The 144179-nt window shown below is 42.3% G+C and overlaps 2 protein-coding genes across 4 annotated transcripts; both read right to left on the reverse strand.

Annotated features, from left to right (window-relative positions):
- Positions 1-257: 257 nt before the first annotated feature.
- Positions 258-15570, reverse strand: ADIPOR1 (adiponectin receptor 1). Of its 3 annotated transcripts, none has more exons than XM_072137148.1 (8): positions 15468-15570; positions 11880-12098; positions 10553-10675; positions 8459-8630; positions 7974-8160; positions 6889-7076; positions 5236-5429; positions 258-5114 (listed from the first exon to the last, which is right to left on the reverse strand). In XM_072137148.1, the coding sequence occupies exons 2-8, from the start codon at positions 12015-12017 to the stop codon at positions 4986-4988; spliced, it is 1131 nt and encodes a 376-aa protein (XP_071993249.1). In that variant the 5' UTR covers positions 12018-12098; positions 15468-15570; the 3' UTR covers positions 258-4985. The 3 variants fall into 3 exon arrangements, with proteins under 3 accessions (XP_071993249.1, XP_071993250.1, XP_071993247.1); XM_072137149.1 differs by having other exon boundaries at positions 15472-15565; XM_072137146.1 differs by lacking the exon at positions 15468-15570 and adding an exon at positions 15168-15325.
- Positions 15571-38357: 22787 nt separating this feature from the next.
- On the reverse strand, positions 38358-111224 carry CYB5R1 (cytochrome b5 reductase 1). Its single transcript, XM_072133497.1, has 6 exons — positions 111096-111224; positions 76344-76473; positions 69945-70028; positions 55091-55176; positions 39171-39270; positions 38358-38530 (listed from the first exon to the last, which is right to left on the reverse strand). Exons 1-6 carry the CDS (start codon positions 111222-111224, stop codon positions 38358-38360), a joined length of 702 nt encoding a protein of 233 aa, XP_071989598.1.
- Positions 111225-144179: the final 32955 nt, after the last annotated feature.

A 144179-nucleotide genomic window follows, 5' to 3' on the forward strand; every position in this document is an offset into this window, starting at 1 on the left:
AAAAATCATTGCTAAAAATACAATTTACTGTAAATCAACTGCAAATGAGCGTTTCAAAGTTTTTAGGGTAGGAGATGAGGCTGGAGAGGGACTTACAACATAATTTCCAATTGCTGCGACTCTAGTTCCATAGAGCAGAAGCAGTTATGGTAGACAACACCATGATAAATAGATGGAATGTAGAATATAGGGGAAAATTGGTGATGTGTATAGCATGCATTTTTTTGGCTTGGTTAAGGGTATTTTTGCAAATCTGGCTTTACGAGAAGATAAACTTCTTTAAAAGCAATTCTGCCATTCTTGAAAATGCAGCAAAAGTTTAGAACTAATGTCCAACGTTTGAGCTTTCATCAGATCCCCTATGAAGCAAAATAATAAAGAATTCATATGAGGAATGAGAGAAATAGTAGATATGCAGAGGCATATATTTACAAAATATATCAAGTTAATAACAAAATCCTGAGCGTATATCTATATACATACAGCAATTGCTAGGAAAGAAAGCTACCAAACAATATATTTTGACACAATCAAGTAGCACAAATGTATCCTTTTAATACAATGAGCAGAGCATCATAAAAGAAAGGTTGTGTATGGCTCATGCACATGGTCATGTTACAGTTCCAGGCCATACTATACGGCTGAGTGCTGGGATTCATCCATGTGTTTTGAGCACCAACAATCAACCAGCCACATACTTCAGTAAAGGTCCTTCAATGAACATTGAACATTAAATAAACATAGAAACATTAATATATACTGGCTGTTCCTTTTAATTACCTCTTTTCCATACAAATTATATTGAAACTAATTGTGTCTCTTTTGGTTGTATGGTTTAAAGTCTGTTGAATAACAAAGACAGCGAGAAAGAGTAACAACTTCTAAAGACCTATCAAAATACAATATAATAAAAAGCATTGCATTTGTGAAAAAATCCACTACTGTATTCCCATTTAACTTTGAATTTCTGTATCTGGCAGGAGGTCTTTTTGACCTCCTAATGATGGACTATACACTTTCCAGAGAGGGGGAGCACATTACATTTTATAGGAAACTATATAAAGCAGAATTTTTACAATGTCCCACAGCAGAGGTGGTCCAGTCTGCATCTGCTCACATTATTCTCTCTTGTTGTATAATGGGTAATATAGAAGCCATAGAAGTCATGATGGTGCCAGATGAGACGAGACATGAGGCTAAACTGTTGGTATGCCATTTATAATTTCCCACGGTAAGTGGGCAATTTTGAGCTGGATCTGGTAGCTACAGTCCAACTGACGGTAGAGAATCAAATCAGAATACCTAGCGCTAAAACTAATAGCACCAATTGCTTCGGATTAGTGGGGGCTAAAATTTCCTATTGAGCAGGAATCAGTGGAGGGACATCTATTTAATGATGAAAATTGGTGGAATTGCTGGTGCAAGTTCTACTTTAAAGGAGAAGGATGACCATAATAAAACATACTGATAAAAAGCAGAAGTGTATGAATTACCAAACACAAAGATTCCATAGAAACCCTGTTTTACAATGAAGGGGTTTGTTAGGGTTCTCACACTTTTCTATTACTATGCTATCATGAGACCCATACATTTTTTTTTATCTCGGATCAAAGTGTGCCAAATTGATATATTGTTAAAGAAAAAACAAAGGACCGCTTACCACAACAGACTTAGAAATATATACAGCAGTACCTCATTGTCAGTGCTCATCTTTTACTCTTAGGAGCAGTGGCGTAACTAGGAGAGCTTGGGCCCCATAGCAGATTTCTGCATGGGCCCCCCCTTCCCCTTAAAAAAAAAAAATATATATACATATTGGTACAGACACGTTTATACAATCGCACACATTTACGCACTCATGTACACACATTTATATTATCTACACACAGGTAAACTTCTAAAATCATTCACTCACTTTTATATACACTTATACGCACACATTTCTGCACTTAGATATACATTTATACACTAATACATACAGATTACACAAACTCATACAGTATATACACACATACCATGCATACACATGCAATTTGCACACATACTGTATAGTGCATACACGTTATATACATACATATATTATATATACACATCATATACATACAGTATACACTCACAGTGATTTATCATACGCTGGCCGCTGCTCCAGCTCAGCAGGCATGCATCAAGAGCCTTCGGCCTCTTGATGTATCCAGCGGGATGCTGGGCAGTGTCTATCTGTATGCCAGGCAGGGCCTGGCATACAAATAAACGCAGCCAGCAAAGTTTCACATATGATAGTTCACCAGTAGCAGTAAGTGCACAGGCGCGGGGACAGGAACGCCCCACGCCGGCCCACTCCCCGCCGTGCCCCTCCACGCCCCACTTGCATGAAGGTGGCAAATTGGCGCATTAGGGTGCAATGGTCCTGATAAATACCCCCCATACTGTGTATACATATAGCATATAAACACACATACAGCATATATACACACATACAGTATATACAGCATCTACGCATATACATACAGCATATATACACACATACAGTATATACAGCATCTACGCATACACATACAGCATATATACACATACAGCATATATACACATACAGCATCTACGCATACACATACAATATATATACACATACAGCATATATACACATACAGCATATATACACATACAGCATATATACACATACAGTATATACAGCATCTACGCATACACATACAGCATATATACACATACAGCATATATACACATACAGCATATATACACATACAGTATGTACAGCATCTACGCATACACATACAGCATCTACGCATACACATACAGCATCTACGCATACAGCATCTACGCATACAGCATATATACACATACAGTATGTACAGCATCTACGCATACAGCATATATACACATACAGTATGTACAGCATCTACGCATACACATACAGCATATATACACATACAGCATATATACACATACAGCATATATACACATACAGCATCTACGCATACACATACAGCATATATAACCATACAGCATCTACGCATACACATACAGCATATATTCACATACAGCATCTACGCATACACATACAGCATATATACACATACAGCATCTACGCATACAGCATATATACACATACAGCATCTACGCATACACATACAGCATATATACACATACAGCATCTACGCATACACATACAGCATCTACGCATACACATACAGCATATATACACATACAGCATATATACACATACAGCATATATACACATACAGCATATATACACATACAGCATATATACACATACAGCATCTACGCATACACATACAGCATATATACACATACAGCATCTACGCATACACATACAGCATATATACACATACAGCATCTACGCATACACATACATACAGCATATATTCACATACAGCATCTACGCATACACATACAGCATATATACACATACAGCATCTACGCATACACATACAGCATATATACACATACAGCATATATACACATACAGCATATATACACATACAGCATATATACACATACAGCATATATATATACACACACACCATATACACTCACACAGAATATACATAAATACTCATGCAGCAGACACACATATGCATACATATACACACACACATATATACATACATATACATACATACATATACATACACACACATATATACACACATATACATGCACAGATCAAATTTCTAACTTACCTTATGGTCCTGGTGGGCGGTAGTTTCGGGAGGGGAGGGCTCCCCTCCTGTTCGGGCAGTAGTGATGTCCTGCCCTGGGGGTGAGGTGGGGCTGTAAATTGGGCGGCGGGTGTCTGATGGAGGCGGGCGTGAGGCTGTGGCGGCAGGCACGTGGGCGGAAGTGCTGCCGCGCGGGAGGACATACCCGATGGTGGGCAAGTGGAGGGGGCGGGGCTGCAGGGTAGAGATGCCGGTGGGCGGGCAGGGGATCGTGGAGGCTTGCGCGCGATTGGGTAGGATGGCATGGAGGTGGGCAGGGGATTGTGGAGGCGGCCGGGTGGTTGGGTAGGAGGACGTGGAGGCGGGCAGACGGGAGGGGGAATATGCCGGCAGGGGTACATTATGTTGCCGACTGTCAGGGGGTGCGGGAGAGTGGGCGGCTCTATGTTTGGCACAGCAGGCGTTACTGCTGTGCTGTTCAGAGGCGGGGGAGGGGCCCGGAAGAACAGCACCAGTACATTTTTGTTTCTCATCCATCGCGGGCCCCCTAGCAGCACGGGCCCCGTAGCAACCGCTACGGCTGCTACGGCTATTGTTACGCCACTGCTTAGGAGCATGTCATTGAAAATGAGAGGTTTGGGGATAACTGCAGTCAAATCGGAATTCTAAGTTACAAGTAAGCCTTTAAGAGTTGTGTACAGAAGAATATTTTTGTAACAATTTTTTATAATAATTTTATAACTCAATAAGGACACCATTCCCACACAAACCTGCATGTTTCCCTTGGTAGCTTTGTACAGAACAATAATTATGAGTGCTCAGTATTTAATCATATATATATATTTTTCTTCACTATTGCATTGCTCATAAGATATAATGCTCCGATGTATACATGAAGTTTCATATAAGAAGATGCGGCATCATAGAAAGTTTTCTTTATACCAGATTCTAGATCAATTGTTAACAAACGGCAGAAGAATGGAGTGATGAAATAGAGACCTGGATATAAAATAAAGTAATAGAACTAGTGCCCATTCCTCTTATCACACAAGGCAATGTAAAAGTTAATGTTCAATATACAGTTTAGCTTCCGTTTATCCTCCTATGTCCTGTGCATGAAGTGCTCTTGCATTTCGTAATCAGGAGGTGATCATAACCATTGCCTTATAAATGAAGGTCTTCTGGGCATATTGTGAAAATACAATTGGGTTCTAAAATGGTTTAGTTCTCTAACTCTCTCCTATTAATTCTCCAGAGGAAAGATATAAATCTATTTATGTCCACACATTACAGAAGAGAATCATCTGTGCAGCCACCCTCCAGCCCGTAACGGAACTCCTGTAGGTTGGAAACACCGTAAAAGTGGATAAAAGCAGCGGCTACAACCAGGACATGAAAAATCTGATGAGACTGAAACTGGAAGACAAAAAAGAAATAAGAAAACAACTTTAATGTGAAATACGTTGCCAAACCAGTTTACACAAAATTTAAATGGTATACCTTATCTACATTCTTTTATATAGACAAACATATTTACCCAGATATCAAACTTCCCAGGGAAGAAACGTTCAGGGATCCGTGCTGCATAAAGACCCGCTCCCGTTATATACATAACGGCCATTAGGAAGAACCAGCCCATCTGACCCACTGTAGTAGCTTTAACAAAGCCCTCAGCAATAGTGAAATGGAGAGTAGGAACAATGCCACTCAGACCGAGACCTAGAAATACACCTAGAAAAGACAACAACAACTAATTACCCTTTCGCTGAATTTTAGAGTTGTATAGAATTATGTTATTTTCTCAAGGCAAATGCCACAATGGCTGAATACTAAATATATCTGAATGTAGGTCATTCTGACAATATGGATAATTGCTGCATGAGCTCATAGGACAATAAAATATTATTTACACAGACAAATATTTAAATCATATGCAGTTACCCCACTAAAAAAAGACTTTGGCATAATATGTCCCCAGAATAGAACACTCAAGCACACATACTTACCTCCATACTACTGTATAGCGTTATAAAAATCAAAGTGGCAAATCCACTTTTTCAAGAAAAACAGTTGTACATTCATATTGAGGACATGAATACTATGATGGAACATGTATGGCATAACCAAGTAAACAAACAAAAGTAGTAAACAAGCTAGAGTATTTGTTACATCTTATGACCCTGTTTCACACAGTTTTGGACAAATTGTCTGAAGAGATAACTTGAGGAATTTCTTGTCTTAATAATGTCCACCAGTTGTTTATTACAATTAGTCAAGGTCAAAAATTCTTTGTTTCCACAAGTGTAGTCATAAAATCCAGTAAACATTAAAATGAAACTTGCTCTCATTAGGACAGCCCCAGGAAAGAAAGATCAGGAAGCAAAGATTAGTTGTAGACTAGCCTGCTTCTTCCCACTCAAATTAGCCATATCCATCTTAAAGTTAACCTGTCCCCAGCAATGTGATTTTTAGCTTGTGACAGGTTCCAATAGCCTATGTTATGCAGATTTTAAAAACACCTTTGTCAGCATTCTGAATCATTTCAGTACCTTATTCAACTTTATTTCACATTACCTGGCTCCCTACTAGCAGCCTGTGGCGAGTCCTGAGAATTAGGGGGATCAATTCACATGACAGGAAATAGGGTGGGAACTCAATGAGTGTAGAGTAGAGGGAGAATACACAAGGAGACTGAAACATAGGCACACTACACACTGCTGGCGGGGTAATGTGAAGTAAAGTCTTATAAAATACTGAAATCCTTGAGAATGTTGACGAAGACATTTTTTAAAATCAGAACCAGTCACTAGCTAAAAGTCACATTCCTGGTCACAGGTTCACTTTAAGCCCAATTGAAATAATTTGGGATAAAATACATCCCCTAAAACTCCATCAATTCTGTTGATAAAAAGAGTGAGCAAAACTATGATTATAGCAACATTTTTCTTTTTTGTAAATAGGTGTATCTCCATGGTTTCCACGCCTTCAGTATGATAATACAATGAATAGAAAACGAACAATATAAAGTTTTTGACTGACACATGACCATACAGATTATAACTCTTATCCACTGTGGCATCCATTTAATGCACAAACCCATCCATTTCAATCAGCGTGTGGAAAAGTGTGTCAGAAAACGGTGAATGAACATATAATCACTGCTGCATATGAGGTTTATTATTGAAATTACCTGCACGAGTTGGTCTATGCTTTGGCGTGGCAAAACGATCCCACTGTGCTACAACAATTGCACTGATGCCCAGCACGCACACTATGGACAAGTATATGAGACGTGGCTGAGGAGAGCAGTAGAAGGAGTAGTAGAGCCAGGGCACAAAGCTTCCCATTATCAATAGGGCGATACCAGAGTAGTCCAGCCTGGAAAATAGTAAGATGTGTTGGTGGAAAATCAAATGCTTCAAACCAATCGTAATTTCAACTCAGATATGTTCAGTGCTGGTTAATCCTTCTCTTCTGCAAATGGGCTTTGTCCAGAGAGGTTAAAAAATGGCTGTGTCCTTCCAAAACAGCTCCTCTCCTGACCATGGGTAATGTGTAGTATTGCAAATAAGCTTTATTCATCTTATACAGCTGAGCTTCAATACCGGCACAAACCATGGTCAGGTATCGAGCAGTTTTAGGAAATAAGCAGCCTTATTTTTCAGTCTCATTGGAATCGATAGAACTACAAAGTTGCATCGTTCACTGGTGTAAGAAAGAAGCGGCCTGCTGTCTATTCTGAGGAGGTGTAGCTCAGAATATATTAAATAAAACGTAAAATACTACCATGTATACTGACAGCAGTGTCCTATTTGTATCTGGTAACCGATGTATGCATTCAGTAATATGTCTTTTGCGCAGAGCACCAGTGTCCTGTGATTGGTTGCAGCAGTTGTCTGACACCAATGAGTTTTAACCAGACTTTGACAACCCTGTCAATTTTCATGAAACTGGTGTACCAAAATTGAAAAATGAATTAGGTTCTATCTGATTTTGAGAGGTATCATGTGTCCCACTTCATTGAAGCAACAGTAGCCATGGGACTGCCAAAGAGAGCCAAGCACTGTAATGGTCCATCTCCTTCAGTCTCATAAAGCAGTGGCTCATGCACTTGTGCCACTATTGCTCACCTTTCCCCTGAGTAGGGGAGTGGTAAGTTATCATGGTTGGAGCAACCATTACTACTACCTTCAAAGATATTGTTGTAATCATTGTGATAACCCACCTCATTCATTTTACAGCACTGTGTTTATTTCAGTATCTAAACATACGTACTTGGAGAATGTGCGGGATACTTTTTCTGAGTGACAGTAGACAGTGTGAAAGAGCCAGGAGAAGCTGAGACACAACACAGCCCCCAAAAAGAACATTCCAAAAACCACCTTCTCTTGTAGTGGAGCCATGAAGTACATGTTTGGTCTTAGCATCGTCAAAACCCCCAGGAAGAGAAACAGAAGAAAACCTATACAGCAAACAGCAAAGTCATGAAAATCAAACAAAATTAAGACAAAACTAAAAAAAAACATAATACACATATATTTTGTTACAGTTGGGTGGCGGGTTGAACGTGAATTTTATCAAGTATTTTAGTGTCTGTTCTTTGCTCAAAAAAGAGAAGAGGGAACAAAAGGCAAGTATAATTCTTACTCCACATACAACACTGGAATAATAGAAGACTTCTCTCAGTCTACATCAAGTCCTATACAGTAGCAGAAGACATCCTTACAGCTTCCATGAAATGCTATTTATCAGGAATGTACCTAGTAAATGAGTCCATATATTTCCGGTCTCTGTATGTATTCTGAAAATGCTTCGGAAGCAGGCTCGGAATGAAGGCATTGGTGGACGGTGCCCGTGTAACAGATAATCATTGTCCTTAAGCCAATCAGGAAGCACATCATAGGGGATAACTCTCCACCGGCCTTCCCATACCTTTCCAAAAAGTAGAGAAACCTTGAGTTTAATACCTGTATTTAGCAGTTTTTTTTTTTTACAAGAAAACATTCACTTTGCAAAGCAGTTACAAAGAGGCTACACCTTGGGGCAGATGTATGAAGCTGTCTGTTCCAGAATTCTGGATAAAAAATTTTTTCTGAAATGCTTTGCAGCACATATATTAATGGAATTTTTAGAGTCTGCTTAGAAGCGGGCATGACCTCCCTGGGAAACTAGTATGAGTGACAAATTCAATACTGTGTCGCAGCAAATGGCACCAAATAATAGGAGGTGCAAAGTACGAATTGCCCGTCTTACACTGCACCAGATCAATCATCCAGCATCTGACACAAGGGATAATCTGGCGCAGCAGAGAAGTGTGTAGTTCTACTCTGCACTGATCCAATGACTGACATATTAATACATCTCCCCTCACTGCACACTGCTAGCATTGTTCAAATCGTGGGTATGAGATTTCTCGTGATCCTGGGGTGAATCCTGCACAAACTTTTCGCGTCTTAAAGGGGTTGTCCAACTATTAGAAAAAATAGCAAGTATGCTAGGGAGGGCTTTTAAAAAACTTAAATCTTTAGTCAGCTGCTCCTCCGCAGTCTGCCAGCGCTGTTACACTGTGGGGGTCATTTACTAAGGGCCGATTCACGTTTTCCCGACGTGTTACCCGAATATTTCTGATTTGCGCCGATTTCCCCTGAATTGCCCTGGGATTTTGGCGCACGCATCGGTGCTGGCATGCACGCGACAGAAATCAGGGGGCGTGGCCAAGCAAAAACCCGATGGATTCGGAAAAAACACCGCATTTAAAAAAAAAATAATCTGTCGCGGAGCTTGCACTTACCTTCACTCAGCCCGGCTCGGTGAACTCCAGCGCGTTCCGATGCTTTTCAGCGCAGCAGCGCCACCTGGTGGACGGCGGAGGAACTACCTTAATGAATCCCGGCCGGTTCCGAATCCAGCGCAGAGAACGCGCCGCTGTATCGTGAATGGACCGAGTAAGTAAATCTGCCCCTGTATGTTTAAAGGGGCACGTCATCTACGCTCCGTCAGCTTCTGGCTGCTTGGCATGTCCACCCATCTCCTGACCCAGTGCATCATACAGCCCTGGGACAGGAGAGGGGTGGGCATGCTAGGTCGCTAGACGTTGCCAGAGTTAACAAACAGGGGCACCGCTCCGATGGACCATGGTGTGGACACAGTGGGGGTCATTTACTAAGGGCCCGATTCGCGTTTTCCTGACGTGTTACCCGAATATTTCCGATTTGCGCCGATTTTCCCTGTATTGCCCCGGGATTTTGGCGCACGCGATCGGATTGTGGCGCATCGGCATGCACGCGACGGAAATCGGGGGTGTGGCCGAGCAAAAACCCGACCGATTCTGAAAAACCGCCGCATTTAAAACAATAAAAGTGTCGCTTGGGACGCGCTTACCTTCACTTGTTCCGGCTTGGTGAAGTTGAGTGCGTTCAGATGCTTTTCAGCGCAGCAGCGCCACCTGGTGGACGGTGGAGGAACTACCATGATGAATCCCGGCCGGACCCGAATCCACCGCAGAGAATGCGCCGCTAGATCGCGAATGGACCAGGTAAGTAAATCTGCCCCAGTGAGTGCTAGAAAAGGCGAGTAAAGGCTTATTTCCAGTCCCCGAATAGAACAAGACAACCTTGACTGAGACATGCTTGTCATAAAGTTGCAAACCTTACCCATGAGCAAAAATGAAATCATGTTTATCAAGCTCTCTAAACTAATATGATAAATCTGTTCTACATAAAAGAGCTTTGAAGACTATCCACAAAACTTGAATAAAATCTTCTAATGATAAATTTCACCCATTAAAGGATATATATCATTTACAGTCGGTCATCTTGATAAATGAACAACTAGCCAAATGTTAATCTCCTCACCTTATAAACAAACTCTTCCATTTTCTCCATGGCATGATGAGCTTGAAGAGGAAGAGTCAGTACCCTAACCTCCTCCTCCTCTTCTTCTTCTTGAGACCCCTTTGCTCCTTGGTTCTCATTTCCCTATGGCAAGGACAGATATTATTTTATTACTTAGCTTCTACACAGTTTAGTACATGTATACTCCAGGTCAGGTCATGTTATAAGTTTAGTGCAATTATTCTGCCAGCTTCTTAAAAATAACAAATCTTTCTTTACATAGTATCAACTTTGTACAATGCTAAAATCAAACATACAGAGTATTAATACAACAACAATAATAATAATAGTCTAACCAATAGCAGTGATGGTCCTGTGCAAAAGAGCTTACAATAAATGATGAAAAAGAGGGGTCACAAAAACAAAGTGCTTGTATACTGTTGCAGTCATTATTTAGGAGATGCCATATATATAAATCTGCACAAGCAAGTTACCACCCAGTCCATGTGAGTGGGCATACGGGCTCATTTTTAGATGATGGTATCTGGACCTAAATGTTAATAAAGTCATCATATGGGTCCCTAAGATTTATAAGATTTTGATTGTACACAAACACAAAACCCAAAAGAGTTTATTTACTTTTACACCAATTTCATGAAAAGGGATTGTCACCAATCCCTTTTACACATCCTATAAGTCAAAATGGTAGAACATATTATTGAAAGCAAAATCTCCGGATGCTGGTGTGGCATGTGTACAGATGTACTATCAAGCTCTGGAATACTTGTGTGGTGATTGCAAAAAGTACAGTCCCACTACTCAAGTAATTTACTGTAAGGAGAATACTGCAGCAGCCCCACTCCTGGGAGGGATGGCTCCCTTTTTGACCTAAGAATTATTCACCCTGCCAAATAAGGTTCAGAGTTCTGTTATGCTGTGGTTTATCTCCCTATAAAGCCACTGAGCGCCCTCCAATATTCCAATGTTTTTCCTTGTACATACAATTGTCTACACATCCTGTTAGTGAACCTCAACTTATCTGCTCAACCCCCCTCCCGCTCCACATCTTAACAGACCCCATAGGACTAATGGCTTTGTTTCGGGGGCCTGTTAAGCTAGTGCCACAGGGATTGGGGCATCGTCAAGCCAGGTTCATCTACTGCTATCACCTAAGGCTCCTGATACAGTACAGGACAGGATTAGTGGTTTAGGCAGCAAACCATTTGTACATAAAGCTATTTTATTTGGAATCATTATTGAATTATGAAAACAAAATCAGCACTGAATAGAAGCATTACTGTATATGTAAAAATAGTGCTCTCTTAGATATCTAAAACTATATACTTACACTGGCTGATGCCTGGCCCTTCCTGTCTCTACCCGTTTCCAATAGTGGTCCCAGTTCTGTTAGCTCCAAGTCTTCATTGTCTCCCCGGGTACTGCAGGGTAAGCCACCTTCCTGCCCCGTTACTTTACAAGTGGCCATTGGGCCTGTATAGGAAGGGGTGGGGGAGGGGAAGTATTTAGCTGTTCAATAACGGATAGCTTACTTTTCTCCGTCTTGACCCTAAAACAACAACAAAAAAAACATGTAATTTTGTATTCTAACCATTGACATGACTAAATCACTTAACCACCCTCCCTTCCCAATGTTTGCCGAATCCCACAATTCCTGATCCTAACCTGACCCATATGAAATTCTGTCCCAGCCAGCAGATCCAGTGGCACAATGAGGACAAGGAGAAACCACCACAAACCTGATGAGCAACAATATGGCTTAGGTGGTGGATAAGTTGTTTGACATACTTATGTTAAGTTTATCCTGCCAAAAAACTACTTGAATAGCATCCATCATTTCTATACAGAAATATGATGCAAAGATTCCCTGTCCTCAAGCTGAATTGGAGCACTAACCCTAACCCACGGCAGACAGGTAGTCCTTGCATAATATTTCTGTGCGATGCAAGTACTCCATCTTTTGCAAGGCGTGCACAATCCAGCCCAAGCCTGTGGTCTCTAGGCAACATCTTTAATCGCTTACAAATTATACAAACACTGCAAAACACTGTATTTTTATATCCAGCTCAACAAATAAAATTCTTGCACAAAAACAAAAAAAAATTGAATGACCCTTGACAGACGCTGATTAATTGGTAGAAATAATGGCCAATTCTTTATCATTTCACAGCATTTAGTCTCAATCAGCTTTCCCTCTGGTTCTCCACTGAAAGCTCACAGATAAGGAGAAGCTGATAATGTCCCTAGTGACTTAACCCTTTACAGTCACTGGATGATCTTCCGTCCTCACCGAGGTGAATTATCAAGTAAAATGATAAAATTAGAAGAGTTGATATTTCACCTCATGTCCTTATCTAGTTTCAGTGCAAGGATTGGAGATGACTTTCAGAAACATGGCTCACTGCAGAAAAAAACTAGCAAATTTAGCAAAATTATTGCTGCTCCCTTCTTAAAATGCAGTTATTAGACAAAATAAATAAATCGCTGCAGCCATAGGTACAAATAAGGTCACAGGAATGGAACATCGCATGCGCTGCTTACAGATAATGCAATGTAAACCTGGCCAGTAATCAGCCAAGATCTCGTTATTGTAGATAGTGAATAATTAGAGATTGGAGCTTAAAAATTTGACCAATAAAGATCAATTCATGCTTACATCAAAGATTCAACAACTCACTCTTTATCATTACATAAGAATTGCAAATTTATACATAGATCCACTGCAGTCCCCCAGTGGAGTAGAAAATACTTGGTACCTACTTCTAAAGAATTTGTGACTTTTCTGCAATGTTTCACCAAAAAAGTTGCAAATCTACTGCAGACAATATTAGCCATGATATGGTAAATCTGACTTGCAAAAAACATCTAAAGAGCTTCTAAGACACTAAACATTGGGACAAGATGCCAGTCTAAAGATAAATAAATTCATTGTTTTTTTTTTTTTTTTAGAACAAACTTGATCTTGTACAACTGGCTTTAGAAACAAGGGTGCAATCCCAAGAAGGGTCAGTTACATATGAACTCCTCAGGGCCGTTTTAACCACTGCGCACAGGGTGAGAGAAGCGCTGAGGAGCACATCATAGCCACCACGTTTCTCATAGTGTGCCTTAGCAGGAGAGACTTATCTGCACACTTGGCTACTTGTGTTTTCCATTATCGGGGTTGGGATATGGGATCCCAGTAGAACTCATTCCGTGAAAGCCCTTCTGTTACGGGCTGCACTAGGTGACCAGAAACTTGTTAGAAACTGAAGGAGGTAAGTATCATAGTATATAAGGTTGGAAAATGACGCAAGTCCATTAAGTCCAACTTTTAAAAACAAATTTTTTTATCCCCATAACCTGTGATATTTTTTCTCTCCAGAAAGGCATCCAGGCCTCTCTCAAACACATACAAAACAATCTGCCATTATAACCCCCTGCGACAAAAAGTTCCACAGTCTCACTCCTCTTACAGTAAAGAACCCTTGTCTATGGCGATGGTGGAACCACCTCTCCTCTAGGCGTAGAGGATGCTCCCTTGTCCTGGTCACAGGTCAAGGTATACAAAGATCTTTGTATTGTGCCTTGTACTCTCCGTTCAGGTATTTGTAAATTGTAATGAGGTTTCCCCTTTGCTGGCTTTTATACTAAATTGAATAAAACCCCAACTTGGTTACTCTGCACCTGTTCTTTTTATACACTGGTGGCCAAAAATGTACACAATATTCCATGTGTGGTCAGATCAGGGATTTTTATAAAGGCAAAACTATGTCCTTGTCATGCGAATCTATTCCTCTCTTGATACATCCCATAATTTTATTTGCTTTCGCAGCGGCCGTCTGGCTGTGGTCACTAAAATTAAGTTTACCATCCATACTAAGTATTTTTCAGCTGCAGTTTTACAAAGTATTTGACTGTTTAGAGCATAATTGTACTTTTTGTTTCCATGGCCCAAGTGCATAACCTTATATTTATCTACATTAAATCTCATCACTCAAGTAACCATGATTAAAGCAGGGAAAAAAATGGCTCCTGGCGTCATATTTTCCTATAATGACCAGAGTACTGTCCTCTATACTGCGATCACTCTGTGAGATCTAGCCAAGAATTATGTATGAAAGAGCCCTTTAAGGTTTGTTCACATATTGTGGTTGTCCTCAGTTTTTTTTATCGTCAACATAGCTTTACATGTAAACACAATGTTTACTGGATTTTTACATTTATTACAAATCATATGCATATTTTGCCACTAGGACTGAACGATAATCCAAAGATAGATTCATGCAATAATCATACATGTGATGTTAATCATTTCCTGTAAAAGGTTCCAGTGCTAATGTTCTGCATATAGATGTTGCATGTTTCCCTATACATCCCACGGCCCAGATCCGTGAGTTGTCCTATCTGATTGTGTATATCTGGCAGCAGGTTACATAACACCCCATACAGGACAAGACGCTCCATAAGAGGAGCTGACAGCCGGCTGATAGGGGAACCTGCTATGTATCCGGGCTGACAGGCCACGTCCGCGTCCATGGAGGACTCCTTAGTAGCCGTCTGCAGGTAAAAGCCGCAACGCTCTATTCCAGCCCAATGTCGTCCTCACAAGTAGCTGAAATCTGCAGGACATGTTTACCTCTGGCTTCCAGCGAATGTCTCCGGAACAAGCACAGCCTAGGAAATGACAACATACCAACAGCCACTTCCGGAGCAGAGAAGGGGGAGGCCGCCGTACACCTCCCAGCACTCACTCACTCGCTCAGCCCGCAGCACAAATGCTAACACAATTTACCTTGGTTTGGCAGCCATTTTTCCTTGGGGCATTAGTCACAGGGTGGTTTACTTTAGCATTCATGAGAAATACAAGCGTCGTTTATACATAATAATTTTTTGGGACTTCCATGGCAAAAATTCCCAACATGTATTATGCACATACCTACCAACTTCTGGGACAGAGGGACAAAAAAAATCCTTCCCCGATTGTGGTCCTACCCCTCCTCCCCTTCCAGTGTGGATCCTCTCCTTCCATCACATCTTGGACCCTCTCCTCCATTCCCACAATGTAACCCATCTCCTCACATTTTGTCCCCTATCTTCATTACTTCAGGTCGTGACCCCTCCTCTCCTCCTCGTTTCTCTCACCTGGTTTCCCTTCACCTCCACCTCTCACATTGTAATCCCTGTCTTCCTTCACCAAACATTGTGACCCCCTCTTCTCCCCCTAATCTTGTTGCACCTCTCCTCACATTGTGGCTCCTCTCCCCTTCTCCTCTTTCTGTACATTAAAAAGAACATTACTGTATATGTGGCTCTGACGCTGTCGGGCACAATGACAGTAATAATTTACGGAGAGGACGCCTCTTTGCATCATCAAAGCATTCAACTCCGGAAGATGCAGATAGAGTTGCAACCTGGGACATACATCCTGACTCTCAGGACAGCAAAGCAAAGCACAAAACGGTGTGATTTGGTTGAGCTAAGCATAGTTCCTCAAATGTAGTGAGGGTAGAGGTGAGGGGGCTAAGGAAGAAATAAAGTATCTCAGTTGGATGCATCGAAGCCAGGAACTTAGAGTCCCCCCCGGTGCCAATGTCCACCAATGAGTCCCCCTTCATCCATCAAGTCTGGTGCCCAAGAGTGGTGTTAACGGGCACGAAGCAGAAATAAAGTGGAGCGTAAATGCAAATTTCCTCCATGCCCTGCAAGATTCCTCTCATAAGGGTAAGAGACTGCAGCAGATTGAGGCAACCAGCCAATATATGCAAGGAGCAAAAGCTCAAATTCAGAAGCTACCCAAAGTTTATCTGTTTTGTGGTGGAAGAGATCCAGTACTCAAGTGCCTATGGAGGCTCTGTCATAGGAGGCAAAATCTGGCAACTCCACTCCGCTAGCACTTCTGGGTCGCAGGTAAAGGCTTCTCCGAATACAAAGGGGAAAACCCTGCCAGACAAAGTGACACACAGGCTTATTAAGGAACCCAAAGTTTGAAATACATATATAAGATGTCCGTTTTTAAACATGAATTATCCCAAACCAGGAATGTGCTAATGGTTGCCACTTAAAGTGTAACCGTCATTCTGAGCAAAAAAAAGCCTAAAATACATAATTTTGCTATAGGTGTCCCTGGGAATCATTCCTCAAAATATTTTGCCTCTCAGTCCTCATTTAGTATCTTTTTTGGCCCATAGCAACAAGGGTTTCCAGCTCTCAAAAAACTACAATCATCAAGATTCTCCTGTCACCTCATCACAAGCGCCTGCTGCTGACCAATGAGACCAGAGCTATCTTACATCTATCTATCTATCTCATATCTATCTCATATCTATGTAAATGTCCAATAGCTATCATCTCTTTCTCTATTTCTCACTTAGCACATGAGGGCAGAGCTTGCAGACTTGGAGATTGTCTCCTGCCACTTCCTTGTGTGAAGTGATGGGGGAGGGGGGCTGCAGTTTCTGTCTGTGAGGATTATTTGTCTATACAGTATACAGGTGTAGGGAAAGCTGAGGAGAGATAAGTTCAGGTGTTTGGTTATTACATTAGTGAGAGCTTCTCCCTGCACATGACTGCTGCAGCACTGAGCTATGAGGTGATCAGCTGTGAGCAGAGAAGGGGATGGGGGCATGTCTCCTGCCAGTAGTCTTCTTTATGAAGACGGAATGTCCATAGTAACAGACATATGAGAGATCACTGCCATTTAGGGGAAGTCTGCAGAATACAAGAGAAAGGAGCAAGATTCGGGTAACTTATCCAATTGCAAAAGGGCTTAAAATTACCTGCCCTACAACATATCAAAAGTTTTTTGAAATGACGGTTACACTTTAACTAGTTTAAAGGGGTATTCCAGGAATCAGCATAATTCATATACAAGTGGGCACTCAAAATATAAGCTAATGTGTAATTAGTTGTTATTTAAAATTTTGCTCCCCTTAGCAGAAAATGCTGATGACATAGACTGTAATGAAGAATTAATATGCTACTGGCCCTTTAATCAGTCCGTTAATTTCCTCCGCGCGGTCCGTTGCAGAGCATACACAGGACAGAAGATGGCCGCTGGTCACATGTCCACATCACATGTCCTGCACCTGCCTGGGCAGGTCATGTGATCACCACCATGTTTGGCTGTAGTCGGTTGGTTGCAGTGCATCCAGTATGGCCAGTGTTGTGGTGATGGCAGTTACACATCATTACTATGGTAACAGAGCAGCACAGTCTGTTACATCATCACTGGGAGCAGAGCATAAGAGGGAAGAGGAGTTACTGAGAACTAAAGGATCATGGAACTTGTAGTTTCCAGTGGCGGCCATCTTAGTGATAACTCCACCTACTTTAGAGAGGCCATAAATTTTGTAAATCATAAAATCAAACTATTTAAGCTCCGTTTTGTGACTGACATTGAGTTTTGTTGTATTCATTTATTTATTTCATCATGGGTTTTTGTGTCAGATGTTCATATTCCCGGAATACCCCTTTAACTATAGATTTTAGCAATTTAGCCTGTGATAGGAACATTAAAATTAAATCTTTATTAGTTATCAATATAAAAACTCGGCCTATAGCCAAAAAATCCTTGCATTTATTACATGCATCAACAGGCTTGGGTACCTCACCAAGGGCCAGGACATCTAACAATGTTATGTATAGAGGATCGGAGGGTATACAATTGATAAACTGTCCCCTCTTTATCGAATCACCCTCATTGTAAGACAAGAAGCTAGGATGTCACTCGGTCTAATTTGTTGTGGGGTGTGAACCCCATAGAGGACCCACTAGCGTGCTTGGGTAAAAGGTCACGGATAGGGTGGTTACTCCCCAAGTGTAGACCTATAGCTTTCACCCAATAATCAATCAAGGTGCCATGTAGCAGTAGTGAACAGCTGCACGGTCACTTAGAAACACCTATGCACCTAACGCGTTTCCCTGCCACTATTTCATGTAGCAGTTCATCAGAGGTGTAAAGAATACCAAATGATAGTGTAGCACGTACAGAGCAGGTGATGGCATGTCATCTCACATTTGTTCACACCATAACCCGTCTTGAACTAATTGACGTGCTCTATCGTTGTCAGGGTCAGTGATTCTCACTGTGTCATGCAACCCATTAGCGCCAGTTTATCTTTAAAGACACTTAGATCGCTATCTTTCTGGCTAATATTTCATTGCACACAGCACTGACTGACTACCTGAGTAAAACGCCGGGCACTAGTTTGGCCGTGCGTCGCATGTGCACGCGCGGCTATATATAGCCTGTGCTCCGACCATCGCCGGCGGGAGTTGGCCAATGAGATTGAGCTCGTCACAGTTGAAACCCCGCCTCTTCATGACGGGACAGAGACGTCACCAAGGAGGTGCGCCCCGATCCGCCAATCAGCAGAGTTGTGGTGGAGTTTAACAATCCCTCACGGTCACGGCCACTCTCACACTAGTAAAGCAATGGCGAAAATAAATAATTTAAATCTTAAACAGGACGTTCAGTCGTGGATATGCCTGGTAAGTGTCTAAAAACAAAAAATCATGCCGATATAGGCTTGTAGTGGATACGGGACAGCGAATTCAGAGAGGCGTCGGTCATTCCCAAAGTCTATCACACAATAGCACATAAGCATTGGAAATGGGACATTAAATTCAGGGAAGGTGACAATCGTTCCCGGGATCCGGGATCCAAACGCACATAGGTACAATATGGAGAAAGTTGATCCATGATCATTATTAGTGGGGCTACAGTGCTTAATGGTCAGTCAGAAATGTATTGTTTACATGACCCAAGCAATGAGTCCCAATACGGGATCAGCGTCGTACATAAAATTTCTAAGTCGGGGTCCGGACCATTAGACCAGTGACAGATGATGCAGAAAAAACATCCATAGAGAAACCATTATCAGAGGATCTATCCACGTATTGGTTATATAAAGCAAGTATAAGCCAATTGTTCATTCAGCCCATCAGGCTGTACCGTTCTTAACCTGAAGATCCATCTGGCTTCATGCTGCAGTAATTTTTGTCTGAAGTCCCCCCCTCTTGGAGAGGGTGTCACAACCTCTATGGCTTGGAACTGAAGCACCTTATGGTCACCACCATGATATTGCCATATGTGGCGTGCTACAGCTGTATTCTCACCATTCTTGCTGTCATTAATATGGTCCCTGATCCTTCTCCTGAACTCACGACATGTCTGTCCTACATATTGTACCCCACAGGTACAGGTCAATAGGTAGATAACCCCGGTGGTCTTGCAATTTGCGAAGTCCCTAATCCAAAACGTCTTTCCAGTAGATGTACTAGGGAAGGATTTCCCCAGACGAATGTACTTGCAGGCTTTACAGCCACTGCACCTAAAAGTCCCCTTGGGTTTCTCAGGTAGCCATGTCCCTCTTCCCGTTTGTGGTTTTAAGTGACTGTGAACCAGTACGTCCTTAATATTGCAACCCCTTCTGTATGTAATTGAAGGGTAGTCATCGACTGCATCCTGGATGTCTTTATCCATCTTTAAAATGCCCCAATTATCCAATAGAATTTTCCGTACCTTATGATGGCAACCATCAAACGTGCCAATCATACGTACTTTCTGATCATCGGTCCCCCGTTGCCTCGGGTTTAGGAGATCATTTTTCTGTCTTGTCAAGGCGTGGTGGTGTGCATCCCTCAGAATCTGTGAGGGATAGTCCTTATCAATGAATCTCCTTTGTAGGTCTTTAGCTGCTGCCAGGTAATCACCCGTTGCCGAGCAATTCCTGCGCATCCTTAGGTACTGGCCCTTGGTGAGGTACCCAAGCCTGTTGATGCATGTAATAAATGCAAGGATTTTTTGGCTATAGGCCGAGTTTTTATATTGATAACTAATAAAGATTTAATGTTCCTATCACAGGCAGTTATTGCTTCATTTGAAGTATGAATGGGAAGGGTCTGGAGAAATATGCACACCCAATAATAATTCTTTATTTATATAGCGCACACAGATTATGCAGCGCTGCACAAAGCATGTCAAATTGGTCCCTGTCCCCATGGGGCTCCCAATCTAAACAACCTAACAGTATGTTTTTCAGTGTGGGAGGAAACGGAGTACCCGGAGGAAACCCACGCAAACACAGAGAGAACATACAAACTCTTTGCAAATGTTGACCAGGGTGGGATTCGAACCCAGGACCCCAGTGCTGCAAGGCTGAATGCTACCCACTCAGCCACCGTACCACCAAGATATTTTAATAATAATAATTCTTTATTTTATATAGCGCACACAGATTACACAGCGCTGCACAAAAGCATGTCAAATTTATGAAAGTACCAGCCCATCGTAAGGGGAAGACCAAGGACAGATGGGAAACTTCCTCCAAGGGGAGTGTCACATTTAACAACTTGAAGTTGTTAATGTTTACCAAAGAAATCAAAATCGTTCAAGATAGCATGGAGGGAGAACCTAGGATTAGTTACATATAGGATAAAGTCATCTGCAAATCTTGTGACACATACTCCCAACCATGAGATGCATATAACAGACAATGACACTCCAGCTCTTCTATATCTCGGCTTTAACACACACAGTCAGCTCTGCTGTAACTTCTTACCTTTTCTGTAGCTTGTAGAGTGTCTCCTTACACTGCTGCTTGCCGGCAGGAAGTGTCTGTGTGTGAGCTCCTCTTGGAATGCAGGAGGGATTGGTTAGAGGCATAGAGCACTGCCGAGTGAACACAGGAGAAGCTATTCACAAGAAGAATCTGCCATGCCCGACCCTAGTCAGAAGATTTATGGTTGCATCCTATGGCAACAAAATTGTATACACAAGGACGTTGCTGGACACCCGTTTTCAAGTCTCTCCAGTGATGCGTAGTTGGGTTTAGGTCAGAGCTCTTGTTGGGCCAGTTAAAAATGCTCACGGAGTTGTATACTTTGTATTTTAACTGTGTGCTAAGGGTCATTGTCTTGTTGGAAGGTGAACCTTTGGCCCAGTCTGAGGTCCAGGGTAATCTGGTTTTCATCCAGAATATCTCTGTACTTCTCATCTTTCCTTCAATTGCAACCAATTATCATATCCCTGCAGCTGAAAAACACCCCCATAGCATAATACAGCCTCCACCATGTTTCACTGTTGGAATTGTATTTGGCAGTTGACGAGCAATGCCTGGCTTTTTCCACACATACAGCTTACAATTAACAAAAAGTTCAATCTTTGTTTTATCATATCAGAGAATCTTATTTCTCATAGTCTGGGGGTCCATTTTGCAAACTGTATACAGGCTTTCATACTGTATATCTTGCACTGGTGGAGAGCTGCAATGATAGTTGACTTTGTGGAGCACTCTCCCATCTCGCTGCATATCTGTATCCAGCCACAGTGTTCTTCTTTACCTCTCTCGCCAAGGCTCTTCTTCCACAATTGCTTAGTTTGGCTGGACGGCCAATCCAACTTCTTCCATTTAAGATGCACACTACTGTGCTCTTAGGAACCCTGAGTGCTGCAGAAATTCTTTTTGTGAGTTAAATATGAGCTAAATATGAGTGTCACAGCAAAGGGTCTGAATACTTATCACCATATGATATTTCAGATTTTCTTGTTTAATAAAATAGCAAAAATATCTACATTTCTTGTTTATTGCCTGCCAAGATGGGGTGCAGCGTGTACATTAATGAGAAAAAAACCCTTTGATTGCCAACCAATTGGCTACAATGAAACAAAGAGTGAAACAATTTAAAGGGATCTGAATACTTTATGTACCCACTGTAGGTCTAACATTTAAAAAAAAACGTGAAACAGTAAGTCAGAGTCCCATCAGAGTATCATACAAAGTAAGCACAAATAATTACCTAGTCAGGAGGCATTCTTTGTGGACGCGGAAGGCTCTAGGTTGCCCCATCTGCGCCATCCACAACATATCATGGGTCTGGCTGGTAGAGGAAGTGCCAAACCAAGGCCCAAAGGGACAGGAAGGCTCTCTAACTCAGTGATGACAAGGGCCGGGAAACCCAGGGCCGCTGATTTTCCGGGATGTCAGCCGGATGTCGCAAGGTGTATCTCCTGCCAGCGTGTCACACATGAAGACAAAATGGAAAACCCCAAGAAAAAGGAATCTTTTTTTGCCTCAATTCTCCAAGAGATGACTTGAAGGTTTTGCACTCAAAGGGGTATTCCCACAAAGACAAAATTCTTAAATACGCTCAAGATAAATAACACATTCTCTAATTCAATGTTGTTAACAGAAATACAGCATTTCAAAGATATAATTCCAACCTGTCTTTATCAGTCCCATCCTGACTATGGTTGGGCAGATTCCTCTCACATGAATTGGGACTGGAGGCAGATAGCACCACAACCAGAGGTACTTCCTGTTCAGCAGCATGAGGAGAGCAGCTCTACAAACTCTACAGATAAGGTAAGGCCTTGATCTGAGGGGAAGGGGGCATAGAAGTGCTGAGTGTGTGTTTTATTGATTAGGCAAGGCAGAAGAGCTGAGTGTGTCATTGTGTCATACATCTATCTCATAACTCTGATAGCATCACAGCACAGAGATATTAGGAAGTGTCTGCTCAGCTAGTGCCCGCCATCATTGCTTATTCTTAGTAACCCGCTTAGGCAGCGATATAAGCAAGACAGCAAAGAACTGACCAAAATTGCAAATAAGGGGTTAAGAATTATTTTATTCATTGTGTAAACATCACTAGGAGATTGAAATTTGAGACCTTTCTTTCATGGGCAAACCCATTTAAGCAGGATGAGACAAGACAAGTCCGGAAGCAGTTGTACTCTTTGGTGTACAATGCTTTCATCATCCCTGGACATGATGGCCTCTTTTATTTGTTATTTGTGAACTCAGTATATTATGTCCCTAGGAGGGTCATGGTCAGAAGGGTGTGTTTCAAGCAAACAATGAGTTCTATCCAGTGCCCATTGTCAATAGGCACTTCCAGAGAGTTGAATATATGTCGTAATGTGCCATGCAGAGAGGGGGTCGCACTGATTCAGAATGGTCTCTGAACATCTTCTCTCAGTAGTACTGCACTTTATGACTGTTCTAGGCTAGCCTTATCACTTTCCATTGCCTCTGTTGTTGGAATAGAAGGAACATGAAAGTGCAGAGCTCACAGCTCAGCCAGTGCGCCAAATTCTTGTGACAATAAAACAGAAGAGATCTTGTGTGATGACTTTGGCACTTGATTAGATGGCAACTCTAGAGCTCTCAGAACAGGATGACATCTTCGTATGAGTGCCATTGGCATAAAAGGGAGCTGAGGGTGGGAAAGCGGGAGAAGGTGTAGTGCATGTTATTTGAGCAACAGAGAGGCTGGGGAATCTCGAGCGGAGCAGGCCTGATGCTGGAAGTGGTAATGTGGCCTCTGGTGCGCTGGGAGAAGCTTCTGGAAGCTTCTGAAGAGAAGCCTCAGCTATAGGTGCCAGAGGAATTGTGGTCCGTCCAGTGTGGGGGGGTCTAGGGGCAACCTGAGCGGCATCATATGCAACCTCTGAATATGCTGGTGCCTCTTCCATGATCACCAGGGACAGGTCGCATGCTCTGCCTTGGGACTCTGAAAGTGGAGAAGGGTGGCTCATTGAGGCACAAAGCTGGAGGTTTGACGGCATCTGTGCCAGTAAGCTCTGCCATGTTGCCAGCGTGGTCAGCCTCGGAAACTGACACAAACGTTTGACCAGGAGGTGGAGGGCAGCTGACCGGCATGGTACACCCCGGAGGCAGCGGTAAAGTTGGGCTGTGATACCCATTTGCTGGTGGGCCCGTTTGTGGCATTTTCCCCTTTATGACGGTACCCTTTGGCACTTTGTCAATCCTGCAAATCATGAGGAGTTTAGCCTTCGACATTATGTTAACTTCCGTACCAAGAATGTCATTTATGCCTTGATCTGCCCCTGTGACAAAGTCTATTTGGACAAACAAGCCAGAAACTTTGTCGGCGTATCCAACAGCATATTTCTACGATCGTAAATGCCGGATCACATTTCTGGACAGGATAAACCTTTGTCAACGGTGGCAGCACATTTCAGACTGCACCACAATAGTAAGTCACGGGGCCTTCGAGTAGTGGGCTTGGCTGTGGTTAGGGGTGACTCTAGGGGTGGCGATATCACCCCTCATTTGCTACGATGTGAGTCCCGATGGATCTACATGTTAGGCAGCAAGTCTCCAGGGGGCATCAATGAAGATCTCTTGTTCACTGGTTTCTATATAAGAAATAATTATCTTAATTCTGTGATTTTTTGAGGTGTTGTCTTTGAGGGTGTTCCTTGACATTGAAAATCTACATGATTGATAGAGTCCAATCGGATGGTGGTATGTATCTAACCTTGTATCAGGTATTTCTCTTTTTAGCACCTCACTAAGAACACTTTACTCCATTTATATATCTTAACACATTTATTTTTCACTCACTCACTTCTCCTTTCTTTTTTCTTTCCTTGTTGGAATCCACTCTCTTCCCCTTAGCATTATTTTAGTTAACCGCACTTACGTTTTCTTTGTTTTTCCACTTTTGGGACCCTTAGTGGTGATTTTTTTGGTCCCCTAACTGGTTTGTTCTCATCATGCACTGGTCTGGCTTTACGCACCCTTATCATGACATGGGACATTTCTGATTTGTCTTTTATATTCTATGTGAGATTTCTTATTTTTTCAATTCTTTATCCTTGATACAGTTATGGATACCCTACTATACCACCTCTACCAAAGTGAACCCTGTATCCCATATACAGCCAAAGACTTGGGAGAAGAAACTCTGCCAGCACATCCATCCATTGGATAGATCTCGGGACCAGTCAGCTATTTCGGATTGTGCTCTCTTTCCATATACTGTTCTTGATTTATAAACATCTTCTCTTAGAATGGTCAAAATGTCCTCTTATATGTCTGCATTGTCTACATTGCCCATCCGCATTGCCTCTCCTTCTCTTCCTTGTATATTACCATTGATTGAGTGTCGCCCCCTTATTGGGAATTTGATCTGCCCTTTCACACTTTGCTCGATATGGCCTGTTTTCCTGCTGACCTACCCCCAGCCGCTTTTATACTTATTTTCTTACCTTTTGTGGGGTCCCGTGTCCCCTTGGGGTCCCCCCCCTCTCCCCTGGACCATGTAGCCGTCTCTCAATTTTTCACATACAATTTTCATATATATCTGTATATATTTTTATTATTTTTTTATTCACCAAATTGTAGGCAATGTTTTAGGCAGTTTGCATTGTCACTTAGCACACTCCGTTACAAGTGTGCCTGCTCATATTTAAGTTCTCCTTTTCTCTCTTGCCACTCTTCATCATTGACTTATTCTTTATAGTACGGATATATATATGTATATTTTTCATGTATTTGAACTTTTCTATTACGTTTGCGTTTTATTTTGTGGTGATCTCTTGTATGTGATATATACAATTTCATGTGGATCATTTCGGCGATGATAATATATACTTTGCGTCTTCATATACTTACCTTGATTTGATAGAGATTCTATAGTTAAACAAGCTGTGATCTACATTGTTTCATCCTGGCGATCATCTTTATGATTATTATGGTGATCTTTTTGGCGATCAGAATATATATTCCACATCTATATATACTTACCCTTTTTTGATTGACACTTCACAGTTAAGTAAACTCACATCTTTCGTGGATAGCGCAAGAGCATACCTCGCCACCTTTCTGACATCTTAGCTATGAAGATCGTAATCTCACGATATTTTGATGTATCCTCCATCCGCCGATAACTGGTATACTTATGCATCATCTCGCGATACTTCGCCGTTTCCCAGCATGCACGGGAACTTACATGGTCTCTTGCTAGTGCTGGCGATATGGTACGTCACGTTAATGAGCTTTCATTATTAGTGTCTCGCGATCTTTCTACCAGCACTTCATTTTGAATCCTGGCTACACCCACCACTACCTTTGCCACAGGTGAGCGGCTCAGTGTTCGGGGAGGGGAGTGGGTGGGACCCCTAATTGGGACATGGTGCCATACCATATATAACCACAACATGCATTCATTACCTTGTCTACCACTGAGGAAGTCACATCAGTGACGAAACGCGTGGGGTCCTGCCTCCCCCCATTCGGCCTTTCACCAATTGTGAGATCTTGCTACTCCTTACCTCCTTTATTTATCACGGTCTACCCTATTCATGTGGAAAACCTTTCCACATGTCTTGACTCATTGTTGCTACACTTTGCACTTTATTTTTTCTATCATTTGCCGTTGGGTATTGCTGCTATTTATACATTTGTGCATTTTGTTAGGATTACTATAGCAACTGTTTTGGGATTCGTGTATACCCTCATTACCTTCTTAGCTAGCTTGTTCTCTTGTTTGTATCTTTCACTATTGCACTTAAATATTTACAGGCGGTCTGGAGGAGAACATCACTGTAGCCCTGCTCAGTACTCTCAGGAGCACAGTGTTTAATGTAACATATGGGTTACATTTTTTAGATGCTTTTATTCTATGTATGTTGTTTCAATTCAATAAAGATGTTTTGATTTGTTTATCTGGGTCACTATTGCATCCCTTTGTCTGAATTTTTTGGTATGATTTTTTGATGCATGATCATTTCAAATTATTGATTGCATTTACAAGTGCCTGCCTTCCTTTGGTTGTTTGGATTAGAACGGATGAGGCGGTTGCCACCGGTATTAGGAATCGTCCAGTACCCTGAGTAGTTATCCTCATGAGGGGCACACAGGTTGTTTTAGGGCCCCTCACTTCTTAGCTCCTATCTGTTTGTTATGACTATGTGTCACAAAAGTAGAAAATGTTCAATATCACAAATCAAGAATTTTTCAACATTTTTGCCAAATATAAATTTTTCATAAATAAAATCAATAAATATCACCCAATTTAACATTTAATGCAATGTTTCATTAGAACACAATCTCTAAATCACCTGGATATGTTAAAGAATTCTAAAGTTATAACCACTTATAGTAACATGTCAGATTTGAAAAAATTGCTTATGTCTGATAAACCCATGCTAGTATAGTATAGAAAAGGGGTTGTGTACCTTTGAATAATATACCAGTTTTGTATCCATTTGTATATAGTTTATATACAATATACACAAATGTTTGTGCATTACGTGCTGCAAACAGACACTGTTTGTGACCTGTTACAGTCAGCTGGACTTTGTCAATGGGGGCCCCACTCCCCCCCATAGGAACTGAGCAGCTGCACCAGAAGTCGGGGCAGGAATACGACATGCTCTATAATTTGCATTGCGGCACAGTTGGCACAGTCATGGTGCAGTGACATGCAGTATATGCACTGTGCCTCACCACAACGTGACCAATCATAATAGACCTCGAAGAGAGATTATTATTTCCCAAAAAGTTATTTTCAATAACTGCAAAACCAGGGGCGTAACTAGGAGAGGCAGGCATCTGAATGGGGCCCCCCTTCCCACTTATATATAAAAAATAGACATATTTGTATATGAGTTACAATCACACATTTATACATGCGCACACATATATAGAACATATTACAGTTCCATATACAAACATATAGCATATATGCACACATACAGTATAATACAGTATATACACACCGTACACCATACACACAGAGTATATATAGATCACATACACTCACCGGCCACTTTATTAGATACACCTGTCCAACTGCTCGTTAACACTTAATTTCTAATCAGCCAATCACATGGCGGCAACATGGCGGCATTGCGGCACAGTTGGCACAGTCATGGTGCAGTGACATGCAGTATATGCACTGTGCCTCACCACAACGTGACCAATCATAATAGACCTCGAAGAGAGATTATTATTTCCCAAAAAGTTATTTTCAATAACTGCAAAACCAGGGGCGTAACTAGGAGAGGCAGGCATCTGAATGGGGCCCCCCTTCCCACTTATATATAAAAAATAGACATATTTGTATATGAGTTACAATCACACATTTATACATGCGCACACATATATAGAACATATTACAGTTCCATATACAAACATATAGCATATATGCACACATACAGTATAATACAGTATATACACACCGTACACCATACACACAGAGTATATATAGATCACATACACTCACCGGCCACTTTATTAGATACACCTGTCCAACTGCTCGTTAACACTTAATTTCTAATCAGCCAATCACATGGCGGCAACTAAGTGCATTTAGGCATGTAGACATGGTCAAGACAATCTCCTGCATCGGTATGGGGAAGAAAGGTGATTTGAGTGCCTTTAAACGTGGCATGGTTGTTGGTGCCAGAAGGGCTGGTCTGAGTATTTCAGAAACTGCTGATCTACTGGGATTTTCACGCACAACCATCTCTAGGGTTTACAGAGAATGGTCCGAAAAAGAAAAAACATCCAGTGAGCGGCAGTTCTGTGGGCGGAAATGCTTTGTTGATGCCAGAGGTCAGAGGAGAATGGGCAGACTGGTTCGAGCTGATAGAAAGGCAACAGTGACTCAAATCGCCACCTGTTACAACCAAGGTAGGCAGAAGAGCATTTCTGAACGCACAGTATATCGAACTTTGAGGCAGATGGGCTACAGCAGCAGAAGACCACACCGGGTGCCACTCCTTTCAGCTAAGAACAGGAAACTGAGGCTACAATTTGCACAAGCTCATCGAAATTGGACAGTAGAAGATTGGAAAAACGTTGCCTGGTCTGATGAGTCTTGATTTCTGCTGCGACATTCAGATGGTAGGGTCAGAATTTGGCGTCAACAACATGAAAGCATGGATCCATCCTGCCTTGTATCAACGGTTCTGGCTGGTGCTGGTGGTGTCATGGTGTGGGGAATATTTTTTTGGCACTCTTTGGGCCCCTTGGTACCAATTGAGCATCGTTGCAACACCACAGCCTACCTGAGTATTGTTGCTGACCATGTCCATCCCTTTATGACCACAATGTACCCAACATCTGATGGCTACTTTCAGCAGGATAATGCGCCATGTCATAAAGCTGGAATCATCTCAGACTGGTTTCTTGAACATGACAATGAGTTCACTGTACTCAAATGGCCTCCACAGTCACCAGATCTCAATCCAATAGAGCATCTTTGGGATGTGGTGGAACGGGAGATTCGCATCATGGATGTGCAGCCGACAAATCTGTGGCAAGTATGTGATGCCATCATGTCAATATGGACCAAAATCTCTGAGGAATGCTTCCAGCACCTTGTTGAATCTATGCCACGAAGAATTGAGGCAGTTCTGAAGGCAAAAGGGGGTCCAAACCGTTACTAGCATGGTGTACCTAATAAAGTGGCCGGTGAGTGTATATTATCTGTTACTTTAGAAAAATTCTGTTTTAATATTTATTTATTCATATAAAGATTTTGAGGCATAAAGGTGTAATAAACACAAGATCGTAAAAAGGCATTAACATACACCTCGCCTCAAGTCATCAAAGGTAGGAGAACTATGGTGATGACAGAACCCATCCTGAACTTCCATGATCATGACTGAATTCATTCTTTCACAGACCTAGCTTCAGAAGGGGAGCCTAGCAGATCACACTGGTCCGTAATCTGTGAGCAATTCACCCTCTAAAACCTAAGTGATTTTAGCCACCACACATCATATGAGTCTGACGAAACATTGGGCATTAAACTATGCCCAAATACTTTATAACACTCACTAGTTAAACAATCAATGTCTTTTCTGAATTCATGGAACCGTTATAACACAAGAATTCCGCTTTTAACTTTATTCATAAGGGTACCATAAAATAAACATACATATACGTACAATTAAAAAATAACAGTTTCATAAATAAAAGGTATAAAAATCTTAATACATTATGTGACATAGTAAGTATGGTGCCTGGGGAAACAAAAATAAGCAATCAATCTATTCTATAAGGATCCCCAAAAATGATATTTTGTCAAGGTTATACTTTCTCATATGAAGGGTTCCAACATCTCCCATAACCCCCTCTGCATGTGATGACATGAGGCAGGCCTAATATATGTCAAATCTCAACCCCCTAGTGATGTTTACACAATAAAGATCATATTAACTCCTTACTTTTTAATTTTACTCAGTTTTATAGCTGTTTTAGCTCCTATCACTCCTTAGGCTAGTCAGTATAAAATTCCAGGCAGGCGGGGCCTTTCTAAGCAGACACATTATTCATCCATCTAGTTCTGTGGGGTGACAATGAGGTTAGATTATAATTGTACTAACACACTGACACATAGAAAGAGAGATGAGACTGATGAGAGATGATGAGATTACACAGAGGCATGACAGACACAGGCTGTTAGACTTTTACACTGTCAGCACTGCTACATCTCTGTTCTCACAGATATGTGCCTGCCTCCCCTTCCCCCGATCACTTATCATCTTGTAGTTTGCATCTTCTCTCTGCTCACATGTGCTGGCAGGAAGTGAGTCAGTGAGTGTGTGTGAACTCCATGCTACATTTTCCCTCATAATGTCCCGCACACATACTAAACATGATGATAACTGTAGTAATAATATGGGAATTATTTAAAGGGAACCTGTCACCAGGAGACCCATTTTTAGCACTCCCCCAGTCCCCACAGAGCATAGTACATACACTGCCAAAGTGTTTTTGTATAAAGGTACAATATAACATATCTTTTTTTCTGTAAAACCTATTTTTACTACAAAAACACTTTGGCAGTGTATGTACTATACTCTGTGGGGACTGGGGGAGTGCTAAAATGGGTCTCCTGGTGACAGGTTCCCTTTAATTGCTCCCTTTTCATGAGGAGCCATACAGTTGCCTTTGATAAAGTAACAGCAGAGACCTGGATGGAGTTATTAGTGTGAAGGAGGTGGCTGAAACATGAATTATGCCACATATTTCTTTGATGGTAGGAAGGAATTTCTAACTGTGACCTCAACTACATCGAACACAACCTTCTACTAACCTGTAATGGTTGTGGGTAGAATCCAGTCAGCGAATCAATAGCATTTTATGATATGTGTTTCTGTGGATCCGTGTTTTTGACACCAGCCTCCGGACCTATTTTAGGGAGAAGTACAGTGATTTCTAGGAAGGAGTGCCTACTTCTAATTTATGAGTAGGTCACATGCACTCAGACCACACAACGATAAGCAGTTCCCACACCCAACCTGTATACTGACAGAGCAGGTAGCAGAAGTGGACAGTATAAAGGCAGAGCTGAGGAACTGCAGGTCAGCGCCTATTCTCTTCCTAACAACACATGCCATAACAGCAGGACATTTTGTTAAAAGGGTTGTCCATGAATGAAACATAAAATATGGCTGGTGGATGTTAACATATTACATGTTAACACGTTTCTTAAATTGTATGTGTTTCCTTCGACGCTCCAGTTCAGACACTGCGCAGACTGTCTATGATGGCCTCTGATTTTTAGGCTGCAGCAGGTACACATCTTAGTTCCTGGAGAACCCCTTTAAGGATAGAGTGGGCGTACAGGCTGAATCATAATTCAGCTTTTTATAATGAACTCATTACCAAGAAAATAAAATCTGTGGAATTCATATTAATATGCAGGATTAGCTGAGCAGATTGACATGTATTGTCACTGCACACCAAACACAAAAACTAAATCATGGTGCCAATGGCAAGTAAGAAATTTGTAGACTCCAGTCACACTGATGGTGTTGCAAAATTAGGTTTTTATTACACAAACTTCAAAATGTGACGTTTCGGTCAAGCAATTGACCTTCATCAGACTTTGTGAACATATAATATAGGTCCAATAGGTACATATGTACAAAAATTGCTTGGATATAGTATAGCGAAGCTGATAACTCAAGTAAAAAGTGGATTATCAAGATCATAGTCTTGGTATAGGTAGTACATTCTAGTAGCATATATAATCAAATTCTCAGGTGTTGTCTCCATTTCTCATTGCATATGTTAAAACAGAAAAAACAACAAATCACAGGGAATGATGCTGTCCCAATATTTCTCGCAACATCACGCCCCTCTGTATGACATAAGGGATGTCTGGCAGATGTTCACATGGTATATCCACTTTATAGCGCAGGTTGAATTTACATACAGTGTTATCTATCAGTATAACCTGTAAAAACGTACAGAGAAAGCTTACCAGTTTGCATAGAAATGGAGTAGTAGAGTTTGCATGTAGCAAAGTGGCGCGGTGCTATAGGAATGGCGGTCGCAGCCGCTAATGCAGAAAGGCGCTAGTCTCTCTGTATGTTTGGTGGGTTATAAACACTCCGCCGTATTGGTAGGTGGAGACTTCCGGTTCCGAACCGGAAGTTGTCGTGTTTGCATTCTACTGCTGGAACGCATGCCCGTGCGTGCGCATCAAGCGAGGGGACGGCTTGATGGTACGGCAACAGTGATGCCTGTGGTTGCCGGGTTTGCGTTCCATTGCTGATACACAAGCCTGCGCAGGAGCTGGCAAGCAAGAGAACAGATCATCCACAGGTAATATCACTATTGTGGATGTGAATGAATACTGCGTTGCGAGAGCGAGGGGTAGACATTAGTGTAAATGGTACAACATATCGCCAGGGGAGTGATATAAAAGTAATAGCTGTCCAAAATGTGTTGATGAAAAATACGTTGATAAAAAATTAGGAGGGAAACTGCAGAAATGTGGGGGGGGGGGGATTGCGGAAATTAGAGTGGTTGGAAGTAAATGAAAACAAAAAGATGCAAAAAAAGTGGAAAAAACGATGGAAAAAATAAATAGGGGAAAAAAGGAAAAACTTAAACTGCTTAAATAAAGAAAATAATAAAATTTGAAAAATAAAAATAAAAGAATGTACGGTATATACTTGGAAAAAGGTTAGGAGAGGGAGACGGAAAAAGGTTAAAGACACATGAGGAACGGGTTTTTTTTTTTACCCATACTGAGTTATGGTGTCCAGGTTTTCACATCTCGGCTATATTAATGTCTCTGTAAAAAATAGATATTTTAGACCATGGGTATTTGGAAACGGATATGAAATCAACAGAAACTTTGTATATTGTAATCCCGGTTTAGTCCATCTGTGTCACGCCCGCACCCGCAATCCTCTGTACGGATCGCGGGTACACCCGTGCCCTTCCATGTGGCGCGGCAACCCCCAAACCCGGACTCACCTCTCCAGCGCTCCTGCTTCCCGACTAGGCCGCATCCTCGCTCACTAGGCCGCACGCGTTCCCGCTCTCTAGGGTGTTTGCGCCAGCTCTCCTAACCTTAAAGGGCCAACGTCCTCCTGCTGGCTAATCCGGCCTTGCCTTTATAATCTGGCACCTCCCTTCCTGCCTTGCCGGATCTTCAGCATTCTACAAAGAACTTCCAAGGTTTCCACACCTCGCTTCCCACATCAGTTCCTGTTGAAGAGAAAGCCCTCCCAGCGTTTCCAGACGCTCCTGTTCTTCCAGGGCTTCCAGACGCCTCCATGTTCCTGTGTGTCTTACAGCGTTTCCAGGCGCTCCTGTCCTGCAGCGTTTCCAGACGCCTCAGTGTTTCCTGTTCCCAGCGTTCCCAGATGCCTCCAAACCACCAGCTCTCCTCTAAGGTCCTCTACGTTCCGTACTTGGGCTGTCATCCCAGGCTCGGACTGTGTCCTACATCTCCCTGTTTCCTTGGCTGCCACAGTGGGCCTAGTCGCACTCGTGGAATGACCTGGTGGCACCCAGCCGCAGCAAGACCATCCCACTTTGCGGCGGGCTTTGGTGAAGACCAGGTGCCACTTAGACTCTGGTCCCGGGTTGCGGCTGGCTCAATCACCTCCCGTGGGGGTCCAGAGGGCCCACAGACTCTTTCCTCAGACTCTCAGACAGTTCGCCCCCTCCCAACTGTGACAGTAAGATCGGCCATGGACTCCGCCAAGGATTCTCATCAGTCGCTGGATGTTTTTTCCTGAGTAGTCTCCCAGCAGTCCCACCTGCTCACATTTCGGGAAGAACAACTTGGCAGAGTCAGCTCTGTGCTTCAACGTCTGCTTGAACCGCAGTGACTTCGAGGTCGGCTTCCATGTTTGCCTCGCTTGGCTCCGGCTTTCCAGAAGCCGCTCCAGTCTCCAGCTTTCCTAGAAGCCATTCCAGTCTCAGGCATCCCAGAGCTGCTCCAGCCTACGGCATTTCCAGAAGCCACTCCAGCCTCCTGCTTTCCAAAGCCCCTTCAGCCCCTGCCTTTTCCAGAAGCCACTCCAGAGTCTCCGGATTTCCCAGAAGCCATTCCAGCATCCGGCTTCCCAGAGCCGCTCCAGCCTCCGAATTCCAGAAGTCACTCCAGCCTCCAGCTTTCTAGAGCCGCTTCAGCCTCCGGCTTTTCCATAAGCCACTTCAGCCTCTGGCTTTCCAGAGCCGCTCCAGCCCCTGGCTTTTCCAGAAGCCGCTCCAGCATCCAGCTTTTCCAGAAGCCACTCCTGCTTCCGGCTTTCCAGAGCTGCTCCAGCCTCCATCTTTCCCAGAAGCCACTCCAGCCTCCGGTTTTCCAGAGCCACTGCAGTCTCCTGCCTTCCAAGTGCCATTCCAGGTTCCACGTTTGACGGTCCCTGTCCTCCTCCAGAGGTGTCCCATCACCTTGAAGAATTGGAGGAGACGGAAGAAGATTGGAAGAGGGGCCCTAAAGGGGTGGGGTACTGTCACGGCCACACAGTGGCCAGTACACCAGTGCCGATCCATGAGGCGCAGCAACCCCCCGGCCTGTACTCACCTCTCCAGCGCTCCTGCTTCCCGACTAGGCCGCATCCTCGCTCACTAGGCCGGCGCCCTAGAGAGCAGGGATGCGCCCGCCGGCTCTCCTAGCCTTAAAGGGCCAGCTTCCTCCTAATTGGTGCTGGCTAATCCGACCTCACCCTTATAATCTGGCACCTCCCTTCCTGCATCGCCGGATCTTCAGCATTCTACAAGGAACTTCCAAGGTTTCCATACCTTGCTTCCCACAGCGGTTCTTGTTGAAGAGAAAGCCCCCTCAGCGTTTCCAGACGCTCCTGTTCTTCCAGCGTTTCCAGATGCTCCTGTCCTGCAGTGTTTCCTGTTCCCAGCGTTCCCAGACGCCTCCAAGCCTCCAGCTCTCCTCTAAGGACCTCTCCTTTCCTTTCTGCCTGGGTTGTGTGCCAGCTGTCTGCTTGCCTGCCGCGAGTTCCAGCTCATCCTTCCAAGTCATACTCCTGCTGTCATCCGAGGCTCGGACTGGTGCTACACCCCCGTTTCCCTGGCTGCCAACAAAGCCCTAGTCGCACCCGTGGAACGACCTGGTGGCACCCCGATGCAGCAAGACCATCCCATTTTGCGGCGGGCTTTGGTGACGACCAGGTGCCACTTAGACTCTGGTCCCGGGTGTCGGCAAGTACCATCTACACCTCCCGCGGTGGTCCAGAGGGTCCACTGGTCCACAGACTCCTTCTCCCGGGCTCTTTCCACAGAGACTTCTTTCCACTAGGATTCACGTTTCTTCAATAGCGCAACTTGATCCCCTGCTCTCCTTGGTTTCTCTATGTGTTCAATTACGTTGAAATTTTAGTTGGTTAATGGAGAGTCTGGCCTCTTTAAAGTGAGCAGGTATGGGAAATAATGTGTTAGTGAGGCGGATGGTGGATTTATGCTTGGATATACGGTCATAGATTTGCTGCGTAGTTTCCCCTATGTAGCCCAGGCCACATGGGCATTTTATGAGATAGATGCAAAAGTCTGACTCACATGTATAGTAGCCCTTAATGGGGTAATGTTTGCCTGATAGAGGGTGAGTAAATGAATCTCCTCGTTGTACATTGGTACACTGGGCGCAATGTAGAAAAGGGAAGGTACCCTTTTTGGGTGTGCGAAAAAATGTTTGTTGAGATACTCTGGAAGTAGTCCCTATGTCTGCTTTCACAAGTTTGTCTTTAAGGTTAGGAGCCCTTTTGAAGCATGGTAGAAATGGTTGCTGAAATTCGGTTACTGATGGATGTCCTTTGTGTAGAATGAGACAGTGTTTTCTGATGGATTTTGTATGCAAATGGATGATAGGATTGTACAAATGGAATGCGTGACTGTTTTCTCCATCTCTAACGTGGTTGTCGTGATTTGTATTGAATTAGGGTGTTGTTCAGATAGCCCCTATTGATAAATTTGGTTTCCATTTCCTCTAGTTTGGTATCGAGTAGTTTTGGTTTGCTAACAGTGCGCTCAACTCTGTGGAATTGAGAAAGGGATAGTGAAAGTCTGTTGACTCAGGATGATAGCTCGAGAAGTGTAGCAGGTTGTTTCGGTCTGGGGGTTTTGTAAACATTTCGGACCACAGGGTGCCATCTTAATTCTTATTGATGAATGTGTCTATAAATTGTATTTTGTGGGATTTTGGTGAATAGTGAATTGGAGTTCTGGTCTAATCGAATTGAGTTACTGTAGAAAAGACTGAAGTGAACTTTTCGTGCCCCCTGGTATGCAGAATACATCGTCAATGTATCTCTTCCAGACTTGGCAGTGTTCAAGGAACAGTGGAATAGGATAGATAAATGACTCCTCGAAGTCAGACATGTATGTATTCGCGTATGGGGGCCATGTTCAAGCCCATAGCAGTACCCTGCTTTTGTACGTAAAATGTGTCCTTAAACAAATACATTTTCGTCAGTACGAGTTGTAATAAATCCATGACAAAATTTATTTCGGGTTGGGGGTATTTGTGTAATATCAATAATTTTTGGATGGCTGTCATACCCAGATTGTGTCTAATGGATGTGTATAAACTCTTGACATCTAGAGTGGCAAGAATAGTGTTTGGATGAACCCTATTATTGTTTTTGATCAGTTTGAGGAAGTCAGATGTGTCCAGGAGAAAGGATTTTGTAGTCTTAACTAGTGGAGTGAGAATCTTTTCTAGTAAAATGGAGAGTGGTGAAAGGATGGAGTCAGATAAGGCTACAATAGGGCTACAAGGGGGATCCGTCAGGTTTTTATGTATTTTGGGTAGTGTATAGATGACTGGAATTATGGGATCTTTTTTTGTCAAAAAGGTGCGGACATTCCAGTCAATGATGACTAGGGGCGGACTAGGAATTTAAAATGGCCCTGGAAAAAAATGTAAAAGTGGCCCCATTCTGTGGGTGGTGTTAAAAGAAGTAGGCATGGCCATATGATGTGGGTGGATTTGCTAAACTCCACAGGAACTGTTTATAGATGGTCTAAATCAACAGCGCAGCGAAAGAGACACACACTGCTGGGGCTTATAGGCGAAACTACTGGTGCAGGTTCCTACTGAGCGTGCATTTTTATACAAGGCCTTTTTAATTACCTGTTTTGTGAGTATACAGGCGGTCCCCTACAGACGTCCCATAGTTAAAGACGGACCCCACTGTGACCTCTGGTGAAGCCCTCTGAATGCTTTACTATAGTCCCAGACTGCAATGATCAGCTGTAAGGTGTCTGTAATGAAGGTTTATTGATAATCCTTGGTCCTATTACAGCAAAAAATTTTGAAACTCCGATTGTCACTGGGGCAAAAATTTTTTGTCTGGAACTACAATTATAAAATATACAGTTTCGACTTACATAGAAATTCAACTTAAGAACAAACCTATGAATCCTATCTTGTATGTAACTGCCTGTATTGATTGAGAATTAAAGAATTTTAATACCTTTGAAACTTGCTGCACCATCGCGATCTCTCTTCTTTTTCCTGAGAGTTTAGCCGACGGAAATAGGAAGAAAGTGGAACAAGCTGTGGAGGAGCTTGGACACAGGAACGAACGCCGCCCGAATGAACGCCGCCCCAGGATAAGGAGTTTGCGATGTTATACTATCTCTACTCGTGAGTCGCAACCCATGGCTGGAAAGGTACTGTGCCTCTGCTGTATTTAATTACTTTGCTTTTGAGAAAAAAAAGAGGAAGACGTAGAAGCATGAGAACATCTATATTGTTTTATTTATACGGCAATAAAAGTAATTTATTGGGAAATTTAGAAAACATAATACATATTTTCATGATATCCTAATATGTTTAAACTTGGTCTGCAAGCCAGTTTTACCATGGCAGGAGGACCACATAGTAAAATGATGATATCATCAGCAGGTGGTGGTAGATGTTCTTGGATCATCTTTGCATCAATAAAACCCTTGCCATATTCCCATTCTTTTCACAGAAGCACAAAAACAACAACAAAAAAGAGATTATTTGTAAGTAAGCAGAAACAAGTTTTATCAGGTAATGATTAGTGGATATGGATATATGTAACTAGTTCTCGACTGTCTATAGATTCGTAAGCATCCTAATGATTTTCACCCAGAGTAACTCTTCAAGGAGGTTCTTGTTCCCCCCATTTTATAAGAGTTCTATAATCCTAGACAGTTTTAGGATAATACCCCATTTTGCAGTCAACTATTCTGTTTTTATTTATATATAATTCCATTGTACACTATACATATAAACATTTATAACAACTTTAGTATTTCTGAGCTGCCACTATCACTGTGTTGTATATGATAACTTCTATCTTTTTTGTTTTCATTATAGGTTGATAAAAGGTTGAGGAGTTGAGCCACATACAAGCACAGTTAAGGCAAGGGAAAATGTAACTGAGTTTTCTGCCTTCACTTTTCAAACAGGCATAGAAAATTTTAAGCTGAATTATTTGGTAAATTTCTCCCATAATTGGATTTTGTAGTGGGTTTTGATATTAGCGCTGAGTATTGTAGTGCATGCATACTGTCTGGCAAATGCCTATTTATGTATATGTCATTTTGTGAATATTTGTTCAAAACTATGACCTTACCTTCCGTTGCAATATCCACTGTGAACCAAAGCTTAAAATGTTCTGAATATGCATCCCTCAGCTTCTCAAGGTCATTACGGAGAAGTATATCATCTTTTGACTGAATGAAGATATAATCATTTTAAACACTTTAGATTTTCTATATGTTGTTGAAAAAAATTATCCACAATAATGTCAAGATGTTAAGCCCTTAAACACTGGCCTAATGCCATCATATTCTGCAGGATTTTCTAAATATTTGTATCACTCACTGTCCCTAGGAGGGCTCCCAATTTAAATTTCCTAGTATGGGTGGAAACTAAAGTGGGGAGTTCATAAAATAATTTTGTATCATAAACTGTGTACAGGGCCCATTATATTGTCAAAAGTGACTGAGGTGTCTAAGTGGTGTTTTAATATGATGTTTGTCACTGTATGATTAATAGTCATAATAACTTAAAATACGGGAGTATTGAAAGGATCACAGGTTTTACTTCTCTAGTTGGACTTAAAACTATTTAAAACATTCAATAAAGTAAACAAACCTTTTCTCCTTACAAAGTATTAAACAGTATTAAATATACTATAATCTCTGGTATAGGTAGGTCTATACATGGTCTCAAAATTTAATTACAAATTTAAGAGACAGCTCCCTTACCCCTAATTCCCTATATATTATGTTCAAATATCAAAAAGATCTCAAGCTAAGAACATTACAAACACCCTCTTCCTACAATGGCACTGCTAGCTTGGGTACTGAAGACTGATTTGGTTCCCTTTAACTCTGTGAAGGATTCTACACATGCTGACAGTCCTCTTCCTCCCTAGAAGGTTAGTCACTACAGCACTGGTTAGACATAGGCAGAAGTGCCATCTAGCAACTCAGCCACTAGGCAAGACCATTTCTCCACTAGTCAAGACCATTTCTCCACTAGGCAAGACCATTTCTCCAAGCCTGACTTTCACAATTTGTCACCCACATTACTACATGCTCAGAACACAAAAGAAAAATTTACTGTGTCAGTATCAACCCAACACCAGGAGTGGAGATGACTAAGGGACACTAAAGCAGAACCCCCTCCAAAGGAGAGAGGCCCTCCACGTGCCCAGCCTCTCATACTCCAGAGAGCGCGCCTTCACCAGGTCACCCAGAATGTTCCTAACCATCTCATCCACCGGGAGGATTTTACGCTGCTTCGATACTAAGCACCGTGCGTTCCACATGTGGTACCTGACCACTAGACCAGGGTTCCCCAAACTACGGCCCGCGGGCCACATGCGGCCCACGGACCACTTCGATCCGGCCCTCGAAGCTTACCGCGCCAGCGCCGGGCCCCCGCGGCCTTCGACAGGCAGGAGCCTCCGTCCGTCTGGATAGGAAGCTCCTGCCCGTCACTGTGTAGTGCTCGATGCAGCCGGAAACGGCCGCTCAAGGAATATTACTGGAGCTATGTGACCGGAATACAACCCCGGCGCACATTGCTCTCTGAACTTGGATGCGTGGCCGCGCAATGACGTCATCACGCGGGAGACTTAGATGACTACAGGGTTTTTATTTTTTATTAAAAAGGGCAGTAAAAATATATGGTGGCCGGGGACCAATAGTTAGTTATTAGGGGCAGCGTAGGAAATAATTAATGGTGAGGGGCAGTATAGGAAATAATTAATTATGAGGGGCAGCATAGGAAATAATCATTATGAGGAGCAGTATAGGAAATAATTAATGGTGGGGGGCAGCATAGGAAATAATGGTGGAGGGGTAGCATAGGAAATAATTAATGGTGGGGGGGCAGCATAGTAAATAGTTAATGGTGGAGGGGCAGCATAGGAAATAATTAATGGTGGGGGGCAGCATAGGAAATAATTAATTATGAGGGGCAGTATAGGAATTAATTAATTATGAGGGGCAGTATAGGAATTACTTAATTATGAGGGGCAGTATAGGAAATAATTAATGGTGAGTGGCTGCATAGAAAATAATTAATGGTGGAGGGCAGTATAGGAAATATTTAATTATTAGGGGCAGCATAGGAAATAACTAATTATGAGGAGCAGTATAGTAAATAATTAATGGTGGAGGGGCAGCATAGGAAATAACTAATGGTGCGGGCAGCATAGAAAATAATTAATTATGAGGGGTAGTATTGGACATAATTAATGGTGAGGGGCAGCATAGAAAATAATTAATGGTGAGGGGCAGCATAGAAAATAATTAATGGTGGAGGGCAGTATAGGAAATAATTAATGGTGGGGGGGGCAGCATAGGAAATAGTTAATGGTGGAGGGGCAGCATAGGAAATAATTAATGGTGTGGGGAAGCATAGGAAATAATTATGAGGGGCAGTAAAGGAAATAATTCATGGTGGGGGGCAGCATAGGAAATAATTAATTATGAGGGGCAGTATAGGACATAATTAATGGAGAGGGGCAGCATAGAAAATAATTAATGGTGGAGGGCAGTATAGGAAATAATTAATTATGAGGGGCAGCATAGGAAATAATTCATGGTGGGGGGGCAGCATAGAAAATAATCAATGGTGGGGGGCAGCATAGAAAATAATCAATGGTGGGGGGCAGTATAGGAAATAATTATGAGGGGCAGCATAGGAAATAATTAATGGTGGGGGGCAGCATAGAAAGTAATCAATGGTGGGGGGGAAGTATAGGAAATAATTATGAGGGGCAGCATAGGAAATAAGTAATTGTGGGGGGCAGTATAGGAAATAATTAATGGTGGGGGGCAGCATAGGAAATAATTAATGGTGGGGGGCAGCATAGGAAATAATTAATTATGAGGGGGCAGTATAGGAAATAATTAATTATGAGGGGGCAGTATAGGAAATAATTAATGGTGAGGGGCAGCATAGAAAATAATTAATGGTGGAGAGCAGTATAGGAAATAATTAATTATGAGGGGCAGCATAGGAAATAATTAATTATGAGGAGCAGTATAGGAAATAATTAATGGTGGGGGGGGCAGCATAGGAAATAGTTAATGGGGAAGGGGCAGCATAGGAAATAATTAATGGTGGGGGCAGCATAGGAAATAATTCATTATGAGGGGCAGTATAGGACATAATTAATGGTGAGGGGCAGCATAGAAAATAATTAATTGTGGAGGGCAGTATAGGAAATAATTAATTATGAGGGGCAGCATAGGAAATAATTAATGGTGGGGGGGGCATAGAAAATAATCAATGGTGGGGGCAGTATAGGAAATAATTAATTATGAGGGGCAGCATAGAAAATAATCAATGGTGGGGGGGAAGTATAGGAAATAATTATGAGGGGCAGCATAGAAAATAATTAATGGTGGGGGGCAGTATAGGAAATAATTAATGGTGGGGGCAGCATAGGAAATAATTAATGGTGGGGGCAGCATAGGAAATAATTAGTGGGGGGGGGTATAGGAAATAATTAATTATGAGGGTCAGTCTAGTAATTAATGGGGGAGAGGCATATTCAATAATTAATGGAGAGGGGTCCCAGTATATTAAACAATTAATTGTCCCAATTAATTAATTAATTGAGCAATATTTAAAATAGTTCACAATGGGGTGCAGTATATTAAATAGGGGGGGGGGCCCTGTGTATTATGGATGTGGTCACACATAGTGATATTTATTTTTAAACTTTAGTCCGGCCCTCCAACGGTCTGAGGGGGACAGTGAACAGCCCCCTATGTAAAAAGTTTGGGGACCCCTGCACTAGACCAACTAGGAATAATGTGCAGCGGGTCCAGCCACCCAGGCCTCTGAATGCTCCATAGGCCCACTCTGCATAGGAGAGACCAGCCAACCTAGAGAAATGGATGGAAGCGCCCACCCGGTTGTACACCCCTGTGTTAAAGGGGCACTGAAGCAGAAAGTGGTCCATGCTCTCCAGCAGGCCACCACACTCCTCCCAGGGACAACCCCTTTCCTCAGAGCTCCTATACTTCAGATTGTCCCTCACACACAGCTTTCCATGGAAGCAGCATGTCACCTCCCAAAACTTCAAGGGGATCCTGATGGAATTCAACAGGGCAATCCCTGAGGGCCAGAGGCTTCTGGAGATGGTCCAACAGAACCCTCTTGTCAGGGACTTTCCTCGACATGGTCCTGATCTCCCACATTCCCAGACCCTACCGGCGAATCGCCTTCAGAACCGGGGTAGCGTAAGCTGGAAGATGCCCATGCGGTGTGCGAAGGTCCTTCACTTGCCCTCCTGTCTATCATTCCTGGAAGAAAGGCATAAACCATCCCCTACAGGAATATACCCACGGAGGAACCATCTTTTTCCAGAGGTTTGCAACATTGATCTTAATAAAGATTTTCACTAGGAATACCACAGGGTTGACCATACACAACCCTCCTTATCTCCTTGTGCGGTAAGTAACCTCCCTCTTGATTAGGTTCAGCCTATTCCCCCAAAAGAGCTGGAAGAACAGACTGTAGATGCATACACTGCCCAGATATATCAGCAGCGAGAGCTGGTAGGTTTTGATCAGATTAACCCTTTCTCTGAGGGTCAAAGACCAACCCTTCCACTCATCCACCCTCTGAGCGGCGATCTTAAGCCTGCTGTCCCAGTTTTGCATGGGGTAATCCCCCTGGCCAAATTCGATGCCGAGAACTTGGGGCCCTGAAAGAGTGTCCGGGAGATCAAAGCCTGGACCTCCCTCTCCCAGCCAGAGACTCTCACACTTATCCCAGTTATCTTGGACCCAGAAGCCTCTGAGTAGCGGTCAACCTCTGACATCATCCATTGCACCTCCCCTCCCGAGGACATGAAAACGGTAACATCATCGGCATACACTACCACCCTTAGAGTGGCTTCTGGTGCTGCCCAGGCCATCCCGAGTCCCACCAACAGGCCACAATCAAACCTCCTAAGGAATGGGTCGATCGCGAACAGATGTACTTTGCCACAGCAATTTGTAAGCATTATGCTATATTGTTTTTTGAAATTCTATTGGCTTTGTTGACCCTAATACAGGAATCTGTTTTATATTAGGAAAACAAATAAATAGAGTTTAAAACAAAAACAAATCGTTATGCTATACTTAACCCTATATATTTTTTTTGCCTTTCAGACCATTTCCTTGTGTATGTGATCTGACAGAGGGATACGAAATAGGGACTATATCTATGCTTGACCACTAGATGGCCATATTGTACATATGTCTTGTATACAACATGAAGTTTTCTCATTTATATTGTCCTTTCCTCAGACTGCTGTCTCTATTGCTGCTCATATGTTTTTCTAATGAAGTTCATTTTAATAATACCTTTTTAAATATTTTAATTGTTTGTCTTATTTTTGTTTCAGTGTTTGTTTGATATAGGTTAACCCCTTAACTACCTGGCCCTTTTTTGTTTTTACATTTCCATTTTTCACTCCACACCTCCAAAAATCTATAACTTTTTTATTTTTACAGTAAAATAATTCCAAATGCAGTAAAAATGGTGAAAAAACACATTTGTGCCATTTTCTAGTGGGCTTGGATTTTACGGCTTTCACTGTGTGCCCCAAATGCAATGTCTACTGTTTTCTTTGGGTCGGTGCGATCATAGGGATACCAAATTTGTAGTTTTTATAATGTTTTCAAACATTTACAAAAATTAAAACCTCCTGGCGCTAATAATTTTTGTATAATTTGGTGTACTGAGTAATTTTTTATGTCGATTTCAATGCTACCACCTTTTGATCACTTTTTATAGAATTATTTATGTTTTTCAAAATGGCAAAAATGTGCCATTTTCAACTTCGGGCGCTATTTTCCGTTACGGGGTTAAACGTAGTGAAAAACTGTTATTATATTTTGATAGATCGGGCATTTTTGGACGCGGCTATACCTGATGTGTTTAGGATTTTTACTGTTTATTTATATTTATATCATTTTATCATTAAGGGGGGTGATTTGAATTTTTAGGGTTTTTTTATTATAATTTTTTTTCACTTTTTTTATTTTTACTTTTACTATTTTTGAGAAACCCTAGGGTACTTTAACCCTAGATTGTCTGATTCATCTTACCATACTACAGTATGGCAGTATATGGGGATTTTCCTCCTCATTCATTACAATGTGCAAATTGCACATTATAATGAAATGGTTAAAACGAGACAGCCTTGGGTCTTTGGAAGACCCGAGGCTGTCATGGCAACAAATCGCAGCTCCCCCGATGACGTCACGAGTGGGCGAAGATCGTAACCAAGATGGCAGCGCCCATGCGCCGCCATCTTTTGAAGCCGGTGGCAAAGCTGCTAGCACTGATTGCAGATGTTACCGCTCAGTCTTTGCTGCATTATGCAGCAAAGACTTACCGGCTATAGAGAGGGGTCAGCCCGTGAGCCCACGACTACGCCATATTATGGTGCGCGTCGTTAAGGGGTTAATAAGGCTGAAACTTTACGCAACAGTGGGACTCTTTTGCTGTGATTCATTAAACTCACATTTTATATGCTAAAAAGAGTGCTTTGGCTTTATTTTATATAAATGTATAAACTGTTAGACACATATAAAACAGTACCAGAACCAAGATACGTACATAGAATACCAGAACTAGATTCATTGCATTAATATAGCAACAAAACTTAGTTCTGTACATAAATACAACAGCAGAATATATTTCTTTATATATAGAACATACAGCACTAGAACCATAATGTATACTTAAATGCAGTTCCAGAACCAAGTTTAATACTTAAATGCAGCACATGACCATGCTCCATACATAAATACAGCACTGGACCCAGCTCAGTGCAGACTTGTTAGGAGGATGCAGTCCTGATCAGAGGTAGTCACTGTACAGATTGAGCTTAACTATTGACATGCCTTATTTAGGAAATAATACATCTTAATAACTTTTTTTTTCAAAATTCTGGCTTATACATTTTTATGCTAGCTTTCACATGTCTCCTGTAACATAGCTGTGCTTTATACACACTGTGCCCTATTGATGCTGGAGACACATCCAATTGATAAAAAGAATGGTTGACAATGAGCGTGTGTTCACACATGGCTTTTAGGATGGGTCAAAACGCATGTACTACAGATGTTACAATGAGTTTGGCTGTTTTGAAAGTGTTTTTCTTCATTGCTGTGAGTGAAGCAGCTGTGAAAATTAAATTAAAAAACTCAAAGCTGCCAAACGCATAGTAAAATTTGAAAACACATGTCCTGACGCATGCATATTGACTCAACGTTTTGACGCAACCAAAACGCTATGTCTGAATACATCCTGAGATTTGAGCTAATCAGAGATTTTTCTCTTCTTCCCAACAAAACTGAATAGAAGCACCAAGAATTAAGCTCCCAATTATGATTGCAATTAAAATTTCAAATTCTACTGCAAAAGCATAATTTGTCATACAGTGTAGTTGATTAAAAAACTGAAAACTTCTGGCTCTCAAAGTGACACAAATAATTTTTCTATTTGTTTTTGTAGCAAACATAAATCAGTGGGTCATAGTCACTCATACTGTATAGAAGTTACACAGTGCAAAGTTACCGTATATAGATAATCTACAGCTCCAGATTTATCAAAATATCTTATTTGCATGACAAATCCTGCTACAACTTTACACAATTTCATTGTTGGCTTAGTTTATGGCAGAATAATGCACATAAACTTTTGATGAAGCCAAAGTACAGACTCTAAGGCCCCTTCCACACTAGCGAGTGTGATGCGATGAACTCGCATCACACTCGCAACGCAAGCTGCCGGGAACGCACGGCCCGAACGCTGCACCGCGGGAGTGAACTCAGCATGTCAGTTCACTCCCGCGGTGCAGCGTTCGGGCCGTGCGTTCCCGGCAGCTTGCGTTGCGAGTGTGATGCGAGTTCATCGCATCACACTCGCTAGTGTGGAAGGGGCCTCACTGTAGACAGTACTGTTTCAGTGTAAAAAAAAAGCTGTATAGAGTTGTTGGAGTCACTGTTTGCAATAGATGGATAAAGTTGTTCCTAGAATCTGTTGGATTTTAGAATCTTTTGGAATGGATATAATGGTTTGGCTGTACACCTGTTGCAACATCCCCCATCTAGGCTTGACATTTTTTGGTGTCTGGAAGATGTCTGGGTCCTGATTACCTTAGTGGCTGGCTAGTGCGGCCTTGCGCGCGGCAATGACCACGCTTTTCCCTCACTTTTTTGGTTAAATGGCTGCGAGCGCAAGTGTTACATGGGGCAGAGAACTCTGGGAAGGAGAAAGGAACACCCTCGATGACATCTGCAGACCTGTAAGCCAATTAGCGACTGGCAAGCTTATGTGATGTCACACAGCCCTATAAAAACTGTCAGCCATTTGCAATTTTGGCTCCAATCCCAGAGTGTGCATCTGTATACCCCAAATAGCAGTTCTTTTTTGTTACTGAAGCCACTAGGAAGAAATCTGTTTAGTATTCATACAGCTGCTGTAGTGATTTCTGCTCCTCTCCTAGGGTGTCTGTTGTAGGGTATCTGGATAACGCAAATTCCCATACTTTTGTGTTGCTAAAGTTGAGAGCAAGAAATATGTGTCAAATCCACGTAGTTTATAAAGTGATTTTCTCTCCAATTACAGAGGGTCTGTTGTGGGGTATCCATGTAACGCAAATTCCCATACTTTTGTGTTGCTGAAGTTGAGAGCAAGAAATACGTGTCAAATCCACGTAGCTTATACAATGATTTTTCGCTCCAATTACAGGGTGTCTGTTGTGGGGTATCTGTATAACGCAAATTCCCATACTTTTGTGTTGCTAAAGTTAAGAGCAAGAAATACGTGTCAAATCCACGTAGTTTATAGAGTGATTTTCTCTCCAATTACAGAGGGTCTGTTGTGGGGTATCCATGTAACGCAAATTCCCATACTTTTGTGTTTCTAAAGTTGAGAGCAAGAAATATGTGTGAAATCCACGTAGTTGATTAACCACTATGTCAGAAAGAAAGATGGCAGGTGGAGCAGGCAGAGGTCACAGCACAGTAAGGGGACATCGCAGCAGGGGTGACTCTGTGAGGCCAGAACTGCCATTGTCATTTAGCGGCAGTGTGTTAATCAACAACCCAAAGATGGTTGATTTGTTGACTAGGTCACCTAATTCCTCAAATATAACTTCTGACTACCCCAGCCAAGAGTCTGTGGGTTCGTCAGATACAACAATTAGTTGGCATGGCCCAGGAGCAGGTCATCTGTCCTCAACCAGCCTCTGTCCTGTTCTTTTCCCTGCGCCAGAGAGCTACTAAATGGTCTGGGCTCAGCGCCACTATACAGCGAGGACAAAGTGTTTGAGGACAGTCAGCAGCTGCTTGGCAGTGAAGAGTTGGGGCAGACATCCACTGCTTCGTGCAGTAGGCAGGCTGTGCATACTGTTGAGAAGAATTGCAGTGACCGGGAAATGCAAATTGACGAATGAAGAGAGTGTCAGCTTGCGCGTCAGGTAGCGGAGCAGGCAGCAAGTCGCTACTGTGGCAGCAGTGTGGCAGCAGTGCGAGGATGGGAGCCAAATGGTACAAACCCCGCTTCGGAGGTCCAAGTAAGCAGTGGTGCAGGGGGTCAGCGAGGCAGCGTTTAGTAGTCACTCAGTGCAGAGTGGTTGGCAGTAAAACCACCACCTTGGCGGTGTGGCAGCTTTTTGTTAGGACACCAGAGGAGCCAAGCGTGTGTATATGTAGAATCTGCGGGCAGAAAGTGAAGCGTGGCCTTGGAGCTAACGTTTGCACCTCAGCCCTGCTTCAACACATGCAGTGTCACCATCCAATGGCCTGGGAGAAACGTGGAACAGATGTGGAGGTCCATACTGCTGCCACAGCAACAGCAGCAGCACCTAGTGGCACACATGCCATTTCAGCCAGTAAAGGCTGCAGCACCTCTCCGAAGGGAGCTGTTTGTCTTTGACATCATCTCCTGGTCCAGATGCTCCTGCTCCTCGCTATGCATGGCGTTGAGAGAGGCGATTACAAAAAGACAACTGTATGCGTCCAGCCACCTTAAGGTGCAGAAGCTGACCATGCTCTTGTCCAAGTTGTTGGTACTGCAGTCTCTCCCTCTCCAAATCATGGACTCTGCACCCTTCAGAGAACTTATGGCTTGTGCCAAACTGAGGTGGAGAGTTCCAAGCCAAAATTTTTTTTTCAAAAAGGCACTGCCAGCTCTTCACAAATATGTAGAACAGAAGGTGGGCCAGTCCTTGAGCTTAATTCTTTCTTCCAAGGTGCATGGCAGGGTGGACGTGTGGAGCTGTAACTACGGTCAGGGCCAGTACATGTCCTTTACTGCCCGCTGGGTAAGTGTACTTCCTGCCCAGCCACACCAACAACATGAACAAGAGACATTGCTTTCTCCTCCACGTTGTCAAATTGCTGCTCCTGTACCAGTGTCCTCCTACTCTTTCTCCACCACCACCTCAGCCTCCACAAGTCTAAGTGCTGCTCCATCATACCACATGTGCAGGGCACAGCGGTGTCACGCAGTTCTACACCTGGTTTGCCTGGGCGAACGAAGTCACACGAGAGGAACTGCTCCGCATCATGTAACAAGAAATAAATCTGTGGGTTTCTCTGCGACAACTGAAAATCGGAACCATGGTGACAGACAATGGGAGGAACATGGCGTCCGCGCTGCACTGAGGAGGGATGGCCCATGTTTCATCTGGTTGTTAACAGTTTCCTCAAGTCTTCCACCCATCTGCAAGACATTCTAACAATGGCCAGAAAACTGTGCATGCACTTCAGCCATTTTTATAAAGCCAAGCACACCCTCCTCGATTTGCAGCGTCAGAAGGCCCTCCCCCAACATAGTCTGATATGGGATGTTTCCACCCATTGGAATTCCAGCCCCCATATGTTAGACCGCCTGTATGAACAGAGAAAAGCCATTAGTGATTTTTTGATGATGCAAGCGGACCAGATTACTCCCCTGCGTAACTTTGATGTCAGCCACTGGCAGCTCATGCGTGACACCTGCCGTTTGCTCAGGCCCTTTGAAGAGGCCACGTTATTTGTCAGTCGCCAGGACTGTGGGATGAATAACGTTATTCCACTGCTTCATGTCCTGGAACTCATGCTGCAAAATCTGTCTGGTCATGGCACTGAAGAAGTGGAGACTACATCTCATGGTCACATCAGTCCGGTGGGGGCTGAAGTGGAGGAGAAGGAGGACATTGGAGCACCCAGAAGCACCATGGCAGTATACAGTGGAGATGGAGGCCAGCAGTCCCTCAGAGTCACTTGCGCAGAAGGCCTGCAGCAGGCTGCTTTGCCTAACTAGTGACAGCCGACACAGTGATAGTCAACATCTGGCATGGAGATGACTTTTGGCTCTCCACCCTCTTGGACCCTCGCTACCGGTCAAAAATGGGTGACTTTTTTCCAGCTGCCGAGAGGGAGAAAAAACTGGCGTTCTATAGAAAAATACTGAAGTACAGTTGGCTGCTGCCTTTGTGCGCCATTGTTTAATCCTCTGTCAGGCTTGACTGTGGAATTCCTGACGGTGATCGCTCACGTACTACTGCCACGGCTGCTGTGGAGAGGTTGGGGGGGGGGATAGGAGCAGTTTACCATCCCAGGTAGAGGATCCCCTGGACTACTGAGAATCCAAACTTGATGCATGGCCACAACTTGCAGAGTTTGTAGTAGAGAAGCTGTCTTGCCAGACCAGTAGTGTGGCATCAGAGCGGGTGTTCAGTGGGGTCATCGTTACCTCAAGGAGAACCCTCTTGTCCACCCATAATGTGGAGAGACTGACCTTTGTCAAGATGAATCACGCTTGGATCGGCCCGGATTTCAACTCACCAATGCCTTATGCATCAGATTAGATCAGTCTGCCTCTGGCACTATTCTGATGGTACCAGCTGCATGATGCCACACATCTGCTGCCAGTTGCTCCTTCTGCCTCCTACCATGTTTACCAGGCACTGGAATTGTCGGCCAACTCCACACTGTATCATTGTGCCACTTTGTAGCTTACCAGATTGCCGCAACCTCCACACTGTATCATTGTACCACTCTGTGGGCTCCTGCTGCTGCCGCCACCTCCACGCTGTATCATTGTGCCACTCTGTGGGCTCCTGCTGCTGCTGCCACCTCCACGCTGTATCATTGTGCCACTCTTCGGGCTCCTGCTGCTGCTGCTGCACCACCTCCACGCTGTATCATTGTGCCACTCTGTGGGCTCCTGCTGCTGACGCCACCTCCACACTGTATCATTGTACCACTCTGTGGGCTCCTGCTGCTGCCACCTCCACGCTGTATCATTGTGCCACTCTGTGGGCTCCTGCTGCTGCTGACGCCACCTCCACACTGTTTCATTGTGCCACTTTGTGGGCTCCTGCTGCTGACGCCACCTCCACACTGTATCATTGTGCCAGTCTGTGGGCTCCTGCTGCTGCTGCCGCCACCTCCACACTGTTTCATTTTGCCACTCTACGGGCTCCTGCTGCTGACGCCACCTCCACACTGTATCATTGTGCCACTCTGTTGCCTCCTGCTGCTGCTGCCACCACCTCCACACTGTATCATTGTACTACTCTGCGGGCTCCTGCTGCTGACGATACCTCCACAGTGTAACACTGTGCCACTCTGTGGGCTCCTGCTGCTGACGCCACCTCCACACTGTATGATAGTGGCTCTCTGTGGGCTCCTGCTGCTGGTGTCGCCTCCTCCACCCTGTATCATTGTGCCACTCTGTGCCTTACCATGTTGCTGCCAGCTCCATACTGTATCATTGTGCCACTCTGTGGCCAACCATGTTGCTGCCACCTAAATAATTTGTCATCGTGCCACTCTCTGACCTCATGCTACTGCTGCCACCTCGACACTTTGTCATTGTGCCACCCTGTGCCTTACCATGTTGCTGCCACCTCCATACTGTATCATTGTGCCACTCTCTGACCTCATGCTACTGCTGCCACCTCGACACTTTGTCATTGTGCCACTATGTGGCCTCCTGATGCTGACCCACCTCCACACAGTATCATTGTGCTACTCTGTGGCTTGCCAGGTTGCCGCCACCTCCACACTGTATCATTGTGCCACTCTGCGGTGTACTCAAGCTACGGCCAACTGACCGCTGTCTTCCTGAAACACCCTGTGATTTCCATATTGCTGTTTTCACCCTCCACCGCTCTATGACGTTGCCACTATGTTTAGTTTTCCCCTTCATTTCATCTGTCAGAAGGAATGAAAAGCCCCAGGATTGATAGCCAAAAGCAGTAGTGGATACAGAACACAGAGGACATGCAAATATCCCATTTACTGGTCATCTCTGTTTTGGATCCACTCCTGTTTGTTTTTGGCTTTAGCAATACTGATGATGGATTATTGACCGATTGAAAGCGGACACTGACGGATGAAATGAAGGGCAAAATGATCAGTGACGTCAATGCAGAATTACTGCCGACACCCTCTCCACTCTTTTGGGGGGTTTCTACATGTATCAGGGATTAACAGAACAGGTTCTGTCATAATCTATGGAATCATCTGATGTCAGTGTAAAAAGAGTGCACTCTTTGATGTTATTGTGGGATCTTGGCCCTCAGCTCAGTCCTTTCGAGCTGGCACAGACGTTATTTTGTCAGGCTGCATTCCCGCTTCGCTTATTTGGTGAAGTTGGCCTCTGTTAGTGCATATGGAATTGAAGTGTGAAGCAATTCTAAGAGCGGTGCGTGTCATGCGTGTCATGCGTGTCACAGCATTGTTTGAAAACCAAACCACTCCCTATGCATATTTAAGCATGGCACAACATTCTCCTACACCCTACAGGCTGCAGCCAGGAAATACATGTTTTTTTTTAAAGTGATTCGTCACGATTCGATTCGGGTTGAATCAGATTTTTTAAAAAAATTCTGTGAATCGGGTCGAACCGAATTTCAACAAATTCGCCCATCTCTAATCACGGGGCTTGTTATCTGTCTCATGTCATTAGGCAAGTTATTTGCTAAGACATTGCAACAGCACTGTCTGGAGTTGGGAATCTGTTCCTTTTAGAATTTATATATTATTTTGGCTTTAATTATTTTTCCATTTAAGTAGCTGTGTGAGGGCTTGTTTTCTGTATAACAAATTCCAATAACAATATTCCATGCCGTGTAATGGGAAGAGGCAAAAAAATTCCGAATACAGTGAAATTGGGCTTGTTTTTTTTACTTTCACTGTACTCCCCAAATGACATGTCACCTTTATTCTCTGTGCGTTATGATCACAGTGATACCAAATTTATATAGGTTGATTGTGTAATTGAAAAAATTTTAACTTTATGTATAAAAGGAAATTCTTCATTTTGCCATCTTCTGGCACTAACAACTTTTTAATACTTCGCTATACAGAGCTGTTTGACATGTCCTTTTTTTGTGAAAGGAGATGACGTTATCATTGCTATAATTTTGGGGGGTGTACCGCCTTATCATCCCTTTTTATTCAATTTTTATTTGTTGCAAAATGGCGAAAGGGGTGCTTTGGCGCTTTGGAGCCCAAAAATAACCGTTATTATATTTTGATAGATGTGACATTTTGGGACGCAGCAATACCTAACATGTTAATGGGTTTTACTGTTTATTTTATATCAGTTATAGGGAAAGGGCGGTGATTTGAATTTTTATGTTTTTTTAAAAATTTTTTTTACTATTTTTCAGATCCTATCATATACTGCCATCTGCCATACTACAGTATGACAGTATGTGGAGATTTTACTGATCATCTATTACAGTGGGCTACTGGCACATTGTAAAAAATGATCAGAAGCTATACATTCTCGTGTCTTACAAAGATCCGGGGCTGTCATATAAACAGATGGTCGCTCCCCGATGATGTCATGGGATCACCGATCTAAGCAAAGATGGTGACGTCCTCATGCCGCCGGCAGCTTTGGCACATGCATTCGGTGCTAGCACTGATCACTTGTATTACTTGTGGTTGTTGGTTGTGAGCCCTCTTCTTACACCCACAGCTGACGTGTGATGTACAGGTATGTCACATGTCGGTAAGGGGTTAAAGGAAATCTACCATTTGATTTCATGCATTATGAACCAAACATACCTTAAGAATGCTGTAGCTACACACATGCAGAAATATATATAATGCCTGAGCTCAGTGGTTCTGACTGGGTTGGAAAAAACAATCATTAATTCAGGATAGTGAGTCTCTGTCACTCCTTTTCCTGGCTCAGCGCTTCTCCTCTTACACTGCTCAGAAGAATGATATCATCACTGACAGGCAAAAGTAATCAATTGCTGAACCATGCCCTTGCTGCTGTGTATGAGTGATCAAACTCAGGTTGAGTAGTTAGGAACAGTGCAGACAGCTCCTGTAATGTGTTTATATACTGCAAGTAGCATGCAATCCAGCTTTCCTGGGGTTCTGAATTTCATAATTGTTTTTTCAGCAAAACCACTCAACTCAGGGATGAAACAAGATTTGCTGCTGCATCAGTATAGCTACAGCATTCTCAAGGTATGTTTGGTTCATAATACATGAAACCAAATGGTAGATTTCCTTTAAATGAAACCTACAATCAAAAATCTACCTCCTAAGGGAGATCTTATGGTAGTTTCTTGTAACTTTGTAAATCCTAATCTATGTTTACCTAATGCTTTAATACTTTTTAAATAAGGTACACTTAATCTACCTAATATGCTAATTTATGGCAGAAGCTACTGGGGTGTGGAGTAGCCTCACTGGGCAGTGGGAGCAAAGTGCTGCCATGCATTCGTTTCTGATGGCTCTAAAACAAGGACTATATCAACTTACCACCATATTTTTTGTATGGACCAGGGGCGTAACTTGAGGGGGTGTAGAGGTTGCAGTCGCACCAGGACCCAAGAGGCTTAGGGGGCCCATAAGGTGTCACTTTCAAATATGAGAAGACTATTACTATAAGCCATACATTATAGTCGGGGGTCTGGCACAGACTTTGCACTGGGGCTCATCAGATTCTAGTTACATCACTGGTATGGACCATTCATATATTTATAGATATCTTGCTCACCTTATTGGCATAGAGTAAAAAACACTTGGTTTCATCTTCTGGGTCATTGATTATAGCTTGTATTAGCTGAAGCATTGGTGTAAGACCTGCAAAAGAAAATAGTGGCGGACATGAATCTACGACAGAAATATGTGTTATTTTGTGGCAACAATGACAGTTTTAAGACTTTTTATGTTTAGTTTGGCAAAAAGGGACATGGCCTAATTTGCATCAAAGTGCACCAAAATGTGACATATGTTTCTGGAGTTAATTTAGACAAAAATAGTAGGTGTAATGTTAAACTAGACTTCCTTAATTGTTTGTGATAAACTGGACCTGCACCATATTTATCAGTTAACCTCTTAACGACCTGGCCTTTTTTTGTTTTTTCATTTCCATTTTTCACTCCCCACCTTCAAAAATCTATAACTTTTTTATTTTTCCATGTAAAGAGTTCTGGAATGTCTTGTTTTCTGCAAAACAAATTGCAGTTCATAGTAATGGTATTTACTATTCCATTCCGTTTACTGGGAAGCGGGAAAAAAATTCCAAATTCAGTGAAAATGGTGAAAAACTGCATTTGCGCAGCTTTCTTGTGGGCTTGAATTTTTACGACTTTCATTGTGCCCACGACTTTATTCTTTGGGTCTTTCTCCTGTACAAATTTTTTTTTTGATTTTGCCATTTCTGGAACCAATAACTTTTTCATACTTTGGTGTATGGGGCTGTGGGTGGTGTCATTTTTTGTGACTTTTGATGTTGTTTTCATTGCTATCATTTTTAGGACTGTACAACCTTTGGATCACTTTTTATTGATTTTTTTATATTTTTTAACCCCTTAACGACTTGGCCTTTTTTAGTTTTTTCACTTCCATTTTTCACTCACCAACTTCAAAAATCTATAACTTTTTTATTTTTCCACATAAAGAGCTGTGTTATGGCTTATTTTCTGCGTAACAAATTGCACTTCGTAGTGGGAAAAAAAATTCCAAATGCAGTGAAAATGGTGAAAAACCACATTTGTGACGTTTTCTTGTGGGCTTGGATTTTACAGCTTTCACTCTGCGTCCCAAATGGCATGTCTACTTTATTCTTTGGGTCGGTACGATCACGTGGATACCAAATTTGTATAGGTTTTATAATGTTTTCATACATTTAAAAAAATTAAAACCTCCTGTACAAAATATTTTTTTTTTATTTTGCCATCTTCTGGGGCCAATAACTTTTTCATACTTTGGTGTACGGAGCTGTGGATAGTGTCATTTTTTGCGAATTTTGATGCCGTTTTCATTACTATAATTTTTGGGACTGTGCGACCTTTTGATCACTTTTTATTAATTTTTTTTATATTTTTCAAAATGGCAAAAAAATGCCATTTTCGACTTTGGACGCTATTTTCTGTTACGGGGTTAAACATAGTGAAAAAACATTATCATACAGGCGGTCCCCTACTTAAGAACACCTGACTTACATACGACCCCTAGTTACAAACGGACCTCTGGATTTTGGTAATTCGCTGTACTTTAGCCTTGGGCTACAATAAACAGCTGTAACAGTGATCAGAGGTGTCTGTAATGAATCTTTATTGTTAATCCTCGTTCTTATGACAACCCAACATTTTTAGAATCCAATTGTCACAGAGACCAAAAAAAGTTTGACTGGGGTTACAATAATAAAGTATACAGTTCCGACTTACATACAAACTCAACTTAAGAACAACCCTACAGACCCTATCTTGTACGTAACCCGGGGACTGCCTGTATTTTGATAGATCGGGCATTTTCGGACGCGGCAATACCTAATGTGTTTATGATTTTTACTGTTTATTTATTTTTATATCAGTTCTAGGGAAAGGGGGGTGATTTGAATTTTTAGGTTTTTTTATTATAATTTTTTTTAAACTTTTTTTTATTTTTACTTTTACTATTTTTCAGACTCCCTAGGGTACTCTAACCCTAGGTAGTCTGATCGATCCTATGGCAGTATGGCAGTATATGTGGATTTTACTCCCCATGCATTACAATGTGCAATTAGCACATTGTAATGCATGGGTTAAAAGGAAGTAGCCTCGGGTGTTCGGAACACCCGAGGTTACCATGGCGACGGATCGCCGCTCCCCGTGACGTCAGCGATTAACCCTAGGTTGTTTGATTGATCCTATCATATACTGCCATGCTGCTGTACTACTACTGTATGGCAGTGTATGGGGATTTTCCTAATCATTCATTTCAATGTGCAGCCTCGGAAGACTCAAAGCTGTCATGGCGACGGATCACCGCTCCTCAATGACGTCACGGGGAGTGACGATCCTCGGCAAGATGGTGGTGCCAATCTGCTGCCATCTATTTGAAGTCGCCGGCAGCTTTGACCGACAGCTATGGGTGGGAAAACACCAGTGATCGGTGCTAGCACCGGTTGTTACCGGTAAGTCTTTGCTGCAATATGCAACAAATTATTACCGGCTATGGAGAGGGCTCAGACTGTGAGGGGTTAAAGACAGTTTTAAGAAATATGTACCAATAACTTAAATATCGCAGGCAGTGTGTGCGGGCAGAGCACACAGATGTGTCTCTGCTTGTGCTGCAGCACTGGGAGAAGAGGAAGCTCGCTAGAGCGCGGAAAGGTAAGTACAAACTTTTTTTTAATATATGACAAGGGGCTTAGTCTACTGTAGCTGCAAATTGTCTCAACCTCTTACAACTACGTCACTCATCGGCTGCGGGTGAGAAGGCTCATGGGTGCTAGCATGGGCGTTGCCATCTTGGCTCAGATCGTCGCTCCCCATGACGTCATCCAAAAATAAATGAAAAAAGTTTAAAAAAAATTTAAAAAAACCTAAAAGTTCAAATCACTCCCCTTTTCCTAGAACTGATACAAATATAAATAAACAGTAAAAATCATAAACATATTTGGTGTTGCCACATCCCTAAATGTCTGATATATCAACATATAATAATGGTTATATCCAGGGTTTAACCCCGTAACAGAAAATAGGGCCCAAAATCGAAAATGCAATTTTTTTGCCATTTCGCAAAATATAAATAATTCTATATAAAAAGTGATCAAAGCTCCATACAGTCCTAAAATGGTAGCATTGAAAACTTCATCATAAGTTGCAAAAAATGACACCCCACAACTCTACACTGAAGTATAAAAAAGTGAAGAATTCTTTTTTTGTACAGGAAGTTTTGATTTATGTGAATGTATGAAAACATTATAAAACCTATATAAATTTGCTATCCCCGTGATCGTCCCGTCCCAAATAATAAAGTAGACATGTCATTTGGGGCACTCAGTGAAAGCCATGCCCACAAGAAAAAAACGCACATGCATTTTCTCCCAATTTTACTACATTTGTAATTTTTATTTACACTTCAAAAGTACACGCAGGCCAGATTGATGTTGGCGGGGGCTCCTGGGTGCTAAATCTAGTGGTGCCCCCACTGAATGTAGTCTAGACAGGGAACAGCAATCACTATATACTGCTCCCCAGCAATAACTATATACAGGCTTCCCAGTGATAACTATATACTGCCACAGTTATCACTATTTACATAGCCCTAACAATAATTATACACAGCTCCCAGTATTTACTTTATATATAGCCCCAAGTAATATCTATATACAGTCCCCCTAACAATAACTATATACAGGTCCAAGTATTCGCTGTATAAATCATTCAGTAATCACTATAAACAGCCCCCTAACAATAACTATATACAGCTCCCTGTAATCACTATATGCAGCCCCCAATAATCACTATATACAGCCCCCAGCAATAACAATATACAGCCCCCCATAATCACTATATACAGCCCCCTGCAGTAACTATATATAGCTCCCAGTAATCACTATATGTGCCCCCCAGCATTAACTATATACAGTCACCCCAGCATTAACTATATACAGCCCCCAGCATTAGCTATACACAGCTCCCAGTATTCACTATATATATATATATATATATATATATATATATATAGCCCCAAGTAATATCTATATACAGCCCCCAGTAATCACTATATACAGCCCCCAAGCAATAACTATATACAGCCCCCAGCAATAACTATATACAACCCCCAGTAATCACTATCTACAGCCCCCCAGCAATAACTATATATAGCCCCCAGCAATAACTATATATAGCCCCCAGCAATAAATATATACAGTCACGAATCACTATATACATCCCCCAGTAATCACTATACACAGCCACCAGTAATCACTATATACAGTCCCCCAACAATAACTATATACAGGTCCAAGTATCCACTGTATACATCCCTCAGTAATCACTATAAACAGACCCCTAACAATACTATATACAGCCCCCAGCAATAACAATATACATCTCCCTGTAATCACTATATACAGCCCCCAGCAATAACGATATACAGCCCCCAGTAATCACAATATGTGCCCCCCAGCATTAACTATATACACCCACCCCAGCTTTAACTATATGCAATCACCCCAGAATTAACTATATAAACCCACCCAACATTAGCTATATAAAGTCCCACAGAATTAGCTATATACAGACCCCCCAGCATTAACTTTATACAACCCTCAGTAATCACTATATGCGCCCCCCAGCATTAACTATATACAGCCCCTCCAGCATTAACTATATACGGTCCCCCAGCATTTACTATATACAGACCCTCCACAGCATTAACTATATACAGCCCCCTATAATCAATAACTATATACAGACCCCCTATAACAACCCCCCTATATCAACTATATACAGCCCCCTATAACAACTATATACAGCCCCACTATAACAACTATATACAGACCCCCATAATAACTATATACAGCCTCCCTATAATAACCATATACAGCCTCCTATTACAACTATATATACCCCATAACTATATACAGACCCCTATAACAACTTTATAAAGGCCCCCTATAATAAGTGTATGCAGTCTGTTATTATAACTATATATCCCCCATAGTAACCTTATCTAGCCCCCTATAATAACTATATAGAGCCTCACTATACTAACTATATAAAGCATCTCTATAATAACTATATACACCCCTTGTAATAACTATATAAAGCCCCCATATAATAACTATATATATTCCCTATAATAACTATATATAGACCTTCTATAATAACTTCATACAGCCTCCCTATAATAACTAGATACAGTCTGAGCTGTCTATAACTATATACACCCCCTCATAACTATATACAGCCCTCTATAATAATTATATACATCCACCTATTATAACTATAAACACCCCCCTATAATAACTATATACTTCCCCCCTAAAATAACTATATACAGACCCCCCTATAATAACTATATATTTCCTTCCTATAATATGGCTATACAGACCCCTATAATACCTATATACTGTGCCACATAATAAGCCTGACCCTCCAATTATAACTATATACACCCCCTATAATAACTATATACAACCCTCTATAATAACTATATACAGACCCCCTATAATAACTAACTATATACAGCCCCCTATAATAACCATTTACAGTCGGAGCCTCCTATTATAACTATATACACCCACCACCATAATAACTATATACAGCCTTCCTATAATAACTATATACAGCCCCCTATAATAGCTATATACAGACCCCTATAATAACTATATACAGCCTTTCTATAATAACTTTATACACCACTATAATAATTATATACACATATAATAACTACGTACCCCACCATAATAAATAAAACCTATATAAATTTGCTATCCCCGTGATCGTCCCGTCCCAAATAATAAAGTAGACATGTCATTTGGGGCACTCAGTGAAAGCCATGCCCACAAGAAAAAAACGCACATGCATTTTCTCCCAATTTTACTACATTTGTAATTTTTATTTACACTTCAAAAGTACACGCAGGCCAGATTGATGTTGGCGGGGGCTCCTGGGTGCTAAATCTAGTGGTGCCCCCACTGAATGTAGTCTAGACAGGGAACAGCAATCACTATATACTGCTCCCCAGCAATAACTATATACAGGCTTCCCAGTGATAACTATATACTGCCACAGTTATCACTATTTACATAGCCCTAACAATAATTATACACAGCTCCCAGTATTTACTTTATATATAGCCCCAAGTAATATCTATATACAGTCCCCCTAACAATAACTATATACAGGTCCAAGTATTCGCTGTATAAATCATTCAGTAATCACTATAAACAGCCCCCTAACAATAACTATATACAGCTCCCTGTAATCACTATATGCAGCCCCCAATAATCACTATATACAGCCCCCAGCAATAACAATATACAGCCCCCCATAATCACTATATACAGCCCCCTGCAGTAACTATATATAGCTCCCAGTAATCACTATATGTGCCCCCCAGCATTAACTATATACAGTCACCCCAGCATTAACTATATACAGCCCCCAGCATTAGCTATACACAGCTCCCAGTATTCACTATATATATATATATATATATATATATATATATAGCCCCAAGTAATATCTATATACAGCCCCCAGTAATCACTATATACAGCCCCCAAGCAATAACTATATACAGCCCCCAGCAATAACTATATACAACCCCCAGTAATCACTATCTACAGCCCCCCAGCAATAACTATATATAGCCCCCAGCAATAACTATATATAGCCCCCAGCAATAAATATATACAGTCACGAATCACTATATACATCCCCCAGTAATCACTATACACAGCCACCAGTAATCACTATATACAGTCCCCCAACAATAACTATATACAGGTCCAAGTATCCACTGTATACATCCCTCAGTAATCACTATAAACAGACCCCTAACAATACTATATACAGCCCCCAGCAATAACAATATACATCTCCCTGTAATCACTATATACAGCCCCCAGCAATAACGATATACAGCCCCCAGTAATCACAATATGTGCCCCCCAGCATTAACTATATACACCCACCCCAGCTTTAACTATATGCAATCACCCCAGAATTAACTATATAAACCCACCCAACATTAGCTATATAAAGTCCCACAGAATTAGCTATATACAGACCCCCCAGCATTAACTTTATACAACCCTCAGTAATCACTATATGCGCCCCCCAGCATTAACTATATACAGCCCCTCCAGCATTAACTATATACGGCCCCCCAGCATTTACTATATACAGACCCTCCACAGCATTAACTATATACAGCCCCCTATAATCAATAACTATATACAGACCCCCTATAACAACCCCCCTATATCAACTATATACAGCCCCCTATAACAACTATATACAGCCCCACTATAACAACTATATACAGACCCCCATAATAACTATATACAGCCTCCCTATAATAACCATATACAGCCTCCTATTACAACTATATATACCCCATAACTATATACAGACCCCTATAACAACTTTATAAAGGCCCCCTATAATAAGTGTATGCAGTCTGTTATTATAACTATATATCCCCCATAGTAACCTTATCTAGCCCCCTATAATAACTATATAGAGCCTCACTATACTAACTATATAAAGCATCTCTATAATAACTATATACACCCCTTGTAATAACTATATAAAGCCCCCATATAATAACTATATATATTCCCTATAATAACTATATATAGACCTTCTATAATAACTTCATACAGCCTCCCTATAATAACTAGATACAGTCTGAGCTGTCTATAACTATATACACCCCCTCATAACTATATACAGCCCTCTATAATAATTATATACATCCACCTATTATAACTATAAACATCCCCCTATAATAACTATATACTTCCCCCCTAAAATAACTATATACAGACCCCCCTATAATAACTATATATTTCCTTCCTATAATATGGCTATACAGACCCCTATAATACCTATATACTGTGCCACATAATAAGCCTGACCCTCCAATTATAACTATATACACCCCCTATAATAACTATATACAACCCTCTATAATAACTATATACAGACCCCCTATAATAACTAACTATATACAGCCCCCTATAATAACCATTTACAGTCGGAGCCTCCTATTATAACTATATACACCCACCACCATAATAACTATATACAGCCTTCCTATAATAACTATATACAGCCCCCTATACGCATCCATCGGCCCAACCGCTTTGCCCGGACCTCTTTGCGATTCGCCCACAGTGTATTTGGGTCCAGGCTCCCTGGGCCGTACTCTGACTGCTGGACACTTTATTAATGAGGGGAGGATGCTGGGCATTTTATCATTGAGAGGAAGCTGCTGCTGGACATTTTATTAATGAGTGGAGGCTACTACTGGACATATTATTCATAAGGGGAGGCTGCTGGACAGTATATATGGTATATGAGTACATTGCTGTGTGTACAGGGTGGGCCATTTATATGGATACACCTAAATAGAAAGATTGGTGAAATGGTTGGTGATATCAATTTACTGTTTGTAGAACTTTACTATATGGGAGGGGGGAAACTTTTCAAGATGGGTTTTGAATGCCCACCTAAGTCTCCGGACCTCACAAGCAGGAAGTTGATATCACCAACCATTCCCATTTTACTCTCCTCTGCCACAGCGTGCCCTACATGCTTTATACAGCGCTGCTGTGCAGTCCCCACTGGCATTCCCCGAAGCCCCTTATAACCCAGAGTGGGGTATCTGAGCTGAGGACACCACATATGTGCCCCGAACTAAGAGAGGGACAGGCCTCTATACCATCGCCAGCAACCGGGTAACACTCCATCAACAACCAGGAGATGGCTATACGCATACAACACCAGGAGTACACAACCCCTCCCTATCACCTCCAGCACCAGGTCCTGCATTTAGTAAAGAGGGACTGGAGGTCCTCCTGCCCATAAAGGACCTTGCTGCTCCTGCCTTCTCTTCCGCCATCACATTCTGATGAAGGGAAACAACATGCTTCTGGAGATCCAAGAGAGGTGACTTTGCATCACATTGAACTGAACCGGGAGTTCCCTTGGAGAACTTTTCCACACTCAACACTACTGACCCATACTGCACAGCATAATCATAACCCAATGTTCTAGACCCAAGGGTCTCCGCTTCAATACTTGGCCCCTGTCTCAGCTCTCTCTGCCGCATGACCCATTATGGCTCTATATTCAGCAAATACCCACCAAACAGGACTTTAGAGAGCTGATAGATGAAGTCAAAGAGACACGCAGGCAAGAAATTGCTGCAGTGCACAAAGATGTACAGCAGGTGGCACAAAGAGTTGACGTGCTAGAGGATGATCATAATACAGCCCGGGCGGTAGTGTTGACCTTACAACACCTGGTGGCAGAGCAAGCCTCAACCAACAGAGACTTAAAGCACCATATAGAAGATCTTGGCAACAGAGGCCTTCAATACATTATTAGGGGGGGAGGCATTCCGGGACAGCAAGGTAAGAGGATGTACCAACATCTATTTAACATGGTCCTAGATTGTGCATCGGAAACTCCGCAAAAAATGGGCAGAGCCCGTAGAGCTCTCCGCCCAAAAACCAATGGTCCTCCCCGAGACATTATTTGTCATATTACTGATTTTGAGATTAAGGAAGAAATCATGAAATGGTCTCCCCAACTCAAATCAATATCCTTCTTTGGCTCCCGACTTCAACTATATCAAGACCTCTCATGGATCACACTCTAGCAGCTCTGAGCTCTACAGCCACTCTTGGACATACTACGTGACGAGGGGATACCCTACTGCTGGGGATTCCCCTTCAGCATAACGGCTAGGAGAGATGGACATTCCGCCACTCTACAATTCCCGAAGGACCTTTCAACTTTCTGTGACATTACAGATTGACCCTTCTGGCCTCCCTGATTGGCCTCAGCAGCCGACCTGAGAAGAATTGCCGCCCACATAGCAGCCAGTTTGTCAGTCCAGAGACTCCCCCGGACCTGAATCGCAGGTCCCCAATGGGACGATAAGTATTATTAAAGACCCCCTGCTGGCTCCAATACACTCCCTGTACTCTACATAACCTGGAGTATCTACTATAAAACATGTTGTTTTTTTTTTTGCTTCCAATTGATATTGGCCCTATGTTTTTAAATACAAAGAAATGGGGGGTACCGTACAATCAAGTATCAATAGTGGGTATATGGGCACCGTACAGACATGTAAACTCACAAGAAAAGATGTGCCATAACAACCCAATTATTAATTTACAAACAACAAAGACCAGACAAACAGTATAAAAGCAATTAAAAGGTGTAGTGACTACACCGAAAAACTCGATGTGGTGAGTGAAATAAACTCACCAACAACCATCCCTGGTTCCATTAATCATGAGGGTTTACTGCTCAAAAACACACAGAAATGGGGTGAGAGTAGTCATCCCCAATTCATATAATACAATAAAGTGCATGTAAATAAACTATAATGTTATAGTCAATATAGTCAGTATATGTACAGACAATATATGCTCAACATAGCCAGGGCATAATAACCACATAGACCATCCTAAATGCAAAACCTGAAGTCAGCATGGCTGTACAAAAGGGAGCAAAGAGACCCAGGCAACCAGGGAATGTGGACACGCTCATTCCCTGGTTGCCTGGGTCTCTTTGCTCCCTTTTGTGAGTATTACGTTATTTATTTTTTTATACGCTTGGCAGGCTGTATACTTTATAGGGGCAGGCTGTATACTTTATAGGGGCAGGCTGTATACTTTATGGGGGCAGGCTGTATACCTTATGGGGGCAGGCTGTATACCTTATGGGGGCAGGCTGTATACCCTATGGGGGCAGGCTGTATACCTTATGGGGGCAGGCTGTATACCTTATGGGGGCAGGCTGTATACCTTATGGGAGCAGGCTGTATACTTTATGGGGGCAGGCTGTATACTTTATGGGGGCAGGCTGTATACAACATGGGGGCTGGCTGGATACAACATGGGGGCTGGCTGTATCCTACATGGGGACTGACTGTATACTACATTGGTACTGGCTGTATACTACATGGGGACTGGCTGTATACTTCACCCTCGGCTTATACTCGAGTCAATAGGTTTTCCCAGTTTTTGGTGGTAAAATGAGGGGTCTCAGCTTAAACTCGGGTCGGCTTATACTCGAGTATATACGGTAGTTATTTATTTGGGTTACCATTGTGTAAGGGAGCAAACACTGATAGATCTGTGCAAAGCTTTTCTGCAAAAATAGTTTGGTTTCCCCTGTGGATTTAACGTTCCCTTGCTGCATATTTTGGTGAATATACACATGTGGGAGATGTATGATCTCACATCTTGCTGATTTAGGAAAGTATGTTTTCTTTATATAAGTATTCTGGGTTTGTACATATTTTAGAGGAAATTTTGAAATTTCATGTGATTTTTGCATATTATTGCCGCCTGCTGCAAAATTGCATGAAGGTGGTAGTGTGTAGCAACCAAATATGTCATGGGTTTTGTTTTAGCATTTTAGGGAGTGTAAATTCTTGATGTTGTGTATTGTGGTATATATAACTCTGCTCACTTTGTGTTATTATTATTTGTGTGTAAACCTCCACTTCGATGTGAGTTTTATGTAAAAACGTAGGTTATCAAGGTTGTTTAATCATTTGTGTTTGTCACAAAGTTACATAAGGGTGGTCAAATGTTAATTGCCAAATGCACCGCCTGGTTGTCTGCTTTCAAAAATATATGGGTTTTAGGGGCACCTTTACTTTTTAATCGGTTTTATTGATATATTTTGCAGGTTGTGACTGTCTTAAAATTTCTAAAAGCAGATATTTAGTTATTTCAGTTTTTGTGATATTATGATGATTTATTCATCATATTATTCAATATGAGGCGTTTGTGAACTCTACACATGTCCATATATTACATTTAGGAGAACATTCTTTGCCATCAAAGTGAAATTTTAAGAATTTTTTATTAAAAAAATTGCAAAAAATTGCATGAAGGCGTCTACGTCTATAAACTCTTTAATGCAATTTTGAAAATGGGGCAAGTATCTGGTTTACTGCGGTTTACTTTCATTCTTTTTGCTGTAATTTCAATTTTATTTGTAAATGTGAGAAATGTAAAAATTGCTCTGGCCAATAACACGACTAAATATCCAGAAATGCCTGCCAGTGAAAGGGTTAATTTCCCTTGGTTCAATTCCCGGGTGAAGATGCTTATCTCCTATTTATCTGTCTAGTTATCTATCTCATATAATCTGACCATTTATATATCTCGCTTTTTTTATATACAGGTGGTCCCCTACTTAAGGACACCCGACTTGCGGACGACCCATAGTTAAAGACAGACCCCTCTGCCCACTGTGACCTCTGGTGAAGCTCTCTGAATGCTTTAGTACAGTTCCAGATTGCAATGATCAGCTGTAAAGTGTCTGTAATGAAGCTTTATTAATAATCCTTGATCCAATTACAGCAAAAAAATTTTAAACTCCAATTGTCACTGGGGAAAACATTTTTTTTGTCTGGATCTGCCATTATAAAATATACAGTTTTGACTTACATACAAATCTCACTTTATTTATCTCTCATATATATAGTTCTGCATCTAGAAATCTCTATCATCTTTCATATTCATCTTCTATCATAATAATAATAATTAATAACTCCTTTATTTATATAGCGCACACAGATTACGCAGCGCTGCACACAGATTACGCAGCGCTGCACAGAGCTTGCCAGATCAGTCCCTGTCCCCATGGGCTCACAATCTATTCAACCTACCAGTAACTTTTTGGAGTGTGGGAGGAAACCAGAGGACCCAGAGGAAACCCACAAAAAGACAGAGAGAAGATAGAAACTCTTTGCAGATGTTGATCAGTGCTGCAAGGCTGTAGTGCTAACCACTGAGCCACTGTGCTGCCCATCAATCTCCCTATCATCTAACTCCTATAAAATTCTCCCATATTTGTCTTATCAAACTAAAGGGAGTCTTTTACTAACTGTGACAAAATAGTTTTATTTTGAGGCCCCACTTTTAGTTTTGCCCAGGGCCCCATTTTGTCTAGAACTGGCCCAGAAGGAGAGCACAGGCAAGGTCAGACAGGTGCTGGCAGTGGGAGATTCCATTGTTAGGGGAAAAGACAGGGCAATCTGTCCAAAGACCTGCATACTGAACAGTGTATTGTTTCCCGGGTGCTCGGGTTCGGAATGTTGTGGATCGGGTTGACTGATTACTGGGAGGTGCTGGTGAGGATCCAGCGGTCATGGTCCACATTGACACCAATGACAAAGTAAGAGGTAGGTGGAAGGTCCTTAAAAATGATTTCAGGGACCTAGGCCATAAGCTTAGGGCAGGGCCTCAAAGTTAGTTTACTCTGAAATACTACCTCTACCACGTGTCACGCCAGAAAGGCAGCAGGAGTTTAGAGAGTTAAAGGGAACCTGTCACCAGAGGGCTATATTTCACTGGGTACAGGTTCCCATGCATGCTGTAAAGTGCATTACAGATATGCTTTTATAATACCTCAGTGTTTAGGTGTTCGTTTATTAAGCCTTCTTAAACTTTACCTGGCTCCATTCCAGCATCTTCCTGAAAGTACTGGGGGCAGTTGAATTTCAAAATGGGACGTTTGCATTATGATTACTATATTTGATTTTATCAGTGTCCTGCTCATCTATATTCAACACAACCCCTCCCACATCCTTCCTCTGTCTATCCCTCCCCATCAAGATGTCGGCTCACCGCACATGAAAACCTTGCGCTTGCGTGGCGAGCCGGTTTGCTGTGTATTGCTGCTCACTCCGCATGCGTGTCATCCCTACACTGTATGACTAGGCAGCACGGAGGGACGCAAACTTGCTACCAAAATGACACAAAAAATTATGAAACATAAGTTTTTTTTCAATGATGAGGCTGAGAAACCAGGTGTTATGTTTTCAAAGCAATTTTAGGGCTCTTTCACATTGGCTTGTGTGCTCAACTTCCATTGTCTCTGTTGTGTATCCGTTTTAGTTGCACGTCCACAAAAAACATCAAGCAGAGCCACAATGAAGACAAAATGGAACAGATGAGAAGCACAGCACAAATGCCAATATGAAACCACCCTAAGGCCTCTTCCCCATGACCCGAAACCTCTGATCCCAGGAATGAACTCTGCATGTTCATTCCAGTGATTAATAGTTCAGGAACAGAGATCCTTTAACGCACCAGACCAAAACCCCCTGAGTTTCACTGACTGCACTCACTCATGGACAAAAAGGCTACGGGTTACAGGACTTCTGTAAAATCTACCATCAGAATCCTGCAGTACAAACCAGCTCCACTTACATGATCATCTGTGTCCCCCGTTCCCCATTCTCTGTTCTTCAACTTTATGTTCTAGGTTTGATGAAAATAGAGCTGGACAGCCTCAGGTGGGCATCATCGGAGCCCCTTCAGACTTTTTCTTCACTTAATTCACTTAATGTACTCTTCTTTGCAGGGCTTACTCTCTGCTTTCTTAGACCAGACAGAGAGCCAGAGACATCACCCAACTCTTGGCAATGCCTAGCCATGCATGGCCGTTTCTGCAGTGCGCAGCTGCAATGAGGAGTAGCCGGCTGTTCACTGAAGAGATGACCATGCATGCCAAGGAATTGCCAAGAGACGGCTGATGTCACTGGCTCTCTGGCTGGCCAAAGGAGGGAGGAGGGGCACTTAATGCTTACTGTATAAGTTCGAAAGGAGAAGAGGTGGGGATAAGACAGTGTAAAAGTTTGTAACGTCACATAAAAGAGGGACGAGGGTAGCCCCTCGGGCTCATTAGCATAATTTTAGATGTTGACTTTAGAAGGGAGGAAGCCATGGATAACAAATATAAAATTACCACAGTCACAGTATCTGAGTAAGTGTCCTTGGTTTAGCATGATGAGTGTTGATCCTTTTAGACAGAATTCCAGCACAGTTCTCAATGGAAACTTCCATTAATATTTTTACATACCTGTTCCACCTGCTATCATTCCCACCTTTCGGGCAAACCTTCTCTCAGTTGGAGAATTCTTATTTGGTTGAATAGCAAAAAAACCTTATAAAATGAAGCACAAAAATTAATATTTTTAGTTTGTAATAGATCTAGTTTGTTTCCTAAATAGATAAAAAGTGATGGGCACTGCCTTAAGTACTTTAAAGGAAATCTACCATCAAGCATGATAAAATAATGAAATTACTCATAGATCCAGGCAGTATGGCAGTGGCAATATTCTTATATTTGTTATCCATGGCCTCTTTCCTTTTAAAATTAGGTTAATGTGGCAGAAGGACTATGGGTGGCATTACCAGAGGCCCCCTGTGCTGTAGCTTTACATGCTGTAACACTTCACTCCTCCCAACGTGTGTTGAAACTTCCTCTGCCCGTGGGGGCTGTGGTAACAACTCCAGGAGCCCTTCAGGTTCATTAGTATAATTTTAAAAGTTGATTTTAGAAGAAAGGCGGACACGGAAAACAAATATAAGATTACCACAGAAGATTACCACAGTCACAGTGACTGGAGAAAGTGCCCCTGGTTTACCAATGCTTGATTTTGATGGTAGATTTCCTTTAATAAAATATAATATATTAAAAAAATATAAATTAAATCAATACTATTATGAAAATTATTTTCAAATGTATGTTTGTAAGTAATCTCCATCCTTTTACCACTATTCTGCATATATTTGAAATATCAAAGTCTAAAAATTGTATAAGGTCCTCAAAATAACACATCACATGGATTGATTTAAAATAACTTTCCTACGAGGGAAGGGGCTCTGTGCCCTATACCTGCATGTCCAGTGCAGGATAGAATATTCAATAGCACAATATTGGATCAATTATATTTCAGTGTCATAGAGAGGGATGTCGGCAGTGTGATGATACTGCTGCTGGCATCTTGGAGAAGAAGCATGGGAGTGACGAGAAAGCTGAAGGGAGTGTGGGTAGGTGTGTATCCCATTACAATATGTAATTCTGCTGCTGTACATACTGGGTGTATACTGGGGGTATGTGCTGGCCTGGGCTACCTATATACTGCTGATCATGTTCTGGTCTGGGCTACTTGTATACTTGGGGGCGCATGAGCTGGTCTGGGGTACCTATATACTGGGGGACATGTGCTTGCCTGCATTACCTAAATAATGGGGACATGAGCTGGCCTGCTGCACGCCCTATACACTGGGGGACATGCGCTTGCCTGCATTACCTAAATAATGGGGAGATTTGCTGGCCTGGGTTACCTATATACTGGGGGAATGTTCTGGCCGGCGCTACCTATATACTGCGGGTGGCTTGTGCTGGCCTGGGCTACCTATCTACTGAAGGGCATGTGTTGGCCTGGGCTACCTATATATTGTGGAGAATGTTCTGACCTGGGCTACCTATATACTGGGCTTGGCAGGTGCTGGCCTGGGCTCCTTATCTAATAGGGCCATGTGCTGGCCTTATATACTAATATAGTGGGGGGCATGTGCTAGCCTGGGCTACCTATAAACCAGGGGGCATGAGTTGGCCTGGGCTAACTATATAATGGGTGGCGTATTCTGGCCTTGGCTAACTATAGACTTAAGTGGTTGCACCAAAAACTGTTCTTATGTACGGCTACAGAATACCCAGGAGAACATTTAGTGACCGCTTTAAGATGGCCCACATTTATTAAAGCCCCTGCCACAGTCAGACCGTGCGCCACATTTATAGATCAGATTCTGTCTGACAGAATTGAATTGCACGCCCTATGTTAAAGGTGCAACAAAAAAAAGTTGGTGCACTCTGTCAGGGAGTGCACTGGGCGCCAGATTCATGAAGAACGTGCGCCCTTTACACTATCTTCAAGCAAACTGCACATATTACACACTGCACTGTTTTTGATAAATGTGGACCAACGTGTCTTCGCATTGTAGTTGTCTTGTTTTTTATTTTCTCTATTAGGTCAAAATTACCATGTCTCTTCTCCCAGCCACACATTGTCCCCATGGAGTTCACCACACAGACAGTAGAGCACATTTATTAAGGGCCATACGCCAGTTTTCTGTTGGACTTTGCACGCTCTTTCTAGTGTAAACTGCTTGCACATAAACTGTCAGCACCACATTTGTGTCACACGTGACCATTTTGTGTCACAACACAAATCTCTGCACCGAAGGGAGTGTTCCGGTGCTCAGTTGGACCGTGCTCCACATTTAATATGCAAAGTCCGACAGAAGTGTGCTGCACGCCCTATGTTAAAGGTACACCAAAAAAAGTTAGTGCACTCTGTTGGGGCAGTGCAGGAGGTGCCAGATTCATGAAGAACGGGCGCCAGAAATCCTTAATCTGGCGCCCCCTGCACACTACACAGGACACTGCACAGAGTACAGACTGCACTGTTCTTAATAAATGTGCTGCAGTATGCTCTTCACTTTTACATTGTTTCATACATCCTGGTCCCCTAGTAGTGTTATCCCCAACACCGCCCCACCAAATACTGCAATGCTGCTACAGAGAGCGCCTCCTGAAAATAGTAGTAACACATAAATAATGTTCCCTAGCATAACATGTTGTAACATCCCCCCATTTTATTCCCCACACTGTAAAATGCTCTTTATCATTCCTTCCCTATATAATGGCTGTTGTGGCCCTACACAGTATTCTGTCCTGATTTTGATCCCGAGACTTTGTAATACACATATATACTTCCCATTCTGGTTTGTTTATAGTACACTGTTCTGTTTCTGGCCCCCACAATTTATAGTGAACCTGCTAGATAACAGCTGCCACACAGCCAATGGCCCCATACTTTACATTAAATGTGGTCTGACATGTAATAATGCCACCCACCTTTAATGCCCCTAATATGGCCTCTACTAATTCCCACTCATACCCTATGTATGATTAAAAAAAATAAACCCCAATACCCCCTCTCTTCGTCTTGCTGTGCGAGTTGAGGTGTGTTGACGTCATTATATGGCATCTTCTGTTCATGGCGGATATGGGGAACTACTTGAAGCAGGAGATGCCATGTAGTCACATCACCAATGTAAAATCCTATAATGTATATGCGCCACCAGGGAAAACATCTCCAGGTCTGACCCAGTGTACTTCTGCCATGCGGACATGGGGGAGGATTGCCCCTTATCTGCCCACTCTGCTGGCAGCCTCGCCACATGGCGTCAAGGTGGTGTTGCCGCAAAAATAATCACGATTTCTTGCAGTGTGCAAGAACTTGTTATTTTAGTGCTTCTATGACAGAAACTGCCATAGAAGCACTGATATATGTCCCCCTATGCATACATGTATGTGTGACAGGTGTGTGACTGAAGCGAGGGAGTGAAGTGCTGAGCTGTAGGTCACTCCTGCCTTTCACTGACCTGGAGTGACTTATTTCATGTAGCTGTGAGCAGGGTGTCTGTCTGCAGACTGCACTCACTAACCTGGTCCTTGTTCTAGGACGGAGGCAGCTCACCCTCACTGCAAACCTGACCAACAGCAGGACACATTGAGGCCGAGGTAAAAGAGGGGCACACTAAGTGTCCCTAGTCACACAGTGTAGGGCAGAAGCACAAGTACTCTGCTTCCTCAGCTAGCTGTGCCTCTGTGTAGGTGGTGTGCAATATATTCGGGGCACAGGATAAAAGATCCGGGGCACATTCCCCGGATCTCTTAGCCTAGCGACGCCCCTGCTGGGGGGAGTATATAAATATGAATTTAGGGAGGGAGAAACTATGTATATAAATTAATGAAGGGGAAACTACACTCACCGGCCACTTTATTAGGTACACCTGTCCAACTGCTCGTTAACACTTAATTTCTAATCAGCCAATCACATGGCGGCAACTCAGTGCATTTAGGCATGTAGACATGGTCAAGACAAAATGCAGTTCAAACCGAGCATCAGTATGGGGAAGAAAGGTGATTTGAGTGCCTTCGAACATGGCATGGTTGTTGGTGCCAGAAGGGCTGGTCTGAGTATTTCAGAAACTGCTGATCTACTGGGATTTTCATGCACAACCATCTCTAGGGTTTACAGAGAATGGTCTGAAAAAGAAAAAACATCCAGTGAGCGGCAGTTCTGTGGGCGGAAATGCCTTGTTGATGCCAGAGGTCAGAGGAGAATGGGCAGACTGGTTCAAGCTGATAGAAAGGCAACAGTGACTCAAATCGCCACCCGTTACAACCAAGGTAGGCAGAAGAGCATCTCTGAATGCACAGTACGTCGAACTTTGAGGCAGATGGGCTACAGCAGCAGAAGACCACACCGGGTGCCACTCCTTTCAGCTAAGAACAGGAAACTGAGGCTACAATTTGCACAAGCTCATCGAAATTGGACAGTAGAAGATTGGAAAAGCGTTGCCTGATCTGATGAGTCTCGATTTCTGCTGCGACATTCGGATGGTAGAGTCAGAATTTGGCGTCAACAACATGAAAGCATGGATCCATCCTGCCTTGTATCAACGGTTCAGGCTGGTGGTGGTGGTGCCATGGTGTGGGGAATATTTTCTTGGCACTCTTTGGGCCCCTTGGTACCAATTGAGCATCGTTGCAACGCCACAGCCTACCTAAGTATTGTTGCTGACCTTGTCCATCCCTTTATGACCACAATGTACCCAACATCTGATGGCTACTTTCAGCAGGATAATGCGCCATGTCATAAAGCTGGAATCATCTCAGACTGGTTTCTTGAACATGACAATGAGTTCACTGTACTCAAATGGCCTCCACAGTCACCAGATCTCAATCCAATAGAGCATCTTTGGGATGTGGTGGAACAGGAGATTCGCATCATGGATGTGCAGCAACTGTGTGATGCCATCATGTCAATATGGACCAAAATCTCTGAGGAATGCTTCCAGCACCTTGTTGAATCTATGCCACGAAGAATTGAGGCAGTTCTGAAGGCAAAAGGGGGTCCAACCCGTTACTAGCATGGTGTACCTAATAAAGTGGCCGGTGAGTGTATATGGTAGTATATATTAGAATATATTGAGAGGTCATAGTATATATTAATTGTATATTTAGGGGACACAGTGTCATCATTTTGAGGGGCACATAGATGTTATTTAGGGGACATTATATTGACTGTGATTTTTTTTTTTCAGGGACACAGTGTAGAGTTGTTTTTCTGATGTCACCAGGGTGGCCAATTCTGCCATGATAAGTCTTGGTCTGGAGAAGTTGCCATGGCGTTCTCTAACTATGAGGAATCTGCCAGGAAGAAGGCGGTGATGGACAAGGCCTACGATGTCATAGAAATAAACAATTGCAACCTAATATGAACTGTAAGTGATGTCTGTGCCTGCTCATAGACAGCCCAGATGTGCAATACATGTAATGCAAGTACATACTTTCTTTGTGTTGTTATATATTTATTCTTCCAGAATATACATTTTTTAGATATACACCTATGTGTGTGGGATATTTGTATGTGTGCTCTTTATTCATTGCTGGTAAATATTTATATGTGCGGCCTACTCATTGGTATCTATATTGGTCTCTACACAAGTATTGAAGGTATATATTTATATTTGTGGCATATACATGTCAGGTATATATTTATATCAGGGCTAGGCCCCATAGCAGTTTTCTGAATTGGGCCCCTTTTCCCTTAAAATATACAAATTATACACTTATATAAACACACATTAATATATACTACTTATATATACAGTATAAACATACATACAGTATACACACACACCACATATTCATACATTTAGCATATACACACATATACAAACAGTACCATATACACCCATGCATCATATACATATCACATATTTCACACACATACGTCAAATACACACATACATACAATACCATATAATGACATACACTATATACGCACAAACCATACACACACAAAAACAGCATACATACAATACACACCCAATACCGCCACAATACATCATCCAGTGGGATTATGCAAAATTACATACAAACATAATTTTGAAAATAGCATTGATTTTATTTATATTATTTTAATATATTTTATGAAAGTTCTTTTGAAAATCCTCCATGCAGTGGCCAAAATGTTTTAGCTGTTTATCTACTATCTTGAGATAGAGAAATACTGTCTTAACCTGAGTATGAAGCATGTTTGTGGCAGTAAGAGTTGTATTTTCCAATAGGTTAACTTCTAGGGTTCAAATAGCATAATGATAAAAATTCATTAACTTTTTCTTGTGGGGAAGCAGGAAAAAAACGGCTATTCCGCTACTGCTTTTTTTAATTAAATTGTTTACGCACCGTACATTAGGATCTATTCAGTAAAATATTTTGCAATGGATGATTGGTTGAAATGAAGATGTTTATTCACTTTTCTTCAAATCACTTTTCTCAAAATAATGGTGTAGTGTAGATCCTGTTTTAAAAGTAACTACAAAAGAACAATACCTTTGCCTTTATACTCAAGAAGTCCCTTTGGGCCTTGGAATTCAATTGATTCCCCTATGGATAGATGTTCCAGGTACTGGGACATCTTTCCTCCTTCAGGAAAGTCTGGATTTTGATCTTTGAAGTAGACCTTTAATAAAAGAAGGTAACAATAAAAAAATATGTGATTATAGTTTACTCAAACTACATTATGTAATGTTGGAAAAAGAGTTGTGATGAACAGGTTGGGCAAAAATAGGGTTTGTTGACTTTGGGACCCGTACATCAGCACAAACTTGAACCCAAAAACTAGAAATGGGCGTATCGATTTGTATGAAGTGGAATTCGTCTAGAATTTCAGGAAAAGTTTGGTTCGGCATGAATCCGAAGTTTACAGTGATTCGTGGGAACAAATTTTTTTCCCCTTTATTTTTATTTTCTTTTTCAACTTACATTTTTATTTTTCCAAAAGAGGGGTTACAAACAAACAATCTTGCTCAAGCAATAAAGCATAGTATTACCAGATTGGTATAAGCATATACCGTACATTAATACATAAAGTAATAGTTAGGTCACGCAGGACCTCTTGTAGGTGGTATAGAAGTCAAATAAAACAGGCAGCCTTAAATGACTCAATAGATAGCAAAAGAGTAAGGAGCAAAGTCCAGTTCTCATGGAAAAAAGAATAAAGTCTTTTATTCGAGCTCAATCTCTTTTGCTGCGTTACTTTATGTAAGAGAAATATAAAGAGAAAAAAAAAAAAAGTAAAAAGGGACCAAAGGTCCAACTTATCAGCACATTAAATGTCAACACAAAACAGAACATACTATATCCATGGATCCGATTCCTAAATTAAGAATCTAATAGCTAAAACATAGGTAGGTTGTCTCCAATAGTATCCCAATGGGACCAAATTTTGAGGAACTTGTCCGAATTTTCGTGCAGCGAGGCAGTCATATGTTCTAGAGTTCGTATATGCCTTATGCGGGAATAGAGATCTAGCATTGAGGGCGGCGCAGGACGTCTCCAGTGCAACGAGATCAGGGTCTTTGCAGCACACAGAATATGGAGGAGCAGTTTTGACTGCGATTTACCTATCTCCGGGGGAGGAAGCCCTAGCAAAAACACAATTGGGTCTCTACACAAACTTATCTCTAGTACCCTTTCTATTACTAATCGAACCTTGTCCCAAAAAGGTTGAATAGCCCCACATTCCCAAAAGATGTGATATAGGGTGGCATCTGGGGCTTTGCACCTCCAGCAGATATCTGGGATGTTTGGATCCATTTTGTGTAAAAGCGCCGGGGTGTGGTACCAATGCATCAAGATTTTATACTGGTTTTCTTTGTATATAGTGGACAAAGAACCTTTCGGGGCCTTATCCCATATCTTTTTCCAATCCAATATCGAAAGTGTCCTACCCAGCCAGTTCTCCCATTTAGTCATGTACGCATGTTTATCAGAATCCGGGTATGTCTGTGCCATGAGCAATACGTATAAATCTGAAATAAGTCCTCTAGACGCCGAACCCCTAAGACAGATCTTTTCAAATTCTGTAAGATCTGGTATCATGGGAGATTGTAGTATAGACATACAATATTGGTAGATCTGTGGGTACGTATTTGCGGCAGGGGCAAACTGATCAGACGCACTACTGAGGTCTGATAGCTTGAGGAGGTTCTTGGTAGTTGGGTGTATCAGGTCCCTAATCTGGAAAATTTTCATCGTCCTCCAAAAATTTACAAAGTCTGGTTTGAGGCTTTGGGGTAGACCCGGTGTATATAGAAACGGGGTAAGAGGCGACTTCAAAGTAGCTAGAGAATATCGCATGCGACATCTTCTCCAAACCTCTCTAGTAAACGCTATGGGACCTAAAAGGGAATGTGTAGGAGTTTCCAATGGTGGCCCCCATATCAATGCTGCGGGATGAGTGGGAGCTAACCAGAGCTTCTCAATTTCTGTCCACTTGTTGAAGGCCGCCAGTGAAGTCCAGGATACTATGTGTCTTAGATGAGTAGCATAATAATACACCGCTATATCGGGTAGTCCCAGACCCCCTCGTGACTTAGGTGCTGTTAAGACCGTTTTTGAAATCCTATGTCTCTTGGAATTCCATACAAAATCCAAGAACAGTGATTGGATTTGCCTCAGAGTGCTAACTGGTACCCTCACTGGAAGAGTTTCAAAAAGATATAAAAATCTGGGAAGTATTGACATTTTTATAGCCGCTATTTTACCCAGCATAGAGAGGTTTAGAGTATGCCAGCTTTGTAGCTGCCTCCTCACATCCTGAATTAAGGAGGGGAAGTTTTCTTTGTATAGCGAGTTATACGATGCGGTAAGTTTTATCCCCAGATATTTTATGGAGGTCAAGTTCCAAGTATAATGGAAGTTGTCCTCTAAAGAGCTTAATAATGCGGGGGATAAATGTACTGGCAGTGCCTCTGACTTAGTCTGGTTGATTTTATATCCAGAGACAGTACTATATTCCTCGATTTCAGTGTTTAGATTCGGGAGCGATATGAGGGGGTCAGTGATAGTGAGGAGCACATCATCCGCAAACAGAGCTATTTTGAACTGTTTGTCCCGTACCTCAATGCCCTTAATGTCTGGGTTGTTTCTGATGCGTGCTGCTAAGGGCTCAATGCTTAAAACATATAATAAAGGGGATAGAGGACAGCCTTGACGAGTGCCATTATTAATTGTCAGGGAATTTGAATGGGCATGCGGTAGTCTAATTTGCGCCGTAGGAGAAGAATAGAGATTGGACAGGGCGTTCAGAAATGGTCCGCGGAAACCAAAGTGTGTTAATGTCCGAAACATGTAGTGCCAATTTAATCGGTCAAATGCCTTTTCAGCATCTAGACTCAACACTAAGGCTTCTGATTTGGTCTTCTGCACCAGATCTATCAGATCAATGGTGCGGCGAGTGTTATCGCCTGCCTGTCTATACCGGACAAACCCCACTTGGTCCTTATGTATCAGGTGCGGGAGCCATTCACTTAATCTGCTAGCCAGAAGCTTAGTAAAGATCTTAAGATCTGTATTTAATAAGCTAATAGGCCTATAGCTGGAGCATTCTGAAGGGTCTTTGCCTTGCTTAGGGATCACTGTAATATGTGACGTCAACATTGTTTGGGGGATCGCCTCGCCTTTAAGGAACTTGTTAAATAATTCTACCATGTGAGGCAGAAGAAGTGGCAAAAAAGTCTTGTAATAGAGGTACGTAAATCCGTCCGGGCCTGGGGCCTTATTTCCCGGGAAGTCTCCTACCACTTCCTCTATCTCCTCCGGTGTCACCACTCTGTTTAATTGGGTTAGGGCCTCTGTGGTTAAACGGGGTAGGGAACACTGGGATAAATATTGGTCTAGTTTTGTTCGCCGTTCAGGGGATGACGAAGGTAGCGTGGATGGCAATGAATAGAGGTTAGAATAATAAGAGTGAAAAAGCTCAGCAATCTTAGCGGGATGATAGTGTAGGGTGCCACTTCTATCCTTAATGTGATAAGGTGTCTGGTTAACCATCTTATTTCGTAACTGGCGAGCCAGCATCGTGTGCGCTTTATTCCCGAATTCATAAAACCTACGTTTGGAGAATTTGAGCATGCGTTCGACATCTAACAGGTCTAGCTCTCTTATTCTCGAGCGGAGCACTAAGATCTTCCTGAGTAGAGAATGTGTGGGGTGAGACGTGTAATCCCTCTCCGCTTGGCGTAATTGCTGTTTAAACTTAGAGTAATTCAAAAGTCTATCTCTCTTTAATTTGGAGGCCAATGATATTGCCTCTCCTCTAAAGACCGTCTTATGTGCTTCCCATAGAATCGGGACCGAAGGTGCTGTTGGGGAATTCTCTTTAAAATAATTAACCAAGACTGTCCGCAAAGTTTCCCTAGAAGGCACTGACGTTAAAAGTGTATCATTCAGCCGCCAGTGTGTTGTTTTAGAAAGGGCATCTTCCAGTTGTATATCTATGACGACTGGGGCGTGATCGGACCATGTAATGTGGCCTATAGTTGCCAAATGCATGGCTTTTAGAGCAGGGTAATTACCGAAAAAATAATCAATCCTAGAATGAGTTCTATGAGGCTGGGAATAGAAGGTGTATTCTTTGGCGGTAGGATTATTTACCCGCCATAGATCATATAGTGAGTGCTTACGGATCAATTGACGGAAACGCAGTGCGAGTGATTTCACACTCTGTGGTGTTGGACGTGCAGGAAGGGTCAGGCGATCTGCAGTGTCTGAAAAAATAGTATTAAAATCACCCCCTAGTAAAAGTACTTCATTCTGGGTCGAGTATAATTTGGAGAGAACCCTAGCAAGGAAGGGCACCTGACGATTATTGGGGGCATAAACATTGCATAGGGTTACATTAAGATCATATATAGTACCCCTAAGAATAATGAAGCGACCTTGGGGGTCAACCTCGCTATCGACTATTTGGAAGGGACATTGGCTGGATATCAGTATGGCTACTCCCGCTTTCTTTTTTGTAGGTGCTTGTGCCATATAGGCTGTTGGGAACCAATGTTTAGCGAAATGGAAGGATCCTGATGCTGTAAAATGTGTCTCTTGGAGGAAGACTATATCAGCTTTAGCATGTCTTATTTCTTTAAGTGTTAGTCGCCTCTTGGCATCTGAGTTAAGGCCTTTCACGTTTAGGGAGAAGACTTTAACCATTTTCAAAGTAGTGAGGCCTGTGAGCTTTGTAAATGAAAAGTAGAGCAGATGGAAACTCGGCTATGGGGTCTCCCGGGGGAACCCAGCCGAATACTGTTTCCACTCTACGCCTATGGGCACTGGAGAACAACCTATAGAGGGATCCATGGATATACCTTAAAATCAAATTACAACCTTCAAGTAAGAACAACATAGGAACAAAAAGTGTGTATAGCGAGGGAGGCCTACTGCCATTCTCGCTGTAAATCCTCTCTAAAACAGTAACAAAGCACAAGAGGAATGTCAGCTCCTCAGCGAAGGAGCGAAGACTGTCAGGATTCACTTCGGGGGGAGAATCACAACCAATTATCCACATACTACAGAATAATCTATTTGTAACCACTGAGGTTCACCCGGGCCTTAGGACAGGGCCTAGCAGGGGGCCATTTAAGCAGAGGGGAGGTCAGAGAAAATAAGGAGATATATATTATTGCAGAGAGTACACAAAAGATCCTAGTATACGATACATTTAACCCATCATACATTTGAACTGTACCCATACTAGCAGATCAAGGCATAGCGAATAGGTCAAAGAGAAACATCAACATAAATACTTATCGCCCCATTGGAGGCCTTCGGTCTGGGGCTTTCTGCTTCTTCTTAGGAGGATGGGCTGGTTGCCAAGTTGGAGACAGCATTGGTGTCGCTGGTTGCTGAGGCCAATCAGGAAGGTCAGGCGGGTCAATCTGGAAGGTCTCGCAGAAGTCCTGCAGGTCCTCTGGGAAGCGGAGGGTGGCAGAGAATCCATCTTTTCTAGCCGTCAAGCTAAAAGGGAACCCCCAGCGGTATGGTATCCCTTTATCTCGTAGCATGTCCAGAAGAGGTTTGATGGCTCTGCGTTGTTGGAGCGTAATCCAAGAGAGATCTTGAAAAAGTTGAAGCCGAGCGCCAAGGAAGGATACTGATTTGAGTTGTCGAGAGCGTTTCATAATTTCCTCCTTGATCTCAAAGTCAGTAATATGACAAATAACATCCCTAGGGGGACCGCTTGTTTTCGGGCGAAGCGCCCTGTGGGCTCTGTCCATTTTTAATGGAGTCTCCGGCGGTCTATCCAGGATCATATTAAACAGCCGCTGTAGGTAACCATGTATGTTCTCTTCGCCTTGCTGTTCTGGAATGCCCCGTATTCTAATGTTGTGCCGGCGTCCCCTGTTATCAAGATCTTCTACATGGCGTTTCAGATCTCTAATAGTTGAAGCTTGCTCAGTCATTTGATGTTGTAAGGTCGAGATTACTGCCCGGGCGGCGTTATGATCATCTTCCAGTGTGTCCACTCTTTGCGCCACCTGCTGTACATCTTTATGAACTGCTGCAATTTCTTGCCTGCAGGTTTCCTTGACTTCATCAATCAGCTCTCTAAAGTCCTTTTTAGTGGGCATTTGTTGGATATAGAGCCAAAGTGGGTCTTGGAGAGGTGGAGACAGCTGAGACAAGGAGGGTACAGGCATAGGCGATAATACTTGAGGCGTAGATGGTGGACTACAGCTCTTGTGTAACTCAGGAGGCAGCTGCGGTGAGCATGTCAGTAGGACATTATTAAGCGTTTCCCTGACGGCTGCAATTCCTGGAGAGTTTCTCTCATCTTCCCCTTGAGATAGAGAGGGTGAGGACGGCATGGAAGGCTGGTGTGCAAGTGAGGTCCATTCTATGGCTGGGGCAATCATCTCCATTCCCTCCACTGTGAGAGTTGGACCTGGTGTAGGGGGGGTAAGGGAGGGGGCTGGAGACCTCCGGTAAGCCGGGTCACCCTCCTGCAGCATAGACGGCTGGGGGTTTCGTTTTTCTTCTGGGTGCAGTGCAGAAGAACCCCTCTCCACATTGCTATGGCACCCACCAGGTGCATCCTGTGCCTCTGCTGGCAGGGGGTCTGTGGGGGGACATGGTGGTGTCTTCCCCACCACACTCGGGCTCAGCAGAGCCTCACAGTATGAGGCGCATGTCAGGCGCTGCTGCGGGGGAGAGGGGGAGGGTGGCTGCTCACCGCTGTGAGTTGCGGGCGCCATCTTTGATCGCGGCGCCGGGACTTCGGCCGCTCGTTTTTTAAAGAAATCCGCCGCGGAATGCGGCGTCCCCGGTCTCTCCTGGCTTCTCGAGAGGCGTGCCGGCTGTCCCCGTCGTCCTCCCATGTGTGGGTGAGTGCTGGCCCGCTTATTTGTTTCTAATTTGCCCCGGGTAGCGGAGCGCTCAGTGGGACACGTCTGTTCCCTTCAACATCCGGTCACGCCCCCCTTTTCCCCTTTATTAGCAAAATGGTCGCAAGCACAACGTGTTACATGGGACAGAGAACTCTGGGAAGCAGAAATGAACACCCTCGATCACATGTGCAGACACGCCTATTTGCAATCCTGTCATTTCACACTGCATGTGCTGTCTCTAGCATCTAGCTGCTTGTACTCAGTAGCTGATGGAGTGATTTTTGCTCAAAGTCCAGGGTGTCAGTTTTTGGGGTTCTGTATTCCCCAAATCTCAATTCTTTTTTTTTGCTAAAGTAGATATCAATAAATCTGTGTCAAATCCACATAGTTGGTGGAGTGATTTTTTGGATCAGCCAGGATTTCAACACACCAATGCCTTATGCATCAGATTAGTTCAGCCATGACGCCTCCCCAAATGTTGAGAAACGAGTCTGGATTCTAACTACCTGCCTCAGCCACTATTCTGATGCTGCCACCAGCCTGATGCCACACATCTGCTCCCAGTTGCTCCATCTGCCTCCCACCATCTTTACCAGGGACTGGAATTGTCACTCACCTCCACACTCTGTCATTGTGCCCCTTTCTGACCTCCTGCTGCTGCTGCCGGCACCTCCACACTCTGTCATTGTGCCACACTGTGGCCTACCATATTGCTGCTACCACCAGAATTTGTCATTGTGCTACTCTCTGGCCTCATGCTACTGCGGCCGTCCACCTACACACACTGTGATTGTGCCACTCTCTGACCTCCTGCTGCTGCCGCCGCCACCTCCACACTTTGTCATTGTGCCACTCTGTGGCCTACCATGTAGCTGCCACCTCCAGAATTTGTCATTGTACCAATCTGCAGCCTACTCATGCTGCTGCCAACTGACCGCTGTTTCCCTGGAACACCCTGTGATTTCCACAATGCTGTTTTCACCCTCCACCAATCTATGATGTTGCCACTATATTTAGTTTTCCCCTTCATTTCGTCTGTCAGAAGGAATGAAAAGCTTCAGGATTGATAGCCAAAAGCAGGAGTGGATACAGAACACAGAGGAATGCAAATATTCAATTTACTGGTCATCTCTGTTTTGGATCAACTCCTGTTTGTTTTCAGCTTTAGCAATACTGATGGATTATTGACAGATTGAAAGCATACACTGACGGATGAAAAAAAAAGCAAAATGATCAGGGACGTCAATGCAAAATTACTGCCAACAAACTCTCTATTCTTTTGGGGGGTTTCTACATGTATCAGCGTTTAATAGAACAGTTTCTGTTGTAATCTATGGAATCATCTGATGTCAGTGTAAAAAGAGTGCACTCTTTGATGTTATAGTGGGATCTTGGCCCTCAGCTCAGTCCTTTCGAGCTGGCACACACTTTACCTTGTCAGGCCGCATTCCCGCTTCACTTATTTGGTCAAGTTGGCCCCTGGAATTGAAGAGTGAAGCGATTCTAAGAGCGGCGTCTTTCTTGTGCTTGTCATACTAAAACACAGCATTGTTTAAAGACCAAATCATGCTCCCTATGCATATTTGAGCATGACACAATGTTCTACAACACCCTACAGGCTCTCTACAGCCAGGAAATACCTGTTTTTTAACAGGATTCATCTCTACCGAAGACCTATTGAAATCAATGGAATCTGACTTTTACCACCCTAGGGCTGCAAAATGGGGGTAATAACTGGGCAGTTGCCCTGACACTAAAGGGCTAGGAAAAGTACTTAAAATAATAACATAGCATAAAAAATAAACAAAGAAATAATACAAATATGAATAAAAAATAATAAAATGCTTTTTATGTCACAAACCATTCCTCTTATTCTTAAAGGTGTTCTGGGGTGTTATTCTCATAACATTAAAAGAAACAATGGTTTAGTCACAAACCCTTCCTCTTAGGCCTGCTGTAGAAGAGGAGGGATGACCCCTTCCCTCTCCATACAGATGCACTGCGCACACAGCCGTGCATATGGGGAATGATAGGACATGTTCTATCTTTTCCCCATGTAAGGAGTGGTACGATGCCACATCTGTGCGGCACCATATCGCTCCGTGTGCCTATTGCCGTCTATGGGTACGTTTGAACAGCGCCAAACTTGCAGCTGTACATATGTCCCCTGCATGGTCATGAAAATGTAGCTTAACTGTGGTTAAAATCCAGCAAATGTGGTAAATGTGGTAATGAGACAATGTCTTTTATTATGAATTCAGCTAATGCAGAATTCGACAATTTCAAGTTTCAATTCAGATACTGCGGAATTTGATCATTTCTAGTTTGAATCCAGTGAATGTGGAACATGATAATTTCAGATTTAATTCCAGGAAAGTTGGAATTTTACAACTTCAAGTTTAAATCCAGGTACTATGAAATGTGACAATTTCTAGTTGAAATTCATATAATGCGGAATTTGATAAATTTCAAGTTTGAATCCAGTGAATGGATTGCGGTAGTCTAATTTGCGCCGTAGGAGAAGAATAGAGATTGGACAGGGCGTTCAGAAATGGTCCGCGGAAACCAAAGTGTGTTAATGTCCGAAACATGTAGTGCCAATTTAATCGGTCAAATGCCTTTTCAGCATCTAGACTCAACACTAAGGCTTCTGATTTGGTCTTCTGCACCAGATCTATCAGATCAATGGTGCGGCTAGTGTTATCGCCTGCCTGTCTATACCGGACAAACCCCACTTGGTCCTTATGTATCAGGTGCGGGAGCCATTCACTTAATCTGCTAGCCAGAAGCTTAGTAAAGATCTTAAGATCTGTATTTAATAAGCTAATAGGCCTATAGCTGGAGCATTCTGAAGGGTCTTTGCCTTGCTTAGGGATCACTGTAATATGTGACGTCAACATTGTTTGGGGGATCGCCTCGCCTTTAAGGAACTTGTTAAATAATTCTACCATGTGAGGCAGAAGAAGTGGCAAAAAAGTCTTGTAATAGAGGTACGTAAATCCGTCCGGGCCTGGGGCCTTATTTCCCGGCAAGTCTCCTACCACTTCCTCTATCTCCTCCGGTGTCACCACTCTGTTTAATTGGGTTAGGGCCTCTGTGGTTAAACGGGGTAGGGAACACTGGGATAAATATTGGTCTAGTTTTGTTCGCCGTTCAGGGGATGACGAAGGTAGCGTGGATGGCAATGAATAGAGGTTAGAATAATAAGAGTGAAAAAGCTCAGCAATCTTAGCGGGATGATAGTGTAGGGTGCCACTTCTATCCTTAATGTGATAAGGTGTCTGGTTAACCATCTTATTTCGTAACTGGCGAGCCAGCATCGTGTGCGCTTTATTCCCGAATTCATAAAACCTACGTTTGGAGAATTTGAGCATGCGTTCGACATCTAACAGGTCTAGCTCTCTTATTCTCGAGCGGAGCACTAAGATCTTCCTGAGTAGAGAATGTGTGGGGTGAGACGTGTAATCCCTCTCCGCTTGGCGTAATTGCTGTTTAAACTTAGAGTAATTCAAAAGTCTATCTCTCTTTAATTTGGAGGCCAATGATATTGCCTCTCCTCTAAAGACCGTCTTATGTGCTTCCCATAGAATCGGGACCGAAGGTGCTGTTGGGGAATTCTCTTTAAAATAATTAACCAAGACTGTCCGCAAAGTTTCCCTAGAAGGCACTGACGTTAAAAGTGTATCATTCAGCCGCCAGTGTGTTGTTTTAGAAAGGGCATCTTCCAGTTGTATATCTATGACGACTGGGGCGTGATCGGACCATGTAATGTGGCCTATAGTTGCCAAATGCATGGCTTTTAGAGCAGGGTAATTACCGAAAAAATAATCAATCCTAGAATGAGTTCTATGAGGCTGGGAATAGAAGGTGTATTCTTTGGCGGTAGGATTATTTACCCGCCATAGATCATATAGTGAGTGCTTACGGATCAATTGACGGAAACGCAGTGCGAGTGATTTCACACTCTGTGGTGTTGGACGTGCAGGAAGGGTCAGGCGATCTGCAGTGTCTGAAAAAATAGTATTAAAATCACCCCCTAGTAAAAGTACTTCATTCTGGGTCGAGTATAATTTGGAGAGAACCCTAGCAAGGAAGGGCACCTGACGATTATTGGGGGCATAAACATTGCATAGGGTTACATTAAGATCATATATAGTACCCCTAAGAATAATGAAGCGACCTTGGGGGTCAACCTCGCTATCGACTATTTGGAAGGGACATTGGCTGGATATCAGTATGGCTACTCCCGCTTTCTTTTTTGTAGGTGCTTGTGCCATATAGGCTGTTGGGAACCAATGTTTAGCGAAATGGAAGGATCCTGATGCTGTAAAATGTGTCTCTTGGAGGAAGACTATATCAGCTTTAGCATGTCTTATTTCTTTAAGTGTTAGTCGCCTCTTGGCATCTGAGTTAAGGCCTTTCACGTTTAGGGAGAAGACTTTAACCATTTTCAAAGTAGTGAGGCCTGTGAGCTTTGTAAATGAAAAGTAGAGCAGATGGAAACTCGGCTATGGGGTCTCCCGGGGGAACCCAGCCGAATACTGTTTCCACTCTACGCCTATGGGCACTGGAGAACAACCTATAGAGGGATCCATGGATATACCTTAAAATCAAATTACAACCTTCAAGTAAGAACAACATAGGAACAAAAAGTGTGTATAGCGAGGGAGGCCTACTGCCATTCTCGCTGTAAATCCTCTCTAAAACAGTAACAAAGCACAAGAGGAATGTCAGCTCCTCAGCGAAGGAGCGAAGACTGTCAGGATTCACTTCGGGGGGAGAATCACAACCAATTATCCACATACTACAGAATAATCTATTTGTAACCACTGAGGTTCACCCGGGCCTTAGGACAGGGCCTAGCAGGGGGCCATTTAAGCAGAGGGGAGGTCAGAGAAAATAAGGAGATATATATTATTGCAGAGAGTACACAAAAGATCCTAGTATACGATACATTTAACCCATCATACATTTGAACTGTACCCATACTAGCAGATCAAGGCATAGCGAATAGGTCAAAGAGAAACATCAACATAAATACTTATCGCCCCATTGGAGGCCTTCGGTCTGGGGCTTTCTGCTTCTTCTTAGGAGGATGGGCTGGTTGCCAAGTTGGAGACAGCATTGGTGTCGCTGGTTGCTGAGGCCAATCAGGAAGGTCAGGCGGGTCAATCTGGAAGGTCTCGCAGAAGTCCTGCAGGTCCTCTGGGAAGCGGAGGGTGGCAGAGAATCCATCTTTTCTAGCCGTCAAGCTAAAAGGGAACCCCCAGCGGTATGGTATCCCTTTATCTCGTAGCATGTCCAGAAGAGGTTTGATGGCTCTGCGTTGTTGGAGCGTAATCCAAGAGAGATCTTGAAAAAGTTGAAGCCGAGCGCCAAGGAAGGATACTGATTTGAGTTGTCGAGAGCGTTTCATAATTTCCTCCTTGATCTCAAAGTCAGTAATATGACAAATAACATCCCTAGGGGGACCGCTTGTTTTCGGGCGAAGCGCCCTGTGGGCTCTGTCCATTTTTAATGGAGTCTCCGGCGGTCTATCCAGGATCATATTAAACAGCCGCTGTAGGTAACCATGTATGTTCTCTTCGCCTTGCTGTTCTGGAATGCCCCGTATTCTAATGTTGTGCCGGCGTCCCCTGTTATCAAGATCTTCTACATGGCGTTTCAGATCTCTAATAGTTGAAGCTTGCTCAGTCATTTGATGTTGTAAGGTCGAGATTACTGCCCGGGCGGCGTTATGATCATCTTCCAGTGTGTCCACTCTTTGCGCCACCTGCTGTACATCTTTATGAACTGCTGCAATTTCTTGCCTGCAGGTTTCCTTGACTTCATCAATCAGCTCTCTAAAGTCCTTTTTAGTGGGCATTTGTTGGATATAGAGCCAAAGTGGGTCTTGGAGAGGTGGAGACAGCTGAGACAAGGAGGGTACAGGCATAGGCGATAATACTTGAGGCGTAGATGGTGGACTACAGCTCTTGTGTAACTCAGGAGGCAGCTGCGGTGAGCATGTCAGTAGGACATTATTAAGCGTTTCCCTGACGGCTGCAATTCCTGGAGAGTTTCTCTCATCTTCCCCTTGAGATAGAGAGGGTGAGGACGGCATGGAAGGCTGGTGTGCAAGTGAGGTCCATTCTATGGCTGGGGCAATCATCTCCATTCCCTCCACTGTGAGAGTTGGACCTGGTGTAGGGGGGGTAAGGGAGGGGGCTGGAGACCTCCGGTAAGCCGGGTCACCCTCCTGCAGCATAGACGGCTGGGGGTTTCGTTTTTCTTCTGGGTGCAGTGCAGAAGAACCCCTCTCCACATTGCTATGGCACCCACCAGGTGCATCCTGTGCCTCTGCTGGCAGGGGGTCTGTGGGGGGACATGGTGGTGTCTTCCCCACCACACTCGGGCTCAGCAGAGCCTCACAGTATGAGGCGCATGTCAGGCGCTGCTGCGGGGGAGAGGGGGAGGGTGGCTGCTCACCGCTGTGAGTTGCGGGCGCCATCTTTGATCGCGGCGCCGGGACTTCGGCCGCTCGTTTTTTAAAGAAATCCGCCGCGGAATGCGGCGTCCCCGGCCTCTCCTGGCTTCTCGAGAGGCGTGCCGGCTGTCCCCGTCGTCCTCCCATGTGTGGGTGAGTGCTGGCCCGCTTATTTGTTTCTAATTTGCCCCGGGTAGCGGAGCGCTCAGTGGGACACGTCTGTTCCCTTCAACATCCGGTCACGCCCCCCTTTTCCCCTTTATTAGCAAAATGGTCGCAAGCACAACGTGTTACATGGGACAGAGAACTCTGGGAAGCAGAAATGAACACCCTCGATCACATGTGCAGACACGCCTATTTGCAATCCTGTCATTTCACACTGCATGTGCTGTCTCTAGCATCTAGCTGCTTGTACTCAGTAGCTGATGGAGTGATTTTTGCTCAAAGTCCAGGGTGTCAGTTTTTGGGGTTCTGTATTCCCCAAATCTCAATTCTTTTTTTTTGCTAAAGTAGATATCAATAAATCTGTGTCAAATCCACATAGTTGGTGGAGTGATTTTTTGGATCAGCCAGGATTTCAACACACCAATGCCTTATGCATCAGATTAGTTCAGCCATGACGCCTCCCCAAATGTTGAGAAACGAGTCTGGATTCTAACTACCTGCCTCAGCCACTATTCTGATGCTGCCACCAGCCTGATGCCACACATCTGCTCCCAGTTGCTCCATCTGCCTCCCACCATCTTTACCAGGGACTGGAATTGTCACTCACCTCCACACTCTGTCATTGTGCCCCTTTCTGACCTCCTGCTGCTGCTGCCGGCACCTCCACACTCTGTCATTGTGCCACACTGTGGCCTACCATATTGCTGCTACCACCAGAATTTGTCATTGTGCTACTCTCTGGCCTCATGCTACTGCGGCCGTCCACCTACACACACTGTGATTGTGCCACTCTCTGACCTCCTGCTGCTGCCGCCGCCACCTCCACACTTTGTCATTGTGCCACTCTGTGGCCTACCATGTAGCTGCCACCTCCAGAATTTGTCATTGTACCAATCTGCAGCCTACTCATGCTGCTGCCAACTGACCGCTGTTTCCCTGGAACACCCTGTGATTTCCACAATGCTGTTTTCACCCTCCACCAATCTATGATGTTGCCACTATATTTAGTTTTCCCCTTCATTTCGTCTGTCAGAAGGAATGAAAAGCTTCAGGATTGATAGCCAAAAGCAGGAGTGGATACAGAACACAGAGGAATGCAAATATTCAATTTACTGGTCATCTCTGTTTTGGATCAACTCCTGTTTGTTTTCAGCTTTAGCAATACTGATGGATTATTGACAGATTGAAAGCATACACTGACGGATGAAAAAAAGAGCAAAATGATCAGGGACGTCAATGCAAAATTACTGCCAACAAACTCTCTATTCTTTTGGGGGGTTTCTACATGTATCAGCGTTTAATAGAACAGTTTCTGTTGTAATCTATGGAATCATCTGATGTCAGTGTAAAAAGAGTGCACTCTTTGATGTTATAGTGGGATCTTGGCCCTCAGCTCAGTCCTTTCGAGCTGGCACACACTTTACCTTGTCAGGCCGCATTCCCGCTTCACTTATTTGGTCAAGTTGGCCCCTGGAATTGAAGAGTGAAGCGATTCTAAGAGCGGCGTCTTTCTTGTGCTTGTCATACTAAAACACAGCATTGTTTAAAGACCAAATCATGCTCCCTATGCATATTTGAGCATGACACAATGTTCTACAACACCCTACAGGCTCTCTACAGCCAGGAAATACCTGTTTTTTAACAGGATTCATCTCTACCGAAGACCTATTGAAATCAATGGAATCTGACTTTTACCACCCTAGGGCTGCAAAATGGGGGTAATAACTGGGCAGTTGCCCTGACACTAAAGGGCTAGGAAAAGTACTTAAAATAATAACATAGCATAAAAAATAAACAAAGAAATAATACAAATATGAATAAAAAATAATAAAATGCTTTTTATGTCACAAACCATTCCTCTTATTCTTAAAGGTGTTCTGGGGTGTTATTCTCATAACATTAAAAGAAACAATGGTTTAGTCACAAACCCTTCCTCTTAGGCCTGCTGTAGAAGAGGAGGGATGACCCCTTCCCTCTCCATACAGATGCACTGCGCACACAGCCGTGCATATGGGGAATGATAGGACATGTTCTATCTTTTCCCCATGTAAGGAGTGGTACGATGCCACATCTGTGCGGCACCATATCGCTCCGTGTGCCTATTGCCGTCTATGGGTACGTTTGAACAGCGCCAAACTTGCAGCTGTACATATGTCCCCTGCATGGTCATGAAAATGTAGCTTAACTGTGGTTAAAATCCAGCAAATGTGGTAAATGTGGTAATGAGACAATGTCTTTTATTATGAATTCAGCTAATGCAGAATTCGACAATTTCAAGTTTCAATTCAGATACTGCGGAATTTGATCATTTCTAGTTTGAATCCAGTGAATGTGGAACATGATAATTTCAGATTTAATTCCAGGAAAGTTGGAATTTTACAACTTCAAGTTTAAATCCAGGTACTATGAAATGTGACAATTTCTAGTTGAAATTCATATAATGCGGAATTTGATAAATTTCAAGTTTGAATCCAGTGAATGGATTGCGGTAGTCTAATTTGCGCCGTAGGAGAAGAATAGAGATTGGACAGGGCGTTCAGAAATGGTCCGCGGAAACCAAAGTGTGTTAATGTCCGAAACATGTAGTGCCAATTTAATCGGTCAAATGCCTTTTCAGCATCTAGACTCAACACTAAGGCTTCTGATTTGGTCTTCTGCACCAGATCTATCAGATCAATGGTGCGGCTAGTGTTATCGCCTGCCTGTCTATACCGGACAAACCCCACTTGGTCCTTATGTATCAGGTGCGGGAGCCATTCACTTAATCTGCTAGCCAGAAGCTTAGTAAAGATCTTAAGATCTGTATTTAATAAGCTAATAGGCCTATAGCTGGAGCATTCTGAAGGGTCTTTGCCTTGCTTAGGGATCACTGTAATATGTGACGTCAACATTGTTTGGGGGATCGCCTCGCCTTTAAGGAACTTGTTAAATAATTCTACCATGTGAGGCAGAAGAAGTGGCAAAAAAGTCTTGTAATAGAGGTACGTAAATCCGTCCGGGCCTGGGGCCTTATTTCCCGGCAAGTCTCCTACCACTTCCTCTATCTCCTCCGGTGTCACCACTCTGTTTAATTGGGTTAGGGCCTCTGTGGTTAAACGGGGTAGGGAACACTGGGATAAATATTGGTCTAGTTTTGTTCGCCGTTCAGGGGATGACGAAGGTAGCGTGGATGGCAATGAATAGAGGTTAGAATAATAAGAGTGAAAAAGCTCAGCAATCTTAGCGGGATGATAGTGTAGGGTGCCACTTCTATCCTTAATGTGATAAGGTGTCTGGTTAACCATCTTATTTCGTAACTGGCGAGCCAGCATCGTGTGCGCTTTATTCCCGAATTCATAAAACCTACGTTTGGAGAATTTGAGCATGCGTTCGACATCTAACAGGTCTAGCTCTCTTATTCTCGAGCGGAGCACTAAGATCTTCCTGAGTAGAGAATGTGTGGGGTGAGACGTGTAATCCCTCTCCGCTTGGCGTAATTGCTGTTTAAACTTAGAGTAATTCAAAAGTCTATCTCTCTTTAATTTGGAGGCCAATGATATTGCCTCTCCTCTAAAGACCGTCTTATGTGCTTCCCATAGAATCGGGACCGAAGGTGCTGTTGGGGAATTCTCTTTAAAATAATTAACCAAGACTGTCCGCAAAGTTTCCCTAGAAGGCACTGACGTTAAAAGTGTATCATTCAGCCGCCAGTGTGTTGTTTTAGAAAGGGCATCTTCCAGTTGTATATCTATGACGACTGGGGCGTGATCGGACCATGTAATGTGGCCTATAGTTGCCAAATGCATGGCTTTTAGAGCAGGGTAATTACCGAAAAAATAATCAATCCTAGAATGAGTTCTATGAGGCTGGGAATAGAAGGTGTATTCTTTGGCGGTAGGATTATTTACCCGCCATAGATCATATAGTGAGTGCTTACGGATCAATTGACGGAAACGCAGTGCGAGTGATTTCACACTCTGTGGTGTTGGACGTGCAGGAAGGGTCAGGCGATCTGCAGTGTCTGAAAAAATAGTATTAAAATCACCCCCTAGTAAAAGTACTTCATTCTGGGTCGAGTATAATTTGGAGAGAACCCTAGCAAGGAAGGGCACCTGACGATTATTGGGGGCATAAACATTGCATAGGGTTACATTAAGATCATATATAGTACCCCTAAGAATAATGAAGCGACCTTGGGGGTCAACCTCACTATCGACTATTTGGAAGGGACATTGGCTGGATATCAGTATGGCTACTCCCGCTTTCTTTTTTGTAGGTGCTTGTGCCATATAGGCTGTTGGGAACCGATGTTTAGCGAAATGGAAGGATCCTGATGCTGTAAAATGTGTCTCTTGGAGGAAGACTATATCAGCTTTAGCATGTCTTATTTCTTTAAGTGCTAGTCGCCTCTTGGCATCTGAGTTAAGGCCTTTCACGTTTAGGGAGAAGACTTTAACCATTTTCAAAGTAGTGAGGCCTGTGAGCTTTGTAAATGAAAAGTAGAGCAGATGGAAACTCGGCTATGGGGTCTCCCGGGGGAACCCAGCCGAATACTGTTTCCACTCTACGCCTATGGGCACTGGAGAACAACCTATAGAGGGATCCATGGATATACCTTAAAATCAAATTACAACCTTCAAGTAAGAACAACATAGGAACAAAAAGTGTGTATAGCGAGGGAGGCCTACTGCCATTCTCGCTGTAAATCCTCTCTAAAACAGTAACAAAGCACAAGAGGAATGTCAGCTCCTCAGCGAAGGAGCGAAGACTGTCAGGAGGATTCACTTCGGGGGGAGAATCACAACCAATTATCCACATACTACAGAATAATCTATTTGTAACCACTGAGGTTCACCCGGGCCTTAGGACAGGGCCTAGCAGGGGGCCATTTAAGCAGAGGGGAGGTCAGAGAAAATAAGGAGATATATATTAGTGCAGAGAGTACACAAAAGATCCTAGTATACGATACATTTAACCCATCATACATTTGAACTGTACCCATACTAGCAGATCAAGGCATAGCGAATAGGTCAAAGAGAAACATCAACATAAATACTTATCGCCCCATTGGAGGCCTTCGGTCTGGGGCTTTCTGCTTCTTCTTAGGAGGATGGGCTGGTTGCCAAGTTGGAGACAGCATTGGTGTCGCTGGTTGCTGAGGCCAATCAGGAAGGTCAGGCGGGTCAATCTGGAAGGTCTCGCAGAAGTCCTGCAGGTCCTCTGGGAAGCGGAGGGTGGCAGAGAATCCATCTTTTCTAGCCGTCAAGCTAAAAGGGAACCCCCAGCGGTATGGTATCCCTTTATCTCGTAGCATGTCCAGAAGAGGTTTGATGGCTCTGCGTTGTTGGAGCGTAATCCAAGAGAGATCTTGAAAAAGTTGAAGCCGAGCGCCAAGGAAGGATACTGATTTGAGTTGTCGAGAGCGTTTCATAATTTCCTCCTTGATCTCAAAGTCAGTAATATGACAAATAACATCCCTAGGGGGACCGCTTGTTTTCGGGCGAAGCGCCCTGTGGGCTCTGTCCATTTTTAATGGAGTCTCCGGCGGTCTATCCAGGATCATATTAAACAGCCGCTGTAGGTAACCATGTATGTTCTCTTCGCCTTGCTGTTCTGGAATGCCCCGTATTCTAATGTTGTGCCGGCGTCCCCTGTTATCAAGATCTTCTACATGGCGTTTCAGATCTCTAATAGTTGAAGCTTGCTCAGTCATTTGATGTTGTAAGGTCGAGATTACTGCCCGGGCGGCGTTATGATCATCTTCCAGTGTGTCCACTCTTTGCGCCACCTGCTGTACATCTTTATGAACTGCTGCAATTTCTTGCCTGCAGGTTTCCTTGACTTCATCAATCAGCTCTCTAAAGTCCTTTTTAGTGGGCATTTGTTGGATATAGAGCCAAAGTGGGTCTTGGAGAGGTGGAGACAGCTGAGACAAGGAGGGTACAGGCATAGGCGATAATACTTGAGGCGTAGATGGTGGACTACAGCTCTTGTGTAACTCAGGAGGCAGCTGCGGTGAGCATGTCAGTAGGACATTATTAAGCGTTTCCCTGACGGCTGCAATTCCTGGAGAGTTTCTCTCATCTTCCCCTTGAGATAGAGAGGGTGAGGACGGCATGGAAGGCTGGTGTGCAAGTGAGGTCCATTCTATGGCTGGGGCAATCATCTCCATTCCCTCCACTGTGAGAGTTGGACCTGGTGTAGGGGGGGTAAGGGAGGGGGCTGGAGACCTCCGGTAAGCCGGGTCACCCTCCTGCAGCATAGACGGCTGGGGGTTTCGTTTTTCTTCTGGGTGCAGTGCAGAAGAACCCCTCTCCACATTGCTATGGCACCCACCAGGTGCATCCTGTGCCTCTGCTGGCAGGGGGTCTGTGGGGGGACATGGTGGTGTCTTCCCCACCACACTCGGGCTCAGCAGAGCCTCACAGTATGAGGCGCATGTCAGGCGCTGCTGCGGGGGAGAGGGGGAGGGTGGCTGCTCACCGCTGTGAGTTGCGGGCGCCATCTTTGATCGCGGCGCCGGGACTTCGGCCGCTCGTTTTTTAAAGAAATCCGCCGCGGAATGCGGCGTCCCCGGCCTCTCCTGGCTTCTCGAGAGGCGTGCCGGCTGTCCCCGTCGTCCTCCCATGTGTGGGTGAGTGCTGGCCCGCTTATTTGTTTCTAATTTGCCCCGGGTAGCGGAGCGCTCAGTGGGACACGTCTGTTCCCTTCAACATCCGGTCACGCCCCCCTTTTCCCCTTTATTAGCAAAATGGTCGCAAGCACAACGTGTTACATGGGACAGAGAACTCTGGGAAGCAGAAATGAACACCCTCGATCACATGTGCAGACACGCCTATTTGCAATCCTGTCATTTCACACTGCATGTGCTGTCTCTAGCATCTAGCTGCTTGTACTCAGTAGCTGATGGAGTGATTTTTGCTCAAAGTCCAGGGTGTCAGTTTTTGGGGTTCTGTATTCCCCAAATCTCAATTCTTTTTTTTTGCTAAAGTAGATATCAATAAATCTGTGTCAAATCCACATAGTTGGTGGAGTGATTTTTTGGATCAGCCAGGATTTCAACACACCAATGCCTTATGCATCAGATTAGTTCAGCCATGACGCCTCCCCAAATGTTGAGAAACGAGTCTGGATTCTAACTACCTGCCTCAGCCACTATTCTGATGCTGCCACCAGCCTGATGCCACACATCTGCTCCCAGTTGCTCCATCTGCCTCCCACCATCTTTACCAGGGACTGGAATTGTCACTCACCTCCACACTCTGTCATTGTGCCCCTTTCTGACCTCCTGCTGCTGCTGCCGGCACCTCCACACACTGTGATTGTGCCACTCTCTGACCTCCTGCTGCTGCCGCCGCCACCTCCACACTTTGTCATTGTGCCACTCTGTGGCCTACCATGTAGCTGCCACCTCCAGAATTTGTCATTGTACCAATCTGCAGCCTACTCATGCTGCTGCCAACTGACCGCTGTTTCCCTGGAACACCCTGTGATTTCCACAATGCTGTTTTCACCCTCCACCAATCTATGATGTTGCCACTATATTTAGTTTTCCCCTTCATTTCGTCTGTCAGAAGGAATGAAAAGCTTCAGGATTGATAGCCAAAAGCAGGAGTGGATACAGAACACAGAGGAATGCAAATATTCAATTTACTGGTCATCTCTGTTTTGGATCAACTCCTGTTTGTTTTCAGCTTTAGCAATACTGATGGATTATTGACAGATTGAAAGCAGACACTGACGGATGAAAAAAAGAGCAAAATGATCAGGGACGTCAATGCAAAATTACTGCCAACAAACGCTCTATTCTTTTGGGGGGTTTCTACATGTATCAGCGTTTAATAGAACAGTTTCTGTTGTAATCTATGGAATCATCTGATGTCAGTGTAAAAAGAGTGCACTCTTTGATGTTATAGTGGGATCTTGGCCCTCAGCTCAGTCCTTTCGAGCTAGCACACACTTTACCTTGTCAGGCCGCATTCCCGCTTCACTTATTTGGTCAAGTTGGCCCCTGGAATTGAAGAGTGAAACGATTCTAAGAGCGGCGTCTTTCTTGTGCTTGTCATACTAAAACACAGCATTGTTTAAAGACCAAATCATGCTCCCTATGCATATTTGAGCATGACACAATGTTCTACAACACCCTACAGGCTCTCTACAGCCAGGAAATACCTGTTTTTTTAACAGGATTCATCTCTACCGAAGACCTATTGAAATCAATGGAATCTGACTTTTACCACCCTAGGGCTGCAAAATGGGGGTAATAACTGGGCAGTTGCCCTGACACAAAAGGGCTAGGAAAAGTACTTAAAATAATAACATAGCATAAAAAATAAACAAAGAAATAATACAAATATGAATAAAAAATAATAAAATGCTTTTTATGTCACAAACCATTCCTCTTATTCTTAAAGGTGTTCTGGGGTGTTATTCTCATAACATTAAAAGAAACAATGGTTTAGTCACAAACCCTTCCTCTTAGGCCTGCTGTAGAAGAGGAGGGATGACCCCTTCCCTCTCCATACAGATGCACTGCGCACACAGCCGTGCATATGGGGAATGATAGGACATGTTCTATCTTTTCCCCATGTAAGGAGCGGTACGATGCCACATCTGTGCGGCACCATATCGCTCCGTGTGCCTATTGCCGTCTATGGGTACGTTTGAACAGCGCCAAACTTGCAGCTGTACATATGTCCCCTGCATGGTCATGAAAATGTAGCTTAACTGTGGTTAAAATCCAGCAAATGTGGTAAATGTGGTAATGAGACAATGGGGGTCATTTACTAAGGGCCCGATTCGCGTTTTCCCGACGTGTTACCCGAATATTTCCGATTTGCGCCGCTTGTACATGAATTGCCCCGGGTTTTTGGCGCACGCGATCGGATTGTGGCGCATCGGGGCCGGCATGCGCGCGACAGAAATCGGGGGGGCGTGGCCGAACGAAAACCCGACGTATTCGGAAAAACCGCCGCATTTAAAAACCGAAAATGTGTCGCTTGGGGAGCGCTCACCTTCACCTTCTATGGGATGGTGCATTCCGGGGCGTTAAGATTATTTTCGGCGCTGCAGCGCCACCTGGTGGACGGCGGAGGAACTACCATCTTGAATCCCAGCCGGACCCGAATCCTGTGCAGAGAACGCGCCGCTGGATCGCGAATGGGCCGGGTAAGTAAATGTGCCCCAATGTCTTTTATTATGAATTCAGCTAATGCAGAATTCGACAATTTCAAGTTTCAATTCAGATACTGCGGAATTTGATCATTTCTAGTTTGAATCCAGTGAATGTGGAACATGATAATTTCAGATTTAATTCCAGGAAAGTTGGAATTTTACAACTTCAAGTTTAAATCCAGGTACTATGAAATGTGACAATTTCTAGTTGAAATTCATATAATGCGGAATTTGATAAATTTCAAGTTTGAATCCAGTGAAATTCAAGTAAATACGATATTTTAAATATGATATTTCATTCTCTGCCAAAATAATATTGATAGCGTAAGGTAACACTGATGCAAACACTTCTAAGACTTGTAGTGTAAGGTAACACTGATGCAAACACTACTAAGGCCGGTACTGTAAGGTAACACTGGTGCATTTAGTACTAAGACTGGTAGTTTCATGTTTACACTGTATGATGCTGAAACTGCAAAAAGTACTTCCTTTAACCCCTTCCCGACATTTCACGTAATAGTACTACATGGTGGGAGGTGCGTTCCCGCATTTTGCAGTATTATAATTATGTCATGCTTCTGGCACCGTCTCCTGAACAGAGCTGGTACCAGAAGCATTGGGTGCTGGCTGTATGTTACTATATAAATGAGGTATCACCGTAATCGTAGTGATCTATAGAACAAAGATAATATGTTATTTTTATGGTATGATGTACGGCCCCAAAAAAATACAAGAAGAAAGGAAACCCAAATTTATTTATCTTATCTAAATTTATCTTTTTTCTTACATATATTTAAGAGTTAATAAAATCTCATCAATAAGCTAATGACTCACTAAAATAACGTATTTGTAATGTCGCAAAAAATAAGCCCTTATTTGTCCACATTTCTAAAAAAAAATAAGATTGTATAGTCAATAAAAAGGGACAATGCATAATCTGCTCTGAATGCCGCAGCTTCCCTTCAATGCCCTGGCGTGTGCCCATACAGTAGTTTACCAACACATATGGGGTATTGTTACACTCAGGAGAAATTGGGTATCAAACTTTGTGGAGCATTTTGGTATTTTATCCACTAAGAATTTGTACATTTTTTGAAAAACACATTCATTTAGCCAAAAAAAAATATTATTTCTAAATTGCATGCGATTTTATTTAATCCCCTGTAAAACAATTAAAGGGTTAACAAACTTCATGAAAGTTGTTTAACATAAATTAAGGGGTGTAGTTTCTATAATGGGGTCATTTTTGGAGTTTTAATTCTATTTAGGTCTCTCAAAGTGACTTGAAATCATAGCAGGTCCCGCAAAAGCCTGAGTTTTTGTTTTTTATGAAAATTTGAGAAATCGCACTTAAAAGTTCAAAGCCCCATAACATCCTACAAAAATGAGAGAATGCATAAAAAACCATGGAGACATAAAGTAGACATTCAGTTAATGTTAGTTATCAAGTTTTTTTGCTGTTATGACTATGTATGGAAAAAGTAGAACATTTTCAATTTAGAAAATCGAGACTTTTTCCAAATTTTCACGAAATATCAGTTTTTTTCATAAATAAACGCAACACATACCAACAAAATTTTTCAACTAACATGAAGTACTAAGTGTCATGAGAAAACAATTTCAAAATCACTTGGATATGTTAAAGCATTCCGAAGTTATAACCACTTATGACACATTTGAAAAAATGGGCCGTGTCAGGAAGGTGAAAAGTGGATTCGGCGTTAAGGGGTTAAGATATTGGTGAATGATCCTGGAACTGAAAGTAGAATGCTCCATTAAGATATTTCTGTATGATACAAGAACTGAAAATAGTACTAAAACTGCTCCTTTAAAACATTACTGTATGATGCTGGAACTGCAAATAGGACTAAGACTACTCCTTTAAGAAATTGCGCTATGATTCTGGAACTGCAAATAGGTATAAGATTGCTCGCCTAAGATATTACTGCATGACTCTGGAACTGCAAAAAGTTCTAAAACTTCTTTGATATATTGCTGTATCATGCTGGAATGGCAAATAGTACCAAAACTGCACCTTAAAGATATTACTGTAATGACTTTCTAGCACTTTAAATACATGAAACTAAGCACTTAATTTAATACTTTGCTCATGTTTGCACTTTAAGCTTTGTATGTGGTGAAAGGAGAACTAGATAGACGGCCAATAGTCAAGTCTGAGAAATATGTAATTGGTATGGGAACCCTTAAATATTATGAGAAAAAAGTTGTTAAGAGAAACTTGACATTGTTTGACATGAAATGACATGTCTTTTAGGAGACGGTTTGGAGTTCACTATGAAAAGTCAGACAAGTGTGGGTTAAATAACAGCTTATACACCATAAAAATTGAACTTACATCTGAACTGAGAAAGAAGTGCAATAGAAACCCCCAATAAATGATACTATTACGGAAACTAGACCCCTCAAAGAATTTATCGGTGGTTGTGGTGAGCATTTTAACCCCCAAGACGCTGGTCAAAATTGAATGCAAAGTAAATGGTGCAGAGTAAAAATTGCGTTTTTATCTCAAAAATGTCATTTTAGTGCTTCATATACTGTGCCCAACCCATGCCACTTTAGACAAACACCCCAAAAATCATTCTGCGGGTTGTCCCGAGTACGGCAATACCACACATGTGCCAATAATTTACAGGCTGGGCACACGGCAGGGGTCAGGAAGAAAGAAGCACAATTTAGGTTTTCAAGCTCTGTTTTCACTAGATTGGTAATGGGGGGGGGGTACCCCTGAGGTACCAGTACAATAGAAACCCCCAAGTAGTGAACCCATTTTGGAAAGGGCACCCCTCAAAGAATGTATGTAGGCTTGTATGAGCATTTTAACCCCCAACACGCTGGCCAAAATTGAATCCAAAGTAAAGGGTGCAGAGTAAAAATGTTTTTTTATATCAAAAATGTCATTTTAGTGCCTCATGTACTGTGCCCAACCCATGCCACTTTAGACAAACACCCCAAAAATCATTCTGTGGGTTGTCCCGAGTAAGGCAATACCACACATGTGCCAATAATTTACAGGCTGGGCACACGGCAGGGGTCAGGAAGAAAGAAGCACAATTTAGGTTTTCAAGCTCTGTTTTCACTAGATTGGTAATGGGGGGTACCCCTGAGGTACCAGTACAATAGAAACCCCCAAGTAGTGAACCCATTTTGGAAAGGGCACCCCTCAAAGAATGTATGTAGGCTTGTATGTGCATTTTAACCCCTAAGGTGCTGGCTAAAATGTAATACAAAGTGAGTAGTGCAGAGAAACAATTGTATTGCAATTTATCAAATATGCCATTGAAGTGACAAAAGTATTTTGCCCAACTCATGCCCAACTAATCTGTAGGATGGAGACACGGCAGGGCTCAAAAGGGAATAACTTGTTGGAGCACAGACATTGTACATTTATTTTTCTTTTTGGCATCATGAAAGATTTGTAGATGCCAATAGGGGCCAGTACAGTAGAAACCCCTAAGAACTGACCCTATTTTGGATACTACACCCCTCCATGAATTAATCTAGGGGTATAGTTAGCATTTTAAACCCACAGGTGGACCCCTGAAAAAGTGCAAAATGGATAGTGCATAGTAAAAAATATCCATTATGTCATTTTGTGCCCAGCTGCTGCCATGGGAGACAAACACCCTAAAAATCATGATGCATGTTTTCCCGGGTAAAGCATATGGGGCAGTAATCTACAGGCTGGGCACATGGCAGGGCTTAGAAGGGAAGGTGCGGCATGCGGCATGATGTATAAGCTGTGCGTCAGGGTAACAACAGGGTACTCCAGGGATGTATGATAAATTCGGAAGCAATCTTTCATACATAACCCTGGTTTTTCTGGGCATGTCTCACAGTGATGAATGGTGTCCTTCCGAATGCCATTTTTGGAGCACACCCTGCACCTCTTTGACCTTCCCTTGCTGGCTGTTTGGGGAACTACTTCTGGAAAGTGCTGCCCTGGTACAATACGTGATGTGGCCTCACTTCCAGATGTACTAGCACTCCCCCCTTCCTGGTCTCCAAAAAGAAAGTACTTTATTACCACCTCTTGAAATTCCAGGAAAGTTCCCCTCTGGCCGGCATATCGATGCAACACATAAGCATTATACAATGCCATCTGCATGATGTGCACGGCCAGCTTCTTGTACCACACCCTCGATTTCCACATGGCATTGTACGGCTGAAGCACCTGGTCAGACAAGTCCACCCCTCCCATGTATTTGTTATAATCTAAAATACAGTCCGGCTTGGGGGTTTCTGTACTGCTACCTCGTACTGGGACAGGGGTGGTGGTGTGCTCATGTATTGTGGTTAATACAAGGACCTCTCTCTTGTCCTTGTACCTAACACACAATACAGAGTTGCTGCATAGTGCCCTGCTTTCGTGCCTTTTAAGTTTTTGCCCAAGCAGCGACTTAGGGAGACCTCTCTGATTTCTGCGTACAGTGCAGCAAGCCGCAGTATTTCTGGAAGAGAGGCACTTGAACAGGGTGGTGCTGGTGTAGAAATTGTCCAGGTAGAGGTGGTAGCCCTGGTCCAGCAGTGGGTGCACTAAATCCCACACTATCTTCCCTGTAACACCCAGGAAGGGGGGGCATTCTGGGGGCACTATAGTGGAGTCCTTCCCTTTATATACCCTGAACTTGTAGGTATACCCTGATGAACCTTCGCACAGCTTATACATCTTCACACCATACCTTGCCCTCTTATTGGGCAGGTACTGGCGGCATTGAAGTCTCCCTTTGAATTGTACCAGGGACTTGTCTATGCTGACATGTTTGGCGGGGGTATATGCCTGGGCAAACTTGGCACTAAAATGATCTAATATGGGCCTGACCTTAAATAACCGATCATAACTGGGGTCACCTCTGGGTGGGCACTGTGTGTTGTCAGTGTAGTGCAAAAACTTATGGATGGCTTCAAAGCGCATCCTGCTCATTGCCATGCGGAACATGGGGGTGTGGTACAGTATATCTGTGCTCCAGTAGTCCCTGATTGATGGCTTCTTTACTATCCCCATAAGGAGTATTATGCCCCAATACTTATGAATCTCTGCTGCAGTGACAGGGGTCCACCTGTAGGGTTGGGCATAAAATGAAGTGGGGTTTTGGGCAATATGCTGTGCAGCGTAGAGATTTGTCTGAAATATAATAACATTCAGCAGCTCCTCATCAAAAAAAAACTTAAAAAAGTCCACGGCTCTGAGCCCTGCCGTGTCAAAGTTAATTCCAGGATGGCCCAAAAAGTCAGGGACCTGAGGGGTATAATTATCTGGGGCTACCCATGTGGGGTCAGTGGAAGCCCCAGACGCTTCTCCTGCAGAAGTCCCAGACACTTCTCCTGCAGAAGTCCCAGGCACTTCTCCTGCAGAAGTCCCAGGCACTTCTCCTGCAGAAGTCCCAGGCATTTCTCCTGCAGAAGTCCCAGGCACTTCAATCGCAGAAGTCCCTGGAACCCTACGGCGCCTTCTTGGGGGTCCTTCCAGGTCACTGGAAGATGAGCTGGAGGATGATGATAGGTAAAAGGGGACATCATCCCCACTAGCTGACTCGGTGTCAGAGGCAAGCATGATATATGCCTCCAACACGGTGTACGTCTTCTGAGACATTGCACACAAAAAAAAATAGAGAACTAGAAAAATTAGATAATATGCACCAAACTACACGGATAAACCGTCTAGCAGGCACAAAAAAAAAAAAAACATAATGCACACCAAACTACACGGACAAGTTGCACAGATGGCACACACAAAAAATAATGCGCACTAAACTACACGGACAAGCCGCACAGATAGCACACAAAAAAAAAAGATAATGCACACCAAACCACACGGACAAGCCGCACAGATGGCACACACAAAAAATAATGTGCACTAAACTACACGGACAAGCCGCACAGATAGCACAAAAAAAAAAGGTAATGCACACCAAACTACACGGACAAGCCGCACAGATGGCACACACAAAAAATAATGCGCACTAAACTACACGGACAAGCCGCACAGATAGCACACAAAAAAAATAATGCGCACTAAACTACACGGACAAGCCGCACAGATAGCACACAAAAAAAAAAAGATAATGCACACCAAACCACACGGACAAGCCACACAGATGGCACACACAAAAAGTACCTAAGTGCACCAAACTACGGGTACACCTACAGCGCTCTGGAAAAAAATATTACCAGGCACCGAAAAAAAACCCATGTGCACCGCGCAAAAAGGCGCTACAAATGCACCTAGCTTGCCCTAAGACAAACTAACTACCGCTAAAGATACTATGCAGCGCTATTCAAACGGTGCACTGAAAAGTGCGTCCAGTGCAAAACAACGCTAACACAGCGCACTGAAAAGTGCGTTTGGGTTCAGAAGGGACAGACAGGGAAAAACGGAAGACAAGTGGGATCACACAAGGCGATCACACAGGGAACATACAGGACACAGGAAAAAACAGATAGGGATAGGGACTTGTAGGGAACAATAGGGATCAGATAAGGATCAGAACACTATTTATAGTGTAAAAGTGTATTTTGGTGCACACAGTAACGCTCTTTCCTCTCTCCAGCGATACCAAACCAAAATGGTGCCGCTGGAGGAAGAGGAAGGAGCTAAAAACACGTTTTTTAGCCCAAAATCACTGTAATTGGCAAGTTTGACTGGCCAATCACGGCGATCGGCGGGCGGGACCGATTTGGTTGGTCGGGTGACGGAGACAGGAACTCCTCCTGCCTCTGTCACCCAAATCTCATCCCGATGTCACCACGTCTCGCGACGTGATGACAATTCTAAAATACTATGCGCTCGCGCAGTAGCTGTACTGCGCTGAGCGCCAATAGTGGGAAGCTGCGCAGTACAGCTACGGCGCGGAGCGCTAAGGGGTTAAGGGTACTTCTTCTGATGCAACGCCTTTCTACGGTGCCGCGTCATAAGAAGATTTCGGGACATTGGGTATAGAAAGTGCTGGTGTATGCCTGTGACATCATAGCCCAGACCCGCCACTAACACCCGGGATCGGAAAATCTCCAATCCCAGGTGTTTAACCCTTTACACACTGCGGTCAAGCGTGACCACGGCGTGTAAGCGTGTCCCCCGTGTTTCGTGTGCTTACCAGGGGATCATATGCCATCTGCCACAGCCCGGCTGCCGGCTCCTCTTTTCAACGGGTTTTGCCTCCTGGCAGGAGCCGGCTGTATGTAACTGAGCATGCACAGCATGCAATACATGTGTATTCCAGTGTAAAGGCTTGAACAAGCAATCGGATGAACACTTGTTCAAGCCAGGAAGTAGAAAATGTAAAATACATTAAAAAAAAGGAAAATCATTTTTATAATAATAAAATAAAATAAAAGTCCCCTAATCAGCCCAATTACTTATAAAAAACCAAATGAAGTACCTTATATACTCGAGTATAAGCCTAGTTTTTCAGCATAAAAAAGTGCTAAAAAACCCAAACTCGGCTTATAGTCGAGTCAAAAAAATAAATATATCTAAACTCACCTTTCCGGCGACCCCTGTATATCTTCTGTGCGATCTGTCCGGCAGCGGCGGCAGGCTATATACACTGGGGCAGGGTCTGGCATGCTATATACACTGGGGCAGGGTCTGGCATGCTATATACACTGGGGCAGGGGCTGGCAGGCTATATACTGGGGAGGCTGTGACCAATGCATTTCCCACCCTCGGCTTATACTCGGGTCAATAGGTTTTCCCAGTATTTTGTGGTAAAATTAGGGGACTCGGCTTATACTCGGGTCGGCTTATACTCGAGTATATACGGTATATAAAATACAAAAAACACACAAAAAAGTGCATATTTGTTATCACCGCATCCGTATCAATCTGCACAATAAATCTTAAACAATATTGAACCCACTTGGTGAATGCTGTAAAAAAAAAACACGAAAAACTTCCTGTAATACACAATTTTAATCAAATACCCTCACAAACAATGTTCTAAAAACTGATCAAAAAGTTATATGTCCTTATATGATACAACTGAAAAGAACAACTCTTTTCGCAAAAAATGAGCCCTCAACTAGAGAAAAATACAAAATTTATGCCCCTAAAAAGTTGGCGATAGTAATAACAATGCAATTTTCTCCAAGATAAAAAAAACTATATACAGTATCACCGTAATCGTAGTGAACCAGAGAATACAGATAAAATATTATTTTTATGTTATAGCAAGCGGGGGAAAAAAGTGCTAAAAATCCCCCCAAAAATAGATAATTTAGTTTGTATCCCCCTTGAAAAAGTTAATTACATCTCATGAATAAGCTACAGACCCCCAAAATTATCTATCTATACATTGTATCTCACTCCACAAATAATAAGCCCTCAAATGTAAATTTTATAGCCTGAATATGGTGACAATACAAATTTGCTCTGAATGGCGCTGCTTTGATCCTATGTCCGGCCATCCGCCCATATAGCAGTTTACCACCACATATGGGGTATCAGTACACTCGGGAAAAATTGGGCATCAAACTTCGCAGAGCATTTCATCATTTTAGTCATTATGAAAGTGTCATTTTTGGCCTAAATGAATGTATTTTCCAAAAAAAGTCAAAAGTTTCTAAATTTTAGGTCCATTTTGTTTTAACCCATTTGAAAAACTTAAAGGGTTAATAGACTTAATAGAAGTTGTGTAGTTTGTATAGTGGGGTATTTTATGGGGTTTTAGTATTATTTAGGCTTTTTGAAATCACTTGAAAGCTGAGTTGTCCCTCAAAATGTGAGTTTTGGCGATTTTCATAAAAATTTGAAAACTTGCACCTAAAGTTCTAAGCCTCATAACATCCTAGAAAAATGAGAAGATGCATAAAATATCATTCCAACATAAAGCAGACATTTAGTTATCTAGCTTTTGGGGTAGTTTTACTACCTGTCTGGAATGCAAAACATTTCAAATTTTGAAAATGAAGATTTTTTTCAGAAATGTTGCCAAATTTAAGTTTTGCGTTTAATTCTGGAAAAAAATTAATCACTTAAGTTTTACCACTATCATGAAGTACAATGTCAAAATCACCCCAATATGTTAAAGCTGAAGTTATAACCAATTATCGTGAGACATGCCAGATTCGAAAAATCTAGTCTGGGCATCGAGCTGAAAACAAGCGTTGGTGATAAGGGGTTATTAATATACTTCCAAGAATTTCTTACATGTAGCAAGCTCTCTCATTTTTTTTCACTTTATTTGGGAGCGTGTTTAAAGGTAGATTTATTATAGAGCCATAGAGATAGGAGGAGTTGGCCCTTCCAGATCTTAGAGCTTACTATGGAGCCTCACATCTGTTTAGGGTAGTGCAGTGATTTTCAACCAGTGTGCCGTGGCACACTAGTGTGCTGCGACACATGGTCGGATGTGCCGCGGGGAAATTTCCCCAAACTATGGTGCCCCCTGTGTTTTGTTTCCCGCCAATGCTCAGCGATGCACAGTCACGGCTTCTTACAATGTAGGAGACGTGTACAATAACACATGTACAAGCTTTGAACCTCGCGTGACAAAATGACGTCACCGAGGCCGGCGCATCATCCTGAGAGCGGAGAGACTCTCGCATTTGCCCACCGCCAAGGTAATGCCCACCAATAATGCTGACTATATGAGCTTTTGGCAGAATACTCAGCATATGCGCTGGTGCTTTTAGTACTCCAGCAGTATACTGCATATAACAATGAGAAATGTAAAATGAGAAATACTATAGTCATGAGGCTGGAGTACTACAAGTACCAGCTCATATGCGGAGTATATGAGCTGGCACTTGTACTCTGGCCTCATGGCCATAGTACTTCTCATTGTACCCCTTTATTTTGCAGTATATGTGCCACATAATAATCAGCACCATATACTAAAAACAGGGAGAAACTGAGAGGAAGAGCTTCGTGTGTGTTTTTCCCCCATTCCTGCCAGGATATCCCTTTTGTGTTTATCGAAACAGGCCCAGGTTTCTCAAATAAATTTAGAATCTATATTATTAACTTTATGTATGACTGATTTATTGTCATTTTGTGCTATTTTGGTTGGTGGTGTGCCCCAGGATTTTCTAAGTATAAAAAGTGTGCCGCGGCTCAAAAAAGGTTGAAAATCACTGGGGTAGTGGATTGTTGTATGAAAATTATGAATAAAGTATTGGTAACATTAGAACAACAATCTTCACAGGTTCCTCTATCCAATGCCCCTTGGTTGGAGAAAAAATATTTAATCATCCAACTATAGGTGCAACAATACGGGTCTGTCAATTCCCCCGCGGATCAGGTAAATTAATCCCCATAAACTCTTCTTTATATGCTGTATTGGACAATCCTAGATTCCCCTTTGGGATGGAAGATGTAATCTTTAAAGATTGGAATAGGGTCTCCCATTTCAGAACTGGAATAAGATAGCTTCAACCCTTAGAGATAACCGAAAACTGGTGGGTGAGAGTGCTGGGGGTCATTTACTAAGGGCCCGATTCGCATTTTCCCGACGTGTTACCCGCATATTTCCGATTTGCGCCGATTCTCCCTGAATTGCCCCAGGATTTTGGCGCACGCGATTGTATTGTGGCGCATCGGCGCTGGCATGCACGCGACGGAAATCGGGGGGCATGGCCGCACGAAAACCCGACGGATTCGGAAAAACCGCCACATTTAAAACAAAAAATCTGTTGCTGAGCTTGCACTTACCTTCACTCAGCCCGAGCCGGTGAACTCCAGCGCGTTCCGATGCTTTTCAGCGCAGCAGCGCCACCTGGTGGACGGCGGAGGAACTACCTTAATAAATCCCTGCCGGACCCAAATCCAGCGCAGAGAATGCGCAGCTGGATCGCGAATGGACCGGGTAAGTAATTCTGCCCCTATGTGTGGGTTTAGAAGCTGTATGACACACCCTTTCCAGGATTTATGGTATGTTCCTCAGACCTTAGAATCAGGCATTGCCCTGTTTTACTACCAGGTGGGAATAGGGTCTCCATATTAGTCTGTCGACAGAACAATGGAAACACATTTTTGCGTTTAAATATATCATTTTAATTAAATTTAGATTTTAAGAAAGTAATTATAAAATAAGGTGATATCAAGTTCCTACTAAAATTCATAATATGTATTCAGAACTCAGCCCAAAGTGTGTGTACAAGAGGAGGGTTCATTTTTATATATATTTTGGTCTTGTCCTTTAAATATCGCCATTTTGGGAACCTGAATATTAGTTTCCCACTTGACCCAGACTTCATTATTTTTCACCATTGTGAGACATGATTATAGAAGATATTTATTGTGATACCTCTTGCTAGTAGCACAATTATGTATTCCAGCTTTATGGAAACCAGTGCCATTAGTGCCTGTCTGGCTTTCAAAAGTGAAGGATTTCATAAGAGTGGCAAAACATAGGTTTTATGAAATATGGCAAACCTGGATTGGGTTTAGAAGCTCGGAGGCATATAGAACCTTGATTGTAAATGGTGATTAGTAGAAAAAAGAATTCTCGACAAGGTGGGTTGCGTTGATTGTGGATGAACCAGGGGAATCTACTTTCTCTCCTTTTTTTTCTTTTTCTTTGTGAATTATTGATTTATGTATTATATTAAGGTTTTCATGTTTCTTTTTGTCAGATTTTGTGGATGTTCATGTAATTAAAAATAATAAATAAAGAAAATAAAAAAGAAGATATTGCTGTATGATGCTGGGACTGCATATAAAAAAAATTACACAAGGGTGGATGGTTTGGACTTCCTATAGGAGCTGGGACTGCATATAGTACTAAGACTGTCCCTTTAAGATATTGCTGTGTGACTCTGGAATTGTAAATAGTTCTAAAACTGCTCCTTTGAGATACTGCTGTATGATGCTGGAACTGCAACTAGTACTAAAACTTCTCCTTTGAGATATTGCTGTATGATGCTGAAACTGCAAATAGTACTAAGACAGCTCCTTTATGATATTGATGAACGATGCTGGAACTGCAAATAGCATATTTGGCATGGACCCGAATTTGGCGTTTGATGAGTGGTCATCTCTAATTATAAAAGCAGGTTTACATACATAATTATGTAAGATAATAATAATAATAATAATAATAATAATTGTGCATAAAGTTATTGTTAAGAATAATAATGTAATTTCTTAATATAACTAATATTACTTTTTACTATTACCTTTACTATCAGATCAACATATCCTTTATCATCACAACACACTGGGGTATAAGGTCTCACCACAAGATTGCCATTGATTCTAGCTGATAGATAGACACATTTACCTATGAGGAAGCACAGAGAACACATTATTAACTCCTTGCCACAAATAGATAATTTCCACATTCAGATGAAAAGGTATATACAGGCGGTCCCCTACTTAAGAACACCCGACTTACAAACGACCCCTAGTTACAAACGGACCTCTGGATTTTGGTAATTTACTGTACCGAAGCCTTTGGCTACAATAAACAGCTATAAAAGTTATCAAAGGCATCTGCAGTTAACTTTATTGTTAATCCTAGTTCTTATGACAAATTAACATTTTTAAAATCCAATAGTCAAAGACATCAAAAAATTTTTGACTGGGGTTACAATTATAAAGTATACAGTTTACTTGCATTTAATTCAACTTAATTGAACCTATCTTGTACGTAACCTGCCTGTACAGGTATATCTGCAGTTACAAAATATATTGTCAGCTTTATATACAAATTTAGTGAATGTTGTTATAATGAGTAGACAATATATTATAATAATATATTTATAAAGATTCAAAATATATAGAAATATATAGTGAAAGGCATAATTCATAGGATGGGATGGACCTGTATGAATAAACATATCATGTATAACAATACAAATGTTTTAGCGCGAATAGAAGAGGAGCTTGGTGCTTAAAAGGATAAGGTTGAAGCCATTAAGTTTGTCAAAATACACTATATGTGTTTGGTTGTCAATATGTTTTAGGCTTCTGCATCCATTTTCTTCTGGTTCAATGGTTGGTGTATTATTGTATTATTTTCGCTTTCATATACTCTAATACAAATGTATTCAAACAGATGAGGTATATAAGTGCTTGGCCCCAATACCCTAGAGGGGTCTCTTTTTTTGTGACATTTGGTAATTATAACATTTCTTTTAACTTCCTTCACTTGCAAACCTTAAATGCAGTTGTATTTTTATATCTGATATATTTATTTATACACTTTCATCCTATGAATTACACAGTATTTTCTTTCGCTATCTTTACCTTTTGTATGTTTTACTTTCTTAAACGTAACATGTACCGTTTCAAAGTATTTATAATACACTTTTAGGTAGTATAATTATCACCTTTATTGTCTAGTCATTTTATCAACTTACATAAAATGTGTTTATATGTATTGTTTATAAATCATAGTATTATAGTATCATAGTATATAAGGCTGGAAGGAGACGCAAGTCCATCAAGTCCAACCTTCAAGAATTAAATAAATGTTTTATCCCCATAACCCGTGATATTTTTTCTCTCCAGAAAGTCATCCAGGCCTCTCTTGAACATGTACATAGAGTCCGCCATAACAACCTCCTGCGGCAGAGAGTTCCATAGTCTCACTGCTCTTACAGTAAAGAACCTTTGTCTATGGTGATGGTAGAATCGCCTCTCCTCTAGGCGTAGAGGATGCCCCCTTGTCCTGGTCACAGGCCTAGGTATAAAAAGATCTTTGGAGAGATCCTTGTACTGTCCGTTCAGGTATTTGTACATTGTAATGAGGTCTCCCCTCAGTCGTCTTTTTTCTAAACTGAATAATCCCAAATTTTGTAATCTGTCATTGTATTCTAGTCCCCCCATTCCCCTAATAATCCTGGTTGCTCTCCTCTGCACCTGTTCCAGCTCTACTATCTCCTTTTTATACACTGGTGCCCAAAACTGTACACAATATTCCATGTGTGGTCTGACCAGGGATTTGTATAAGGGCAGCACTATGTCTTTATCATGAGAATCTATTCCTCTCTTGATACATCCCATTATTTTATTTGCTTTAGCAGCAGCCGCCTGGCTCTGGTCACTAAAATTAAGTTTACCATCCACCAATACCCCCAAGTCCTTTTCAGCTTCAGTTTTACTAAGTAATTGACCGTTTAGAACATAATTATACTTTTTGTTTCCATGGCCCAAGTGCATAACTTTACATTTATCTACATTAAACCTCATCAACCATTTCTCTGCCCATCCCTCAAGCTTCCACAAATCCCTCTGTAATGCTAAACTATCGACCTCAGTATTTATTACTTTACACAGCTTAGTATCATCTGCAAATATTGAAACTTGACTGTGTAAACCCACTACAAGGTCATTAATAAAAATATTAAAAAGAAGTGGCCCCAATACTGACCCCTGTGGCACTCCACTGGTAACATCAACCCAATCTGAGAATGTGCCATTAATGACCACCCTCTGTTTTCTTTCTCTAAGCCAATTACTTACCCAGATACACAGATTTTCTCCTATTCCCAGCAGTCTCATTTTATATACCAACCTTTTATGTGGCACGGTGTCAAATGCCTTTGAAAAGTCCAGATATACAACATCCACAGCGTCCCCCAGATCCAGTCTTGAACTTACCTCCTCGTAGAAACCAATCAGATTAGTCTGACAGGACCGATCTCTCATAAACCCATGCTGACGCTGGGTTATAAGGTTGTGCACAGTGAGATACTCCAGGATAGCATCTCTAATAAACCCCTCAAATATTTTCCCCACCACAGCAGTTAGACTTACGGGTCTGTAGTTTCCAGGATCGCTATTTGATCCTTTTTTGTATATTGGTACCACATTTGCTATGCGCCATTCCTGTGGAACATAACCAGTCCTCAGTGAATCTTCAAATATTAAAAATAACGGTCTGTCTATCACCGTACATAATTCATGCAGAACCCGGGGGTGTATGCCATCTGGCCCAGGTGATTTTTCTATCTTAGTGGTTGCGAGGCGGCGCCGTACCTCTTCCTGGGTTAAACTGTTGACATTATAAAAAGAATTTACATTATTCCTCATTGTGTCTTCCACCAGGGGATTTTCCTGGGTAAAGACAGTTGAGAAGGCGACATTCAGTAGATTGGCCCTTTCCTCATCTCCTTCCACCATGACCCCCATGTTATTTCTAAGGGGACCCACACTCTCTGTTTTTAGTTTCTTATCATTTATATACTTGAAAAATAATTTGGGATTATTTTTGCTCTCCCTGGCAATATTTCTCTCAGTCTCTATTTTTGCGGCCTTTATCTGCTTTTTACAGGATTTATTTTTCTCTCTATAATCCTGTAATGCGACCAAACAAAGAATAGGACAGGCACTACCAATGTATACAGATAACAAATAAGTCCACGTATCCTAGGAGAGCATGTAACCAACAAAAGAACAAAAGAGAGGATACGTATGATAGACTAAGGTAATATCAAAAAAACTTTATTAATACATAAACACAGTAACAACAAAACCACATAATAAAAACACTTAAAAAGTGCACCATGCACCAGCCCCAAGCCGACCAAGTCAAAACGACAAATGTGTGATGCAGGACAATGAGGGGAGTACTAAATACAGCTGAATAACATCAAATTGCAACAGGCAATATGTGCATACATAAAGTGACCGGTGCAAAAAATAAATGAACCCAACAGTCCTGTATATAGTAGCCTAAATGCCTGAAGTATACGGTACCTAATGTGGATCCATATGGTAAGGTGAGAGAGGCAGAAAGGCAAGGTCGGAGTGGGGAGGAGGAGAGAGGAGCGAACCCCACGCGTATCGTCACCTGCTCCGGTGACTTCCTCAGGGGTGTGTAATCCTGTAATGCCTCATCGCTACCTTCACGTTTTAGCACCTTAAACGCTTTATCTTTCTCGCTTTCCTTACAAGACTAGTTAGCCACATAGGGTTTTTCTTGTTCCTTTTATGCTTTTTCCCATAAGGTATGTGTTTCTCACAGGACTTTTTCAGAATATATGAGAAAAAGTCCCATTTTTGGGGGGGGCTTTTGTCTTTGAGAGCATTATCCCAGTCTATGCCTTTAAGGTCTTCCCTTAGTTGATGAAAATTTGCCCTCCTGAAGTTTAGAGTGTTGGTTGCCCCTTCACTAACGTGCTTAGTAAAGCGTAATACAAAATCAATGATATTATGATCACTATTCCCCAGGTTCCCCCCAACCTGTAGTTTTGATACCCTATCAGGTCTGTTGGTAAGGATAAGGTCCAGCAGTGCCCCCCCTCTTGTTGGCTCCAGGACTAGTTGCGACAGGTAATTGTCTTTTGTTGTTGACAAGAACCTGCTACCTTTGAAGGACCTGCAGGTTTCTGCACCCCAGTCAATACCTGGGTAATTGAAGTCCCCCATGATAAGTACTTCACCATGCTTTGAAGCCGCATCCATTTCACTTATCAGCATTTCCTCTGCTGCCTCCATTATATTTGGAGCCTTATAACAAACCCCTAGTAATATTTTATTATTCTTTTTCGCTCCTCTTATCTCCACCCATAGGGACTCCACATTTGCGTTACTGATGTCATCTCGCAAGACGGGCTTGAGGCAAGAATTCACATATAAACAAACCCCTCCCCCTTTTTTATTTATACGATCCTTTCTAAAAAGACTATAACCATCTATAGTAACAGCCCAGTCATAGCTACTGTCCAGCCATGTCTCGCTGATACCCACTATATCATATTTCCGTTCCAACATCAAGAGTTCCAGTTCCTCCATTTTGTTTGTGAGGCTTCTGGCATTTGTGTACATACACTTTATATGGTTTTCCCTGTCCGTATTCCTTTTGTCCTTATTCCCCAATCTCATTCCAGCCCCCCTTCCTCCCCCATGGACTATGACTCTTCCCAGCTCTCTATGTACACCGTCTATTTGCCCTGCACAAGTGTAGTTGCCCTCCCCCCACGTCTCTAGTTTAAACACTCCTCCAACCTTCTAGCCATTTTTCCCCCTAAAACAGCGGCCCCCTCCCCATTGAGGTGCAGCCCATCCCTACTGTAGAGCCTGTAGCCGACAGAAAAGTTAGCCCAGTTCTCCATGAACCCAAACCCCTCCTTCCTACACCAACTTTTGAGCCACTTATTTACCTCCTTGATCTCCCGCTGCCTTTCTGGTGTGGCACGTGGTACAGGCAGTATTTCGGAGAAAATTACCTTTGAGGTCCTTGCCCTGAGCTTATGGCCTAAATCTCTGAAATCATTTTTTAAGGACCTTCCACCTACCTGTTACTTTGTCATTAGTGCCAATGTGGACCATGACCGCTGGTTCCTCACCAGCCCCTCCCAGTAATCCGTCAACCCGATCCGCAACATGCCGAACCCGAGCACCCGGCAAACAACACACTGTTCGGTATGCATATTTTACCTATATTCTTTTATTTTATTATTTTTGTGTACTTATATTTGTCTCGTGTATGTATGTTTTTAATTATTTTCTGTAGTGTTAATTCTTGGACCTACTAGATAAATCTCGGTAGCATGTCAACGAAACCTGTTTTTTCCATGTATATATCTGCTATTGTTATCCCAATACCCATTGGGACACAGGCTTGTGCAGAACCATATACCATACAAACACAGAAGTCCACAGAATACCCTTAAACTATCTGTACCCATTATGGAGAGCTGTGTATTTTCATTAAATACACTGTTTAACATCTGGACTAGAGCTTTATTACTAGAAAGAGGGAGACTATCCAAGTACCCCTCTATTTTCCTCTGAAACACAGGCAGCATCAACCCAATTTGGATTACTTATACAGAAATTTTGGAAAAAACTACCACTTCCACCAAAGCCTATGGAAAATCTGAATACCTTTTTAGAGACTGAAACAATGACTGATCTGTTCCTACAACTAGAGGATACAATTAAAATATAGATCCAACACACAGTGGGCATCTTCCTAAACATCTACATCTTGGAACACATCTCCCTGTGTGGATTAACCCCTTCAGGTACATTGGTGCCTGAATGTCCAAGTCCATTTTTGACATTCTGCCATGCCTTTTGTTAAATGACGAAAGCTTTAGATATCATAACAATTTTTACATTGTTTTTTTATGACTTGTGAGACTAACTTGATAGGACAGTTTCATTAATCACATATTTTTTTCTTTATAAAATATGCTGAGAATTGACTATAATGTGAAAAAACCCTTCATTTGCACCATCATTCAATCACTGTTTTTCAGGTTCGGCTACAGATGCAGAGGGTGCATGTAGTTCTGCAAAGTGAGTCTTTCCTGCAGCTGCTTCTACATTCTGCCTTCAGCTGACAGCTTGAAGGGGGCACAATTCAAACGCCTATACCTCCTGAATCCTTGCACCTAGAAACACAATTCTCCCCTTTAACTGGTTAAGGACCGGACCCTTTCCTGTTTTTTCATTTCCATTTTTCACTCCCCACCTTCAAAAATCTATAACGTATTTATTTTTACACGTAAAGAGCTGTGTGACAGCTTGTTTTCAGCGTAATAAATTGCACTTCATAGTGATGGCATTTTCTTGTGGGCTTGGATATTACGGCCCCAAATGACAAGTCTACTTTATTCTTTCGGTTGGTACGATTACGGGGATACCAATTTTTTTTTGATTTTGCCATTTTCTGGCGCTAATAACTTTTTTATACTTTGTTGTACGGAGCTGTGGGTGGTGTCATTTTTTGCGACATTTGATAATATTTTCAATGATATCATTTTTAGGACTGTACGACCTTTTGATCACTTTTTATAGATTTTTTTATATTTTTCAAAATGGCAAAAAAGTGTCATTCTTTATTTTTACTATTTTTCAGACTCCCTAGGGTACTTTAACCCTAGGTTGTCTGATCGATCCTATCATATACTGCCATACCACAGTATGGCAATATATGGGGATTTTCCTTCTCATTCATTACAATGTGCTGTCAGCACATTGTAATGAAGGGGTTAAAACGAAATAGCCTTGGGTCTTCGGCAGCAAATACTTACCGGCTATAGAGAGGGCTCAGCCCGTGAGCCCTCTTCGTGCAGCGGGACCCGGCCGCCGCCGTGAATACACGGCGGGCGGTCGCTAACCACTTAATATGATATAAGGATTGTGTATGGATGCTTCACAAACCTGGAGATATCCACTCTTTACAATCGGAAATAGAAAGCTGTACAGGTTTTTAAGAAGTGCCTGCACCACATTTGTGTTGCACGCTACTGTTTTGTGTCGCGGCTGCACTATTCTTCATACGACACAAATTTTTGCAATGAAGGGGGCGTTCCAGTGCTCAGTTGGACCGTGTGACAAATTTATCATGCAATGTGCACTCTGTTGGAGCAGTGCAGGGAACCCAGATACATAAAGAAAGTGTGCCATTAATTATTAAGCTGGTGCCTTCTGCACACTACACAGGCAAACTGCACATAGTGCAGTTTGCACTTTTCTTGGTTTTTTTTATATTTAATATGACGCCTAGATTGTCTTTCTAGGTACCATGATTCACGAGATATAGCCGTTTGAAGTTGGCTACTGTAATGACGTTTATAAGCGTCCTTCCTTGACGGGGCATGTACAAAATGGAAGTATACAGCTGTATGGCAGTCTTGAAGGGGTTAAGGATGGCCATCCGTTCAACATTCCCAGATGACCTTAAATTCACCAAATACTCCAATACTCCAAAGGCATGTTGATACATCTCATTCGGAAACATACACAGATTGCAGAATCCACAACCAGAACTTTTGAAAATATCAAAAAATCTCTGGAGCACTTCCATTCATGTAAAAATTACAACAGTTTAAACATATCTATATCCAACAGGCTAATATCCATAGAACATGACCTTAGGAATATGAGAATAATATACGTAAAATATGTGAGCCATATTGTCCAACTAATAATGGCACAAATAACAAAATAAAAACTTCATAGGCAACAAACCACCCCCTAAGTCGACCAATACCTGTGATTCAGATATAAAACAAATGGTTATATATCTTAAATCCACCAACCCCACATGTATTAAAAGTTAAGTGTACATTAATCATAACACTAAGAACAGGCCTAAAACTTAACTTTTAAAGCTGTATTAAAATTCACATTATTTGATTATATGTGCACACGCTGTGATTAAAAATCGCATGCATAGGCTGCTATGTATATGGTATTGGATTTATCTATTTGTGACCATAATCTAGGTCCTGGAGTAACCAATTGATAAGACAGCCTCTACAAGACATTTTAAAACCAACAAACATAAGCCCCCCCCCCCCGTCATGTTTCGCTGGAAATCCAGCGTCATCAGGGGATTGGATCTGGAAACCCAGCGTCATCAGGACAGACTTGTAAATAAGGTCAGTACAGCCTTGGCAGCCCTAATAGGGCTATTTTCGATGTAGTAAATTAACACTAAGAACAGGGACACATCACTGATAATCATAGGATACAATGAACACATAGACCTGCCAAACCTTACAAGATATACAAATGCCACCAAGACCAACGAATTGAACATCACCATAAAATCTGCAGACATCACAATATATGGACGAATCTTTAATGCATCAATTACTACCAACATAGGTATCATTAGTGGCACATCCAGAACAACAGAGTCTCAAACACCAACCCTATATTACCTACATACTTCTACTAGTGTATCTTACCTTTCAGTACATAAGGATTTTTTGGTGATCAATTTTACACCCCAATCCAATGGAAGAGCCCATATTTGAACTTGCCAACAATACCCTAACTCTTACCACATTATCCAGTTCTGTCTCATTTTCAGACCTTCTCACTATGAAAACCTCCATTACCTTCACTAGAACTCACTTTTAGCCTGAACACAGACCCCCAAATACTTTGTACAGAATGTCTTATCCCAAAATAACCAAAGAATAGTTAAATTAAATTTGTCAACACACAAGTCATCTTCTTATGAGAACTAAATTCTAAGCAAAGGCTTGTTATTTTGTCCATCCACAAATTCCAAGGAATTTGATTTAGTAATGGATTTGAACCAATATGAAAAACTCACACACCATACTTTGCCAACTCTCAAGTCAAAAGCCAGACAAACTCTACATAATTAAATGACCCCTTTAGACACACACAACTCAAATCGACCTCATGATTTAACTCCACATGGAATAGGTGCCCTTACATCGAAACATTTTACACAGCTGTATGTACAGTCTCAGTTGTGCTCTGCCAAGATTCACTAGACAGATCACAACTGAGTCTAATCTCAATCAAAGTGAAAAAGCAACCCTCACAAATCTCCTCAGAAGTCCAATCCCAGCATAGTAATAAAATCTGAAGAGGGAAGCAGGGGCTTTTGTATGGCCATATGAAGCCGCACTGAGAAGGAGCTCTGGCATCCACACCCGTGTCACTTACCCTGTAGGCAGCACACCCAAAAGTGAGAAAATAGGTCCCAGAAAACCTTAGAAAACCCAGAAGGCCGAGGCTCCATCGTACAGTACCTGGATCCCACTCAGTCTCACACACAGACTGCCGGCGCAGCCACGATAGTGGTCGTGCAAAGTTCTGACACAGGCGGAAGGGAACTCTCCTCATATAACTTCTCTGCTCCCCATGGGTACCCTCAGAGAACACTGACCCGCTGCAATGATATCCGACACAGAGCTACAGTTGCAGCCCCCAACAGTATCCCCAATACCTCCTCTGGCACATGAACCCGTGGGGGAAGGCAATTTCCCATCTCTGCAGATCCCTGGTGCACTGAACTAGGCGGTTAAGGGAGCAACACAGATACCCCCAGCCCAGGGCTCAGACACATCAGTAAGCCTACACCCCAAGGTTTGCCCCGAACTTAATTCTGCCCTAACTGGGCCTTCTGCAGGTCATCTATCATTGCCATACCTGAGCACCTTCCCCAACTCCTTTTCAGCCCAGATGTGTCTCCTGCACCATCTCTGGCCTGGTCGGCAGCCTCCCCATCAGCGCCTAATCCTCCCATGGCTACCACAGTGGTCACAACACAAAACCCTCCATGGGACTGGCAGGCTCATCTCTGCTCAATTCCGACCAAAGGTGACCTGAGACTTTGCTTTCTAAACTAGCAGCCCCGCATAGACACTCTGCGACAAGATATATATACATCATGTGGGCACAAGGGCAATGGAAGTTTTGGAGGGACAAGATTGCACCCTTAAACTATTAGCAGAACATCACCAAGTGATCCAGGCTCACTCCACACAAATCTCGAACATCCTGACTCACATTGACAACATAGAAAATAGCCACAGGTGGAACAATATCCCCATTATGGGTCTGATTGAAGAAGTGGAACCACCTGACCTATAAAAGTGGGCTCAGGGTTTCTCTACTTCTATACTTCCTGACACCAAAGAACGCCCGACTGAAATTGACTGTATCCACAGGACACTGAGCCCTAAACCTTCAGACTGCTTTAAGCATCATTATATAATTTTCAGGATTCACTTTTTCAAAGACAAAGAAGCTATTATCCTATATCCTCTTGCAGTGGAGAGACGTACATTGCAACTTCGGAAAGGCACTCAAGCCACTTCTAGCCTTCTCAATGAGAAAAATATCCCATACAGGTGGGGGTACCCATTCCAACTAATTGCTTGATAGAAAATCACCAATCTTCTGTACGCTGGGAGATCTGCCACAATTCCTGGGAACATTAGAGCTACCTATGGTCAATCGGCCTGACTGGCCGAATATCCCGAGTCTACCTCCCTTACTGCCGATAATGGCCTGGCAGGAATGTCAAACCCAACCCAAGGAGAGAACCAAAGAAACCAAGAACGTCCTCGTCAGGACCTACACATGGGTAATAACAGATTACTCTATTTCATGATTAATGCTCCAGTAGCAGTGACCCAGTATGTGTCCTCTCTTTATATGCCTTTCTTTGTTGGCCCTATAGGGCCATTTTTCTGGGTGTAGAGCAGGTTGTAACTTTCTTTGCCTCCACATAGGGACCATAGCTCTTGAGGCTACTCTGGATAGATTTAGAAGTAGTTACACCAGAAGGTCAGGACAATCCTCAAAATAGAGGGTCACACTCTTTTCACTCCACTGTAGCGTAATCCGGAGGTGATGCAACTAGAGGGCTTCAGGAGGTGGGAGACTAGAGGTGTCCACACTCTAACACAACTATATGAAGGAGGGGTGATTAAAACATTTGAACAACTCCGTGAAGAGTTTGGCCTCACGCATGATCTCTTTTATCAGTACCTACAACTCAGGCATGCTCTAGATGTGCAAACTAGAGGGACTGAAATACACTTTACTAAACACAAGATCATGGGTGACTTAATTTTGACAGATGGCACTAAGGGATACATCTCCAGAACTTATATCACACTGTTAGGAGAATACCACAAACAAAACCCTCTTACTATCCATAAGAAATGGGAGGAGGACATAGGCCCCATCGCCGAGGAACAATGGTCAGGTATAATGGAAAGGGTCTCCTCGTTGACACTCTGTAAAGCCCATCGACTGTCTCAAATCTACTTGCTACATAGGGTATATCGCACACCACAATGGTTGTTTAAGGTGGGCCTCCGGGGAGATGATAGCTGCCCTAGGTGTAGAAGAGATGGTGCACACTTAATGCGCATGATGTGAGAGTGCCAGAGATTAGGGCAATTCTGGAAGGATGTAATAAATCTCAACTCCCGAGTGTTTGGACAGGCCTTGCCAGCTGCATTTTGGGTAACATAGAGGATGATAACGTATCAGATGGTACAATGTTAGGGGTGAGCAAGATGCTATATCAAGCTACGAAATTAATAGCTATTTACTGGTTGCGCCCTGACGCTCCAGAAATAGAATGTTGATAAGTACTCTCTGTAAAAAATGTTTAAAAATTTTACCATATAGTCAGTACAAGCTAATCAACTGAAACTATTCTGACCTTCAAGTCTTTCAACAATAGTCTAAAATCCTCAGACAGATTCTTAGAGAAAAGTTATCCTTGGAACTTTCTTAAAGCTGTGTTTGTAGAAATCAACAAACTATCACAAAAAGACTGCCACATGCAATCACACAAATCACAAGTACAAATTAAACCAGTGAATTTCATTACAACCTTCACATATGAACACTATCTAATTAGATCCATTTTAGCAAAAAAATGTGGGATATCCTGCAGAAAGATCCACATATCGTGCATACACTCCCCACTAAATCATTATTATTTTTTAGATGAGCATCCACACTAAAAAAACATACTAGTCCAAAACAAAATATGTAACGACTAAACCAACACCCTTTGTTGTCCAATACTTTCGAGGCCTTTAAGTACAACAGTAATAGATGCCTTACCTGTCAGATCCTACAACATCTAGCAACAGAATTTACAAATGTCAACAAGTGAAATCAAATGTTTTATGAACTGTGATTACAAATATGTTATGTATTTGCTAAAGTGCCCATGTGCATTACAATATGTGGGATGAACGAATGAGCACAGGAAGTCTCATTTCAGTGCAGTTTATATTCAGCTGCAACACAAATGTGTCCTGTGCAACACAAATGTGTCTCAGACACTTCTTAAATACATGTGCAAGCAGTTTGGCACTGAGAAGAATGTGTAAAGTCAGATATAATGTTGAAAGACCCTATTAAACTGGATTGAGATCTAAACACTATTTTATATATGTATATTCGTATACCTTTTGGTAGATATATACGATATATGTCATACCATATGTATTTTTTGTACACAAAAAAAGCCTCTTCAGCCCGGAACACCCACTTAGGACACAAATCGGATTTCCCAAGGTAGATTTATCAGGGATTGTAATCAGGGCCAGTAATCGCGATTATTTCCCCTTTTATGCAACCTCCACACCAAGTGGGTATGAAGGGAAGCACAAGGCATTCCTGCCCTGCACATGCGCACTTGCTGCAACCAGTAAACTTTAATGGCTGAAAGCCTTTACCAACAGCTCCTAATGGACTGGTGTTTTAGTCTTGCAAATTGCCCTGTTTTTTTATTGCCCTGATTACTGTTTTTTTATTATTATTTCCCGACCAACAAAATTTGTGTAATGTTTCAGAAATCGCTGCCTTTGTCAAACACATGTGGAGCTCATAGGAAAGGAAAGAAGATGCCAGACACCAGGTTCGTCTTGAAACTAGTGTTCGTGATTCATACAGTACAGACATGCATCACAAATAGCGCTAGTGGAATCCAGCGTTAGTGGATCCTATGGTTGAATATTGGTGCACCTAGGTTGGTTTTGGCCCCCCCTATGCTGAACCCCCAGATATGCCTCTGATTACACATATTTACATAAAGAAGATGCAGCATTGTGCTTTTGAATTACATACTGGTTTACTGTTTGGTGTTGCTCAGATTTTAGTAAATATCTGTATTTACTGTATTTATCCGTTATATATCCATATAATCACATAAAATGTTTTGAGTGAGCATATCAATTCACTATTTATTATTTTAATAATAATGATAATAATAATAATAATAATAATAATAATAGTAAAGTCATTTACAGCTGCTCCAAACAAGAGTCTTTCATTTGCTTACCAGGTGAAAGTCCCAATGTCTGGTTCAGGGATGGAAGAGCAAATCTAAATCTCCGGGTATTATGATTTATAACCTGCAAAAAAAAAAAAAGCTTACGTGAATATGTTATAGGAGTTCAAATGGATGCTCTGAACCAACAAAGCACTAAGGCAGAGGCCTCCGTCCCCATTGGGTTGCAACCACCTTCTTAAGTATTAGGGGAGCACTATATAAAAAGTAATCACTTGGGGGTATTATGTAAAAAAAAACTATTCTGGGGAACTATATAAAATAATATCTTGGGGCTTTCAATATGTGAAATATTAACCCCTTAAGGACGCAGGGTTTTTCCGCTCATTTCTCACTCTCCAACTTCAAAAATCCATAACTTTTTCATTTTTACGTGTACAGACCTGTGTGAGGGCTTATTTTGTGCGTAACAAATTTTACTTTCCCGTAATATTATTTATTTTAACATGCCGTGTACTGCGAAGCTAAAAAAAAATTCCAAATGTGGAAAAATTGAAAAAAAAAACGCAAGTGCGTCACGTTCTTGTGGGCTCAGTTTTTTCGAATTTGACTGTGCACTCAAAATAACCCCTCAGCTTTATTCTTTGGTTCGGTGCGATCGCGGTGATACCAAATTTATATAGGTTTTATTGTGTTTTAATACATTTTCAAAAATTAAACGAATGTGTACAAAAAAGAAAAAAATTTTTTTGCCATCTTCTGACGCTAATAACTTTTTCATACTTTAACGCACGGAGCTGTATGAGGTGTAATTTTTTGCGAAAAGAGCCGACGTTTTCATTGCTACCATTATGAGGTCTGTGTGACATTTAGATCATTTTTTATTTCATTTTTTATGTGATGTAAAAGGTGTAAAAGTCGCATTTCGTTCATTTGGGCGCCATTTCCCGCCTCGGAGGTCACCGCCGGCCTTAACAGTTTTTATATTTTGATATATCAGGCATTTAGGGACGCGGCGATACCTAATATGTTTGTGATTTTTACTGTTTATTATGTTTTATATCAGTTCTAGGGAAAGGGGGGTGATTTGAATTTTTAATATTTTATAAATTTTTTTTGTTTTTTTAAACTTTTTTTTTTTCTTTTTTTCCCCACTATTTCTTAGACCATCTAGGGTACATTAACCCTAGATGGTCAGATCGCTCCTACCATATACTGCAATACTACAGTATTGCAATATATGGCATTTTTGCAGCACATTCATTACAATGAGCTACTGGCTCATTGTAACGAATCTGCAGAAGCCATGTAGCCTCGTGTCAAACGAAGACCCGAGGCTACCACGCCAACCGACCGCCGCCCCCGATGACGTTCGGGGGCGCGGCGATCATAATAAAGATGGCGGCGCCCGCGATGAAAGGGTTAATAGCCGCGATTGGTGCAAGCACTGACCGCGGTTATTAGCGGTGGGAGTTTTCTGCAATATGCAAAAACCTCCACCTTTGTATGAAGAGGACTCAGCCCGTGAGCCCTCTTCATACACTCCTTATACCTCTGCGCCGTAGAGCTACGGCGCAGAGCGTTAAGGGGTTGATAAATGTTTAATACTTTGGGGGAACTGTGTAATACTAATGAATAAAATAAAATGGGGGCATTATATGTGACCAAGCCACTTTTAAAATCTGCCTTGTGTCACTATAAGTGGTTATTACCTTCAAATGCTTTAACATACCCAGGTAATTTTGATGTTGTTTTCTCATCACAAATTTTACTTCATATTAGTGGAAACATTTGGATGATATTTTTGGTGTTTAATTATGAAGAAATTGAAATTTGTCAAGAATTTAGAAAAAGAATGAATTAGTTACCCATCTATTTCGATTAGTCCACCTGGAGGATGCCCCTTGACCTCTGTAGGGACAGAAAGAAGAGAGGTTAAATTCCCCTCCCCGCATCCTCCCGCCAGTGACTTCAAAATAACCACACTGAGGAAGATGCAACAATGATTTATTTATATGTTTTGATCACATACAACTTTATCATTGTGAATACAACATAACCATAAGAGTAAAAACATTTTAAGGGAGGGAATATATAGGCCATCATGGTGGACTAATGGAAATAGAATTACCGGTGAGTAACTAATTCATTCTTTCCACTTCGTCCCCCATGACGGCCCACCTGGAGACTTAAAATATAAGTAGTCTTTTAGGGAGGGATTACTGCTTGAAGGACCTTCCTCCCAAAGGACAGATCCTTTGAGGAGGGCAAGTCGAGCCTATAATGTTTTGAGAAAGTAGAGGAGGTAGTCCAAGTTGCCGCCTTGCAAATTTGCTCTAAGGAGGCCCCTCTTTTCTCTGCCCAGGAGGTGGATACAGCTCTTGTAGAGTGTGCTCTTATCCCTGGTGGTACTGGAACTCCTTGAATGTCAAAGCATGAAGATATCGCCATCCTTCCTCCCCTTATTTTTCCCCTGAAATTGGACAAAAAGGTTAGAATCGATACTCCAGGATTCAGTTACTTCCAAGTATTTAATAACAGAGCGTCTTACGTCTGGAGTGTGCCATTCATGAGTGGTGTTCCAAGAGTGGGAGAACGCATCTAGATGTCTGCTGGTTTCTCCTTTTTCCAAGGAAAAAAAGTGTCGACATTTGGTGTTTTCTCTTGCAGCAAATAAGTCTATTTTAGGTTTCCCCCAAAGAGAAGTCAGGTTCTAGAATATCTCTTCTTTTAGACACCACTCGTTGGGGAGTATCTTTCTTCGGCTGAGGAAATCCGTCTTTTGCTCTCTATTCCCTTTAGGTGGGTAGCCAAGATTGTGGTCCTCTGCCCACGTAAATATTTGCTGTGTTAGAGACATCAGTAATGCAGACCTGGTTCCCCCTTGTCTCTTCAGGTAGGACACTGTTGTGGTATTGTCTGACAGTATTAACAGGTGGTGTTGAGCCAGTTGAGTTGTGTTTGTGCTGAGTACCTCCCAAACTGCCCTCAGCTCCCGGTAGTTGGATGATCTTCTCCTCAGTCCAAGAACCCTGCGCCAGTTTTTGAGGAAGTACCCCAGCCGCTCTTGCTTGCATCTGTTTGTATAGGGATATACGGACTGTTCTTCCAGTATATTCCCTTATCTAGGTTTGAGTCTGCCAACCACCACCTGAGATTTTCTTTGACTGTAGAAGGGATCGTCACTTTCTTGTCCAGTCCCTCCGAACTCCTGTTCCAGGATTTTAGAATCCATCTCTGAAGGACTCGGGTATGGGCTTGACACCAGGCCACTGTAGAGATGCAAGCTGTTAAGAGTCCTAGGACCTTCATGGCGTCCCTGATTGAGATAAGAGACTTCCTTCTGAATCTTCTTATCTCTTCCTTGATGTGAGTCCTTTTTTCCTGTGGAAGGAACTACATTTGTAGACATGAGTTTAGATTCACGCCACAGAATTTTTTCACTGTGGCTGGTGATAAATCTGATTTTGGTAATTTACAATCTAGCCCAGTCTTTCTAAAGTTCCTATTGTAATATCCCTTGAGGAAATTAGGTTTTGTCTGTCCCGTGTGATAATCAGCAGGTCGTCTAGATATGGTACAATTAATATATCCTGCTGTCTTAGAAACGCCACCACCTCTATCATTACCTTGGTGAAGGTTCTGGGGGCCGAGGATATGCCAAAGGGGAGTGCACAAACCTGGAAATGTAACGTGGAACCCACTGGAGATAGGACAGAGAATCTTAGGAACTTTTGAGAAGAAGGGTGAATGGGGACGTGATAATACGCGTCCTTTAGGTCTATAATGCACATTAAAGCATTTTGGTGGATAATGTAGGTGGCAGATCTTACCGACTCCATCCTGAACTTCTTGTAGACGATGAAGTCGTTGAGTCGCTTCAGGTTGATTATCAACCAGTTCGATCTGTTTGGCTTCTTTACAAGAAAAAGAGAAGAATAGAAACCTTGTTTTTCTTGTTCCCGTGGAACCTGGGTAATTACTCCAGAAGACAATAAGGAGGAGATTTCTTGCCAGATAAGACTGTGAGACATTTTTGACATATGGGAAGAAGGTGACAGGTATTTTGTAGGAGGAAGTTTCTTGAAATCTATCTTGCATCCCTGAAGAAGGATGTCTAATACCCAGGGATTTGAGGTAATTTTTAGCCATTCCTCTCTGAAGTTCATCAATCTTCCTCCTACTATGACGTCATTGCTTGTTGTTTCTACTTGGGGCAGATGACGCTGAGAAAAGAAACCCTTTACCTTTTCCACCTTTCGGGTAGCTCCAGCGACCCCTTTTCCCTTTGTCTTTATATTCATGCCTATGGCTTTTGAAGTCCCGAAAGGGCTGCTTCCTGGGTGCTGGCTTGTTTTCCGGAAAGCCCTTCTTCTTGTCTGATGCCCTTTCCAGAATGGTATCAAGTTCCGGGCCGAAGACAAATTCTCCTGAAAAGGGAAGGCCACATAATTTTGTTTTTTAACAGATATCCCCATTCCACTGTTTTAGCCATAACGCCATTCTTGATGCGTTCGTCAGAGCCCCCTCTTTGGACGAGAAATGGACACCCTCATCTGCAGCATCTGCTAAGAAAGCCGTTGCCGATTTTAGTAGAGGAAAGTTTTCTAAGATGGTCGTTCTAGGAGTTCCTTCCTTGATATGGGATTCTATCTCGTTCAGCCAGTACAGAAGATTCCTTGCAACTGATGTAGCTGTTAGGTTACACATTAAATTCCACATGGATGTCTCCCAGGCTTTCCTTAACAGAGAATCGGATTTTCTGTCCATGGGGTCTCTAAGCTGCGCTGCGTCCTCAAAGGGAAGGTCTGTTTTCCTCATTATCTTAGTAACCTGCACGTCCACCTTGGGGCAGGAATCCCATAGCTTAGAATCTTCTGGCTCAAAAAACAATCTTTTCCTGAAATTCTTTGATATGAGAATTCTTTTTTCAGGTTCCTTCCACTCTTCAGACACTAGTTCCCTAAGAGTGTCATTTAAAGGAAACACCCTTTGACGTTTCGCTTTTAATCCCCCAAATAACTCATCTTCCTTGGATTTGGGTACAACAACATCTTCAATTTCCAAGGTTTGTCTGATGGCTTTCAACAGATTATCTAATTCATCTGAAATAAATGCCTTGATTCCACAGTATTAACAAAATCCTGAGAGTTTATTGAATCTTCTGTCTCTACTACAGAACAAGATGGTGTCTCCGAATCACTTCCCGCCTCTGATGGTGATGTTTCGGGTTCAAATCTAGGTCTTTTACAGGGAGGAGCCCTAGACGTAGCTGCTGCTATAGATGAGACCACTTTCTCTTCTATGACACCTTTTAGTTCATCCAGAAAGGATGTTTTCTCCTCTCTCATAAATTTATCGATACAAACTTTACAAATTGGCTTTTTTTATACGAATCGGGCATAGAATGATTACACATATTGCATTTTTTGGCTCTGGGTTTGTCTGATTTCTCGGGTCTTTCAGGCCTGTTAGCCTTATCCCCTTTCTCCTCTTTGCCTTTCCCCCTAGACCCCAGGTCTTTGTCCTAAAAGGCAAATACAGGAGACTAATAACCCACTAGCATTAAATACACAATGGCAAGATATCCCCTGCAATTCAACCCCACTTACAGAGACTGGAGGATGCAGGAAAATCGGGTTAACTTCGTCAGTCATGATAGACAATAGAAGGTTTTTGCCGCAAATACCGAGCCGTCGTCACCAGAGTAACTAGACCTCAGATCATAGTGATCTACCTGCTTAAATAACTTAATGGGGAGCCCATCCCCCTTAGAAGTGGCTGAGGCCGAGTCTTCCGGCTCCCAGTAATGCATTGCGCTACTTGCACGCCACTTGCGCGAAGAAAATGTAGTTTTCTTCAGCCGCGCGCGTGTGCATTCCAGGATCGCAGCGCTTCGGCCACCCATACGGACCCCAGGATGGCTGCAAGGAAGACCCAGGATTGCCGAGAGCCGGGGCCGCCGGGATTTCGCCGTGGACGGCCTTATCCGTGAATATACTTCGTCCCCCCGCCCCTGGAGGAGAGAGGGCACCACTCTATGACCTGCCTCGGTAGGTACAGGAAGAACACTGGCAGGAGGATGCGGGGAGGGGAATTTAACCTCTCTTCTTCTTGTCCCTACAGAGGTCAAGGGGCATCCTCCAGGTGGGCCATCATGGGGGACGAAGTGGAAATTCTCAATTTTCACAGTTCTATTTTTTTTTTGTCTATGGGGAGATTAATCAGAAGTGTCTGCGAGCAGAACTATTGGAGTTGCCCGTGGCAACCAATCAGAGCTCAAGTTTCATTTTCTCACAGCTGTTTATAAAATTACAGGTTTCCATTGGTTTGAATCAGACATTTCATAAATCTCCCCATTATCTCTGTATCCTTATCCATATTAGCTCACACATAAGCTGTCTAATACTCAAGGCCGTTAGTAACCAATAAAAGCTCAGAGCTCATATTAATCACCTGTGGCAAAATAGCAACCAGTCTCAGCTTTTCTCTGTCACCGCAGCACGCAGACAATGGTTCCTGCATATGGTGGTAAATAAATGTATTTTGAAAATCGTGAGGTAAAAATTTTGCCTCAAAACCTAGTCTATGTTGTTCCCCGAGTCACAGAGAGCAGTTGTGCCAAATTTAGTGATACGTGAATTTGGTAAACATGACAGATTCCTTTAGAGGATATGCATACACACGCACATACACTCAGCTTTATATATTAGATTTCAAGCCACAGGGAATTATACTTTTATTCCCCTCTCACACAACCTCTGAGGCAAGGGGGCTGTAGCAGGCGGAGGAGTGGGCTGGCATGGGGATTCCTGTCCTGCACTTGCGTACTAGCTTTACCTTGAGGCCATTAATTTATTCAATGGATCCAGGCCAAAATACAATTTTCTAATTGTATGTCAGCCGCAAGATATATCAGGAGGCTTCTCTGATGCAGTGAAGTGGCACGGTTTTATCACCCCATGCTTCAGTGTATGATAAATTCCCCCCTTTGAGAATTGTATCTTTGTGCAGGGGTAGTTGTTATTATGGTAGATAATGTTTTTGACTCTACTCTATTGTAGCAGCCATGGACAAGATGGGGGATGACATGGCACAGAGGCCCTGATAAATATGCCCCGATGTGTTTATTTTGTTGGTAGCATAAGTGCTGTGAAAAAATGCATTTATATTCTAGTATTGGAGCAATGGGGCCAGACCGGGTGATAGGTGCCTCTATTGTACATGAGGATAGCCATTTTAAGGGCTAATCCTCATGTCCCCTGTATCTTTTATTAACTTTTATTGCCCTAATATGCTAACTTTCTAAAGATGCAACTGGGGCATGGAGATGAGGCCCAGGTTGATTAGTCCTGTCTGGACAGTTCAGGCAGCTCTTTTATGTATGTAAGCCAGTCTACACCCAGCTTTCCCCAAAAAATGTAGACTGGCTTACATACATAAAAGAGCCGCCTGAACTGTCCAGACAGGACTAATTAACCTGAGCCTCATCTCCACGCCCCAGTAGCCTCTTTAGAAAATTTGCAAATTAGGGCAATAAGAGTTAGTAAAAAATACAAGGGACATGAGGATTATCCCTTAACCCCTTAACGCTGAAGCCACTTTTCACCTTCCTGACACGGACCATTTTTTAAAATCTGACATGTGTCTATTTAAGTGGTTATAACTTTGGAACGCTTTAACATATCCAGTTGATTTTCAGATTGTTTTTTCGTGACACATTGTACTTCATGCTGGTTGAGAAATTTAATAAATATATTTAGTATTTATTTATGAAATAAATGGAAATTTGGCAAAAATTTTGAAAAAAACAATGTTTTCCAAATTCAAAATTTTCTACTTTTTGGAAAGTTGGTCATAGCACTAAAATAACTTGATAACTAACATTTTCCATATGTCTGCTTTAACTTGGCATCATTTTTCAAACATCTTTTCCTTTATTTTGGATGTTAGGAGGCTTATAACTTTAGGTGCAATTTTTCAGATTTTTACGAAAATCATCAAAACCTACTTTTGGAGGGTCAATTTAGTTAGAAGTGACTTTATAAGGCCCACATGACAGAAACCCCCCACAAATGACACCATTTTAGAAACTACACCCCTCAAAATATTCAAAACAACCTTTGGGAATTTTGTTAACCCTTTGAGCGTTTCATGAGCGTGAAAGATAAATAAAAGTGAAATTAGAGAAATGTAATTTTATCTTACTATAGATTCATTTAACACTAAAATTTGCACCTTCACAATGGGTTAAAAAGGAAAATGCATTTTACAATGTTGAGGGCAATTCCTCTTGAGTATGCCAATACCCATTTTGTCACTGTACCCTGCTGTACGGGCACAGGGGGGCACTTGGAATGGAAAGAGCGTTGTTTCGTTTTTGCAGGGCAAATATGGCTGAAAAAGTTTACATGTGTCAGGATGCATTTGGAGAGCCATAGTGGTACCAAAACAGAGGAAAGCCCCAACACGAGACACCATTTTGGAAAGTACACCCCTTGGAGAGTTTAGCAACGTGTAATTTGTGTATTTTCCCCAATAGGTGTTTGATTCAATTAGGCCCCAAAAGGGAAAAAAGGTGAAAATTTTCTCAAAAAAGTCACTTTTACCCCAAATTTTTGTAAGCCACAAGGGATAAAAGATGAAACAACCCCATAAATGTGTAAAACTATTTCTCCTAAGCACAGAACTGCACCACTTTTGCATATAAAGTGTTGTATGGGTGCACAGTAGGGCTCAGAAGGGAAAGTGGGTCTTTGGCCTTTTAGAAGCCAGATTTGACAATCATCCTTTACATGTGTCAGGATGCATTTGGAGAGCCCTAGTGGTACCAAAACAGAGGGGAACCCCAACAAGTGTCACCATTTTGGAAAGTGCACCCTTTGGAGAATTTAGCAAGGTGTAATATGTGTATTTTCCCCTACAGGTGTTTGCTTCAATTAGGTCCCTAAAAGGAAAAAGGTGAACATTTTCCCAAAAAAGTCACTTTTACGGCTAATTTTTGTATCCCATAAGGCATTAAAGATGAAACAACCCCAAAAAATGTGTACTAGCATTTCTCCCGAGTATAAAATTGCCCCACACATGCAAATAAAATGTTGTATGGGTACGCAGTGAAGCTCAGAAGGGAAAGAGGGGCGTTGGCCTTTTAGAAGCCAAATTTGACAGACATCCTTTACATGTGTCAGGATGCATTTAGAGAGCCGTAGTGGTACCAAAACAGAGGGGAACCCCAACAAGTGTCACCATTTTGGAAAGCACACCCCTTAGAGAATTTAGCAAGGTGTAATATGTGTATTTGTCCGTAAAGGTGTTTGATTTAATTAGGACTTAAATAGATAAAAGGTGAACATTTTCTTATAAAGGTCATTTTACTCCTAATTTTATATAGCCACAAGGGATAAAAAAATGTAATAACCCCTCAAAATGTGTAAACCTATTTCTCTCAAGTGTAGAAGTACCCCACATGTGTATATAAAATGTTGTATGGGCGCACAGTAAAAGGAAAGGGGAATGTTTGCCTTTTAGAAGCCAAATTTGACAGAAATGTTTGACATGCATTTGGAGAACCCTAGTGGTATAAAACAGATAAGAATCCGAAAAGTGACCCTAATCTTTGAATGCACACCCCTTAGAGAATTTTGCAATGTGTTATATATGTATTTGCCCGTACAGGTGAATGATCCAATTAGGCCCGAATCATTAAAAAGGTGAAAATTTTCCTATAAATGTCACTTTACCCCTAATTTATGTAAGCCACAAGGGATAATATATTAAATAACCCCAAAAAAGGTGTAAAACTATTTCTCCCGAGTGTAGAAGTACCCCACATGTGCATATAAAATGCTTTATGGGCGCACAGTAGAGGAAAAGAGGGATGTTTGTCTTTTAGAGGCCAAATTTGTAAGAAATCCTTCACATGTGTCAGGATACATTTGGAGAGCCGTAGTGGTACCAAAACAGAGGAAAACCCGAAAAGTGACCATAATTGTTGTTGTACAACCCTTGGGGAATATAGCAAGGTGTAATATGTGGTGTAGGGTAATACACGTGGTGAAATGAGCATTTGAACATGTAGGTGGTTTCCAAATATGATGTGCAACGGAGTCCAAGATGGAAATTGCAATTATTTCTGGAAAGTTCAGTGCCCGTTATGTGGCGCCCCTTATGAAATAATGGAGGGGTATAGAGAGCAACGTGACCCAACAGTTGTTACAATTATTAATTTTACCGAAATTAATTCACAATAGGTTGGGCGTGAATTGTGAATGTCTAGTGTATAAGGAGGTAGAATATACCAGGGGACCAACTAAACTTTTGTCACTCTGGAGGTGTCGCAGGTCTCTTAGTAGTATGTAGTGTCCATCCTAACTTCTCTTTTGGAACAGACTCTTTATTGAGTCCTACCATTAGAAGCAGCAGAATTCACCGGGAAAATGCTGTCCTGGCAAAACACAGGAACATCTAAACCAGAGGTACTGGGGCCCGTCCTTCTTGTCCCAATATTAGTTTCCTAATATCTTCCTCTTGAAAACGGAGAAATGATACGGCAGGACCTGCACATTGGAACAGCCCGTAAGAGTTGTACACCATAATCTGTACAATGTACACGGCCCGCACTTTTGTACCAAATCTTCGTTTTAGTAGGGAAATTAACGCCAAGTGTTGCTTTTATTCACCCTAGCGATGCCCATTGTGACGAATATTGCTGCTTTAGGCTGGACCAAATCGACCAGCAAATAGCGGCAAACATGGACAGAGGGGGGCAACAAAACCCCTCTGGACCGCAAGGCAAAATTGGTGGCTGTCAGGAACAGCCGCCACCCTGCCCCGATCACCGTGTCTATAGAAATAGTGACCGGTATTACTGACGTCATAAGTAAATTCGCTGCTATCGGCTGGTCTGAATTGATAAGCCAGTAGCAGCGATAATAAACTGGGGGTGTGTGGGGGGGACGTAACCCTTCTGGTCCATGGGGCAGGATGGATGGCTGTCAGGAACAACCACCGTCTTACCCCGATCAGTGAACAGCCGCCGTCTTACCCTGACCGGTGTTGGAAAGTCACTACCCTCCGCACCGTTCTATAACAACGCTCGTTGGGAATAGGCTATACAATCTTTATTTATTTTTTAAGCAATTTAGACAAATAAGGGCTTATTTTTTGCGAGACGAGATGCACTGTAAAAAAAAACTTAATTTTAGTGGGTTTTTAGCTTATTGAAGAAATTTTATTAACTTTTTACGTGTGGAGGAAAATAAAATCATCAATTCTTGTTTTGGATTTTTAGCATTTTTTTGGGGGGTTGTTCACTGTAGCATAACAATAATATATTATCTTTATTCTACGGATCACTACGATTACGGTGATACCTCATTTATATAGTTTTATTTTTATTTTCCAATTTTATTGAAGGAAAACTAGAATAGAAAAAATTGCATTTGTTTTAGTATTGCCATTTTTATAGTGGCATAATTATAGTATTTTTTGGTTTACGGAACAGGTTGTAAGCTTATTTTTTGCGTGACAAGTTGCTCTTTTTATTGGTATCATTTTGGTGCTTGTAACTTTTTCGGATGACTTTTTAGAACATTTTTTGTAAAGCAATTTGATAAAAAGTTTAAATTTTTGGCAAGTTTTTGGTTTTTTTTTTTTACCACGTTCACCGAGTGGGTCCAATTATGATTAGGATTTATTGTACAGATTGTTACGGACGCGGCGATACCAAATAAGTGGGGTTTATTCGTGATTTAGTGTTTTTTATACTTTATTACTTGTGTAAAGGGAAATGTGGTGTTTGGGGGGACTTTCACTTTCTTTTATTATTTATTTTTACTGTAAAAAACCTTTATTTATTTATTTTTACTTTTTTTACATATACTGACATCTTAGCTTGAACAAGTGATCTTCTGATCACTTGTTCAAGCTATTTTACAGGTTACACAGTGCAATACAGATGTATTGCACTGTGTAATGTAAGACACTGAGCATGCTGCGCATGCCCAGTGTCTTACAGCCGGGTCCTGCCAGGAGGCACGGACCCGGCACCAAGAGGAGGATCGCACAGCCCCGGGCACCGGCAGTCCCGGGGCTGCGATCGGAGGAGCGGACCCCCCCGGTAAGCGCCGCGGGGGGGTCCGATTCACATTTAAAGAACTTTAAATGCCTCTAACACACCGCGGTCAGCGCGACCGCGGCGTGTTAGGGGTTAACACCCGCGATCGGAGAAATCTCTGATCGCGGGTGTTAGAGGCGGGTGTCAGCTATAACATATAGCCGACACCCGCAGCTTCTGGCCCCGGCTCCGTTCAGGAGCCGGGGCCAGAAGCTTGACGTAATAGTACTGCATTTTGCGGGAACGCACCTCCCGCGATGCAGTACTATTACGTCAAATGTCGGGAAGGGGTTAAAAGTACTATACTCACGTACAATAGAGGCAGCAACCACCCAATCTACGTTAATAGGTAGATCCGTGGTGGTAGGTTTCCTTTAAATATGTAAGGCATCCCCCCACCCCTGACCTTTCAAAATACAAAAAACTATTTTTCCCTGCCATGAACGCGTTAACAGAAAATTAACATCCAAATTGACACTAGTATGCCATTTTGACTCCTATAACAATTTAAATAAAAGTGATCAAAATGTCATACACTTGTCCAAATGATTTCATTGCATGGTTGTCATCTCAGGCTACATAAAATGACACCTTAACCAGCTCCATACACAAAAGTATGAGAAGGTTATTAGTGTTAGAATATGGCAATACAAAAGGTTTTTAAAATGTGTATATATAAATATAAATGTGGTATCTCTGTGGTTATACTGAGCCAAAGTATAAAGGGGAGGTGTCATCTGGACCACACAGTGAGAGCTGTAAAAACATAAAATGGTGCAACTGTGTTTTCTTCCATTTCCACCACATTTGGATTTTTTTTCCAGCTTCCCAGCACATGGCACAGAATATTAAATATTGCCACTAGAAAGTACAGTTTGTCCTGCAGATAAAAAGGCTGCACTGAAAAATCACAAAGATATGGCTTGTGGAAAGAGGGGATTGAAAAAGCCAGCTTAAATACATTTTTTATGTTAATATGACAGTACTTACTGTCTTTTTAATGAGTCGTAGCCTGTATTTTTTGTTTGGATCCTGAAGAGTGGTGCAATTCCTTTTTTTATTGATAATGTAATTGCCAGCAGCCACACCACACATAGTTAACAAGACCATGCCAAAGGCAACAACTGCTCTTTTTGTCTGTAACAATAAAGGTATGGTATAATCATTTCATTAATTTTAATTAAAAAAATAGCATATAATACAGTATATACAAGCAACATCTAGTTTTTAAAAGGTCTTAAATTGAGATAAATACAACTGCAGATAGACCAAAGGATCAGAGGATTCCACCATGTTATTACTTTAATAGTATGTTAATTATAATATTAATAACATATTGGTTCCAAGAGGCAAAAACACAGGTTTTATGGTACAAGCAGGCAAAGGACATATATAAGGTACAATGAGGCACAGGGCATATAATCAGCAGCAGAAAACAGCATGCAAAGTAAAGCCTTTTCTGTACTATCACTCCATATAACAAGGTAATAGCTTAATATGTGGATGCATAGGACAGGAATACAAGTGCCGGGGGAGGGGTGTACTAAGGAAGCAGGCACCAGCTGAATTGTTATTCAAACTCAGTGGAGCATTATGCATTGGGCCATATAGCCCATGCCCATAAGCACTGCAAATCCCATATTAGCTATTATGGTAGTAGCTACACTGGTGTCTGGTGTATTTTACAACAGATAAATGCCACTTATGATTTTGGCTTTTAACCTGTTAGATGCCATAGTCAATCCCAGCTAAGACACCTAGACACTAGCAGCGCATTGACATTTATAATATGAAACTATTATAATATACGGTACTTTGAAGTTATTAATTAAAGAAAACCATAGTAACATTTAGCATTTTACGTTATATAGTCTGTATGTCAATTATATGTCAAGAATATTGGTAAACAAATATTTGACCATTGTTTCAAAAATGAATTCCACTAGGAGGGCTGTACATTGGTGAGTGTTTACTGGTTAAAGTTCTATCAGAAAAATGCTTGAGATGAGCCCACATGAGAAAAACAATATATAAAGCCAATTCGTTAAAAAGGAATTTCTGAGACTGAATATTAATTTCAAGAATCTGAATCAGGTTGATCCTAAATCATGAGCATGTATTTCTTATAAGTTAATACATTATTTTAAAATAAGTAATACCATGTGTTACCATAAGTAATTAAGTAATACCATGTGTTACCATAAGTAATTAAGTAATACCATGTGTTAACGTATCCAAAACCTATAAGACTTTTTTTAACTAAGCCCCATAGTGTTGTCATCCTACACCATAAAACAAGAAATGTATCCCTAAAATGTCATGAGCAAGTCACTCAAAACTATAAGTACAACACATCATACAAGTACATGCAAAATCATTGAAAAAATAATGTAACTTACCAGGAGAAAATCCATCGTTTTGTATAAACATGAAAGGATAAATCAGTCAGTAGATTGTGATCTGTATTAACTATGTGCTATGTTGTACTATGTTGAAAGCTATGAAACAGAAATAAAGGCCATATCTAGCATATGTCAGAGCACACAATACAGCTTGCGATCTCTGATTTAATGGAAGCATAAGAATGATAATCTTGTAGGAAGTAGCAGTGCACAGATAATGCCCCTCCTTTTACTATCCAATGGTGTGCATATGTTTAAGAGCTTGCCATTTTACAAATAGATACTCAGAGTACCCTATCTGGTATTCTCTTATTACTATGAACTGAACATTTGTAAAAGTAATTGAAACTCTGTAGCTTTATTTTTACTTTTCATACAAATAAAGACAATTCCAGTTTTTAGTACTGTAAACATAATTTCAAAATAGTCTTATCTTGCATGACATACCATACTTTTAGAAAGTTACTGTATCTGGAGGCCATTTGAGTACAGTGAACTCATTGTCATGTTCAAGAAACCAGTCTGAGATGATTCCAGCTTTATGACATGGCGCATTATCCTGCTGAAAGTAGCCATCAGATGATACTCAGGTAGGCTGTGGCGTTGCAACAATGCTCAATTGGTACCAAGGCGCCCAAAGAGTGCCAAGAAAATATTCCCCACACCATGACACCACCACCACCAGCCTGAACCGTTGATACAAGGCAGGATGGATCCATGCTTTCATGTTGTTGACTCCAAATTCTGACCCTACCATCCGAATGTTGCAGCAGAAATCGAGACTCATCAGACCAGGCAACGTTTTTCCAATCTTCTACTGTCCAATTTCGATGAGCTTGTGCAAATTGTAGCCTCAGTTTCCTGTTCTTAGCTGAAAGGAGTGGCACCCGGTGTGGTCTTCTGCTGCTGTAGCCCATCTGCCTCAAAGTTCGACGTACTGTGCGTTCAGAGATGCCCTTCTGCCTACCTTGGTTGTAACGGGTGGCGATTTGAGTCACTGTTGCCTTTCTATCAGCTCGAACCAGTCTGCCCATTCTCCTCTGACCTCTGGCATCAACAAGGCATTTCCACCCACAGAACTGCCGCTCACTGGATGTTTTTTCGGACCATTCTCTGTAAACCCTAGAGATGGTTGTGCGTAAAAATCCCAGTAGATCAGCAGTTTCTGAAATACTCAGACCAGCCCTTCTGGCACCAACAACCATGCCACGTTCAAAGGCACTCAAATCACCTTTCTTCCCCATACTGATGCTCGGTTTGAACTGCAGGAGATTGTCCTGACCATGTCTACATGCCTAAATGCACTGAGTTGCCGCCATGTGATTGGCTGATTAGAAATTAAGTGTTAACGAGCAGTTGGACTGGTGTACCTAATAAAGTGGCCGGTGAGTGTATGTGTTGCCATATAGGTTCTAACCCAGTGATGGGCAACCTTTTGAGCTTGGTGTGTCAAAATTCGCCAAAAAACCGAGCAAAACTCGGGTGCTGTGTCACCTTTAGAAAAAAACCTAATTTTGTAATAACATGTCCAGCAGCGGCCTCCCCTTATTAATAACATGTCCAGCAGCGGCCTCCCCTTATTAATAACATGTCCTGCAGTGGCCTCCCCTTATTAATAACATGTCCTGCAGCGGCCTCCCCTTATTAATAACATGTCCAGCAGCGGTCTCCCCTTATTAATAACATGTCCTGCAGCGGCCTCCCCTTATTAATAACATGTCCTGCAGTGGGCTTCCCCTTATTAATAACATGTCCTGCAGCAGCCTCCCTTCCCTAATAAAATACCCCTAGCGGCCTCCCTTTACTACTAAAATACCCCTAGCCGCTTCCCTTTACTACTAAAATACCCCTAGCCGCCTCCCTTTACTATTAAAATACCCCTAGCCGCCTCCCTTTACTATTAAAATACCCCTAGCCGCCTCCTTTTACTACTAAAATACCCCTAGCTGCCTCCTTTTACTACAAAAAATACCCCTAGCCGCCTCCCTTTAAATATAATATAATAATAAACTTATATACTTACCCAGTGAAGTCTTCTTCCCTGTAGCTTTGCTGCAGACAGCTCGGCACCTCCAGGTTACACCGCGCGCCTCGGGTCACGTGACTGAAGTGACCTGACGTCAGGTCGCCTCAGTCACGTGACGAGCAGCACGCATTGCAGCCTGGAGGAGCCGGAGGAGTTGCAGACGGTGGGCGGACCAACGCAGCGCCGGACAGGTAAGCAGGGGGCAGAAACACAGGGACGGGGGCGGGACATTTACACAGGGACAGCACATTACACAGGGAGGGGGGGCGGACGGGCGCCCACGTGTCACCAAAAATGGCTACGCGTGTCAGTGCTGACACGCGTGTCATAGGTTCGCCATCACTGTTCTAACCGGTACTGTGCACTTTGATAACATTTTCTTTCAGTTAAACCATTTATTTGTATGCACATCACCTGGGTTTCTATGGCCCATTGTTCAAGATTCATGCCTCATGCAGTATCTATTCATATCATTGGCGCGTGAGGAGACCTCAAATGCTTAAATCGTAACTGTAAAGTTACTTGATAAAAAATAAAGTAATTCTGCAGTGAGACCTTGACAAAAATTACAACAATACCTGTATCATGCTTCTGCTTTCTTCCTATCCTGAGATATAGGGCTAATAGATAAATAAGGCTATCTATAAAATATAGCAAATTTTGGCAATCGTCCTCCACAATCAAAAACTCGGGATTGTAGATAAAACAAAGTTCCTTTATTGTAATCCAAAAATATCCATGACATAAGCAACAAAAATCAGGTTATCAGTACCAAAACAGTCTATGTGTTTCGTAGACCAAAATTTGCTTCGTTTTTTCTGTTGGCTGCGGGACGTCCGTGGATGCAGTTTTCCTCGTGGGACCGTGAACGTTTTGGAGGTGGTGAGCTGAAAGACATTATTTCTTTTCTCTTTGCTATCTATAAAACACTCTCAGCTTTTCCCGAAGTGGACAGGACTTCCTGGTAGAGACATCAAATACACTGTGTATTTTTTGTTTTTAGGATAGAGGTAAGTATGGGTAAGTATTGGCACCATTGCACAAGGGTACACTTTATGGCACAGTCTCTACACACACGGCACACATTCACCACACAGCATGCAGTCACCTTCACTCATCTCACTTTAGTCACTGCACATCTCATAGTACACTCACATCACACATCACGTTGCACATCAGATCACCTCACACTGATATTTTTTCATGCAATCGTTCATGCATCATCACTCTCTTTTTTTTTTTTTTCACTAGCAGCCACACTTACATATATCACTTGACCTATGCAATATCATTCACAGTACACAGGATTAGGGACATATATTCCACATCACCATGGCACATCCACATAACATTCACATGCCACCGCGTTCACATCACCTTGACACGTGGGTCAGGCCCAACACATTATTTTATCATATTATTTATTATTAGGTATTGATGGATGTTTATGTTATTTTATCCCATTATAGACATTTGCCTGTGATGCTTGATACCTGCTTTAACCCCTTAAGGACCAGGCCCTTTTTCGTTTTTGCGTCTTTATTTTTCACACCCCACCTTCAAAAATCTATAACTTTTTTATTTTTCCATGTAGAGAGCTGTGTGATGGCTTGTTTTCTGCATAACAAATTGCACTTCATAGTGATGACATTTATTTGTCTATGCCATATACTGGGAATCGGGAAAAAAATTCTGAATGCAGTGAAAATAGTGAAAAAACGCATTTGCGCCGTTTTCTTGTGGGCGTGGATTTTACGTCTTTCACTGTGCGCTCCAAATGACATGTCTAATTTATTCATTGGGTCAATACGATCACATGGATACCAAATTTGTATAGGTTTTATAATGTTTTCATACATTTACAAAAATTAAAACCTCCTGTACAAAAAAAAAATTCTTCATTTTGCCGTCTTCTTGCGCTAATAACTTTTTCATACTTTGGTGTATGGAGCTGTGGGTGGTGTCATTTTTTGCGACTTTTGATGACGTTTTCAATGCTTTGATTTTTAGAATTGTATGACCATTTGATCACTTTTTATTGAATTTTTTATATTTTTCAAAATGGCAAAAAAAATGCCATTTGCGACTTTGGGCACTATTTTCCGTTACGGGGTTAAACGCAGTAAAAAAACATTATTATATTTTGATAGATCGGGCATTTTCGGACGCGGCGATACCTAATGTACTTATGATTTACTGTTTATTTATATTTATATCAGTTCTAGGGAAAGGGGGGTGATTTGAATTTTTATGTTTTTTTAATATAATTTTTTATTTTTTTTAATTAAAATTTTTTACTATTTTTCAGACTCCCTAGGGTACTTTAACCCTAGGTTGTCTGATTGATCCTACCATATACTGCCATACTACAGTATGGCAGTATATGGGGATTTTGCACACCATCTATTACAATGTGCAGATTGCACATTGTAATAGATGGCCTAAAACATGATAGCCTCGGATCTCATGGGGACGTTTCTTCTCCTCCTTACACAGATGGACTTGGGTGATATTTATCCATAATGTGTACATTTTTACACTGCTAATGCAAGCATGTTTGATCATCCATTGTTGACCTATTGATCTGTACTATTTGCACTTTGTCCACATGCATTGCCGGACTGTCAGGCATTAGTGAGGAGGATTACTCTGTCTTATTTTCACAGAGATAGGATGGCACATTAGGTAGTGCCCTTTTAGGTGTTTTTAGAGCATACCAATAAATAGTTTCATGTTTTATCTTTATAAGTGATTGGTTTCTGGTTTATAACACTGACCTAGTAGTTTGTTTAGCATGTTGTGCAATATCAGTGTTTTTTCCACATATATCATATATTAGTGGAGAGGCTATCAGCTTCACCTACAGGGTTAAACTGATGGAATCGCAACTATCACAATCCCAGCTGTTACCATTGGCAGCTGTTATAGGTGACAGCAGTGTAGCATGTAAATACACATCCGGCAGCGCAAAGTACCCGCGGACCTGGGCATGTATTTTTGTGATAGGTCGCCTATTCCAAGCATCAGCTGCTATGGGGCCCTGCAGTGTCTTTGATACACTAAAGAATGGAAGAAGTGCACCATTATATACATATTATTCTGCACATCTTACAGCATAATATGTATATAACTTTGCACATTTTCCAAAGTATACAGCATTAATCGTCATCTCAGATTAGGAATGTCGGGGACTAGGGATCTGTCCTCTCTAATTCCTGCTATTTA

This window comes from Engystomops pustulosus, chromosome 2 (genome assembly GCF_040894005.1).
Source record: "Engystomops pustulosus chromosome 2, aEngPut4.maternal, whole genome shotgun sequence".
NCBI classification, from domain to species: Eukaryota; Metazoa; Chordata; class Amphibia; order Anura; family Leptodactylidae; genus Engystomops; species Engystomops pustulosus.

Excerpts from the sequence above, each read along its gene's own strand:
- ADIPOR1 (XM_072137148.1), bottom strand. The coding sequence starts at position 12,017 with ATGGCCACTTGTAAAGTAACGGGGCAGGAAGGTGGCTTACCCTGCAGT. Across the intron at positions 8,631-10,552 it reads TGGAAGAGTTTGTTTATAAG|GTATGGGAAGGCCGGTGGAG; the intron begins GTGAGGAGATTA and ends CTTTTTGGAAAG. Across the intron at positions 5,115-5,235 it reads CTGGGAAGTTTGATATCTGG|TTTCAGTCTCATCAGATTTT; the intron begins GTAAATATGTTT and ends TTTGTCTTCCAG.
- CYB5R1 (XM_072133497.1), bottom strand. The coding sequence starts at position 111,224 with ATGTGTTCTCTGTGCTTCCTCATAGGTAAATGTGTCTATCTATCAGCT. Across the intron at positions 55,177-69,944 it reads AATGATAGCAGGTGGAACAG|GTCTTACACCAATGCTTCAG; the intron begins GTATGTAAAAAT and ends TTTCTTTTGCAG. Across the intron at positions 39,271-55,090 it reads TTTTACTCTATGCCAATAAG|TCAAAAGATGATATACTTCT; the intron begins GTGAGCAAGATA and ends ATCTTCATTCAG.